A 144179-nucleotide genomic window follows, 5' to 3' on the forward strand; every position below is an offset into this window, starting at 1 on the left:
CTAGAGATGCTAAGTTGCAGCCCTATCACGTCTATCTGGAGGAGTTGGTGGAAGAGTTTGAAGACATTTCGTTCAAATACTTGTCAAGGACTCAAAACAGTTTTGCCGATGCTCTGGCTACGTTATCAGCAATGCTACGAGTGACAAGTGGTTTAGAAGTTGAACCTTTGAAGATAGAGGTCTTACAGAAACCGGCTTATTGCATGGCCACGACAGAAGAGCCCGACGGCAAGCCGTGGTATCATGATATCAAGGCATATCTTCAAACACAGGAATTTCCTGAGAAAAGTACCGCATCTGACCAAAAGTATATCAGGAAAATGGCGTCGAAGTTCTTCTTGAGCGGGGAATGCCTATACTAGCGGTCCTATGATTCGATTTTATTAAGGTGTGTTGATTCAACCGAGGCTGTTCATTTGATACTAGAAGTACACGAGGGAGTATGTGGTCCGCACATGAATGGTCATATGCTAGCAAGGAAGATAATGAGGATGGGTTATTACTGGCTCACTTTAGAAAGTGATTGCATTCAGCATGTCCGAAGTTGTCACAAATGCCAGATCCATGGTGACAAGATTAATACTCCCCCGAATGAATTGCATCAGATGTCTGAACCATGGCCATTTTCTATGTGGGGCATTGATGTGATTGACCCAATCAATCCTAAAGCATCAAATGGACATCGGTTTATCCTGGTCGCTATCGATTATTTTTCGAAGTGGATCGAAGCTATGTCCTATACGACAGTGACGGCCCGGAATGTGGTGAAGTTCATTCGTCGAGACATCATTACTCGATATGGTGCACCTGAGACCATAATTACTGACAATGGGTCGAATCTAAATAATAAATTGGTGGATGATCTGTTCAAGGAGTTCAAGATCAAGCATTTGAATTCCTCTCCATATCGTCCGCAGATGAACGGAGCGGTCGAAACAGCCAACAAGAATATCAAGAAAATTTTGGCTAAAACAGCTAAGAACTACCGTGATTGGCATGAGAGATTACCTTTTGCACTTATGGCATATCGGACTTCTATCCGGACATCTACAGGGGCAACTCCATATTCTCTTGTGTACGGTATGGAAGCAGTTCTACCTGTTGAGGTTGAAATTCCTTCATTGCGTATTCTTTCACAGGTACAATTGTCAGAAGCAGATTGGATCCAGCAGAGATTGGACCAGTTGAACATGATTGATGAGATAAGGCTTAGAGCTCTATGTCATGGCCAGTGCTACCAACAACGAGTTGCTAAATCTTTCAACAAGAAAGTCAAGCCTCGACATTTTCAGGTAGGCGACCTTGTCCTGCGGAAGTTATTGCCGATAGTTCCTCTTGCAGAAGGAAAATTTGCCCCAAATTATGGCGGCCCGTACATTGTGAAGAAAGTCCTTCCATGAGGTGCTTTGATTTTGGCCGAGATGGATGGTCATGTTTTTTCCAGTCCAGTTAATTCTGATTCTGTGAAGAAGTATTACACTTGATTCGTAGTCATTCTTACTTTGTTTCTATCAAGTATCAAGTTGAATTTCATGAATCAATTTATGTTACCAAGTTTTGTTTGAGGAAGGCTTTTGATTTGGCAATCTGTTTCTGTCCTAATGAAGCGATCATATTGCATGAGAGACTTCAAGATGACGAAAGGCAAGACATTTCCATACATGTCCTGAATAATAATCCCTAGTGCGAGTTGAGTGAAAATTCCGTGCTGACAAGGTAAAGGATTATCTCACGAAAAGTATGACGACCAAAATGATGAGAGGCATTCATTTCCTCTATCTAAACACTACAAGTTATCATTTGCTTAACCCCTTTGAACGAAGTTTCATTTCTTACCCCTGTCAGGAACAACCCCATACCGGGGCAATTTCTTAGGAAGTTCAAAATGGTTAGAATTTTCTTGCTTTCACTTGCATCAATCTTCAAGTATATTTATTACATGCAAATTATGTGTTAGCTCGAGTGCCTTAGATATGACGAAGAACATTTCTTTCTATATCCCTACACATTATACCCTTTGCATACCCAATTTGAGCGGTGAATTCATTTCAACCCGATTGGTGATCATTCTGGTGATAAACAAATGAAATCATCTCAAAGCAAGTTCAAGGTGACTTGAGGCAAATGGGAGTTAGAAAGAAAATTCATCAGAAAGGACGCAAAAGGACTCCATTAAATTGAAGTTCTCTCTCTCGGAAAAATCTCTCGAAAAGAAAATCTCTCTAAAAAAAAAAGAGAGAGAGAAAAAGGAGGGAAAGAAAAGCTTCAGCAAGAACTGAGTCGACATACAAGATCAGTCTTCAAGGAAAAGACCGTTTGAAGGTTCATTTGTGGAGCAATTGCTAGAGATAGGTCAATAGTACCAGTAGCATAATTGGATGATCACCAATCTCCATGTTCATAATACCTCCCTTTGATGAAATAAGCCATTCATTTCAAGCCTACCCGAACCTACGTTACAACCCTTACCGAAGTCTCTTCAGAATAGAGCACTTGAGTTAACGTAGAGTTTCAAATGCTTATAAATGTTGCTCGAAGAAGTGCAAGCAAGATTTTTCTATCTCATTTTTGCAACATTCCTGACTTGTAAACCCGGAGCAGCTGGTGATATCAATTCTTTCAATAGCCTCAACTCGAAGAGTCCCTTTTGCTAAACCATTGACCAAACCCACATTTTAGTCCTTATAAAGACCTCTCAGATTGGTCAAGTCATACTGATTTTGAGAATATCCGAACCCTTGTCAAGCACGATGAAGAGAGTTTGAGTGATTCTTATACCCGCATCAAAGGTCGGGTCAAAAGCCTTTCATTGAGAGTGAGTAGAAAGTCCTTTCTGATTAAAGGTCTCTCATTTAATGTGATCAAATTGTCAAAAGGACGAAATTATTGTTCTTATTGATAAATTCCCCAGTAAAGCTTGGTAATGCAAGCAGATTCATGAATTATGTTTTCTCTGCCCCTGCGCACGTGTTGTTTTAGCCTTTTCTCAGGTAAAAACAGGTGCAATGCAATTGGCTTTGCCATTTTTATAACACAAGAAGAAATCAGGTACGTCCACTAATTATTCTTCATTGTTTCTCTTTTCCCAGAATGTGAGACATGATCTCTTTCATATGTTCGCCAAGTGGAACAGGTGACATATCATTTGGTGTTGCCAAGTGGAGTACGCGGCACACCCCATTTTATGTTCGCCCAGTAGGACAGGCAGCATAATATCTCATTTGGTGTTGCTAAGTGGAGTACGCGGCACACCCCATTTTATGTTCGCCCGTAGGACAGCAGCATAATATCTCATTTGGTGTTGCTAAGTGGAGTACGCGGCACACCCCATTTCATGTTTGCCCAGTAGTACAGGCAGCATAATTTCACATTTGGTGTTGCTAAGTGGAGTACGCGGCACACCCCATTTCATGTTCGTCCAATGGAAGAGGTGACATGATCCTTTTAGTGATTGCCCAGTGGTATGGATAACACATCCCGTTCTTTCTTTATATCATGCGCTATTTCGCATCTGTAGGAAACTACAGGTAACAAATAGGCAATCCAGTACCTCGAGAACCTTACTTCCAGTGGACCAGAAGTTTGGAGATCGAGGGAAGTCAAAGCATTATAAAGCTTTCCCTCACTTAGACGCTTTTTGTACAATCCGTATGTAAGGCTCTTTCACCGCTCTACACGAAGTGAGAAGCCTTAGCATACGTTCTTTATTGTTTGCATATCATGCATCATTGCATAAAAAAAAATTCATCATTTTGCATAGTTTAAATTTAGGTCTTAGTCTTTGAGCGAAACCTCTGCGAGCCTCCACTCAAAGAGGGGCAGCTGTTGACACCTAAATTTCGGCGCATCATTTAGTGGTTAATTGCATAGAAAATTAGGGATTAAATTTTAACCCCTGAACAAAAATATTACAAATTGCATAGCATAAAGTTTAAGTTCATATAGATTAACTGCATTTCGCATCGGATCGGCGGTAGTAAGCGAGCTTAAAATTCATCATGTAAATCGAGCTCGGGCACCGAACGAGACTCGGCTCACTCGGAAAGCATGGGCCGAAAATCACACGCAAAAGGGCTTGGTGGTCTTAATTTGAGCTTAAATTAGTCTATTATGCTTAATTAAAGAAAAGCCCAAATTAATTCAGCCCACTTAGAATTAAATTAAAACTTAAACCTAAGCCCATTAGGACTAGAAAGCCCGGCTAATTGACCTAGATTTATACTATAAATATATGTTTTATGTCTCATAATGAGGGGGGAGGGAGCTCAGATAATTTTCAGATCAGAATTTTTAGAGAACACAAGTGTGAGTGAGAGCAAAAACGTGAGATTGAGAGTGGGAGGAGAAGACGGCCGCACGTGCCCCGTCGCCGTGCCCGTATCACTCGTACCAACGCCGCGCTCGCCACGGCGTCGTCCTGCTTCAGCCCGACACATGCTGAGTTTCCAACCACGGCCGCGACTCTCTGCTTTGCGCGCTTCAGCAAGTCCCAAAGTCTTTCCGACGTCTAGCAAGCAAATCCCGACAAATCCAGTGCCACGAGTCTTTGAAGTCTGGTCTTCGTTGCACCAGTGAAGTTCCTGAGCGAGAATTGGCGGCCGTGAAGCTCCTTTGGCGTGTAGCCTAGCAATCTGTCCATGCAAGATACGCGAAGAAAGGGCGGGGCATAAAAGAGCAATAAAAGAAAGAAGTGAAAAATTATTCTCTTTTTCTTTACAGGTTATACACGTTCCATCATTCCCTGCTTCGAGGACCAGTAAAGTCAGCGAGCCCAGTTTCGAGCAGCACCACCGAGAGCTCCCTGAACCAAACACCACCCTCACGGCCGAGATCACCAATTGCGAACCAACCGTTGAGCGGCCATACCACCGCGACCGTCGTTGAACGAAGCGTCCCTATAGTGCTGAGCACCACCGCAAGTGTCATCGCCGCCGTTGTCCCATTGCCGCTCGTCTTGATCCGCCGGTGATTCAAATTTGGAAACAAATCTTTGGATTAGGTAAATATCTTATCCTGATTTGGTTTGAATATTTTATCGCTTAATTCGTGCTTATTGATATCTAATTTTGCATATTTGGATAATAAGCATTATTCCAATTAGGATTTTATTTCTTTTTTTTGAAATCTTGGATATCTATTACTTTTCAAATTTGGATAGAATTTAGAATTTTCAAAATCTTTTGAATATATCCAAGATATTTAAGATATCTAAATTTTTTCAAGATGTGATCGATTAGGAAAATTTCCTAATCCGCAACCGCACACGTGAAAATAAATCTATCTATCAGGCTTTAGATAGAGTTATTTCCATAGCGGGTATTTCGAATTTTAGGATCGATCTGTCAGGCTTCAGATCGAAACTTAATTCGAAAGATTTAGCGGTTATATTTTTTTTACTGGATTTTAATTTCGAATTTCGATAAAAAAAAATACCAAAAATATTACTCTAGAATAGGTCAATTTCTTTAGTTTGAAATTGCATGTTTAGATAATTGGCATTTTTAATTCCGAATTTCATTAAAAAATACAAAAAAAAATAATATGCCCGTCACTAGAAACAGGTCACGTCGTCGCATGACATATAGTTTGCATATTAGGTTGCATTAATCACATGTCAATTTTTGCACGTCATTACATAAGGTTAGCTTTCATTTAAATAAATAAAAAAATCAAAAAAGAAAATTTCTGCACCTTTGAACTCTAAGTCAGGATTTATCAAAATTGTCCAATTGAGTATTTCTCTTGAAATTGGTACCGAAAGGGCGCTAGGGAATCTAGCGTAACCAAGTCCCCGAATTTATAATTTCTGGTTCGCAGAAATAAAATAGTACTCCCGCTATTTTATTTAGGTTTCTAATCAACCTACTTTAAATGATTAGTGGCGACTCCCATTGAAAATATTTGCATGCTCACAATTGGACCTAAGTTGCGATTTGGTAGAGTTTGGGAGAACTCGAGTTAGGTTAGTTAATTTAATTGATTTAGTAATCCATTAGCCTAAGATCGAAAACCCGATTTTTGTTAGGTCGCGACACGTCTTAGTAACTTTAACAAATAAATATTGTCAAGGCATTGGAATGATCGGTAATTTCAAACAATTAAAAAACATGGATTAAAGGACTTGTGGTAATTTCCTATAAGACTTGATAAATTTAACATGTCAGTAAGCTCAACACAAAAAAAAAATATTATTGGTAAATTACTAAAAAGTTTGTGACATTCCGAATTTCGGCCCATTTTTGGAATTTATAAAACGTGTAATTCGTCAGTGTGCTTATAGTAAAATCTCGCCCGGGAACTGATCACTCTCGGTTATTGTTTTTAAAATTGAGATTTCGCTAGAATCACACTCGATCGAATTTGGCCATTATTTAGAGCCCAAACTTTGGTGTCGAATTTCTCGGAGTTCCGGGATGAATTTAATTGGACGGTGTCGATATTAATGTGGCCAGCCTCGAGATTGCCCGGGTTTGTTGGAAAATGAAATTTGGACCGGGTGCGGATCTAGACCAGTATACCTCCCTCAGTGTTTATTTGAATTAGTGTCTTCTAATCTTTTTCTTTAATTGAAAACTAGGAATTTTTGTGGCCCTTAGATCTTGGCTTGCTCACCAAGATCAATTTTGGACCCTTGGATTGCACTTGAGTGGGTTGACTTGCTCTCTCTCTCTCTCTCTCTCTCTTCTTATTCCCGGAGGTATCTCTCTCTCCCTCATGGAAATCGGCCGATGCTCCAAGCACCATCACCTCCACCTTGCTTCTCCGGTTCCGATGCCACCAGACTCGCCGCCTGAATCGCCGACCAGCCACCCTTCCGGCCGCCGGAGTGCGCACTGTTCACAAAAGCCTGAACTAGCCCAGAAACCAACTGGAAAACACCCATTTTCCCCTCTTTCTCTCTCTCTTTAGGCTTCACTCCTGGTACCCCGACCACCGCCATCTTGTGTTCATTCCAACCATCCCAGCCTGGTCGCCGGAAAGTTGCCGGAGATTCCCGTCCAGCCCTGTTCACCGCCGGAGCTCAGTTTGCCTGATCACTGGTTTTCTTGCTTAAACCCTTGGTAAGTGACTTCCTAATCCTTGGTTAGGCTAGTGAGTTACTAATGGCATGTATAGGGATGGGTTAGGGGCTGTGGATAGTTGGTTTAGTGGTTATATAAGCTTGATTTGCTTAATGGTGCAAGTTTAATGATTCTCGGATTTCTGGTTGTTACTGTACCTCTGCGCCTTGTTATTTTTTGGTGATCATTGTGGGCCGCATCTAAGGAAGTGTTCTTCATGGAATTTGTTCCCAACATCTTGAGGTATAACATACTTTAAATTCAGAATTTTTGGAAGTTTCTTGGGGTCATTCGGAGGTCGGCTTTCGGACCGTCTCAGGGCTGCCGGAGTTACTGTTCATCCGACCTTCGGATCTATTCGAATTTTTATAAATTTTTCCAGACCCATTTTCTAAATACTTTCTTCACAAAAATTGTTGAGGACATTTGTGACTATGACATATAAAAATTTCAAGGCTTTCCAAAGTGATTTGGGTACTGGATGAGATGCATTTTTATGGTCAGGCGGCCTGACCGGACGGGTTGATTTTCGTCTGAATCCAAGTGACAAAAAGAGGTGTTTACAGTTGGAACTGAGTTTCGAGTTCTTCACGGAAAATGTTTATCAAGATGTTTTATGCAACATATCCAAATTTCATAAATTTTGAAGTTTATTTACTATTTATTTCAAATAGATTTCTGTCACTGCACAACTGCCCAATTTGGACCCGATTTTGTATATTCTCGATTTCTCTTTCTCTCGAGAATTATTCGGTGTTATCGTGGCGTTTGTGGATGAATTTGATGTTTGAATGTTGCCGATTGAATGTCGAGTTTGTGGGTTGGTGTGGCGTATCGTGAATTGAATTGAGTTGTGAATGTGGATCGCTTGGTGCAATTGGCGTGAAATTGATTGAATTGAATGGCGTGTGTATGCCTGTCGATTATAAGCCCGGATTGATCGGAGGGCTACGGACTTGGGACGTGTTGACGGCGGTCCGTGTGAAGGCATGAATGGCCGGTGTGCCAAATGGATGCGGGCTTGAGACGTGTTGACGGTGGCCCGTTAAAGGTGTGTTGGACTGGGACGTGTTTACGTCGGTCATTAGAATTGAGCCCGGATTTATCGGAGGGCTACGGACTTAAGACGTGTTGACGGTGGTCCGTGAAAGGAAAGTTTGGCTTGGGACGTGTTGACGGCGGCCATTGGAATTGATTGAATTGTGTGGCTTGTGTGCTTGTGAGAACGGACTTGAGACGTGTTGACGGTGGTCCGTGAAAGGAAAGTTTGGCTTGGGACGTGTTGACGGCGGCCATTGGAATTGATTGAATTGTGTGGCTTGTGTGCTTGTGAGAACGGACTTGAGATGTGTTGACGGTGGTCCGTGAAAGGAAAGTTTGGCTTGGGACGTGTTGACGGCGGCCATTGGAATTGATTGAATTGTGTGGCTTGTGTGCTTGTGAGAACGGACTTGAGACGTGTTGACTGTGGTCCGTGAAAGGAAAGTCAGACCTGAGGCGTGTTTACGCGGGTCGTGAGAAAGTGCGAGATGTCCAATGAGGGACAGAGCCCGAATTGATCGGAGGGCTAAGCCTGAGGCGCATTGGCACGGGATGTGAGAATGGACCTGAGGCGCAGTGGCGCTGATCGTGAGATGGTTGGTTGGACACATGTGCGAAATGTGATTGGTTGGATTGGCTGAAAGTACGTGTGGATATTTGATTGGATTGATTGATGGTACGTGTGGATATTTGATTGGATTGATTGATGGTATGTGTGGATGTTTGGTTGGATTGGTTGGGTGCGAGTGTGGATGGCGCTCGAATGATTGTGTTATATTATCGGAATATTATTTCATTATCATGATTTGACTAATGTGCAGTGGGGGCATGTGATTGGATGGCAAGGTAAGTCCATTGATGTGAATTATATATATGTTATCGGTTAGATTGCATGTTGAGACTTGTCTAAGTACGCATTGACCTAGGTGGGGTTTAGGGTGTTGCTTATTAAGACTCGTTCTCACGGTTATTATATAACCACTTTCAGATCCGCGACCGTGATCGATTCGGAGATGCCGCCAGAGTACCACGGGGATTGAAGGATAGATCAAATTATCCTGTCTTTTGAGTACCTTTTCGTAGAGGAGATAAGCTTATCAACCACCGCCCCCTTTTGAAAATTGTGGTTTGAAATTGGTAGCCTGGGTTATCGTTTTGTAATAGTGACTGCTTTATGATGTTATGCAATTATTGTTTCGTGCTATCCTTTTTTCATCATGTTAGTTGTCTGGATTGTTTTATTTCGCTTCCGCTTGCGTAGTTCATTTGGGTCGGCGACGCGTCCTGGGACGTTGCGTTCAATACGACCGTTGAAGGGGTGTCGCGAGCCGTTGGGGTTCGGGGCGTGACAAAGTTCATAATTTCAAAACATAAAAATAAAATGTTGTTAATTCACTCAACTGAAAGTTAGTAATGCTAAAACTAGTTAGCGTCTTAATCCTTAAAGAAGTTGGTTAATAACCCAAATCCAAGACTGATAATTTTCTATAAGAGTTAGTAATTTTAACGCATTGGTGAATTTAACAAATAAATGTTGGTAAATTATTGGAACAATTGGTCATTTCGAAACAATGAAATAAACATTCATAAGTGAACTCAAATAAGAGTTGGTGATTTTCTAATAAAAGTTACAAATTTTAACATATTGGTAAGCTACGTAAATAAATGTTGATGCACTATTGAAATAGTTCGTGATTTAAAGCAATCAGTAACTGTTGGTGTTTTCGTAAAAGTTTTGGTAAACAACGTGTTACCAACTAAAGAGAAGCCGGTCAAAATTTTGTTACCAACAAGGTTTGAAAGCTATCAAGTTTGTCACATTTTACTTGCACAGTACAGTGTTCTCATATTTTCCCTATGGAACGGTAGAATTGACATACTAGCTAAAACAATGCTTAAAGTGGATGCACTTTAAGCAGATGATACGTATAAACTTGCTAAACATTTCCTTCAATAATCTTCACATGTCGAACGTACTCCTGAATTCAAAGAACCACTGCCTTATACTGTGTTCCTATAGCAGGAGAGACCCGCTTCAGAACAACTCAACCAGGAAATGTATCCGTCATACGGATGTAATCGATTGTTCCTTTGAGGCCGTACATGCCGATCACCCTCTTTGCCCGTTGAAATCCAGTTCCGTAAGGATGTGATGTTCGTGACTCGGTATCGTGCTTGAGATACTCAGCAAGCCTGTTCTCGAAGTGATTATGACTTGTAGACAAGGATGAGATTTGAGACTCCAACCACATATGAGCCATGACTTCACAAAGGCCTTCTTCCACCTCTGGGCTTATAAATGGATAACCTATCATCCAATGCCAAGTTTTTTCCCCTTTTAATTTGAGTTAAGCAGAATATAAAAGCAGATAAGTCGCTTAAGCAATCATCCACAGCAGAATGTGCGCGCGTGTGAGAGAGAGAGAGAGAGAGAGAACCTTCGAGTCGCAGCCACGCATGCATCATTTCATGAGCGAGGATCCTCCCGGTTAGCAACCTGAAAATGATTAAATTCTTCATGTCATAGTTCATATAGAAGATAAGCATTTTCTGAAACACGGAATAAGATAAATTTGATGAGTAATTAGTCGTCTGCTACCTTGGGAAACCATACAAAATGATGGTCGCTATGACCTCCGAGTAAGCGACCAGTTTGTATCGCTTAGATTTTATTTTAGTCTTGTTGCCGTCCCTGATCCTCGATTGCTCTACAATCTGAAGAGTTGATAAACAGGAAGATAAATGAATGACTATTCATAATCATTAGTAATTTGAAGGGAAAAACAAACTCAGTACAATCTAGCTTATTATGATGATTATATTTGCAAAGAAAATTCTTAGGACAGGACGTCATACGGCATCGATGCTGCATCCCTTTGTCATGGTGACTCCTCGTATCTCACTGAACAGACGATGTCCCTGTCAAAGGTAAAGGAACACAATGACTTCTCAATCAGCATCGACATAGAATAACACCTGTTTGTTGCCCTTTTCGCTTACCTTGCTTTCACTTTTTTCAACTTCATTGAGGACTTGTCTCTCGACCAAGTATAGCGGAATTGTCTGATGCACCTTCATGTTTAAGTTCTCGTAAAACTTACAAACTTCGTGGTACAAGGGTTGACATTGATCCGTATTCATAATCGAGGAGTCAAGGCAATCCAGACACAGCTTCCGACCATCAGTTAGGGAAGAAAATGTTGTGTCCCTCGGCTGCAAATTTGAAAGCTTAGCAATAAAAATTACAAAAAACTTGTTCTGATGCTTGTGTTTGTCATCGTTTTACCATTCACGTGTTTTCCAATTAATTGCGTTGCTATGGCAAGAAGAAATATATGAGCACGTTTGGATAAGTAGAACCAACCTCCAACCTCCTACAACTGCAACAACGATGAGTTCCGTCACGTGAATGTGAGGGACAATACTTCTGTCGCCAGAAACGATTGAACCTATATTGAAAATTTCCGGAAGAATCTACTGGGATCTGTAAGATCAAGTGCAAGTACAGTCATTATGTATAGTCAATGTTACAAACTTAATCAATCACAGCACAAAAAAAAAAACCAGAGCACTCAATCCATCACAGCCAGAGTAAACATCTCAAAAAGGAAGTTGATGAAAAGCCTAATTACTTACCAGGTTCTTGCAAACATAACATATTGGTCGATGACGCTCCTTATTGCGTGACCTGACAAGGGTTTGTCCAAATATCAGAAGTCCATCATGAGACAGAGGGCAATTAACATCAACACAAGCCTTGGTTAACAAAACCTGAAAAATCAAAAGACCGATTGCAAGTGAGAATTAGAACTCAAATTTACATGACAAATAGCCTAGCCAACTTTGATTAGCATCTGGAGTGGATGGTCTGCATCAACTGGGCTAAAAACTAGCCCCTTAACCCATACAGGCTAATAATTCGAGCATGACAAGTGGAGGAAATTATAGCTATGAGAGATTCTCAAACTAGGATTTATCTGGTTCTACATCCAATTTCACTCACCAAAGGATGCATTATTCTATCATTACTTGCTAATGAAAATATCGAAAAGCATATATTTGTTTTGTTTTATGCGTCATTGCTTGACCTGTAAGAATGAGAACGTAAATGTTGGCCACTATATTCAGAAAAGGGAGGCGAAGTCTCAGCAGTCAGCACCGTACCTGTCCATAGAATGAAAAGAGAATGGAAAAGGGGGAAATATGCTCTCGAGTTCGCACAGAGGATTTGAATTGAAAACTAAACTTTGTTGGAGAGCCTCGGCAAGTCTCTGATCTTCCTCCTCCAAGTGGCTGGCTTCGTAATATTGTCCATCACCAGTCTCTGATTGGCTAGCATCAGATTGTTGGTCTTCCTCTGAACAACATTAGTAGTCCGAAATCAGACAAACTGCTTCATGTAAATGATGCCATTTCAGGGAACTCTCCCCTGCATAACCCATGTTCAAGAAATCATATATTGCTTAAAATATGCTCATTCAGTGGAAGAGTTCAAAAAGCACAAAGACTTTTCTGCTCCACTGGCCAATCGGAGATGGTAATATGACGGCTCACAAATCGCATCCTTTTAATCAGTTCTGATACTATTCTGTAGTGATTCTTCTAGAGGACCCTTTACAGGATCACAATTCCGAGTAATTTCAAATTTGATTTTCTACAAAAAATCCTGCGAAAAAAAGGAAAGGGATGGGGAAAGTCGCAAGAAATCCTATTCATCTATCAAATGCTTTGTCATTCAACATTGTAGGGAAGTCAAATTCACTTGGCATTGTCACTGCTGATCAAGTTTATCACTTTACCTGATTCATTTTCATCAGCTGAAGAATGAGTACTTGCATAATGTGTTTCTTCTCTCTCACTGTCCAATACTTCATCCTACACCAAACGATATGAGGAATTTTCATGAACGAATTAAATCTCTATCAAAGTGTGACACTGCAAAATTTAATCTACCACGACATGAACTTTTTGGGTACAAATCAGAATAACCAAACACCAGCTAGTTCCATCTTGCTTAGAAGGAAAGACATATAGATTTGCTACAGCTGATTAAGTACCGACGAATCACGAGGCTCGTCCCAGTAGCGATCCTCGTTGTAGTCCGATGGTATCCTGGAGTTGGAAGCAGAACCTTTCAGCATTCTCCTGAGCCAACCCATTTGACAGACAATTGTTGATTGCCTGCTGACTCAATCACTTGTTCTATTCAGCTTCAGCAACCAGTGTCCAAGCAAGCCAGGCTTGGCCGAACAAGTACAGAAGCAAGAAATGTTAAATGACTCAATAATACTTTTCAGCCGTGGCTTCTCTTCCTTGGCCAGACTGGCCTGGTCATATTTAATCATGTAGAAGTCAGTATATCATTGAAGAGAACCAGGTTGGCTTTTCAACAACCGAACCACGCTGATTAGATTATGGTAACAACCATCGCTTATTATTTTTTTATTCTGTCATTTGCAGCGTGGCTGGACCGCGTGTCTTGAGTGCCTGTTTTTTCTTTAAGACCAAAACTTAAAACATTACGAGTTGAGCAACAAGATGATTGCTTGCATATAGTATGTATTCATAGGCATTTTTCCCCCTAGGTTTCAATCATATAAGCTCGTTTCACATATTGACTTAAACTTTTGGGTAGGATAATCCAATATAATATGAGGCACTTAATTCATCGATTCCACGTATCATTCTCAATCCTCCTGACTCGTAAGAGGGGGTGTTCAAATAAAATCTCTTGTGGTTCGACAATCTAACTTCTCCTAACTAAGTGTAAGGGTGATAATTCCTAAGACGATACGAAAATACTTTCGGCTCAACGCAAAAGAAAAAATTTGTAAATAAGTTGAATTTAAGATGACACGACCTAACTTAAAACTGATACAAATTTGTAACCAAGTGAATAATCAGCATAGCATATTTTGACCCAAAAAAAAAGAATAATCAGCATACGAAAAAACATGAGTGGGTACAAGGAGAGATGAAATGTTCTGTACGATTCTAGTTTACAAAGATAAGAGAACAAACTGACGGTCTAATGGGACAGAGAAAAAGACATGGACGTGCGGTTGCGTTTGGTAAAAAGCTGTGCCAATCATTATTAACTAATAAAAGTGCACATAAGTTGTGTGTATTAAAAAATTTGACATTCAAAATATTTTTCAATAATGTCTTATCATGAAATATTTGAAATATTAAATAATGAAACGAAACTATTTGCACGATATGAAAAAGTTGTACGCATGTAGGAAGGGCAAAATATTTCAAGCTTCCAAGTTTATAAATTCAAATTTAAGCTCCATTCGTTTTATGGATAACAACTTCCGGAAAACATTCGTTTCATTGAAAATAAATTAGTCATGAAAACATTTTCTACTAATAGGAAAAACACCTTCAAAATTGAACAAAATGCTTTCGGCTTTTCAAAAAGTGGAAAACATTTTCCATATCTTATTTCACCTCACTTTCTTTCGCATAACACATTTTAATTTTCTTTTATTTTTTCTTTTCTTTTTTTATTTTTTTAAAACTAATTTTAATTTATTTACTTTTAAAATTTTTCCTTTTCTTTCTTTTTTGTTTTCTTCTTCCTTGGCCGGTCGCCGGCCATTGCAAAGGCCAGCAACAGGCGAGGCTCACCCTCGCTACCTCGCTGACTTCAAGCAAGGTCGAGCATCGCCGAATCTGTTCGGCCTCGCTCAAGGCCAGTGAGGCTTAAACGAGGCCAAGCAACGCCGGATCTGATAGCCGGCGAGGCTCGAGCTCGCCGACCTTGGGCAAGTGAGGCTGAGCCACACCAGTGGCCGATCACCGGCCGCAGCCGTGGCCGGCGACTAGTAAAATAAGAAAAAAAGAAAAGAAAAGAGAAGAAATATAAAAAAAAATTATTACAAAAATATTTTAAAAATTCGATTTTTTTTAAAAAAATAAATAAAATATTAAAATGAGTGCAATGAGGATTTTCCATACCAAACAACGAATAATATTTTCTAGTTCATTTTCAAGTTTTAGGCAAACACCAGAAAATATTGTCATTTTCCTAATGACTTCCCGAAAAACATTTTCCAAAAACGTTGCATTTTCCGCAAAACGAACGGAGCTTTAAAATGGAAATATGTGAGATAGACAATAAATTTACTAACCGAGGATATATTGAGAAAGAATAAAAAAAAATCATGACACTTTTAAAGTAGGAAGTCTCCTTTCCTTTATATAATACTAATGAATATGCAAAGGTGTTGCGTATATGCAAGAGATTGATATTTAAATCATTAACCAAAATTACATAATCGCGAAGTACTTTATTAATTAAAATTAATTTTTAATAAAAATACACAACACAATGGTATTATATGTTTATTAATGGAAAGAAAAAGGCATTTTAGTTGAAATATTTAAAAATATATATATTGTATCCTAGAAAATATACAAAATTTGATAATGAAACATGAGAGGATAAATAGGATTATCTCGTTACGCAGTTTTTCATGTACACAATACCTGTAAAATAAGTAATTAAGGATATTTTGAGAGGAAAAAGCGATTGAGATCCCTTAAAAGTAGGGGGTCCCCCTTGCTTTATACAATAGTATAGATAATAGTATAGATTATTTTAATCCAAAAAATGTTTTACTAATTAATCATATCTGAATTTCGTCTTGACGTTAAATTAAGTTTCTAAAAGAAGTCATTTCGCTTATGCTCGTGTAGATATCTCTATTAGTAATATACTTGAACCTTTACGTAAAGTATACGTATGTACATGATTTTCAAAAGTTTCGGTATCCCGCACATTTGTTGTACTTCAAAAATTTCGGTATCCCGCACATTTGTTGAACTTATAGAGAAATACTCGTGTTTTTGTTGAGCTTTCAGACAGACTATTGAAATTTTCAAGCATATGTTACGAAATCACAAAATTATATTCTTATTAGCATTTATTGTTAATGGTTGATTCTAATTTTCAGAATATTCAAAAGCATTGATTGCCCAAAAATCACTTACACATAGATGTATTAAATTATGCAATAGTTTCAATACATAAATCTACTATCCATATCACTAATGAATTTCCACATGGCGCCACGTCATGCCATGTGTCGCCACACTGCGCAACCACACGCATTTCATTTGATACCCCAACTTTACTACGATAGATTATGTTATGATTAGATCTAGGAAGGGCGCTCCTCAAAGATTATGCTTTCAACACAAATTTTTAAAATTGGTTTAGGGTCGATAAGCCATCCAGATGGGCTTTCAAAAGTCCATCGATTGTTAAAGGGCTAGCAATTTTCTTTTAGTGGAAACATTAAATACGTTTGAATTTGAGTTGGACCTTGGACATTGCTAAGAGGCTACAAAATTGTCACTTCAACCGGATTTTGGGCTTGTTGGTTTAAAGAATAGCAATGTGGGCTATGAGTGTGGATATGTCTAATTCAATTTGTTGTCTACTCTCTTGTATTAACTTAACTTAGGGGTGCGAGTGAGATATAAGAAAACTTTACAAAATGGTAGCTAAATTGGCGAGATATACATACTTTTTGCATGAAATCTCACAGACTACCTTGTATGATAATATAAAAAAATTGCTCAAATTCCACATGGCTAAGGACGGCAACCTCGGCCAGCCCTTGACTCGATACCGAACCGTAAATTAAGAACATTCTTAAATATTGAAAACCATATATTACCTATCGATGAACTAAAGTGCACATTATGAATTAAACTCTGAGTTCTCTCTTATCGGTGATTTTATAATCAACTCAAATAACTGCTCATGATAACGACCGACTTGGCCACTCCTCGCTCTTTTCGACTCAAAGCGACCCGACTGATCAGAAGTTTTGCTTTTCGATCTCGAAATTTTACGGTAGTAAATGAGTATAATTAAACAGGTACATGGGCCCAGCCCATCAACTTAAAGCCTATGGGCTTAAAGCATGGAACTAATTCATTAGTGACAAAGGACATTGACTCTTCATTCTTGCTCGTTGAAGCATATATTGGTAGAAGATTGGCCTTCTCCATCATAACCTAAAGTTCTGGAACGAGGAAGGGACCATCGATCTTGACCAAGAAAGAGGTCAGCGAGCATTGGCTCCTGTGGAACGTTATGGTAGTATCATAGCATGTGTTATGGTGCTGTGTGTCCCATATGATTTCCAATGATGCGAGGTAAAAGGGGGTCCTCCTGATTTGACTGTTCATGGCTCAGTTGGACAAAAACCAAAAGAGACACATGCAATCATGCAAAGCCCAAAAATCCAAAAGAGAATTTTGCATAATTCCCCCTATTTTTTTTCCTCGAAAAAAAGTCACAAAAAATCACAAACTATACCCACCGTAAGATATTTACCTCAACTTATATCAATTTGACACATTTACCATCCATCAAAGTTCCGTTATATGATTTTTCAGACAAAATAATTTCTTTACGCATGGGCGCCATGTCAATACTATTTACTTCCCGGCATCCATATGGTAAATGTGTCACGCGGACACAGGTTTGAAATGTTTTGCGTCAACGAAAAAAGGTTTAAGGTAAACATGTCACGATGGGCAAAATTTAGGGTTTCTGTTGGCTTTTGCTTTTTTTCTTTTACATGTCTACTTTACCCCGCGCATGCGGCAGAGCACGTCCTAAATACTATAATCGATAAGTGATAGGAATATAGGAATCGCAAATTGAGGATTACATCCGTCGAGACGGATCCCGATTTCCCAATTATTGCCTCGCACCGAATATAGTCAAACCTCCGACCTCCTTTGACTACATTCATCCTCACATCGACACACAAGAACAAGTTTTTGAAAGTAAAAGGAGGGGGGCAAAAAAAGAAGAGGGGAAGAAAGAGGGAAGATGATGATCCCCTCCCAATGCCATGCTCTCTTTTGCCCACCAGCCTGTTACCTCTCCTTTCCGGACACGTGTCGCGGTTCAAACCTGGCGCGAGCCCCTTGGACCACATTTCCCACGTGGACGAGGCCATCCTTTGCCGGCTACGGCCACGCGGACCCCCTCCCCCTCCCGAATTTGGAGGACCACCTTGTGGATGTGCAACACGGCATACGTTGTTACCCTCTTGTTCTCATGTCATGGTTTTCGTATCTTTCTATCTAATTTAGGTCCTTTCGTACATGCGCATTTGAATTGCAAAAAAGAAAGAAAAAAAAAAACAAGAAGTCGATCCCGATTTTAAAATAACTTTTTTAAAAGAAGTGCATAACGCTCGTTTAGAATAATCGATCCGAATAAATCGAAACTTGCATGGAGCGCGATATTGAAAAAAGCCCTTTTTTTTTCTCTTTCGGAAGTGCGGCCTCTTGCAATTATTTCAGGGTCGTTGTCTACAAGGAGCGGGCCACGGCTGAAAGTTGTCCCCAATAACTAAAGAATCACTACCACACTCGCTCATCTTTAAATTCCAATCGCTTCTCTCTCCTTCCTTTCTCAATTTATTTCTATTTTTTTCTTAATTTTTGTGTGTGTTTGGACAGCGGGAAAGGTAGAAATTTGGGAAAGGAAAAGCAGACAATAAAAAGAAAAAGTGGGGAGGTGTAATTATGTTTGGAAAAGGGGTGGAGACATACCATGAGAATGTTTGGTCCTCTCGGTTATTGCAATCGGTCTGAAACCCAGAAAGTGACCCCATCTGAGAAGGACATGCTCGTGTATGCTTCCCAAGTCCCAAGAACATACAACAAATACCCTCCAATTCGTGTGTCCTTTTTTAACATTAGTTTTTAGCATAAGGGTTAGGGAAAACACCTTGCACTTTCATCTTAAAGCAAATTGAATTGTTTGGTTAGATACCCATGTGAGGTTTAATCGACATGATGCAGATGTAATAGTTTGACTATCATAGCCATGAAATAAACAGTATCTCTGTAATTTCCTCACAGATTTAATAGTGGATTCACTCATTTTCAAGGTGTGTTTTCCAGGAAGAGCTCTGTACTTTGTGGGTCTTTAAAATATTATTCTAGGTAAGGGTTCCTTCTAATCCAAGTCATGTTGGTTTATTTTATCTGTTCCCTTGTTCATCACTACAAAAATGTGAGACAAAAACGTTGAAGAATTCTTTACCATGTGTGCTGACAAGGAGAGAGAGAAGAGGGGGTTCCAAGCATGTCCTCATCACCAATATCTTAATCAAAATAATATAAAGTAACATCAGTATCGAATTGTCTTTACTCATCACTCATACCACAGTAGAAGGTGACCACAGAAGATGAGATATAATAATGCTTAATGTGTTTGAAATGATCTCGGTATTATTAGAGTAAACCTTTCCTGACCAATGCGGAAAATGACTGATAAAATCTTGATCTGGCCCCACTGGCCAGCATTTTCCTATGTTGTTTCCTTGTGTCTTCAGAAACTACACCTTGTTTCTTTCTCAAAGATGAACCCACACCTCTGGATGACTGGTGCATGACATGAATGGCACCTTTGAATTGGACAGCCTTTTATTTTCTTTCCACACTTAAGAATAATAACATAGGCCTATGATTCAATAACATATGTCTTAGCATGGTGGGTTTAATCTTGTTGGACCAATGGGTGAAGAAACTGATTCTTTAATGTAACCGTAAGGTTTGGTGGGTCAAAAGATTCAGGAGAGCCTTGAATTTTAAGTAAATAAAGTATGAAGAGTCTTGGGTTTTTGGCATCTTAGACTGCATCTAGATATACCCATTTAGGGGAAAATGGTTGGTTAGGGCTTTAACATCATTAGGTGGGGTTACCCATTTTTCAAACAAGCAATTTGGATATGATTACATTCTTTTAATCCAACATTTAATGGCAACTTTGGATTATATACAGTTGGTCTAATGATGCAACGCTTATATTTTATTGCTCGATGGGTGAATTTGTGTGGCGACGCTTGAAGCTGAGAAATTATCCAAGCTATGCCTAAATAAATTGAGTACTCCCTGCTCGCCCAAGCATCCATGAAATTACCAATTTTCGATTGACATGGCATTCTATAAGTGATTTTTAACTTCTTCTTTTCTTAAATGTCGAAAATTGTACTCCATCGATAGGGTTAATGCTTAAAGAAAATAATAACACATTTTTGTAATTCTTGATATTATTCTGGTTAGATAGACTAAAACGAATCACATCATAGCCAACCCTTTTTTTTGTGGTGATTATACTTTTCTTTTTCTTTTTTTGCTAGAATTGGTGATTATACTTTTCTCTATGTATTAAGGTTGGTATACAAATCATACTCCTTACAGTTGAGAAGTCTTGACGATCCTTGTACGCTGAAACTTCAACGAGTGTCTAAACGTTTAAATAAAGAAATATTCCTATTTCGGATGCGCGGTCTCCCTCATGTTACGTACAACTCGGATATCAAAAAAGAAAATGTTTGTTTTATTGAATATGGGACACTCGTGAACAAGATCAGAAAAAAAAAATTCCATTTATTCTGAGTAAATCGAAATCTTCAACTTACCAACTAATCTTAAAGAAGGAAAATAACCCGAGCATATATGGACAAGAAAAGCCTAATTGCCTATGTTCGAGTAAACCTCACCTTTTTTTTTTTGTCGAAAAGAAAAAGTGTTGTGGGTTATACTCCTCATGCTTTTTGCACATAGTTTTTATCGGAGTGTTTACTTTCAATCTATGATATTTTCCGGTGAGATACTATGAGAAATTGTGAGTAAACAAAATTCGGAATCTATCGAGTGTATTTTAGGGCTGGGCAATTGGGCCATTATACAATTTTTGATAGGAGAGAGAGTACCGACACTCAAACCGAACTGCAAAAATCTTCAATCCCCTTTTCGGCCATTGTTGATTTCTCTAGTCATTTTTCATCTTCTCACATTTGATATTGAATTGCAAGATCCAACAGTTTTAGTATGATCACAATAGTAAGATTGAGATTGGCCTTTGCAATTCAAGAAAGGACGGCGCAACATTTTCAATTTCCAACACCGTTATAGCCGAATTCGCATATGCGAAGATCTTTGGGATGGAATAGCATAGCAGAAAGAAGAAGAAGAAAGCAACGTAGTATTTAATACACACGTGACCAATAAATTAAAATCAAACTTGTCCACAAGGATAAACAACACTCAAGATCACCTTTTTTTTCGTTACATTATAAAGGAAATCTAAATCTTACTACCTGACTAATCTTCAAGAATGCATGCAAACCGCCGCGTTAATGTGCATTGAGTAAGGCTCCGTTTACAAGACGAAAAGCGCGTGCTCAAGATTGTTCTATATCGGAAATGTTGTGATTCAAACTATAATTGCAAACATTCAAATTAAGTGTTTAATCACATAATTAGAAAATTTCGCAAGGATTGCTTAAGATCACTTGGAAACGAGACTCGAGAGAGACTAAATACAAAATTTGTTTGAAAGCATGAAGAGAGAAAAAAAGGGGGAAAATAAGTACACCAAAAGTCTTAAAACTTGTCGCGAAAGTACAATCGAGTCCTAAAACTTTCAAAATATACGATCAAGTCCTAAAAACTTGTCACAAAAGTTCTTTCGAGTCCTAAAATTTTCCAAAGGTACAATCAACAGAAAGACTTGATTAGACCAATTTGACAAATTTTAGGACTTACTTGTACTTTCGTGATAAGTTTTAGGACTTGTAATGTACTTATTCGGAAAAAAAAAAGTGAGAAGTATCCAGAAAAGGAAAGGGAAATATATTATTTACATAATATATATAGGAATATAAATATATATGCACTATATATTCGGAATTCAAAAGGGCAAAAAAGCCAAGTGAGGGACCATCCATCCACATTGATGTGTCCTCTCGCATATATGCGACCATGAAGGCACTATTTAGTACTTAGTGTTAGATGGTGGGGTAAAATTCGCATTGTGTCGTGCTTTGTACACTTGTGTCTTTGCATCATTTCCTTTTCCAATCGCACAATCCCAGCAAGAGAGAAAGAGAGAGAGAGAAATTGGCGTTGACGCTTCCTCGTACCACAAGAATTATCTCCCCAACATTTAACTTTTTCCCTTCCTTTTCCTTTTTCTTTTCTCTTCTTCCTTTTTTTTTTTTTTTCCCAATTCACTCGCCTTATTTTCCCCTACCGCGGCCTGGCAACCCCCGCTAATCATTGGGCAAGGGCTTAGGCCCTCACCGGCCACTGGGTGAGGGTAGCGAGTCCTCGCCAGCAGTGGCGAGGCTCAAGGCAGTGGTGGGCCGAATTCCCTCTCGTTGGAGCGGGGATGGGTTATGTGATCTATATACCCGCCCTACTCCGTGCCCATCCCTAGCAACGACAACGGACCCAAAGAGGAGGAAAGCGTGCTTGAACTCGGAGGAAGACTGAAGAAGAAAGCAAAAAAAAAAGGAAAGAAAATAGAAAAATAAAAACACATCTCAGCTACTGAAATCCCAGTAGAGTAATGTGACCTCCTTTCAAATGAGACAGATTTGAAATGTAAATCATACCATTTTAGGATGCAATTCTTGAAAATACTCACTCCAACGAGGAAATAGGTTTTGCACACGCAGTAGTTATTACTGTAATAATGAGTGGCATTGACCGAATGCAATATGAAATTAGTGCGCTAACACAATCGAAAACAGACGCAGAGTATGCAGCAACATTAAACTATAAGGTTGATCAACCTAGAAAATAATCTAAAGAGGTCAATAATGTTGAGGTGGCACTAAAATAGAGTACCGCATCGAATAATTGATGTGATGTAAAGTAGTTTTTTTTTTTGATAACCGAGGTGTCCGCGCGGCCGGCGAGCTAGGGCTCAAACCAGCGGTGATGCCCGACTAGTCCTCGAGGGGGGCTAGCGCAGCATCCCACCGCCACGACCCCCCACTTAAATCACCGATGGGCAAGTTTGAACCCAGGACCTCTCGTGAAAGGAACTGAGCTAGTTATGTAAAGTAGTTGATAATCTTATTAGCTCATAACTCAGTTTTTTAACAGATGTCAGTCCAGCTAGTTATGTTAATTACTCAGAACTTGGACTTTTTCCTCTCGATAATCTTCCCATAGTAAGTTCACGAACACCTGCACCCCGTTTCAATAATTGGTATCAGAACCGTTCGTCGATTGTGCAAACCCTCTAATGCAACCATGTTTAACCAATATCTCAATAAAGAGAATCTTGCACGAAGTTGCGGATGATAGGTGAAGATTGTCATCAAAGTGAAAAATGAAGTCCTACATCCGGTCATTGATACGGTATGAAGTAATAAATGCATGTTAGGTGGGATCCTAACTTGGAGGTTTAATATCTTATGTGAAGATGATTCATAACTGGTTATTAATGAGCTAAAACTTGTTATCCCTTTCTATGGTCTCCCAATGATGAAGCTATCGAGACCATGCTGATCTCCAATGAGGTCTTGAAAAAACGAAAGCTGAAACGAGAATAGGAGAGTTAAAAAGAAGGGTTAAGAGAAGAGATTGTTCTACATTGGGAACAACTTGAAGTAGGGGAACTATATTATCCTACATTGGAGATGCTTGACAAAGGGAGGGTGTCCTAAAATCAAATGCGAGATTACCAGTCGGTTGGTCGACGCTTTGAAAACAATTCAATGGACGCCCCTTGCTCGAGCAAGATAATAACGAATGTGACGTGCAATTTTCCATCTCGGTCCATGCGCATGTACGATTTTATCTATACTAGCTACGGCGACTAATATTAGAAAGTCCAACCCAAAAGCTTAAACTATTAAATGAATGCGTATGTTAGATTTTGACCTAAACCTAAAGCATAAAATTATGTAATTAGATAGGCAAATAGGGGCCGGAAAGATTTGAAGTCAGCTCCTCCTACTTTTATATCGTGTGAGATTTTGTGGGATCAATTGCCAATCATTTTAAAAACTTAAGTTAATAGATGGAGAAAGAATATATGAATAAAAATAGCATTTAAAACTCGTTGTCAAGCGATATGGGACAATATTTCAGCACCCCTCGCGCATGCAAGCTAGATTATGAGCGACACGTGAAATTTTATACCACGACACATAGAATTTGACCAATGGGGGATGGACGCGCATACGTGAAAGGGAGTACTAACTGATAGCATGATAAGAAATATGTTGAAGAGAGAAATATGAAATTTCAGTATTAAACAATGAAGAGTACGTGAGCCTCATTATAGGCTTTATTAGATGATTATTTAAGGTAACATATTAATCAATGATACGCACAATCAAATGGAGATATATGCGTAATCTTAAGAAATAAAGTGAATCAACAGATATATTCTAATCATCTGTAACAGAGGAAATATCCTAAACAAATATCTCTAACATCCCCTATTTGCCTCCTCAATTAGATATTAAATTTTACATTCATCTAACAGCTTCAATTATATATTTTCACATTTTATGTTTAGGCTAAAGTCCAGCCTACGCATGTGGAGAGTATTAAAATATTTAAATATTAACCTACGTTTTCATTTAATAGTTTAAGTTTTTAGGTTGGGTTTTGTTGCTAAGATGCACGTGTGAGTTGTCTTGGAGAAATCTCATAACGGAGAATTGGTGTAATGTAAAATAGTCAATATATCCTAGTTGGCCTATAACTCATTATCTTAAGCTTTTGAGTAAAGGTGGTCCAATTGGATATGTTATCAGGCTCGAGCTTGAGCTTCCTATTTGGCGATCTCCCTAAGTGAAAGGTATTGAACTTCAACTGCGCGCTCCCAATAAATGGTATTAGAGTCACTAATTACTGTTGGAGTTTTCCCACATAGATTGTGAAAGGGATTGGTGGTCAATTTTACAAGTGTAAAGGAAAGCCTCATAATTAGAGCTAATTTTGAGATGAAAGAGGCTTAAGAACACCCAACAATGGTATCAAAGTTGATGGTAGATAGGTAAGCCCCCAATTTGTTTCTGTATTTGGTGAATATCTCAATGAAGAAATCCAATTACCAATGCGGTTTCCAAGTGGTGGGTATTGCGGAGTAGTAACGGGTGTCTGATGGTAGACTTCCTGGTTCAGTTAATAAAAGGAAATCATGGATGAAGTTAGCTGTTGATGGAGATTCCAATTAAGATAAGTTTATGCAGAAGGATACCTAAATTAAGGGAGAATAAACCTAACACCGAGCTGAAAAGTGACGGGGAGATTGTTAGGATGCATGTGTCATTTGTCTTAGAGAAATCTTACATCGAAAAATTCGTGTGATGCAGAGCAATTAATATATATTAGTTAGCCCAAAACTCATTAGCTTGAGTTTTTTAATGAAGGTGGGTCCAACTAGTGTTGAGAGTACTTGGCTTATAGGGGCATATTTGTCTATTTCCTTTATTATTTTTATGTATTGCAGCAATAAGGGTAATATTATAATTTTGGCCTTTTGGCTTTATTATAAATAGATAGCTTGGGGTCACACTGACCTAATCAAGCATTCAGTTCAGTTTTTTCTCTTAACATGGTACCAGAGCCAGATCTGAACTGAAACCCTAACCCTAATCTCTCATCTGCGCAACCTTTCTTTTTTCTCTCTTCACTCCTTCACTCTCTCCTACCGCAGTTTCTTCTCATCTTCTCCTTCGCTTTCATTCATAGTATAGAGCGGCACTAATGAGGTGATTCTTTGAATCTAGTGTCTACCCTAAACTTCACATCTATGAGATAAACTAAAACTTTTTTGCAATCCGCAATAGGTGGTTCAACCTCTGCTGCGATTTTTTGGATCTTCTTGTCTAGAATTGTTTATGCCTTGCCGCTGGTCTACAATTCTCTCATGTGTGCAGACCAAAGTACTGCAGTTCATGACCCACCATATTTTTTTCAGATTCATAGGGAAAAATTAGAATTATTGATTTTTTTTCAGGTTTTCAAAACCTTGAAAAAATCGATTTTTTTCCTTCCCTTGATTTGATATAGCTGATTCTTTTGGAGGATAATTTCAGCCTACTACCAGAGACACAATGTCTGACGGTTTAGTTGAGAACCCTTCACCTACAGGAGATGATCATACAGATTATATTACTTTCGCTACGATCTCTATGAAGCTTGACGGCACAAATTATTTGATATCGTCTCGATCTGTATTCTTGACCATTGCAGGCCGTGGACTTACAGGACATATCAATGGCACTTCTATGAAACCGGATACATCGGGTGCTACTCAGGACAAGTGGATCTCGAATGACTCTGTAATGTTTTTTTTGCTTAACTCGATGTAGCCACATATTGCAAAAGGATATTTGCTTCTTGATACTGCGGCGCAGATTTGGTCAGCTGCTAGGGATACTTATGGTCAAATCGGGAATGATGCACAGGTGTATGAACTTCGAAAAAGGGTTCATGACACCGCTCAAAAGGAGATGACTATATCTCAATATTATGCTGAGCTTCAGAGTTTGTGGCAAGAGCTATATCATTATACCGATTATCACCCAACCAATGCTATAGACATTGTTGCCTACAAGAACCATGTGGACAAGGAAAGAGTTTATGATTTCTTGGCAGGATTGAATGTTGAATATGATTAGATACGTGTTCAAGTCCTTAGCCGATCTCCATTCCCTACTCTAGAATAGTCCTATGCCTTAGTTCACTCAGAAAAAAGCCGTAGGATAGCAATGCTCCACCCCTCTACTATTGATCGATCTGCTCTACAAATCAATGCTGACACTATTACTAAATCTAGTTCGTTCTCTCGATTTAATGATAACCTCTAAGAAGGTTGTCAAGTGTGAACAATAAGCCGTATCATGCTAAGGCTACCTGCTGGAAGTTACATGAAAAACCTGCAGATTTTGAGAAAAAAAAAAGACACAAAGAAAGGCAAAAAACAAAGCAAATCATACTGAAACTGTTCCTGCTACACCTAATACTGATATCGGTTTATCCCAGAAAGAACTTCAAGCATTTTGACGTCTACTGAAAGCTTCTGCTACTACTGCTTCCTCCACGATTGCCAATTCGTCTTCCCCTTTTGCTTCAAATCTAGCTACTTTCGGTATCTTCTTTCGGGGGTTTAATACATCTATTGTTTCCAGCCCATGGATCATTGATACAGGGGCTACAGATCGTATGACAGGTTCTTCTAGTCTCTTTCATCAATATACCCCTACCTCCGATAAAGACAAAGTTCATGTAGCTGATGGAACCCTCTCTTCCATCGCTGGAAAAGAGTCTATCAATTGTTTCTCCACTCTCCTCTTGTCTTCCGTTTTACATATTCTATCATTATCTACTAATCTCCTTTCTATGAGTAGTCTGACTCGAGACTTAAATTGTAAAGTAACTTTTTTTTCCTTCTTATTGTATTTTCCAGGATCTGGTAACGGAGAAGGAGATTGGATATGGTAGATTGGATGGTGGTTTTTATCTGCTCGAGGGCAGCGGAGTTTTTACTTCTACTTCGTCTAATACGCCTCATCAAGTTAATTTAGCATTGACAGATCTCCATCAGTGGCATTGCAGATTAGGTCATCCCCCTATAGGATCTTTAGAAAAAGTTTTTCCTAGTCTCGTTTCAACTTGTAATAAAGATGAGTTTTTTTGTGAAGCCTGTGTTTTGGCTAAACAAACTCATTCAACATATTCATCTTCAAATAATAAAAGCCGTTTCCCTTTTCATGTGATTCATAATAATGTATAGAGTCCTTCTCGACGTACTTCTATTTTTTTATCATCGATGGTTTGTTACTTTTATTGATTGTCATTCTCATACAACTTGGGTTTATTTGTTGAAACATAAGAGTGGCATTTTTCGTTGTTTTCAAATTTTTCACAAAATGATTCAAACTCAATTCAACACCACTGTGAAAATTCTTCGCAGTGACAATGGCACTGCGTACACTGAAGGTCAGTTTTAACGATATCTCTCTGATCATAGCATTATTCGTCAAACTAGTTATGTTGATACCCCAGCACAAAATGGTATTGCCAAAAGAAAGAACCGACATTTGTTAGAGATCGCTAGGTCTCTTATGTTTGCACATCATATCCCCTCTCAGTATTGGAGTGATGCTATCTTAACCGCTACCTATTTAATCAATCGGATGCCGACTAGAATTCTTGATTTCCGCACACCTATTGATGTTTTACAGGGATCATCGACTTTTATTCTTCCCCCAAAAATTTTTGATTGTGTTTGTTATGCTCGTAACACTACCTCTAAGAGTAAGTTGGAACCCCGTGGTCTCCATTGTATATTTCTAGGGTATTCCGCTACTCAAAAGGGTTATAAGTGTTATCATCCTCCTTCTATACGCAGTATTATATCTATGGATGTAATTTTTCGTGAGTCTACTTCTTATTATTCCGCTCCACCTCTTCAGTGGGAGTGTCCTAGTGTAGAGGTGTTGCCAATTTTAGATGTTCTTGAAGATATTACGTACTCTCCTGCACCTCCAATAGTCTCTAATGGTTCTCCTCCTTCCCAAGAGGAGAATGATGCAACACAAGCAGAGGATAGTACAGTACCTTAGGGGGAGATATCAAAGGTTCAAGGGGAGACTACACGTGTTAAGCAAACTATTGATATCTTTCAAAGGCAGATTGATGGTGGGAAAACATTGAAGACATATTGTCGTAGGGATCCCACTACTAACACGTAGGTTAATACCACTGATACATTGCTTATCCAGTCATCATCTCTGGATCCGGATTCTACTACTCCTTCTGGTGAGGTTTCTCCTTCTGATCTTCCTATTGCACTCCGAAAGGGTATTAGAACTTGTACTCAACACCCTATATCCAATGCTATCTCGTATGACTCTTTGTCCAGCTCTTATCGTACTTTTGTATCTTTTCTATCCTTTGTTTTTATTCCACGAAACTGGCAGGAAGCTTTTGCAGATGAAAAGTGGAAGGCAGCAATGGTGGAGGAAATGCATACTTTGAAGAAAAATGACATGTGGGATCTTGCTGTTCTTCCTCCTGGGAAACAACCGGTAGGATGTAAGTGGGTGTTTGTAGTCAAATAGAATATGGATGGTACTGTGGACAGATATAAAGCACGGTTGGTGGCAAAGGGATTTAATCAAACTTATGGGATTGACTATCAAGAAACCTTTGCTCCTATTGCCAAGTTGAATTATGTTCGAGTGTTACTTTTGTGTGCTGTAAATCAGGGATGGGATCTTCAGCAGTTAGATGTGAAGAATGCCTTTCTTCATGGAGAGTTAGATGAGGAGGTGTATATGGAGAGTCCTCTAGGTTTTTCTTGTGACAAAACATAAGGTAAAGTGTATAAGCTTAAATGTGCACTTTATGGTTTAAAGCAATCACCTCGAGCTTGGTTTGGTAGGTTTTAGAAAGCTAAGATCTTTGTTGGGTATAAACAAAGTAATGCTAATCATACTTTGTTTGTGAAGAGATCAGGTGCTAAAGTCATTATTCTCATTGTCTATGTAGACAACATTATTGTCACAGGGAATGATATTGATGAGATAAGCCGGTTGAAGAAGTTTCTTGGACAAGAGTTCAAATTAAAGGATCTTGAAAAGCTTTGATACTTTCTTGGGATTGAAGTTGCCATATCTTCAAAAGGTATATTTCTATCCCAAAGGAAGTATGTCGTTGATCTTTTAATAGAAGTTGGGTTATTGGAATGTCGTCCCTCTGATACACCTATTGAGGTCAATACTCGTCTTCGAGAAAAGGATGGTTATCCAGTGGATAAGGGTCATTATCAACGGTTAGTGCGCTAGTTGATTTATTTATCCCACACCAGACCTGATATTGCTTTTGCTGTGAACCTAGTGAGTCAGTTCATGCATGACCCATACTCTACTTATATGGATGTTGTTCTTCGAATCCTTTGATATTTGAAGTCTGCTCCCCAAACAGGGATTCTTTTGTCTCCTCATGATGGCTTGAAAGTTGAAGCCTATACAAATGCTGATTGGGCTGGATCTCCTAACCGGAAGTCTATTTCTGGGTATTGTACTTTCTTAGGAGAGAATCTTGTGTCTTGGCATAGCAAAAAGAAGAATGTGATTGCCTAATCTAGAGCTGAAGCAGAGTTTCGTGCAATAGTACAAGGAGTTTATGAGTTGTTATGGCTTGAAGGGTTACTTGAAGATCTTGGTGTATCTGTTCCTGTTTCTATGATGTTATATTGTGGTAATAAGGCCGCTATTAGCATTGCTCACAATCCTGTATAGCATGACCGTACGAAACATGTAGAGATTGACAGGCACTGTATAAAAGAGAAGTTGGAGAGTGGTTTAATTTGTATACCCTTTATTCAGTTCGATGATCAACTTGCTGATGTGTTGACTAAAGGATTAGGGGGTAAATCGTTTCATCCTGTTTTAGTCAAGTTGGGCATGTGTGATATCTATGCTCCAACTTGAAGGGGAGTGCTGAGAGTACTTGGCTGATAGGGGCATATTTGTCTATTTCCTTTATTATTTTTATGTATTGCAGCAATAAGGGTAATATTATAATTTTGGCCTTTTGGCTTATTATAAATAGATAGCTTGGGGTCACACTGACCTAATCAAGCATTCAGTTCAGTTTTTTTCTCTCAACAACTAGATATGTTAATAGGCTCGTTATTGGTCTCCCTCTTGACTATCTCTCAAGGCAGAAGGTATTGGACTTCTGCTGCGCGCTCCCAACATTTGTAACATAGCATTAGAGTTACTACTATCCCTTTCGCGTATGTGCATTTAACCCCCATCAGTCAAATTCCACATGCTGTAGTAAAGAATCCCATGTGCCGCTCTTAATTTGACTTGCACATGAAATGGGGTGTAACAATATTGTTCACATCACTTGGCAACGAATTTTATATACTCTTTATATTAATGTAGTCTCTTTCTATCTATGAGCTTAAACTTTTAAAGCAATTGGTAATGAATCTTACAAAATCTATTGAAAACATCATCATCACATCAAAATACGAACCATCTAGAGAGAGCGCGAAGAACACCCATGCCATAATTTGCGACCGCGACCGAAAACCGTTGTGACAGAAGTCTTCGACATCTAGGAGAGAACACGTAACCAATCTTTTGGTCCCATCTATTAGGTAGCTAAGTTTTGAGCTTCTTTTATGGCAGAACATGACCGATTTACGCATGGCCGGCTAATGTGCAACCAAGGTCACGTCTAGGGATGTTAATGTCAGCCTCCTCCGAAACGAAATATAGGGCAGAAAAACAAAGAGAAACAAAGCAACAAGGAAAGGGTCCGGTATTGATGGTATGGTGGAGGGAGTGGTTCGATGCGTTTTAGGGTTTGCCCCCGTGAAAATGATTACATTCAAAGCCGTGCAAAGCTGGCCAAAAGCACGAAGAGTAATTTCGTAAAGTTTGATCACACGCGCGTAGCCGACTTTGGCACGAGAGGGTGGGGAGATAAGGTGAAAGATTATAATGACTAATAATTATTGTTGTTAGCGAGGTGAAGGTGGTCCATGGGATTTGAGGGCGTGTGAGCTTAGGCAAGGTGGGATTCACGTGCGAATCCCAATGAAAAAGCAAACGATTTCTCTTGTTTTATTAATTAAAAAATTTTGGGGGAGAGAAGGTTGGCCCGTCAATTATCAATGCCGGTTTGTGGTTGGAAAGGGAGATTTTAACCTCCCCTTTTGGGGAGAGTATTGGTGAGGGGGCAAAAGGGTCCAAATTGTTTATTTGGCAATTGAAAGATTACAATGTGTGTTTTCTTGCTCAAACTTCACAATTTCTTGGGTGTGAATTTGACTAATTCACCTTGCGATTCAAGTAAAACGAGAAAGATCAATGGCCGCGAAGACACGTCTTCGGTTCGGACTCATGGAATGCTCCACTCATCTCGTGGATCAGATAAGATGCGAGCTAATGCTCGGCGTCTCGATGATCAACGAGCCACATGTGCTTTCATGTGCCAATGTCGTTATTGCTAGAGTTACACACCGAAACAAACCCAAAACTTTGGTCGTGTTGATACACTAATTCGTCAATAGATGTAGTGACCACATGTATGCCGCGAGTCGCTGAGCATGTTAGCAAATATTGCTATGCCATTTGGATCGGAGCCATCAACTAATTCAGTCTTTTCAGGCTCATAATAAATTTTGGCCGAAAACCGCTACAAGCCAATTGTCCTACGTGGCGTGGTTGCGAGACTCGACCTCGCCGGCCAAACCTCGCCCGTCAAAGGAAGAAGGGAAGAAAAAAAAATAAAAAAAAATTCAAAAAAATATTATAATATTATTAAAAATTGTCCATGTTAGCGCCAACCATGCCACATAGGACGGCCAGCGTCCATGTTAGTGATTTCCGATAAAAATTGACCGGATGAATTGAATTAGTATAAATGCAAAAAGTTAAAGACTCAATTGTAAAAAATAAAAGGTTTATGACTGAATTGGCATAATTATAATAGATTTTATACTTTTTTGGTAATTCTCTCATCTTGCAGGCAAATTACACATGAAACCTCCACCATATTTGTTCATTCAAGCGCAAAATTTTGTCCATGGTTTCCCAGCTTCACTTTCACAGTTCAACAATTTGACTTCTTCTCCAACCTCTAACGAAAGTACCTAATTTATTGGTAAAACTAACAATGGTCAAATTCTCCTTTTGCTATGCTTTTGTAAGCATTACAAACTTTATTAAAAAAATCTAATGGTCGGCAGTTATTGTGTGGTCAACTATTGATTAGGCCTAGTGTTTCCCTTGACCATGAGGGAAATTACTCGTAATTGGGCATCGTAGGTTTCTTCACTTTTTGCGGAAACCTTCTTTGCACTTAGTCAATTTAAAGAAAACCTCAAAAAAATTAAAGAAAACATAAGAATAAATTTAGACTTTTATTAGGTCTAGGGGCAAGAAATAAATTACTTTTTCTTCATTAGATGTTTGACATGTGGATCGATTACGTAACTATCTCTAAGTAAACATATTATTCATTAAATGATGAATGCGTGAAACATTTTTTACATTGGCAAATGACGTAAGAGTAATCCAGTATGGATTCAAAACGGAACAACTTAAACTTAACAATAAATTAAAAATCTACAATAATACTCATACTAATACTAATACTAATAATAATAATAATAACAACAACAACAACAACATAGAAATCGTTGTATTTAGGAAATTTCATGGTATAATTGAGACCTTTGATTTACTTTCATGCGTCCCCACCGAGAGGCACTTAAATTAAGGAAACAAGTAGAAAATAGAAATGTTGATAATCGACATAAAAATATCGAGCTAAGTAATTATCACGAATATTCTCTAGCCAAAACTCAGATATTATGTGGAATTTCCCACGTATATTTAGGGTGCATTCATTATGTAGAAAATGAGTGATTTAGTAAATATTTTCCAAAAAATAATTGCTTATATCGTTTAGAAAAATTAGTCAACAGAAAATATTTTCATCATCGATAACAATCTATGCTTAACTATTTTCGTAGGCGATGAAAAAGACTTTCATTCATATATTTTTCTAAACGATACAAGGGATCATTTTTTGGAAAATATTTTTCAAATTACTCATTTTTCGCGAAACGAAGGCACCCTTATTTTGGACACATATTCCATAGCCCCGAAAAAGCTGACTTTGCAAAGGGAGAGGGCCATGTATACATCTCTTCCGATAGGCAATCGGGTCTAATACGTGTTGGATGTTTGTTTGTAAAACAAACAAAACAATGTTTTTTCCTTTGTCCCACATAGGAAAGTTTTGGGTAAGTGGGTCATTTTATAACTGTGAGTATCTTCTTACTCCTTAGAGTGAAGACAATGGGGTGTGTGCTAGTCCACACAATACCCGCGTGCGGGTGCGCGATTATTAGGCGCACTTAGCACTTAGCACGCTTGCGCGGCCGCGGTTTAATTAGCTCTAATCCCTTTATTTTTTTATTTTATTTCGTAAGGTTATCTCCTTAATCTTTATTAGTTGAAAGGTTATTTTTTGTTTATTAAATAATTTTCGAAAGTATGAAAATTCAGAATTTTATTTATATATTTTATTTATTTTATTTTATTCCGAATTTTACATGTGTCTTTTCAAGACAACTTTTGGAGATTATACTTGTTCAGTTTTCAACCTTTTCCGAAGGGTTGCATTTGTTCAGTTTGCAACTTCTTCCGAAGGAATATCTTTGTTAGCTTTGCAACCTTTCGTGAAGAGTTGCCTATGAAGACCGATTTCTATATATGTCAGTTTTTGGCAAGAAGGAAAATCAATCAAATTTTCAAGTCTTCTTTCGAAAAACTACAGCCATCATTTTCAATTGTTTCCTAGAGAGATCCTGGAGAAATACTAGAATTGCTATCTAGTATTCTCATCTTGAGACTTTGTTGTATCCTGGAGGATTTTTGCCGGTGACCATTAGCAATAATTGTGGGGCAAATAAATCCTTAAGGAAAGTGATATCACACTTCAAAGTCCGACTTGATTGCTCTCTTGATTCGAAGCCATTCAAATTTTACAACAATACGAGGATGCTCACGTCAACCCCCAATCAAATTCGCAAATTATCACGTCACGTCTCCTTTTCCTTTACTAAGTCCGTCTGAAATCATAAAAAAAAAAAACCCAAATTAGTCAAGTCAAACCAAAGTACTTTTTATATTTTGGTCGAAAAGTCAAACCGAAGTTCGTGAAGATGGAAAAATAATTGTGGATCAAAGTCGAACACGAGAGACTATGTCAGCGCTCTAGAGTTTCCAAGTAATTTTCGTGGCGGGCCATTATTTAATGCGTCACTTCTATTTCTATGAAATAGAAGAAGAGTACCGCTACGATAAGCCCCTAAATTCAAGAAATGTGTCAGCCCCTAGCTAGAAGAGGTTCGTATTATTCATATGTCATTAACGTGATTATGGAAATTTATCTGTCCACGACTTTAAACCTAAGTCAAAGGCACTACATCAATTGCAATTATCCCCTCTCTATTGTCTATTATAATTAAATTTCCTCACGCTACATTATGTCTTCATCAAACTTTAGTGAAATTGAAATGTGAATTAGCGGAAAAACCTGCGCATCCAGAGAGAAGAGAGAAAAATTTAGGTCAGTGACGTTTTTAAATTTACAAGGCCCGATATAGCTCATCAATTAATTGATAATGGATGTCAAAAAGATTTAGTTAAAAAAAGTTCATTCTAATTAGCAATAATAGTGTGAAATCATAAAATTGTTGCTATAAAGCTCATGGAAATTGTTTGGTGAATATGGAACAAACTTGTATGTGGATTAGGCGTATAGTACGGTATGATTTTTCCATGGGAGAATTATCCAAAAAGTCCTAAACATATTGCAATTATGTCAATTCAAACATACACCCTTTTTTTGCTAATTGAGTCCTAAACCTATTGTATTAGTGTCAATTCAGTCCATCTAGTCAATTTTGGCCAGAAATCACTGACATGGGCGCCGAGTAAATTGAATTGGCACAAATGCAAAAGGTTTAGGACTGAATTGACACAATTACAATAGGTTTATGACTTTTATTTTGTAATTTTCCCGATTTTCAACAATACCAAATGCAAATGAAACCGTTGACCTATGTTTTGGTTCACTTTTCACTTTGATTTAATCGATTAGCCATACATTTCCTAAGTTCATGAATTATCTATTTTAAAATAGTTTTCTCTTCATTAAAAGAAGATAAAACCGTTGCTGTAGTTGAATCAATTAATAGAGTATCACTAAATATAAAGATACTTAACCAAAGTGTTCCATGCAATATTGGGTTTTCTAAAGACCTATATAGTTAAATACGTCTAAGTCAATCAAATTATTATATCAAGAAGAAAGTATTTAAAGCAATACATAGTAAAAGCATCATATGAAAAATCGAAGGAGAATAAAAAAGAGAAAGTTTGATAAAATAGCATGGTTTATAGTTAAGAAATTAAGGAAATATTTTATCTTTGTGGCAATTCACAGATCCAAGTGATTGCGAGTCTCTAAACTTAATTTGACGGAAGAATAACAGCCAATAAGAAGATTGCGCCATATAATAAAAACATGATGTGATAGTTTCAAAACTTAATCAAGAAAAGGTAGTGGTTATAGTTATGTATTATATCAACCTTTTCTTAGGTCATATAAGATTTTGGTAAGATCTTCATATCAAAGTAACATCACCATGATTTTGCTTCATGAGAGTTCATATGATGATTGGTTTAGTCACTCTTTGTCGTGAAAAAAACCGGTGTTTTGGCTTTCATCATAGTGATCACCAAGGATCGTTCTGCCTATTTGACACGAGATCCACACGTTGATCTCGATTAGATTCGACGCTCGACCTACAATAGGTGACCACCGTGGCGGGGTGTGATCGATCAGAGGCGACCACATTTATGGTGGTCTCTTCTGTCGTTGCAATATTTGACCACTGCACAGAGCCAAATATAGAGAGGAGAGAGTGGGAGGGGCGATAATGTAATCCCAGGTAGCCACTGCGATGATGGTCGCCTAAGAGGTGCGGTCATGGCGACGAGGTTGCCAGAGCTGTGCGACCATGTGCAATGGTCTCTAGCGGCCCATTGACGGCACTGCTATGGGGTCCTAAGGCAAAACATCTTTCTTTTTTACTTTTTGTCTATCCGGGTGCCATTAATTATTCCGCAACTAATACCCAGAGAAGTTATGGAGATCTTATCCGGACTCATCGCAATCTGAGTGTGACTTCAAATATCGGATAAGATAATTTCTATCTAATCCAACCTTTCATCAAGGCGAACAAACACGCCTTAACACCAATTTTGGTGGCGACATTACGGAGATGTCGGTAAAGGCTACACACACATATATAAAAATATATTCTTAGGTCAACACATAAAACCACGTACCTTCATCTGAAAAGGCCATCAAAGTAGAACCCCAATCGAATCAGTCAACGTTTTCAATTGGACTCGCATTTTTTCAAATGCAAGCCAAGTAGTTATGAGCCAACTAAATTTACCAACTGCTCCACATAATAACATATTCCCGATGTAAGACTTTATTCGACTAACACCCTCACACTTGCACTCACCACTTGCAAACTAGCGAGATATGTTGTTATAGTGAATGTTGGGACACACTAAACAACAAAAGGAACGGGAAACAAGAACATGTGAATATGCGTAGAAAAATTGATGTGACTATACGTACGACGGCTCAAATTTTAACTAAAGAAATTGTAATAGACGATATTTCTCCGTATGGCACTAAGTGACCCCAAACACCAACACTTGGTTAAGTATCCCCGAAGGCATAAGATAAAATCAGCTTACTAGAAAGCATCGTATAGAACAACCCAAACAAATCCACTGCGTAAAATGTTCTCGATGTAACTTAACCTTTTCAAGCCAAAACTTCGATATACCCCAAATTTCCTCCTCAATAAGTACCGAACATTCAATTATCTAAACTGATATGATCAGTCGGATCGCGCTACTAAATTTCAAACCCATGCGCAGCAAATTCAACGATATCCTATCTACTTTGGCTCAAGTAGCACCATGCTCAAGAAAAATTATATCGCACACAAATTTGTGAAGCAAACCAGTGAATGTATCATTTACATAATTCGTGAATCACGTAGTCAAATTCCTCGATCGGCTAACTTGATGGAGCCCTCACATGTGGAGAGTACACGTGACAACTCAAGTCGACACACGCGAGAAGCGATTGCACGGTGGGTTTTGCTGGTCCATAATTGCCTCTCTCATGGCCCGCATCAAATCAACCATTACGGTCGCATGGCATTGTATCTGCCTGCCTTCACTACATCATGCTCTTGTCTATGGCCACTTTCCAATCACAAATGGAAAGTACACGACGCATTCTTCTAAAATCTAATTCGTACGACGTAAAAACGTCAACAATTCAAATGCCCATCTTTGCATGGTAATACATTGTTACTAATGCTCGTGTTGGCATCGGCGACATATCTATTGCGCATGTTACCTGCATCTTTCGTGGCGGGGCCACACATGCTCAGCCAGAATATCACTAGAGACATTCTCTCTGTGAAAGAAGCGGCTGAAACCAAAATGAAGCTATGTGGTTATAGATAAGAGGCCGCGACCGCCGTGACTTGCATGCACGAATGCGGTGGCTGAGCTTAGGAACCTTTTGATTTGAGGTCAACTAAGGCGAGTGACCTCCAATCCGAAGTCGATCAGCTAGAGAGAGAGAGAACCAACGGAGAGGGGCTACGGAGAGAGGGGTGGCCTTGGTGGTGGTGATGGTGGTGGTGGTGGTGGTTGGTAGTTAGCCAGTTGCGGAGTTTACGTACAAGGGATAATTGAAAGGAGGATGAAGAAAAATAGAGGCAAAATAAAGAGGTAAAAGGAAAAGAAAGAGGAAAAAGAAAAGGTGAACATCTCAACCATGAGTATTGAAAAAAAATGAGCTTATGTCTTCTTCTTTTTCTCAATAATGAGAATTTTCTTTAAAGGGGATAAAATTTGCAGTTCCAATATAAGGTTTTTTTTCCTCCTTCCAAAGTTCCAAGTTCGAGTGATGATAATTATATTACGAAAAAGAGCTTGACATTTGATTGAGTGACGGAAGAATGGGGATGAAAATTGTTGAAAAAATTTAGAGTAAGTGGGTGGATTTTTATAGAAAATAGAAATTATATTACGAAAAAGAGCTTGACATTTGATTGAGTGACGGAAGAATGAGGATGAAAATTGTTGAAAAAATTTAGAGTAAGTGGGTGGATTTTTATAGAAAATAGAAATTATAGGTTTTGAATTTGGGTTGGGTCGGATTGGATTGGATTAGTTGGAAAATTTCAAAAATTAAACAAAATAACATGCCCCAAAAAAGGGTTGTTGCCTGAATCGCCATGAGCCATCGATCATGTTGAGGTGCATGTGTGAGGGGCATTGGTAAAGTTTCAAATGAGAGATTTGGTGTGAGGTGGAATAATTAATACATCCTAGTTGGCTTCGATCATTGCCTTAAGATTGTTTTTTTGGATAAGTATTGGCTAAAACTTTTAAGTAAAGGCGGGTCTAACTACATATAATAATAGGCTCGAACTTGAGCTATCTCTCGATGATCTCCTAATGTGATGGTATTTGGCTGTTACGCATCTCAAAAAGTGGTATTAAATCTTATAGTGGATTGGTGGATCCCTCCGAATATATATAGACATTTAGGTGATTATTTTTCAAGGAATGAATCCCACGATCAACGTGATTTTTGGGTAGGTAGACTATGTTGTGTAGTAACACGATCGCAAGGCTAGACTTCATGGTTCGCTAAGTCATAAGAGAGCATACGTGAATGTGGGTGTTGCAGTGCCTTCGACGTAATGGAGTGGAGATTAAGTTGAGATATATGTAGGAGTGAGCAACATGAACCGCACAAATCAGGAATCGCTTGGACCGGACCAAACAGATTGTGGTGATTTTCGGTCTAATTCCTAATTCCAGGGGAGAATCGGACTGATCGGACCAGACCAATTATTTTTTATTTATTTTATCTCTCTCTCTCTCTCTCTCTCTCTCTCTCTCTCTCTCTCTCTCTCTCTCTCTCTCTCTCTCTCTCTCTCTCTCTCTCTCTCTCTCTCTCTCTCTCTCTCTCTCTCTCTCTCTCTCTCTCTCTCTCTCTCTCTGTGCACAGGGGGGAAAAACCAAAGGGGAAAGGTTGATCTGATCCTAATGATTCAAGTGCAGTAAAACGCTCTACTTGTTGATGCAGAAAGATCTGCACAAAAGAAGAACCTCCAGATCTGCAATCTGCTCGCCAAGAAGAAGAAGAAGAAGAAGAGAACAAAGATCTCTCTCTATCCATTTTGTCACACGGTAAATTAACTAGTCTCGTTCCTTCATTTCTTGTGACAGATCCTAGTGTTGGTAACCCTAGCTTTGTCTTCTTCTCTCTTTATTTTGTGGTTGCTTCGGTTTTGGTTGGTTTTGTTGATTTTTCTGGGTGCACGTCGTGAGCTGCACAATGTATTGCTACTGTTGGGACCGCAACAGGAAAAGCTCGATAACTTTACCCAAGGAGATAGCCAAGAAGGAGCTCAAGTTCAAACCCGTCAATATACCCAATTGAAATCACCTTCACTCAAAAGCTTAAGCCAAGAGTTATGAGCCAACTATGATATTTTAACTGCTCAACACCACATCAATTATCCGATATGGAACTTCTCTAACACAACTCACATGTGTATCTCAACAATCAATAATCTCCCCTTCACGTGTGAGCTCAGTGTTAGGTTTGCTCCATCTTAATTTAGGTATTCTTCTGCATTAGCTTATCTCAACTTGAATCTCCAAGTCATTGCAATGCACCCGCAACTATGCACAACAATCATCATCAACTGCTAACTTAGGATTGCATCACCCGTGGTCTCTATCTCGTATCACCAGACCAAACTATCCATGGTCACTTCTCGCTAGACGAACCGTAATGGCAACTTCCACCCGAAACAAGCATCGATCACGAGATTTCTTTGTTGAGATATTCATCAAACACCTGAACAGATTGGAGAGGCCCATCAATCAACCATCGGCTCTGATACCATTTGTTGGGACCGCAACAACAGAAGTCCGATACATTCTCCTGGGGAGATCGCCAAGAGGGCCTCAAGTCCGAGCCTGTCAACATATCCAATTGGACCAACCTTCATTCAAAAGCTCAAGCCAATGAATTATAGGTCAACTAGGATATATTAACTGCTCAACACCACATCAATTATCCGATGTGAAACTTCTCTAACACAACTCACACGTGTATCTCAACAATCAACAGCTATGGCGTGTGGTTTCTTTCTTCGGTTTCTCTTGCCTCCTTTTCTTTTTGTTTCTTTGGTTGGCCTTATGGTCGATGTCGTGGTGCTAGAGGAATCTCAGGGAGGAGATGGATCGGTACTAGAGAGTGGAGAAGCCGAGAGAGGAGATGCCGATTAACGAGAACGAGATTAGGATTATGAGTCAGCGAAGGATGCACAACTACATCACCTACGCCATGACCCTACTTCAGGTTTGTGTGTGCCACCGGTTTCAAAAATCGAAAACCAATCCTTTTGGTCCAATTCCCAGTTCCTACGTGGGACAAGACTGGACCAGAAACCGATCACCACTAAATATATGTTAATGTAGAAGGATATGTAGATTAAGGAGAGTTAACCTAATATAAGAGTCTCACATGTGAATGAAGATTGTTGAAGTGCATGTGAGAAAGGTGTAGAATCCCACATTGAAGATTTGGTGTGAGATGGTTAGTTAATTTATCATAATTAGCTCGACACCTATTGGCTTGAGCCTTCGAGTGAGGTGGGTCCACATTAATATATTAATAGCTCGGACTTAGGATCTCTTGGTGATCTTACTAGATGAAAGTATTGAACTTTTGCTACGCATTCCAATAAATCGTTTGGGTCATGCTGTGTCAAGGGTCAACACTTCTGTGCCTGGCATGGTCTATGACATTTCGAGCAAGACAGCGCAGTAGGCGGCCTTGCCTGTTTGTCACCTCTAACTCTCTTCTTGTTATATATAACGACTGTCTTATCAGCATCAAATCCTCCTTGTTTAATGTAACATTTCAAACCCTACTTTCAGTAGGAGAAAACTTTTGAAGTGTTAAAGTAAATGACTCACTTACAAAGACAACCATTCGAGTTCTCCTTTTAGAGACTTTGCCATATCTAATCAGGTCAAGCTGTCACACGTCACATGAGTGATTCTTCCATGTTTTGCGCTACTCATCCATATTTCACATCACGTCAAACCTAGTTCACCGTAAGTAGGATGAAATTCATCCTCCAAAAGTGAGATTCCTCCTCATCAAAACAGGAAAAAGAAACATAGTTTCTCCATCAATGAAACCCTTATAACCCTAAGATGTCACCAATATTTCATACAGCATCTTAATCTAGGCCAAGAGGAATTTGCATTCCCCCTGTATCGTTTCAGCAAAAGAATGGTAGCAAAAGAATCGGTTCTGGCCTCATGTCATGTGTCTGTGACCTGGCTATATGGCAAAGGCCGATGACACCTCCTTTTCTTTCTTTGTCCCTACTGACCACTTCCATTGAGATCCCAAAATTCACACGACAAAGTCCGAGGTTGAAAGTGCCACAGTTATTAACGTAAGGACTTTAATCACAGACTTATCAGCGTTGGCACACAGTATGAACAACTGACTTTTCCCCATTCATCGTCCATCTTCTTCTTCTTTTTTTAAAGCAAAGACACTTTTCGGTGCTATAACAAGAGAAACAAAGAGGGAATAAACAACAGTAAAAGTACAAAAGCATCGCCATTACTGAAATACTGTGCTTCTTCTTTTCAATAATTAAATAAAGTATCGATGTACATATCCTTTTCCATGAGACACAAGACGCCCACTAGTTAACTTACAAAAAAGTGCTTGCCATTGTCAAGGCACACCATCTTTTTCCACATCCTTATGATTGGTTGATCAACCTATGAGTACTACATAAAGTAGTCATTCTAATATCTTTCTTAGCAATCGACCTGTGATTCTTTTTCCCTCGTCTCGAGATTATTGTGGAGAGGGTCGTGACCCGATTGATGCATGGTCAAGACGTGGTACGCAAGGGTCAACTATATCCAACGGCCATAACCCGTGTCGATACATGCATTAGGTTCATCAAATAATCTTTCGAGACAACATTGGTCATGCATGGAAAACTCGGTAGACCGCGAGCCATTTTTGTTGATCTCCTCCTCCTTTAACTGTAGCAACTTATGCATCATCGATGGCTTCAAGTATTCTAGCATCATTTAGCTATATTTTGAATCTTTGAAGTTGTACAACAGAAAGGTGAATGAGGGGTCCAAATATCATACGGCAAGGATCTCTCCGACGACATGAAATCGTCGTGGCACGAGAGATTGCGATTAAGTTAGACCAATAAATGCTTCAAGCTTGCGGATCGAGACGTGATTTAACGCTAGGGAACTTCCATTGTTCCATACCCGTCACTCACACATCAATAAAAAAAAAAGGGATTTAATGGTTGGAGAAGGAGAAATGAGTGAAGGAGACGCTTATTATCGATCTAACTTTACAAATCAAAAGCAAGTGAAAAAGAGAAGCCCAACATGCCTATCCCTTGACGTACCAACGCCTTCGCAAAAAAGCGGTTAAGTGTGGCTATCAAACCTCGTTTCACCTTCCCACACAACACCACAAAACCTAACTTTGGCCTAAAGAGCCACACAACTTACGGCACGTGCGGAGGGTTCTTACTTTAATGATAAACCGATTGTTCTTGGCTTTCCCTAAGCTCCATCTACGACCCTACCGTATTTTGCCATCTTCTCGTTTAGCCCATGAAGTAGAGGGCGCCAACTCGATATGACCGAAATAGCCCCACCAACTTTGGTTATCGCTTAAATAAGACAAATTATTTTGGGTAGGGCGTTAGGGAATTTGGAAGTGTGAATGGTGGCAGTTTTGGATCATTTGAGATGGGACTCTCTACTGACCTTGTCTTTATTATATTCCATTCATCATGTCATATCCCGTAGTTTGCGTAGGTTTTCCAAAGGATGGAGAGAATACTCTTTACGAGAATGGACACTACTTTGAGAAAGGGGGCGATTTCGTCATTTCGTGATGGAGGAATTATGATAATCGGGCACCGTACGTCGCCGATGATGGAAAGAAATACTATAGAGAGTCATCTCAAGGATGGTATGAAGTACAGGGTCAATCACGGTGCATCAATTTTGTCTGAGGACTCGAGCTTTCAGTGAAATTTAATTTACGCGTCAAACGAGTAACCGGCTCGATGTGATGAATGAAAGTTCAGAGAGTGTTTTATCAATAATACAATTCGGAGAGGTCCGTGTACATACTCGTTTTTCCTTGAAAGTTCTAAGCGAGTAAACAACTCCGAAATCCATCATTTTCTATACAAAGGTTGTATTTGGTCATCTCATCTATATGTATTAATAACCCAAGTCTTCCCTTTTGCTTATACTGACTTTTTCTTTTTGTTTTCTACTACTTGGGTATAATTTATTCGATCTAGATATCATTGTCACAGTGAAGTACAAATAATATATCCATAAAAAAACCATAAAAATCATATAGGTGGATTGAAAAGGAGGGTGATGAAGGAAAGAAGAATAGCGACCTCTTCTCTGCTCTCGCTCTCTCTCTCTCTCTCTCTGGGTTGGGTTTGGTTCATATTGAGAGAGATATCAGTCCCCCCCAAAATAAAAATAAATAAATGAATAACCCTTCATATTTAATATTGTTCTCTACCCTCCTCTTTTCCACAGCGCAATTTGTCCCAACAAAATAAAAAGGAAAAGGAGAGGGAGAGAGAGAGAACACTCACTGCAAATAGCAGCAAAGAGAAATAGAAAAGGAGAGAAAGAGAAAGATAGAGACGACAGAGGGACATACGCAGAGAGAGAGAGAGAGAGGGGCGGAAGAGAAAGAGATAGTGGAGGAATTGAAGAAGCTTTCAATACCACAGAAGGGAAAGCGATGTCTGAGAGCTTTTACATCCTTTCATGCTCTGCAACTCTTGAGAGGTATATACTCAGGTATACACACACACACAACCACGCCCGCATATATATATGAGATTGAGACACAGTTGAGAAAATGATGAAAGTGAAGTGAACAAAGGAAGAGATTCCAAAATTTTCCCCCTTCAGCCTCTTTCCTCTCTCACCTGAACAAGTTCTTCTCTTCCCTTTGTTCAATTCTGCAAGCTCTTGGTTTTTTTTTTATTGAAATTCGTATTGATTAAATCATGGTTTTGCTTGGTTTTGATTCTTGAGTTCTATAGGTGTGTATACGGTGTGATCCAAGATTGAATTGGGGCAATAGATCAAGAACTCTCAAGGTAAGAGGAATTGTGTGTGTGAGTGAGAGAGAGAGAGAGATCACTTGGGTGTGGCTGGCTAAGTTGTTAAAAAGAAAGCAAAGATAGAGAGAGAGCGAGAGAGATGATACTGATATGGGCATAGCAACACCACCACTCCCACCAATCTCCTCCCACACCAAGACTCACCACCATCACTCAATCGCAATCTCCAACCCCACCAAGTCTATGTCCCAAGACTATCACCACCCCAGCATCTTTGCCTTCTCAAATAACGGCTTCGAGCGACCCGACGTTGCCGCTGCCTCCGCTGCCACAGACCAAGAACAGCAGCACCATGTAGCCCAGCAGATCTATCGCGACAAGCTTCGAGTGCAAGGCTTCGACCCGCCTCCGCCACCACAACTGGTCGGCATGGAGGAGGAACCAGGCGAGCTACCTCCGTACGAGACCGCTGGGATGCTATCTGAGATGTTCAATTTCCCTCCTGGCAGCACAGCCGCGGCCGAATTGCTGGAGCAGCCGATCGCATCGGGCTATCGGGCAGCCCGGTCATCGCTACCGACCAGTGAGTGGTACGGCTCAAAAAACCCGGGTGTGTTTAGGCGAGGAGAGAGCAATATGTCACAACAACATCACCATGCTCACCATCATCATCAGCAACAGCAGCAGAATCAGATTTCGAACATGAATGCGGAATCAGCAGCAGCCATGCAGCTTTTCCTCATGAACCCGCAAGCGAGGTCGCCGTCGCCTCCCACGCCTCATCACCACCATCATCATCCACCACCAACCTCCTCTTCAACCCTCCAAATGCTCCTCCCAAACCCATCTCCCCCTCCTTCCCTCCAAGGGTTCCACGTGTCCGGCTCAGCCAGCGCTGCCCCCAATTATGGGACTGGCATGATACCCCCGGCTCAATTCACTTGGGTCCCCGATGGTGGCGCAACCGCAGCCCAGCTCAACAACCCTAGCGAGATCTCTGGGGCGACGGTTGTGGAGGGCCAAGGCCTGTCGCTGTCCCTGTCATCATCGTTGCAGCACTTGGAGGCCGCCAAGGCTGAGGAGCTGCGGATCGGAGACAGTGGCTTGCTGTTCTTCAATCAAGCCGGAGGAGGTGGGTCAGCTAATTCTTCAGCTTCAGCTTCAGCTTCTGCTGTCGCTGCCTCTGTTCAGTACCACCACCAATTCAAGAACTTGGGAGTGCATAACTTGCAAAGCCACCAGCACCAAGTCCATGTTGGCTATGGGTCATCGCCGTCTTCTTCGTCTCTCGGGGTTGTCAACGTGCTGAGGAATTCGAGGTACCTCAAGGCAGCTCAGGAGCTGCTGGAGGAGTTTTGCAGTGTGGGAAGAGGCCAGTTCAAGAAGGGCAAGTTTGGGAGGAACGCAAGCTCGTCAAACCCTAGTTCAAACCCAAGTAATAACAACACTAGTAGCGCTAGTGCCGTCGGTGGAGGCGCTTCTTCTTCGTCGTCGAAAGACGTCCCTCCTTTATCGGCTGCTGATAGAATGGAGCACCAGAGGAGGAAGGTCAAACTTTTATCGATGCTTGACGAGGCATGTCAATTAAACTCTCTCTCTCTCTCTCTCTCTCTCTCTCTCTCTCTCTCTCTCTCTCTCTCTCTCTCTCTCAAAGAGTCATGCATTAGCATCAGCATTACCCAATCATTGGAAATTATGATTTTTTTAATCGAATTATTATTAATCTGCTGCGACAAACAGAAAACACCGACCTTTTGACATTAACCGTGAGCTATTTAACACACCAAACAGGGAAAAAGCCGGCCAATTCTGATATTATAGGGTTTGATTTCTCATGGTCTTCTTTATTTTTAGTATTTCTTTGTTCTTGCTTCAGATTGATCATGTTTTAGTTCACACACATGGAGGGTGGTTGAAGAAAAACCTCTTAGAGAGCACTTGCTGCTGTGTTTTTCAGTTTGGTGTTGTATGGTGAGAGACTACTATAATTTGAGTCAAGATTATATGGTAAACAAGTAAAAAGCCACCAATAATTGTTTTGTTGATATTATCCTCGTTGTACGCAAGAAAGAAGGTGGTTAAGACAGTGCTCCTGCAGCAACAGCAAGAGATCTACTGCGCACCTATCATTAGCAAAAAGCACGCACACACACACTCGATTTATTTATATCATAGTTGAATTGACTTGTGGAGGTTCTCTTTTAAATTTAATTTTTTGTCTTTCTTTGTTAAATTCTCCTTTTGTACGATGCATGTAAACACCAAACAAGCCTGTCACTTGTGGCTGTACTGGGAAGGAAAAGACAAAGAAGGAGAGAGAGAGAGAGAGAGAGAGAGAGAGAGAGAGAGAGAGAGAGAGAGAGAGCGAGAAAACGAGAGTGTGTGGAAAAAATTTCTCGTTCATATAAACAGTCATCTAGCTGTGACCCCCCCAAGAGCCGATGAGAAGCCTTGTTGAGTGTTACGACAATTTTCATAATAGGGATAATAATGATAATCTGAAAGAGTTGACGAACATTCTCTTCAAAATATTTCGTTCCCTGATCATATCAACTATCAAATCACATTAATGCCCCATATATTGCCCTTTTGTTCCTAATTAGAAAAGTGCCCAAAGATTTCACCTTCCCCATCATGACCTAATTTTGGTTTTTCTTTTCCCTTCAAATTAGTAAAGTAAGTGCATGCTTGTTTAGATCACTACCCAATTCGGTTCACAAATCATGGAACACAGACGATGTGACATTCACTGATTGGGACCAAAAGAAAGAAGAATGAATTCCATAGTCCGCGGTCCTTTTGCAGGTGGAGAGAAGATACAACCACTATTGCGAGCAAATGCAGATGGTGGTGAACATGTTCGACCTCGTGATGGGCTACGGAGCGGCAGTCCCGTACACTGCCCTTGCGCAGAAAGCCATGTCGCGGCACTTCCGGTGCCTGAAGGATGCGATCGCCACCCAATTGAAGCACAGCTGCGAGCTGCTGGGCGAGAAGGATGGCGCGGGCAGCTCCGGCATAACCAAGGGCGAGACGCCGCGGCTCAAGTTGCTTGACCAGAGCCTGAGGCAGCAGAGGGCTTTCCACCAGATGGGCATGATGGAGCAAGAGGCCTGGAGGCCGCAGCGGGGCCTGCCGGAGCGGTCCGTCAACATATTGCGCGCGTGGCTCTTCGAGCATTTCTTGCATCCGTAAGTCCCCCTGAACAAATTATAGTTCTCCGCCTTCATCGCGACTAAAGTAGCTTTAATCAGGTTGTTGGATGGAATTTCTTCAACATAAGCATCATTAAATCTGGGATTTTCTGCATGCATGCAACTTACTAATCGACATTATTCCTAATATACCCTCTCCAATGGTAATTATGTTTGGCTAGACTTTTATTTGGCTTGCTCTCAACATTTACCACACGTTAATTAACATGCATGTTCTTTTACATGTTGAATAACAAGTCTTCGTTTTTGTGTGGAATTGGACCCGAGTCAATGCTTTCGTTCTCCATGACTTTGTCATGGGGAACATTGATGATGCTTTAATTAGTGAATAAGGACTACGAAAAGTGAAAATTTTGTCTCTTGTTTTTTTTCCACAGCTTTCTTTGGTGTATGTTTTTTTTTTGGGGTTTTCTTAGAGAGGAAAAGAAATGCAGTGTCCTTGGACGTTGTCTCGTCGGCCAAAAAGCTGCCTAAAGGCCTCACCATTTGCTCTCTCTCTCTCTCTCTCTGAACCAGTGGTCCCTCCCATGGCTGACCACCGTAAAAACTTAGTTACATCGAAAAAGATCGTTTATCTTTAAGCCCCGCCCGATCTTTGTCTCGAAACACTATCCTATCCTTTTTTTTCCCTTCTTCTTCTTCTTCTTCTTCAACACTGTGTCTTCTCAACAGTAAACTTGCAAAACCAATGTACTTATCGACGTAACAAACGAGTTATATCTAACAGCTATAACGAACTCGACTTGCCATTAACTATATCGATTTCGTGCACAGACAAATGAGGAGATTAATCAACCATAATGCTAGATATGTAGGGATAACGCATTTGTGATGTATGAATGGGGAGAGAGAGAGAGAGAGAGAGAGGGAGAGAGAGGGAAGATATAGATTCAGTGAGTGCAGGTGTGTCCTTCTCTGCTTTACCTCTGCCAAGTGCAGCAGCTGATCTTTAGAGACATAGATTCTCACGCCCCATGCAGAGAAAGCAGAGAGAGAGAGAGAGAGAGACAGAGAGAGAGAGAGAGAGAGAGAGAGAGAGAGAGAGAGAGAGAGAGAGAGAGAGAGAGAGAGGGTTTTGCTATGTAATGTTCTGAAGGTGAATGAGCGAGAAAGAAAGAAGGAAAAGAGATTCGTCCTTTATCATTGTATACAGTTTTCGGGGTAAAGAGAGACCGTGATGTCATTTTCTGGTCTCTTTCTCAGGTATCCAAGCGACGCTGATAAGCACCTGTTGGCTCGGCAGACTGGTCTCTCCAGAAACCAGGTTCGTCCTTTCATCATCCACGCTTTCATTTTTCTTTCTCATAACCCACTTCGAATCGAGGAGCGATGACATCACGTTCCTCATGGCGTCTGATGCAATTTAACATTTTATGTGTCTTTCGATCACGCAACCTGCGTTACACAATATCGCTTTCGTAGTCTCGTACGCACCACTTGTATTCTTATTAGATGCATAATGTAAGGAACGAGATGACTCAAAACTAACTAGATCGTCATGCATTTCACTACGCTCGAACATAAGTTGAGATCATTTGAGGAGTCTCTATGCTACAACAATCATCACGCATACCTCAAAAACTCCTGCACACCTCAGTCTTCACGAAAGAAAATTTAAACTCGTAATATAAATATACGTATATATATATATATATATATATATAAACATATCACTTTTGCCGGTCAATGAAATATAGTTGAACTTGCATGGATTTGGGTATTATCAGTGTGATACCTTTCTGTTTTCCTTTGAAAAAAACAAAAAAGTGTAGTTTATTATAATTTCTTTCATTTAATTTGAGTTTTTCGTTCTCCTTGGATTCTATAGTTTTTACTTACAGCGGGACATAAATTCTTTGACCAGTTAAAAGAACTCGACATAATGAGAGCAGGCAAGTACACAACAGCTAGAGATTTTTTTTTTTTTGGTCGAAAAACAGCTAGAGATGACAACCTGAAACTTTGCAGCTTTTTTTTCATACAGACACATTTTCTCTCTCTCTCACCTCGTGTGACATTATCCCCACCCACACGCACGACCAACACCCTTAAAAACATAAAGAGAAGACAGTAAAACCAAATTAGAGCTGTCCATTACGAGGTCATAACAGTATGCCTGCAAGAACGCATGCATGCATTCAATGGATGCATTCGGTATATCACGTGCATACTCGATAAGATTCATAATTAGGAACGACGGCAGACTTCTTCCCTGAGTTGTCCTTGTTATTTTCGAAACATTACAGGCAACTTATGCTTCCTTTTTCCACCTTTAATTTCTTAGTTTTCTTAGTACCGTGGGGAATTTTCTTGCATGTTTAAACTTTGACTAATGGAACATGTTCAGCTTAGGTGCATATGTCAAGTTTTGAGATTGATGAAAGTTTTGGTTTATTCTTTCGTGTCCATCAACAATTTATGAAGAGAAACTGTAGAAGATGTGCTCTCCTAAAATGATGCTTTTCAAGTTGGTGAATGAAGACTGATTCAACAAGTAAATAAACATAATAAAGAGCAACCCGCTAATTGATGTGACTATTCTTAATGGGTATTGAATATGATTTACTTACTTAAATGCTCAGTTTTAGTTTACCACAACATGTACGTTAATTTTTGCAAACTAATCTTATTGTTTGCACAATAAATATAGGAACAGCTGTTACGTAATTATTGCTCTTAGTGTGGTAAAACATCCAATCAAAGTTTGAGAATCTGTTGCTATCCCATGCATATCTTAGAAGCTATTCTACCCATAATGACTTTGTCAAATACCTATAATATGATTGAGTCTCTTAGAATTTTAGGGTTTTCTACCTTCAATCTTGAGCTTTCCAAAATAAGGGGTAATTGCGGAAAATCCAAGAATTTAGGGTTTTCTCAATTGTGTCTTGAACACTAAAGAAAGTAATAAAATAATGAAACTTATGAATAAGCACAGAGAAATAAAGATCACAAATAGAGAAAGACAATGGTAGCAAAGTTATGTTTAAGATGAGGAAGTAAACTCTTGGAAGAATATTTAACTTCATTAGAGAAGTATATTCAAATCGCAACTAGTGATGGTACGTGCCAATAATGAAGTATAAATAATGCGAAATTAGTGCTACAGCTATGGTGTCATTATCATCGTTATTATAATGTTGCTGCTACATCGGTGCTACTTAGGAGTTGGGTGTTTCCCACGAACGTGGGATATAAGAAACCGTCCCCTACTTGTTACTAACTACCACCTCTAATCTCGTGAGCATGACTTCAGCTTAGGGAAGGAAAAATAATTCAACAGATTAATAACTACAAGCCTACCAACCTCTTGCTATAAAACATGTGACGGTGGCTAATAAACTTTGTGATATGAAGAAATCGTAGCCTAGCCAGCTCATATCAATTCGAGTCATCATTAACTACTAGAGTCGATCTCTATGTGACATAATTATCGTTGTCGTCAACGTCCTGTTAATAAGCGTCTCCACCGTACTTGTTAAGAATTGCTGCAATTTTTTTTAGAAAAGATTGTGTTTTCAAGGTAATAGGCACGGGTACAGTGTTTGGATTTTGCACATTATAAGAAAATTAAACATACAAAATCACTTTTTTCCCATTTCTAGAGCAGGTTTATTTTCGCTTAGCAAGTGCCCTCTAAGCACTCGTCAACAATCATTTCTCGTTGATTTTGCTGGCAAGGCCCGTCAGGACACTTGTCGTGAAATCAAAGAAGGGAAATGTCTTGATTTTCATGGCACTGACTTTTCTCTGGCGTGTGTAACCAAAACTTTGAAAATTGCATCTCTTTTATTTAGCATACTTAATTGAGTGCTCCCTCGAATTTCCTAAATATTACCTTTTTCATTCAACAAGTTCCTTTAGAGCAGTTGTTAAACATACTAAATAAGGAATCATTTGATCTTCAATTCTTTGATTACATATAGAACTAAAACAATCTGACCCAAAAAAAAAAATAGTACTAGAACAATAACTTTCTTTATTTGGTTACTTAAGTTAAATGAACCTTTCTATTAACTGTATCTTCCTTGAAGCCCCAACTTTGTGGATTGAAGAATGTCCTAACGCATTTGGGGTTGTGAATTTTGCGAAATGAAATCTGGCAGGTCTCGAACTGGTTCATAAATGCCAGGGTCCGGTTGTGGAAACCCATGGTGGAGGAGATGTACCAGCAAGAGTCCAAAGACGAAGATGAGGATGATGACCATCAAGCAGAGAGATCAGAGAGCTCGAGGAACAACCTCAGCACTAGTGGCCATGCACAAACACCAACGCCTTCCTCCATCGCACCACCACCCATTAATAACAACACCAACACCAACAACAACAATGCATCAACACCAACAAGAAGATCCGAAATCAATGCCCCTGAAAGCGACCCTTCACTTACACCCGCCATCAATAGACACTCCTTCTCGGATGCCCAGGCCACCACCCTCCTCCAGGCAACCACCGGCATGATCTCCTCCGCCGTCCAGGTGGCAGGGCCAGCGCACATGGACGACCTGTGTCGCCGCGGCATCGGCAGCAGCACGGGTTTCGGCGCTGGCAACGCCACGGACATCGGGTCAGCGCTCATTCGGTTCGGGACCGCCGCCGCGGCAACGGGCGACGTGTCCCTCACCCTGGGGCTGCGCCATGCTGGGAATGTGCCGGAGAAGAGCTCTTTCTCAGTCACCGATTTGGGCGGCTGTTGATTAGTAAAATTAAATTTTTGCCTATATCTAGCTGCCTTTGGAAAACAATTTTAGAAAGAGAAACCTTCTTTTTCCTCCATTATCATTAATTAGCTTAAAAACGAGATACACCAACCCCCAAGGAAAACGTTTGTACATTGTCTTACTAGCTGATAGGTAGTTTATTAAATTTCAGTTACTTTCTATATTGTAACAGTGTATAGTAGCTAGAACATCATTATTTGTTTTGGGACAATGACTTCTCTGTGCTCTTTGTGAACTCCCAGAAGCTCTCCTTTTTTTTATTTTTTGGGAGTTCCATCGTAGGTGCAAGAGAGAGGGAAGAGAGTGGGTGTGAGAGAGACATTTGATAGCTCCTATAAATGGTAAATGGGGGAGGAAAGGGTGGTGCTGATGATGCTGTGTGATTGTATCTGTTAGTCTAATAATGACTGATAAAGAACACCTCCGATACATATAGGGCTGCATTATTGTTTTACTTGCTGTGCAGCATGTGAGCTTTTATTGTGTGTAAGTGGAAAGTGTTTTCTCCGAAGGTCCACATCAAAATGCTATCAGTTTAGGGTTTGATAACCTTGGAAAGATGGTGAAATCGATGTGTGCAGCTCGTGGATTGATTTGTCGCCTTCTATTATTATAGGGGTCCATGACTTGATATTATAATATTAGACATGACTAGCTACGAGCCCATCATAGTACTGTGAAGATTTTTCCTTGTTAAGACTACAATAATGACAGCAGCGAGGTTAAAGTCATGGGCTCGACAGAATGACCTTCCTAACGAGGATATGATAAAAGTAGATTAATTATTAAAAGTTTGAAGAAGTATGAAAAATTTTAAGATTTGCACATTAGAGTCAAAGATGACAAATGATTCGTTAACTGTACAATAAAATATAGGAATTTGTAGTACTTTTCTATTAGGTTCCTGTGATACGTTGCTCATGACACATAATGCTGCAGTTTTGAGAAGTTTTCATTTAGATAATGGCAATAATGCTGGAGAAAATTCATGGTCATTACTTCTCATGAGCTCATCCTATCAAAACGAGAATTAAGGTAAAAAAGATCGGTGATTATCTCGGAATTGTTCAAATGGGTCGTGACTGCTTTCAAATCTTGCGGCATCACAAGAAGGGAAATTTGTGCACTTTTTGCTTGGTCATTTGATAGAAGATTCAATAATACTAATTTCCTTCATATAAACTTGTCAAAAATGGGTTTTATAGTATTTGAGATAGCTAAATAATGAATACTTACTCAAAGTCCAAGCTTCGCCAAGAATGTTAAGAAAGCTTGATTACTTCTTTCTACTATTTTCGTAATTAGTTGGCGATATTAGCTTTTTTCTCACCCCTTCAATCAACTTTAAAAGCCCAAATCACTTAGTTACTATATAAAGTAAAGAAGACCTCATACTTTTGAGGGATCTCCATCGATTTTTCTGTCCTCAAATGTCCTTAGTTACTTATTCTATGAATATTGTATATATACATGTGAGTGTGTTCATAATTTAATGTTATCTCTCACATGTTTCAAATGTCAAAATATGAATACTTTCTATTTTACAACAACCTTCATAAGAAAGACTAAATGATTTAAACATTTCGTAACGTTTTCACTTAATTCTTCAACTATCAATTCCTCGCGCACACGCAATGCATGTGTGTGCACATTTGCTAGTGTTGATTATTGCAACATACTCTATATAAAGGCAAATAAGAAGGCCTCAACTTTGGGCAAAGTTCTAAGGAACACATGCAAGAAGTCTAGCGTACTAAGGGAAGTCATTGAAAGCTCTCTTTAACCTATTGAAAGCAATTGAAAACTAGATAATCACCTAAGATGAAAGCATTCTATTTCTATTAGAAGTGATCTAAGAAAACTAACCCTTACCTTACCCTTAAGTACTAAGTTTCCTAATTCCAAACGCATAAATAATATTCTATGCTAAGAATTTTTCTTTTGTTTTTTTAGTGCAGTCGATGATATCTTAAATCAACTTTCATTTAGCAAATTGATTTCTTTGTTTTTGGGAACTAACAAATCCACACAAAAAAAACTAAAGCCAGCTACGTGATTTTCTTGTATCGTTCATACCCAATTAGCCAAAGATAGTAACTTAATATAGATTAGGGTTGACATTATGTCCAACTTTTTGTAGAGCGATACCTTTTGTCTAAAGAAACATAATATTCTTATGCAGAAAAAGTTACTGAGGGTAAACCTCATAATAAGTCTAGAAACCGATCGACCTCATTTTGCGAACAGTCAAATAACTATTCGGAACCTTTTCATGCCATTTTTGTAGGAGTTTCATTCGGTTGTCAAAAGAATGATCAGAAAAGGAAATCGAGAAAGAAGAATAAGATCTTGCCACTTGAAAAAGATTATCTGCTCAGCAAATGGTGGCACCAACATGCCATTGCATAACCAAATACACACTGCCAATATTTCGGTCCTTGTCTATCTCATCATATAAAGGGACAAATAAGGCAATGTTAGGATTGTGTGGAGCTTTCAGATATAACAAACGCGAGGCCATTGATAGTTCCTTAAAATCCCAAACTTGAAGATTTCCCTAAGCAACAAGTGCCCTTTACCTAAAGAACACTACAACCAACAGAAAGCACATTGCCTTAAATTCTTCATTCACAAAGGTTGTTGTCCTGCAACTATCAGGCTCAGTTACTTTCAAGATCCGGGGGGGGGGGGGGGGGGGGGAGGGGGGGGGTGCGGGCGGGGGAGAGGCTGGGGCGCTGTGTGTTTCAAGATTGTCCCTGAAGAATTATTTTAAAGCTAAATGTCAGACAATAATCATGGCGAATGCGGGTAACCTCAGAGAGGGTGATTTTGATGCTGCATTACACGTCTGCGTTTGGTATTACATCGCAGAAAAGAACAGGGCCTCTGCGTGAAGCCCAGTCTTTCCTTTTCAATGAGCAGGTGTTTCACTGTCATTTTCAGCTACAGCTGCAAAGTTTAGCATGATTCACCGAGCTCCATCTGAAGCTGATACTTTCCTTTGTTTCCCTTTTTTGTCTCTTCTTTCGTTACCTCCAAGAGCTGATGCTTGGAAGAGAGCAAGAAATAAGGTGTGACAGCAACCCTAGAGGCAAAGGAATGTGTTTTTAAGTTGGTAAAAACTCTTCTGATTTGCGGTAAACCAGATTACGGCATGATTCTGAGTGTTCTGAAGATACTTACTAAGCGTACCTAATCAATAATAATAATAATAATAAGAGTTTCGTTTATCAAAACGTGAGTATTATTCCCAAGTACATCTCTTTACAGAGAAGTGCATGATTCTCTAGAGTAGTGATCCCTTAACTAGCCTTGAATTCTTTACTTTTCATTTTATGTCTTTTTGGGGCTTCCCTTTCATTTACAGCTATCAAGGGATTGATGGCATGGACCAATGAAGAGGGAAAAAAATAAAGTGAAACCTCTAGGGATTGACATGCTCAGAGGAGTATCTTCTGCTATTCCTAGATTTTAGAGCTCTCTACCTCTGAGCCGAAAATAAATTTGGGTTGATAAGATGAGATCAGGCTGATTACCTGCAACAGAATTATTATTGTTATTATTATTAAGTATTATTGTATAAGGACACTAGTTAGTATTTTTCAACAATAAAGTCTTTGGAAAGCTAAAGTCCATATATGATTGCTAGGCAAGTGCTCTTCAGACACCGATCAATGAAATCCTGGTAAACATAAATGGTTTTCGTGAATTGATGGTAACTTCTTACGTGCTCTTTTCCCTTAGAAATTCCCTCATCTAGTGTTCGGTGACTCGTGTCAGAAAAATCGCCATCGAAACAAAGGACCCCAACATCGTATTGGCGACATTATAACGTATTTCCTAACCCGACAACCATAGGAGTCGGATTTTCACCTCATTGATCGAAAATTTAGCCATTTCGGTGATTACTCTAAAAAAGGGTACGAACAACCGATCCGAGCACGACCACATGAACTTCATCAACTGTGCACACACCTAGGGGCAGCTGTTGCAGAAGGGGAACCCTACTTACAATTTGGTCAGATTGAATGATGGATTCTGGACCAGAAGACATTAAATGTGCCACAAACAATCTCACTATCTCTCTCTCAATTTAGGACCCAAAATTTGTAACTATCTCATCACACTCATTCAATCAAAATGTGTGTGAGACATAAATGTGGGTCTTGCGGGGTGGGTAGCTGTTCTCTGAGCTCTCTCTCTCTCTCTCTCTGTTGCCCTGACCCGACCACCCCACCCCACCCCACCCCATTGGCTCTGAGATTGATAGATAGATAGATCCAGCAGATGGGGCTCAAAAATCCCCAAGAATGATTTATTTGTCTTGCCTGGAAAAACCCAAAATTCAAAAATTTCGCAAAATTCAATGTTGAGCAGAAACTGACGAGAACATTGACATGATGGTCATAAATATCGAAAACCAGAAAAAGAGAAAAAACAGGAGAGGGTCGAGGCCAGGATCATCAGACTGCCGAGGACAAACACAATTTGACTGGACCACATGCTCCAACTCCTTTTTCCACTTCAATTTCTGTCCATTTTTCTCTCTTCCTTTCTTTCTCTCTTTGGTTTTTTCTTGATCTTGCTGCTGGAGAAAGGTACCCATCTCTCGTCAGATCCAAATCCAAGGACTGTCCACCAACCAGATACTGGAGTCCCGGGGCCCACTGATTAGGAAAATTTTAGATGTGTGAAAAAATTTTGTTTTTCGGGGCCTAAAGGGCCCCACTCTTTTGGTTCGTTTGAGTTTTTTTCCCCCCCATTTTTTTTGTCCATTTTCAATTCAATCTCTTTCCCTATCATGACCTTGTTTAGCTGTGGGGAAAATATTGATAATTATGATGAGAATAGCCACAAGAAGTAACTTCTTTGATTGGTGACAGGGTACGGGGGTGGGCCACGTGGGGAAGGAGAATGGCCACATCATAGGATGGGCCTGGTCAACACATGGAAATTGGTAAATTAATCTCAAAATCAAAAGTCTGACCAAAAAAAGAAGAAAAAATCTCAAAATCAAAAAGGCAGTAAAAGGAAATTTTCCATGAGATGGTCAAATTTCCATCAGCAATGTGATTTCGCCAGCTAGTGATTATTAGGCTGATTCATAGGCCTGCACTTTTTACTTTACTAGGTTCATATCATGGGTGGGGGTGTGTGATTTACCTTCTGCAATTGGCATCTTCTTAATTAAGGAAAAAAAAAAAGGTTCAATTTATAAGGCCGAGGGCAAGATCAGGCGAGAATGATGATGATGATAATAGGAGGACGCTTTTGAGTTGTTATGATTATAACAATATAGTGTCACGGTAACGCCTTTCTAATGTAGAGTTGTAAGTTCGATTCCTGTCGAGAATTACGTACCGATATGTGGGCAAAACAAAAGAGCTAATCTCGTCTTGGACTAGGAACACAAATATCTCGAATTTATAAAGGAGGGTGTGTCGTCACCGTTCGCCCTTTAACTAATCCAAGAAAAAAAGTAAGAGATGCCATAAAAGCTTTGCTTTGAAAAGATGGGAGGGAGAGGGGAGAGGGAGGGATAGAGAGAGTCGGTCCATGGAAAAGTTTATTGCTGCAAAACTAGTATTTGGTGTTCTTTTCATTACATCACCATCGATTCACAAACATCTCATCGAAGTTAGATGGCAAATCATTTTCTCACAATGCCAATTCCAATAATAAATGACAATGCATCGCAACAAGAATTTCGTTAATTTATGTGTGCTTATGTGCTACATCAACATCTCAAACGGCATGCAACTCCAAGTGGTTGTGAATTTGTGATAGATATGACGCTCGTCGTATTTTAAGAAAATGACCGTACTCTTTCTTCGCATCTTCCTAAATTGTTATCCTTTGCTGTATTTGAGAAGGCGTCGAATCAATATAAACGAAAAAGAAAAAGCAAACAAAGTAGGTTGACTTTGCTTTCTAGTACTTGGGACCAAACTAGTGAACTCTACATCATCAACAATCTCCATCTGCATCGGAGTGCTAGGATTCCAATCGAATAATGTGTCTAAGGCAAACCAACATAATGAAATGCTATGAGCAATCCTAGTCTAAATGTAATCAAAGAGGCCACATTTCAACATAGTTTCGTCGTTTTCAATTTGGCCTAGTTAGTCTGAAGTCGTTTGCGTCCGAAATTCGACGTTCATTTGCTGCGCGTGTTCAAAACCTTCCGAAACGGGCACATGTTTACATGCATAGCCATTTAAATTTTTTCCGCAGTTCTTAATATTGAGAATTGTTTCGTGTTTTAGAAGGAAAATATAAAGTTAATTAAGGATAAAGTCAGGATAAACATACCATAAATGTGAATAAACCATGGATTGATTGACTTTTTAAACTGAGTTTTAAATGTTCAACGAGCTTGCTAGGCCTAAATTAGAAGTTAGGCGACCAAACGAGATGGCCCAATCTTCCATTTCGGGCCTTATATTGTTAGGGACCAGGCCTTAGGTCCATTCGGGCCCAGTCAACCATTTGCATTCCATTTTCTTGCTTGTAAACTCTAAGATGTAAATGCATACAATAAATCAAGGGTGAAGTATAGTTTTAGTCTTCCAAGTTTTAGCCTTTGTGCAATTTTGCTTCTCTAATTTTTCTTATTTTGTTCTATCAAGTCATCTAACTTTGTTGATGCGTGCAATATGGTATGCTGAGTTTGATTCTGTATAATCAAGTTCTCTAACTTTCTCGATTCGTGCAATCAAATTCTTCGGTCAATCGCTCTCATTAAACGATCATGTTAATCAATGACGTGGCATTGTTAGTGTGACATGTTAAGGTGGCTCCAAATGAGCGCCATATTATCGAAAAGCAAACTGGGAGAAAAAGAAAATAGAAACCCTAATTTAGTAACAACAGGTAATGAAGCATTGGATCGCACAAAGCAAGAGCATTTAACGACTTGAATGAACAAAATAAAACTTAGAGGATTGAATAGTACAAATCAAGAACGTTTCAAGACTTGAATGGACAAAATAAAACTTAAAGGATCAACTCGCACATATTGATGACGATAGAGGACTTGATGGCCTAATGTATAAAAGTTTGAGAACCGAATCACGTATACACTAAAACATTGGACTAAAATTGTGCTTAACCCGTCAAGAAAGATAATTCACATAAAATGAAATAAAACACTTTATAATATCATGATATGCAAAGAAATTCTGATATAGTTCTTCCCTTTTTTTTTTAATACTAGCGGGATAAAGTACGTTCTCTTCCGTAGATTTTAATATACTTAATTGTATGAAATGTATACCTACAGGATAATTATTTAAAAATTCTTAAACCTTTTATACGGCAATCAATTCAGTTCTAAACTTTCTTATTTGGCCAATTTAGTCATAAACATTCTAAAATCGATGATGCGAACGTTGATCGTCCTACGTGGTACAGTCGATGGGCTTTGATGAAGCCAACGGAGGTCGCCAGCCACAGGCGAGGGCTAGGACGCCCTAGCCGACCCTTGCCTAGACTCGGTGAAGGTGTTGCTGCCCTTTCCGGATATGCACGAGGGCGTCGAGACCTTTGTCCGATCTAGGCAAGGGCTTGCGAGCCCTAGTTGTGGCCGGTGAGGGCACCGCGGCAGGGCTTGGGCAAGGGCCACGACATCCTCTCCTATGGCCGGCGACCTCCACAAATTTTAAGAAAAAGTAGGAGGACAGTAATACTGTGACACGGTGCACAAATTTTAAGGGACTAAGCAACCGTATATCTACTAATAATGTAGCGCTGATTATCTTCATTATAGGACAATAAAGAAGCTTGTAACATATTAGTCACAGAACTGAATAGATGGACAGTCACCTGATTTTTGAGGAACATGTACCGTTAGTAAACATATCACATCATATTTATAATTTCTTTCACTTATTGATGTATATCTTTAACAATTCTAGCATAGGTTACTACCGTGGCCTGCCCTCGACCTCGAAACACCTTACTCTGATAATCATCTGGCTTTGGTGGAGCACGCGGCCTGCCGCGATCGAATGGGATTGATGAAGCGATCTAAAAGGTCAAATCTATTGCGGAAGCCAAGCGATCGAACAATAAAATAGACAAAACAAGAAAATAAATTAGACACCAGATTTACGTTGTTCGATCGTAGTGACCTACGTCCACAGGGAGAGCAGCACAAAATTTCACTATAGATCAAACGATACAATGGTCACTCAAATACTCTAAGGGTGCGCATGAATACCATTCTGTGCCCGGGAACTATTTCTCAACAGAAATGATTTTTTTTTTATTCTGTGCCCGAAAATAATTTCTGTGCATTTGAAGGCGTTTGGTAAACTGTCCAAAATTTCTATTTCTGGAATAGAAAAGAACAGAAATGCGTTTGGTAACTACAAACAAATTTCTTTTTATTAATAATATTTTAATAATATTTTGAATTGTTTAATTTTTTTTTTCTTTCTACCCAGGCCATGGCCGGTCGCCGGCGACCGGCGGCCGGCCACGACCCGGAGGTCGGCGGAGGCATCACGACCCTCGTCGGCCGCCGGCGGAGGCGAGGGCGAGGGCTGGACCCTCGCCGCCCGGGCGAGGCGGCTCGCCATCGGCCATGGCGAGGCTCGGCTCGCCCAGATCGGCGAGGCCGAGCCTCGCCGTCGATCGCGACGGCGAGGTCGGCCTCGCCCAGATCCGGCGAGGCCGAGCCTCGCCGTCGCGACGCACCGGCGGCCGACCTCGCCGTGAGTCGCGACGGCGAGGCTCGGCCTCGCCCAGATCCGGCGAGGCCGAGCCTCGCCATGACCGACTGCGAGCCGCCTCGCCCGGGCGGCGAGGGTCCGCCCTCGCCCTCGCCGGCAGGGGGACCTCGCCTCCGCCGGGGCCGGCGAGGGCCGTGACGGCCTCGCCGGCCGGTGGGTGGCCGGCCACGGCTGCTCGGCGACCGGCCACAACCCAAGAAGAGCAACACAAAAAGAAGAAAAGAAAAAAAGAAAAAGAAGAAAAAAAACTCGATTCTCAAAATTATGCAAGAAATAAGAAGTAACTTTTTTTACTTCTTGTTTCTCTTCTAAAACTGTTTCTCGGCACAAATATTTACAAAAATGTGCCCGGGAACAAAAAGTTTACCAAACGCATTTCTGTTCCCAAACTATTTTTGGGAACAAAAGAACAGAAATTTTTACTATTTGGCACATTACCAAATGGGCCCTAAGTTTCTCAAGTCCCAATTATATCTAATAACTCGCGCAGTGTTTAGCCCCACAATTTCTCACGAAACAATATTTAAATCTCACGACGAAATTATACACAAATCTTATTACAAGATTTAATCGACTTCAACACTTGAATTTTTGGTGTAATTCCACGAAGAAAATCCCATGCCAAGCGCTCGACGAAACGGAGCTTCAAGAATCGCATCAACGGCGGCACTTCTTCATAACCAACGAAGCAACCCACCGCCCATGCTCATCAATAACGGCGTGCATGCAAAATACTGCAATGCAATATTATATATATATATGCCCAAGAAAACGATACCCAGGCCGACTCAATTCATAGAGGAAATGGTGCAGCTCGGTCAAACCCAAGTCCACGTTGGACTTTTCCCCTTTTTTTTTTAATTATTTCTTTCCTCGGACGATGTCCTTTCCTTTCGTATGTGCTTGGCCGACGATATCTTACGCACAAATATATTATCAAGACAAAATAGGAAAGCTTATTTTTCGTTCTCCATCGCCAAACAGGAAATATATATATATATATATATATATATATATATATATATATATATATATATATCCATGCAGACGTCCAAATATAATCAATTTCGGACTTTTCTTTAATAAATCTTGTGTTGGGTTTTATTGAATGGGCTCAAACTCGAGATATATTTTAACACAATCAACCAGCAATTTATCCAGAAGATTGACAAAGCATTAGTCTTATTGCTGGACCTGGACTGGAAGCATGCTGAAGTAAAACACTATCAATACACAAGTTGAACATACCATCTCGTGTTATACTCTAACTTTTTCTATGCATTCATATTTCAGCTCGTGTCATATAAACTTGCCCTCCACTATTGTTTGTCTATAGACAAGCTGGTTCACAGGAATATCTACTTCATAATATCATGATTTGCAAAGCACTTATGATATCTTACTTCCCTGTTTTTTTTAATACTAGCCGGATAAAGTACGTTCTCTTCGGTAGATTTTCATATACTTAATCGTATGAAGTGTATACCTATAAGATAATTATTTAAAAAGTCCTAAATCTATTGTACGGCAACCAATTCAATCCTAAACTTTCTAATTTGGTCAATTTAGTCCTAAATCTTATAACGATTTTCCAATGCAGTCCTCTAGTCGGAGATCGTTGACATGGACGTTAGTCGTCCTACGTGGTATGACCAACGCTAACATATATGATTTTTGTAAATTTTTTTTAATTTTTTGAATTATCTTTTTGCTCCTTTTTCTTTATTTCCTATTTCCCTCCGTTAGTCACCGGAGCCTCGGCGATGGCCAACGGAGATCGCCAGCCACAGGCGAGGGCCATGACTCCCTTGCCAACTCTCGCCTAGATCTGGTGAAGGCGTCGCTGCCCTTGCCGAATATGCACAAGGGTCGCCAGCCCTCGCCGGTGCGACCTTTGCCCAATCTAGGCAAGGGCTTGCATGCCCTAGTTGTGGCCGGTGAGGGCATTGCGGCTGGCCTGGGCGAGGGCCACAATGCCTTTTCTTATGGACGGTGGCCATAGCAAATTTTAAGAAAAAGTGAGGACAGTAATACTGTGACGGTGCATAAATTTAAGGGACTAAGCAGCAACCGTAGATCTACTAATAGTGTAGCACTGATTATCTTCATTATAGGACAATAAAGAAGCTCATAACATATTAGTCTCCGAAGTGATTAGATGGACAGTCACATGATTTTTGAGGAACTCTTAAACATCTCCATTATAATAGATGAGAATCTACTGTTTCTGATACTTGGCACTTCTTGCTGCCCACAACCACATACCGCTAGCAAGCATATCACATCATATTTCTAATTTCTTTCAATTATTGATGTACATCTTTAACAATTATAACGCAGGCAACTATCCTGGCCTACCCTCGATCTCATAATCTCCTGTTCTTGATAATCATCTCGTCTTTGGTGGAACACGTGGCCTGTCGATCGAATGGGATTGACGAAGCGACCTGAAAAGGTCAATCAACCAACATTTTGTCCAATAGGTTGACAACGTACAGCCTTATTGATGGACTGGGACCGGAAGCATGCTAAAGTAAAAAACACTATCAATACACAAGTTGAACATACCATCTCGTGTCGTATTCTAACTTTTTCTATGCATTCATATTTCAGCTCCAGTCATATAAACTTGTCTTGTTGACTATTGTTAGTCTATAGACAAGCCGGTTCACAGGAATCTACTGTTTGGATGACAATAAAGCAACTTTGGAGGGCCTGAACTAATTGGGCAATTCTAAAGTCCACCACAAGTGTTCGTAACTAATCATAGTTCCTTACATTTTTTTACCATTCCTATATATTATATATACATGAATTGAATGCATTGTGATTCCACGGACAAGATTTATTCTTTTCTTATGCGACGGTTATGAAGGGATTTTGATGATTTGAGGCACGCCTGTCTCGACTGTCGTGATTGATCGATTCGAACAATAAGCTGTGGTAGGCAAAGTGTTTCACACCAACGAGAACACATTTTACTCTCTGCTAACAGTGGCCCAATCTTGCCTTGGGGTGTTGGACAAACAGCGACGGTAGTGGTAGCGGCGGGAACTCGAACAGACTACTCATACCAGAACTGATGAGATCCGAATCGTGGTCATTCGGAACGTATTCCGCGAAGACTCCAACTTTCTAGCTAGGGTCTGGATAAAGTGTATCTTTTCACCTAATAATCAAGTTTGAACATGATAACACATACAGGAACAATATATTTAAGTCTGATTCTAACCATTTCTGTTTTCAGTTCTTTGGCCGGAACTGAAGCATAATCCAATTAATGGCCTTGGCTTTGGTCTGGAATCCTAATGAACCTGAAAACGTGATTCCAAATCCATTCAAATTGACTCTTTCAGGGAAACCGAGAACCATTCTTGGGTTTGGAGTTTTAGCATGTCTAGAGCAACAATGGGAGAGAGATGTTATCTTAATCAAGAAACTGCCCAGAATACAATACAATCTTGATGAACAGAGTTTCGTCACAAGCTCGCTTTAAGAATGCAGAATGATAGAAATTAGCTAGAAACAAAGCAATGTATGCCGGGTTCAGGGACGCAAATTAAGAAATGGCAATCAATGCAATCTTGAATAGTTAAGAAATTCAGTTCCGATATACCCTGAGAGTCACGGTGCTGTAGTCAGACCGTGCGTGCATGTACTTGTTAGATGATCAAACAATTGCATCAAGAAGCAACTTCAAGCACGCTCCTCAGAAAGCTTCTATATACAAAGCAATTCACCGCATTTTCGATCTAGAGTATTGGTGAAGTCCAGATCACACAATGTCTGGTCTTTGTTTCACCACAGACGGATATCTAAGTTCTTCAAGCGGTTGAGTCTGGCCGATGCAAGATTTCTTCTCTTTTCTCTACTCTTGCAATTTCCAGGTTGCTTGAAGATTGTTTACCAAAGAAATCCACTCAATTAATCCTAAACAAAGCCTTGCTAGCAAAGACATTTCTTTCACTTCCTTATTTCGGAGCTATCATGTTATCCATGTGGAGAGAATTCCCCTGCGATTCCACATACGGCCGAACAAAAGTACGGCGCCACCAGACCTCGAATGCCCTCTGAAGATTCGGGCAGTTATCGCCAGCCTTCAAGAAGCTGCCCAACCAGGAAAGCAGAATGCTCTGCTGGTCCTCCAATGGTAGGGTCAAGATCGTCCTACCGATCCCTTCTTCCACAACCTTACGATCGAAGGACCTACACCCGTGTTGCAACCAGCTGTAATCGTTGATCAATGGCTGCAACCAGGTCTTCAACAACATCTGGCGCGTCTCCTTGGACGGCAACAACTGCCCTCTTCCAATCCCGACAAAGAGCCGTGCCGTGATGCAACTCACATGGTAGCGTGACATTACAGGAAGTTTCCCGTGCAAGGTCGCCAGTTCTTGTTGGCCAGCCCACATGATGGCAAAGTCATCTGCAACTTGTCTGTCGGCTAAAATCTCTAGCAGCCAAGTGAGGTTATCGGACTCCAAGGCTATCTGCTTTGCCAACGTTTCTTTGCCAGCAATAGTGCTATCGTCTGAGTCCAGTTCAGTGGCTTGCTTGAAACAAGAGACTAATGCATTCAAACAGCTCCTGCACGAGTTATAAATGGCTTCATTACAACTAGGAAGACTACTGTTGTTCTCCCTGAGGAGCTTCAGCACGATGGATTTCATCTCGCGGCGACCTCTTTCCTCGTTACTCTTGAGAACCATATCCATTATTTGGGAGAGCGTGTCGTTTGATGGAGCTGAGGCATTAGAAGAGACTCTCTTCAGTATGGGAGTGACGCCAATGCCTTCACCCTGGAGGTGCAAGATGGACGAGACTACTTTCTCTTCTTCATCGTCGCCGTCCCAAGGAACAGCTTCCAAATATTGCACACACGAGCGTATGCATTGGTTGAAGCCAAGTGCTTCTGCAACCTGTGGAAGGCAATCACATGTGTCAAGTTGTTGACATTACAGAAGCCCAGTTGGACATTCACAGAAAAGTTGGTCAATGATTTATAAGGACAGAAATGCAAGGCAAGTGCTTTGACGTAACTAGAAAAAAAAAAATACTATGATGATATTGCATCTTCTAAGTAATTTGAGAGGATATATTCAACAATCAGACTTCTTCGAATATCAAATACTCATAAGATCATGCAATCACAAAACATAAACCCAGATACAACAGCCTTTTCAGCTCATGGTGGGTTCGTTTAGAGAAAATTAACGTTCAACTGAACTAGGAGGATTCCTGCTCAAGTAGCGGCATATCTAATTGAAGATCACATATTAACAAATTATGTCACAGGCTCATTATATGCTATTTAAGGCAGATATACAAGGAAAAAGGAAAATTTAACAGCCTGATTATGAGAATTCATTATATCCAGGATGGGCACTTGCTGCACCGTGTATCATTTTCAATACTTCCCTCAAGAGAGTTGTTAACTCATTAGACAAAACCAAGCCTAGCCATTTAAATTGTTGGCCCTTTTCAACTTAATAAACCATTTACTCCATGCTTCTTCTCAAAGGTCCAGCAAGAACTATTATGTCTTCTAACCAACCAGCTTAAACCAAAAGTCTCATTTCTTGAGGGTATTCAATTTTTATCGAGTAAAATTAAGTTAAGAGACTCAATTTAATAAATAATCAATATTTCAAAATTTAAGTAATGGAATTACAGGTCTGCTATAATCACTCAAGTCAATCAAAAAACTCTTTTGCATGGGCCACATCCTAGCTCAAATTTGCTGTAGGTAACCCGTGAATAGTTGTCAAAGCCGACCCTTGAGGTTGAGACCAGTACCGATTACCATCACCACCAACCACCCAAATCCTTGAAGCTTGATATTCAGATCTTCCTTCACCATCAGCCACCAAAACTAATAGCTCTTATATCTTGTGCGTGACAATTAGGAGCTCTAAAAATCATAGCAAACAAGCTAGGCACTACCATCTTGAGCCACCACCTAGGAAGATAGATACACTAGAAACACAGCTTATAAATCCACAATAATGATGCATAAGTCTATTACCTATCCAACTAGACGTCACATTGATTTTAACCCAATAAACAATTAAGGGAGACCTCTGTGCTAATCCTATCATGCATGACTTATCCAATTAATTTTTTTGCAACTTGACGTCCCGCTATGTTCTCATAAGCCGCAAGGTATTTGCTCAATGACACATATATCATCATAACCATGCAATTCATCTCAGAGCGTCCAAAACATGATAAAAAACTTGTAGGACCTCTTTAGATAAATCATCCAAAGCCTAAAGCCTCCATAGCCCATTGTATGTCCATTCAGCTATATGGCCATGCCATGTTTCGCTAAATAGTCAACTGCTGACATGATAATTCAAGTGCTCTTAGGTTACAAGAAATCTACAAACTCAAGTATATTGACGCAGTAAAAGTACAATTACTTTCTGTGACGAATACCTAATGATCCATTGATATCTGGTAGATTAGGGAAGTGTCATCTAAAGGGACAAGTCTTGGCTTCATTACTGCAATAATGCTATAGGAGTAGGTGTTCATTGATAACAATCTGTTAAAGAAATCCATAAAGCCCTCTGTTGCAAAATTTTCAAGAATAGTAGAAAGTAATCAACCAGTATTACATGATAATCACAATAAAGAGTCGACTGTCAAAAAGGACAACAGATAAACAATGATGTCATATTTGGGGCATATTCACATTATTCAAACAAAAGGTGGCTCCAGAAGCTCTGTGCATTTTGAATTTGTGAAGTTCACCTAAATACTCTAGATTAAATTAATGGTTGAAGTACATAAATTACATCATTAAATTACGTAACCAATAGAAGAAGGTCCTGCTCGACATTTGGAAATGCATAAGCAAATGGAGACCTAACTGCTTCAGACAGGTTAATTTTCTGGTTAGCAGCTCCAAGAACCCATGAGTTGATAAGCGAACTACAAAGCGCGCTTAAATACCCTATAAGCTTAATGAAGAGGTACTCTTGAGTCTTGCCCTAATCCAAATTCCACAGTAGGCCCCCCTGGGCCTCTCTACAATTTGATTATTGCAGATGCGTGTATGAAGGTTTTTGTCATTGTTTTGTCCATTTTCTCACAGTCAAAAGAATCATGTTATCTACCAATCGCGTTTTTTTCTTATGTCTATGAAAGTCTGTAACCCTTCTAGCCTATATACTGAGAAACTTCAGTATTAAGAGGAGCCTGGCTGAAAGGTAAACAAGTTTGCAACCTAGAAAGACCCAAGTCTTAAGAGAAATGATAAAAGCTTGTCCACTAGGGGACCACCTTATATCAATCAGATACTTCCAGACTGAGCTGTTGCAATATGATAAATTGCCTTTTAAAAAGAATCTCTAGATCTGAATTCTCCCTAGCATGGTCTAGTCGAATAGACAAAGACATAAGACATACAAATCAGCATGCCTCACAGCCACCCTGGTACAACTCTCTCTTTTTTTCAACTCTTCTGCTGTACCTTCCAGTACATCCAACCTAAGCAAATGGTCCTTACATGAAGTGTCATCAAAATTTACCTAGTAATACTTGTTTATGCTTGGTTTTCAAATTTGGAACAGTGTCACTGTCCAGGGAAACATGCAATGTCTCTGAATAACAGCTATTAGTTGCTGTATAATGCGAACGGCAAGCTCTTTTCTTTTTAAGAGTCGCATGAAACAGGAATTAGTGAATGGAAACCCTCTCTATAAGCTAAAACAGAACTGCAGCCCTGACGGTAGCTAGAACGCAGAAAAGAAAGTAACTTTCTCCAGAAAATTATCCAGAGAGAAACCATCAACCCTTGTTAAGCAAGTGTAGGCTTCGTCAAAGTACTATTATGCACTGTTGAACCATCACCGTATAGAAAGGTGGAAAACAACTACATGACTTTTAGGATTATCAATTACCTTAAGTATGCGTAGAACTCGGGGAACACTTTGCTTGATCATCCTCTGCTTCATATCTTTGCAATACATTAGTCCGACAGTTTCAACGTATATCTCAGCATTCTCACAATCATCGATTTCTAAACAAGGCAAGGCCTCCTCTTCTTCCAGAAGCTTCTTGGCAAAGAAACTGCTATTCTCTACTAGAACATTCCGGTGGACGCTTAACTTCACACAAAATCCCTGCTTCCCTAGCAAAATCACCTTCATATCACTAGTCCCAGGTTCACCAAACTCAATTGACACCTTCCTTGGCAAATGATCTGTTTTCGGTCTCGGAGTTCTCTCGGGAGCTACAGGTGCACTAACAGCAGGAGTGTCGGCTGCGGCACTTGGGTTCTCAGAAACCACTCCTGACCTCAATGGGGTGGATGTCGGCCTTTTCTCAGTCACTGGGACTTGTTTTTTCTGGATATTAGACTTGTTTGGAGGTGAGGATGGTCTTGGCTTGTTTACAGTGTTTTGAACTTTGATGCTCTTCTGAAACACTGCAGGAGAGGGACAGCACCAAAAACCCTCTGGAGTAACAGCAATCGGAACGTTCTTTATTTTTGTCTGGCCTTGTTCCACCCTCGTAAGTCGAATTTCAGCCATATTTTCCAAAATTTACACTTAGAGCATATGATGGTGATTCTATGGCTAAGCAGGCCAACAAACCCAACTGACAAAACACTTGATTTTCCAAGTTCCTAAAGAAAGAAGACAAATTGCTACAGATATAGACACTGATGAGAGCACTTCAGAGACTATCAATTTCCTGGGTTCTCAGATAACAAAAAAGACTCTTCCTCCTCCTTAGCAAATCTTTGTGCTACTGCTAAAAATGCCTGAAAAAAAGAAACGGAAAGGGCTGAGATCAAGATTGAGTCCTGGAAGCGCATTCTACCCCAGAGAAAATGCTATCACCTTTCATTTCGAGAAAGAGAGCCCAAAATATAACTAATCCCTGCAATTATAAAATCCGAACTACAGATAAGAAATTCTGTTCAATGCAGCCGAAAGAGACTATGACGAACAGTGGTAATCATTTATCAGCAGAAATTTCGTCAACGCGAACTTTTCCCATGGACGTAGCCATAGATCAAGCCCCCAAAGAAACAGCTCAAGAAGACATTATGCCTAGCCCAGAATCAAGAAAACAAGAACAAATTGAACGGGTCCCGTCATGGTCCTGATAAATTAGAATCTTGACACAACAAGCTGAAGACTGACCTGGGACTGAAATTTAGGTATTCTGAGAAATCCCAGCGAACCCATCTCTTATCTTAATCGATTTCTTCCAAAAAGTCCCAAAGGGTGTTCATGAACATGATTGAACCAGAGCTCCGGTGTCAAGCATCAAGGGAACCAAATGGACAGAGGCTTGCAGAGAGGGAATGATGAGCGCAATGTGCCCCCCCTCCCTTTAAATCTGTAAAGCTAAAGTAAAACGATCACAAAAACACACAACCCGCAAAAGCAAAAGCAAGCGCGAGACCAACATAAAGCAAAGGCGGATGATGGCTCATGGGGGTTTGTTCATCAGCCCCTGCTTTCGCCAGTCCTCTGTCTACGCCATTTGCTTTTCATGATTGTAATGAGCATGTGGGTCAGAGCAGAATATTACCATGTTTTTCATTTCTTTCTTCCCTCCCTCCCTCGGCTTATGAACTGACCAAAAGACTTTAGCGCACGCCTAACCACTTCCTTCCGTTCGTTTTCCTTTCTTTCTTTCTCTCTCTCTCTCTTTCTTTTTCCATGCTTGTGTCGCTTTTCGTGGGACGATGCTGGATTTTTGTGGGGGGTGGGGGAGAGAAAGACATCAAGAGCAGGATCCCAGTCCGTCGTGTCCTCGCCTATGTCGGAAATGCCCTCGGGGAAATGCCAAAGGAGGAGGGGGGAAGGTGGGGGATGACGTCGTGGGTATGTCGAGACAAGCGACTCGTGAGAATTATCAAAACGATCCAAGATAGAGGTCTGGATAAAGTCCTTGTGTCGGAGGAGGGCAAAAGATTGAAGAGAAGGATGGGATGGTCCTGACTCGTCGTGGCTCGCTTGTGATTTGAAAGTTTACTGATACCGATCCAAAATGGAGTACACCTTTTTCACTTGGTTGTAATGGTAATTTGATGTGTGGACGGGAGTGGTTTGCGGCAGTGATGTTAAATATAAGGATTAATATCAGTAAAAATTCTAAACTAATACGATAAATTTATTTTTTATTAAATTTTATCGTCAAATTACTGAGTTGGATGACACGTGACAGTTGACGGATGTATCAGTTTAGTGTTTTACCCTCCGCTCGTTACAGGTGTACCAGTTTGTGATTTTTTGTGTTATTAATCTAATTTAATGAAAACTAACGAAGAATAAATTTATCACAAATGTATTAGGGTTTTTGTTGGTCAAAAAATTAGTTTATGGTAAATTTGTTATATGTGTACCAATTTGAGGTTTTTGTTGTTAAAAAATTAGTTTGAGATTTTTCGTATTATTAACCATAAATATAGAAAAAGAAAAAATCACAAAAAACTTTAAAGTATGTTCACGGTGACACATTTACTTTGGACTCTTTTTTTGTGATATCAAAAATCCCAAATTATACCTACCGTAATACATTTACCTTAAACTTTTTTTGTGACATAAAAAACATCAAACTTGTACTTTACTACATATTTACCATCCATCAAGGTTCCATCGAACGACTTTTCAACCAAAATAATGTCGTTTTTATTTCATTTAAGTCATGTGAGTATCTTGTCAATACCGTTTGCTTTATTGCGTCTATATAAATAGATTTTTAACAGTTCTCATTGACGGAACTTTGAAAGAGGATAAATGTGTCACATAGATAAACGTTTGGGATTTTTTGTATTAATGAAAAAATTTTAGGATAAATGTATCGCAATAAGTATAGTTTAGGGTTTTGGTGGCTTTTGCCCTAAAATAAATGCATCACTTGCCTCTTTCAAAGATCTATCATTTTTCTCGTAATTTGAGAAAATGTTTAGCCAAGAATCGTCTTATCCAAGACTTGTTATGGTCTCTTTAATCAGTGTCTATCACTGTGTATGTGCATTCTTATGCTCATTACGATTGAAATGTCCTCGTAGCATTTTGAAACGCATCAAGTGTTGTGGCAATTTTCGTGACATGGTGTCTTACTGTCGTAAAAAGCATTAGTAACCAGTGCTACGAGCTGGTCTAAACCTTTTGCTTACAAATGCTTAACGTTAGTGTGGAAAGCACATCCCCATCCGAGCTGGTGGCATATGGTGGGGGGGCACCCCTTGTCTCTTCGACGTGAAACCATGGATAAAGTCACAATTGCGCCTCATTATTGCCTGGTTGAAAGGGTGATCGGCTCCAAAATGATCGGATCCTGGTTAATAACCTAGAATCTACTTGATCAGGACTAGTTCCAAAATTTTGGAACAACCCTTTTGCAATCAACCTAGAACCAAACTGGCCGATTCTAGAGTAGACCCGTGAACTCAGTCGTGAGCTTCTTCCATTTATAAGATATGTTGAACTTATTTTTGGCAAAATCGATACATTAGCTTTTCTTAATAGATTGGTTGAAGCAGCTCAATTTTTGTTGGGCCACCTATGAGCAAATCGCTCCTTTTCGAGTTATGTATATACTTTTCTAAATGAGATGAAGACCGGTATTATCCTAAATAACAAACTGTTGGAATAATAAGGATGCCAGATTATCCTAATCCCAATATAGTGAGAAATTACGCTGGGTTGTTCTTTTACCCTTGAACCTATTCGGTTCACTTGAGAAAGGACTAACCCAAGTAGAATTGGGGTGATACTGGCCCCTACTAGTTCAATGATGTGTAAGGCCGTGTCTATGTGAAAGATTTTTTACCGCAACACCCAAACTAAAAGGCTGCGACAGCACCAATTGGCTGAATCCCACGAAACCATTCCATGAAAGTTTATCGATATCTTCTTTTCATAAAGCAAAGCGATTTCGATTCTCGAACAATGCGAAAGCTTGATTTCTTGGAGCACACGCAAGACAATTCAGCAGACTATTGACAAAAAGCTTTATAAATGGGTGGTCCAAGAAGGAAACACATGAAGAGGAAAAAAAGGAGACTATGCTTATCTCATTAGATTCCAACCTTGTCTTATGGGGATAGGAGAAGGTTGGTCATCTAACAACCCCTTCCAATCGCTTCTTGGAATAATCACCTTTATCCCTTTAGTCAAACCCACCCGCTTATATTACAATATATAATTAGTGCAAACGTAGAATCCAATTCAAATTGGAAAAATCAAACCTTTTGTTGGGCCCATCAGATATAAAAATAAAAAAAAAATAATGCCAAAGAAACTAAGAGAAGGGCATCATTCAAATTCCCTTGAAAGAGACACCATGCATCTTTTTTCTCTACTAAAGAATAGAAAAGGGCAAAAGTCGCAAAGCTTCACATTAGAGAACGACTAGGATCCAAAGCTGGCGTGCCCAATTATATAACATGACGTTGAATACTGTTCCAGATTGAGATTATGAAATTAGCATCAATGAAAATTATTCTCTTTTGATTTTTGTCCATTTTCCACCTAAATTGACGATCCCTTTATTTTAACGATAGAATACCAAACTTTGATGGTTACCTAGAGCATTGAATTGATCACCTTGTTTCATCTTCCTACAATACATCCTAACATGCTCAGATTCAAGTTTGAGACAATTACGGAAGCATTATCGTATGTTGGCCAAACATGGCTCATTGTCAATCTCTAAGTAGTATTTCATCTGTATATACCCATTACAACGAGAGGGAAATCTGTTTTCGCACATTAATTGTTCAACATGAAGTTTAAGTTATCCGATTTCTTTTTCAGAAGGGTCATACTAAGAGGTATTTCCGAGACAATTATTAAGCATATTCAATTTGATAAATAAAAAAAAAAGGCTTCACTTTCTAGACTAACGATAGCACAGAATATGAAAACATGAGAAATTTCCAAATAAGGACCTGAAGTGCCCTCATTTTCTCCAATAAAGGTTTAAAATGAACTTTGTTTCAAATAAGTGCCCGGAGTGCCTTCAAATAAGGGTCTGAAGTTCTCTCATTTTCTTAAATAAGGATTTAAAGTGAATCTCGTTTTAAATAAGGGCCCAAAGTTGTTATGTTAGTTTCAAATAAGGGTTTTGACTTTTCGAATGGTTAAGGACATTTTCGTCATTAACCTTTTTTGAATTTTTTTCCTTTTCTTTCTTTTTTCGTTTTTCTGGTTTTTTTTCCTTCTTTGCCGGTGGTCAACTAAGGCCAGCCACCCTCGTCAGCCATAGGCGAGGATCGCCTCGCCAACGGCCGACAAGGCTACCCTCAACAACCACAGGTGAGGGCTGGCCTCCCCTCACCCGCAGCCGGTGAAGGCCTAGGCGAGGCAACCCTCACCCTAGCGGTCAGCAAGGGCTTGTAGGCCCTTGCCAGAGAGGTCTGCGAGGATCGCCAAGCCCTCGCTGGAAGGAAAATTAAATAAATAAATAAGAAAAAAATTAAAATTAAAATTATCTTTGTATGAAATTGTCCTTGATCGGTCGGAATATTTAGCCAGCCGGCGATTGGCGAGGTTAAGCCTTTATTTGAAACTACCATAGCCACTTTAGACCCTTATTTAAGACTGATATGTCCACTTTAGGACTTTTTTTGAGAAAATGAGGGTATTTCGAGCCTTTATTTGAAATTCTCTCTAAAAATATTGTAATTAGATTCCAACCTTGTCTTATGGGGATAGGAGAAGGTTGGTCATCTAATACCCCCCATCGCTTCTTGGAATAATCATCTTTTCCCTTTAGTCAAACCAACCCTCGTACATTACAATACATAATTAATGCAACGTAGAATCTAATCCAAATTGGAAAATCAAACCTTTTGTTGGGCCATCAAATATCAAAATAAAAATAAAATGCCAAAGAAACTAAGAGAAGGGCATCATTCAAATTCCCTTGAAAGAGACACCAAGCATCTTTTTTTTTTTTTGGTAAGGAAGACACCAAGCATCTTTTTTCTCTACTAAAGAATAGAAAAGGCAAAAGTCGCAAAGCTTCCCATTAGAGAACGACTAGGATCCAAAGGTGGTGTGACAATCATATAACATGATCGATGTGGAACATTGTTTGTCCATTTTCCGCCTAAATTGATGATCCCTTTATTTTAACGATAAGAATACCAAACTTTGATGGTTACCTAGAGCAATGAATTGATCACCTTGTTTCATCTTCCTTCAATACATCCTAACATACTTAGATTCAAGTTTGAGACAAATTACGGAAGCATTGTCATATGTCATCTAAACATGGCTCATTGTCAATCTCTAAGTAATATTTCATCAGCATATAATATACCCATTATAACAAAAGGGAAATAGGATAGTCTGCTGTGGTTCGCACATTAATCGTTTAACATGAAATTTAAGTTATCCGATTTCTTTTTGATAAGGATCGTACTAAGAGGTGTTTCCAAGACATTTCTTAAGCATATTCAATTTGAAAAAAAAAAAAAAGACTTCACTTTCTAGACTAACGACAGCACGGAACACGAAAACATTGACATCCGTGTAAAGTTTTTCTCAATCGGGTGCTTGTCAAGCTCGCCGCGGTAATCGTTAATTCAAATCCTTGTTCGGGATTTAAGATCACAACACAATGTGGATCACTCTCGACATGTGCCATCCAACTTTGAGATGCTTTCATTGGTGCGTGGACCTTGTCGACCTGGTTGCTTCAGCAATAATTGAGCTGATAACAGAATGATTTCATCAGTGGAAAAGAAAAAGGGAGGAGGGGGGCACGTTTTCATCATCATCAACCCAAAGAAAGGCCCACCACCGCCACCACCAACGCCGTCCAACGCCATCGGATCGCTCCCTCGTCGAACCCCTCATGTGGTGGTTCGCAGATTCGTGTGCAACTTCTACGCCACTCGATCCCTTTCCGAGTTCCAAGATGCCCCCCCTCGCACGTGCTGATCGAAGCCCAGTGTGGTTGCTGAATGTGGAAGCAATCTAGTTGTAGTAATCATGTACTCCCTCCCCGTGCACCTCCGCTCCTTAGGATGGAAAATGTCTTGCATGGACCCGGTTTCTTCGAATCCAAGTCATCTTGAAATCACGATCAATGCTTATGATACACCCGATCTATGTGAATCCGTTTCTAGATATGTATATTGCCTTCGTGCATGTTACTAATTCATTGCGGAACTATTTTTTTGTCTAAATATGGCTTAAAGTCATTTTACAGTATTTACGGATAACAAATGGGCCCGGATAGATACGGGGAGAAGTGCCAAAAAAGTCCTAAACCTATTCCATTAGTACTAATTCAGTCCTAAACTTTTTTATTTGACCAATTTATTTCTAAACATTTTGTATTTGTATCAGTTCAGTCCATCCGGCCAATTTAGGCCATTAATTGCTGACATGGACGCCGGTTGTCTTACGTGATATGACTGATGCTAATGTGAACATTTTTAAAATATATATTTTTTTATTTTTTATAATTTTTCTTGGTTTTTCTTTTTCGCCGTGGCCTAGGCGATGCCCAGCGAGAGGGGCCCTTGCCGACGCTCGCCCTCGTCCGAACAAGGCCCGACGAGGGCGACCCTTGCCCAGGTGAGGCCAAACCTCGCGGCCATGGCCTGTGGCCGGTGGCCAGCAATAGGCCATTACCAAAAAGAAGAAGGAAAGTAAACAATGAAAAAAATTATTAAAAATTATAAAAAAAAATGTGCATTCCAACGCCGGGATGTCCACGTCAACAATTTCTTGCCTAAATTGGCCAGATGGACCGAATTGGCACAAATGCAGAATATTTAGAACTAAATTTATCCAATTGAAAAGTTTATAGCTAAATTAATACCAATGTGATATATTTAAGACTTTTTTGATACTTCCCCCAATAGATGTAAAAATGTGGACTCGGATCCCGAGAAATATTTACCTTAGGATAGAGGTTCTTGGGGAAGCAATAATCTACATACACAACAGATGTGCACGGCATAATCCCATGCATACATGCATGCAATTCGAAAAGTACATTATGGTGAAATCAAATTATATAGAGAGTTATGGGAAAATTCCAAATAAGAGCCTGAAGTGCTCTCATTTTCTCAGATTAGAACTTGAAGTGGATCTTGTTACAATAAAGGGCCTGAAGTGGCCATGACAATTTCAAATAAGAGCCTGACCTCACCGACCGGCTTATTTTGGCCAGTCAAGAGAATTTTCGTCTAAGGACAATTTTAACCTAAATTTTAGTTAAATTACATTTAAAAATTAAGAAAGTTAGAAGTTTTTTAAAAAGAAAAAACATAAGTGGGAGGGCTAGTGGCCTCCCTATCACCGGTGGGGCATTGGCCTGAGGTGGAGGGCCTGGGTTTTTTCTTTTTTTGTGTGTGTTTTTTTTAAGTTTTAGCCTTTTTTTTTCTTTTTTTGAGTTTGTCTTTTGTATAGAATTTTTTTTGGATTTTTTAACCTAATTTAATTAAGAGTTTGTGTAAAAAATAGGATTCAAATCATAACGACGTCATTTTAGTACTTTAATTAACCTTAACGCCATGTGGGAGAGATAAAATATCAAAAAAAGTCTGCATTTTCTCTTAGTCAAATTGGATGAAATTAGCGAAAGGACTCGATTTTTACACAAAATTAAGTCTTCGGCAACGGTCGCCTCGCCTAGGTCCTTGTTGGCCGCGGGTGAGGCGACCCTTGCCTAGATCTAGCGAGGGGCGGCCTTGCCTGTGGCTGGTGAGGGTCACCTAGGCAAGGCTAGCCCTCACCTGTGACTTTCAAGGATGGCCTCACCTAGCCCTCTCCAGGTATCGATGGTGGCCGGCCATCGCTTGAGACGGGCCATCGGCAAATAGGAAAGAAAAAATAGAAAAAGGAAAAAAGAAAGAAAACAAAGGAAAAAAAAGTAAATGATGAAAATGCCATTGACCAACTGATGAGGTCAGGCCCTTTTTTGAAACTGACATAGCCATTCCGAACTCTTATTTGAAATAAGATCCATTTCAAACTCTTATTTGATAAAATAAAGACACTTCAGGCCCTTATTTGAAATGTTCCTAAAATTATTATACAGTCGAGTAGTGGTGGATTGTAAATTCCATGACCAATGAATAATTCAGGCAGTTCAACTAATTGATTAAGTTTCCGATTGAATATATCTATTTGTGATCGATGTTATGAGGTATTTCCATCTAATAAAACCACCCTCATAAGAATTTTTTTCATTATTTACATAGCGCAAGAGATTTTCTTAGTACATTTCTTTTATAATGAGCCTTCTTTAGAGAATCTCTCTTAACATATTAGCAAAAAGTTCCATTTACCATTTGCTCCGGGAAAAAATTGATTACCATTTCTCCTCCTTGTCTTAACACATACGCTTTTTACGCAGAGCATGCATGTATAATATGTTTTTAGTCCACCATCTTACTTACACGAACAGTTATAATGATTATTGTGTACATTTAAAAGAATTTCTCTTTTCAATAAATGAGTTTACGTGAACATCGCCAAGCTTAATGGATGTTATCAGAGATTTCTTCTTCTTTTTTTGCAAATTAAAATTTTTTAAAATCTCATAGTACCTCGGTTGAACAATTATCGTCGTATTTATTAATTTTCAATGCTTTTCTATTCATTCCGTACCGTTGATTTCTTTTTAACTTAACGGTACGTTCGTTTTGTGGAAAATGAGTGATTTGGAAAATATTTTCCGAAAAATAATTCCTTATATCGTTTAGAAAAATTAGTCCAAGGAAAATTTTTCATCATCAATAACAATCTATGCCTAACTATTTTCACGGATGACGAAAAAAATTTCCATTTATTTATTTTTCTAAGTGATATAAGCAATCATTTTTTGAAAAATATTTTTCAAATCACTCATTTTCCGATAAACGAACGTACCCAATGTAAGTTGTAGTAAGAATGTAGGCATTTAATAATAATTGCTCCGCTAAGTTTGTTACGCTCTTGGGTCCTTTGGGCGATTATTTGTGAAATTACACGTACATAGATTTGATTACTCTTTGTAATTATAGAAAACACTTTGGCAATTAGAGTTTGCCTTTAAGGTGCTAAAGAGAAAAAAAGGAGTACAAACTTACAAAGCATTGGCAAAAAGGAGTAGCAACTAAACTCATCCTAGCCCAGCCTATTGGTTTTGGGCTATTCGAGCCCATCCATAATTTTTCAAAATTCATGTTAGGCCAAATCAAGATAACACATCTTGCTTCTCACATTCGCTTATCTAATGAAAATCTTGTTATAACTCTCATTAATGTCCATTTTTGCTTAATCTGAGGTACTAAAACTATTTATGACCAAGGGACCCAAAATTGTAGAACTATATCTTTTCCGGGTAATCCCAACCTATATTTTTCCTCTCGAGATCATGACCGATGCACTCCGCATCGCGACCTTAGCCACTGTCCCGACCATGATCAGATGCACCCAGTCACCGCACTAACCACGACAAAGGCACGGCCAAGTACACTATGTGGGCCCGACCAGTGTGCTCGGTCACGACCTCGATCATGACTAGGCCACGACTGAGGCGCGCGCATGATGGGTCAACATTCGCAAGATAATGCCGCGAAGCTTTTTTATTTTTTGGCCATAGCGTTTTCAATCATTGACAAAGCCCCTTCCACCAAACGAAAATACCTTTAGGTGAAAACACTTTTAATTTTTTGGATAAAAAGAAGAAGGAGAGAAATAGATCTGTTTATAAGTCCTCCAAATACTTTTAAGGTGAGTCGTTTAATCTAACTCGTCTAGGTCTAGCCCGGGACCCCCACGCGATCTCAATCGACGAGGCAAAAAACTTACCAACTTTCAATTGTGAAAATGATCCCTGTCCCATCCCCCAAATTTCCGCAAATAAAAAATTAATTTAATTTGATTAATTTAAATAAAAAGAAACAATTGAAATATCAGAAATATATGTATTAGGTACTCCCGTCCCCAGCAATCTTAAAGCCCTAATTCCGAACCATCGAGCGAAATCATCAGCATCAATTGCACTTTCTTGCCAATTCTTCTTTTTTCGGGGCCCTTTTTTGCAAAAAATGAAAAGTGCTTTTATGCCCCGAAAAAAGTTTAATTTTTTATTATTTACCCCCAGCTTTCTGGTAGTGGTTTATTATCTCACAAGCTTTGCCTACGTACACATGTCAACTAAAAGTGGGAGTTGGAAGATAATTAGTTTGCTTTCTGTCTCTTTTTCTTTTTAAGAAAAGAAAAAGTTTAGCAGAGAATAATTTGCAATTTTTTTTTCTGAATATGTTTGCATATACTCTCGAATTCTTTTTGGAACCTTTTGCTTTTTTTTTTCTTTTTTTTTCAATTTTCTTGCTTTTGGGTCCTTTAAGAAAAGCTTAATGGAAATGAAAGGACACTAATAAAAGAGGATCTTGCTTGAAAAGAGTTGAAAGTTAGTAGAGAATATTTGCTCTGACTCGCGTTGTTCTAGCACTTTGTGAAAAAGAACCGTGCACTAGTTAATTAACAAAAGGGGGGAAAAGAGAAAACATATGAATACTTGTAAAGGCAAAGTGAGTCAACAATGAATTTTGCTCATTTAATTGTTTTTTTTTTCTAAAACATCCAATTTCGTGCAAATTTACCCCATATTCTTTTATAACACGAGGGAGAGATTGTCCAATGACTTCTAAATTTATCGTACAGATGCCAATTCAGTCATGTACATTTCAATTTCGCCAATTCTGTCCTAAATCTTGCGCGAAATTCCAATCGCCGACGCGGCGATGTGCCACGTAAGACGGCCGGCGATGATCGGGCTGCCGTCACGTTTGCGATTTCCGGCGAAAATTAACCGGAAGGACTGCATTGGAATTTATTGTAATGATTTAGGACCGAATCGGTAAAATTGAAAAGTTTAGTATTGAATTGGCGTTTGTACAGTAAGTTCAGGATTTATCGAGTAATTTTATATACCATGGCTAGATTAACGCGCGCTGTGTCCTAGCCATGACTCTTTGCCGGTAGAATTGATATAAAAATCTCTCTCTCTCTCCCTCTCTTTCTCCCTCTACAAAGTCAAAAAGGGGGTCTCCCAAAAAAGAAGATTGACAAATGATAGGGGATTCCCATCATTGCTCGAGCGATATTCCCTCGAAAGATAAAGGTCGTTGAGCCGTATCGTGTCTGGCTTTAAAGGCGTCCTACTCCCTGCCCTCCTATCTTTCTTTTCTGGCCCTAATCACTCGACAGGGAGGAAAAGAGAGCTCGCACCAAAATGTCAATGCCATGGCCCATCGCTCTTCACGGTCCTTTCATTCCCCCTCCCCTTTTGCACCGACGAGAATTCGATCATGTTCCGACCCACAAATACACGCGCTCTCTTGTAAAGCGTACCTTTTGTCATCCCTATTTCTCGATGTTAGAATCTTGAGATTGTTAAGGAAATGATGCGGTCTCTTTTGATGTCTCCGGTTTTAGAAGTAGCGATGGCCAACGGGCCGTGCCGTCGTCCCCTTTTGCTCCCGGGGCTGGTGCCCGGGCACCGGCCTGAGGTCGGGTGGGGCCCCGAGAATTCTTCTCGTGTGCACTGATTAGGTCGAGAAAACATAAGAAACGGAGCTCAGAGGCTCGTCCACTGGGTCAGCGACCGCGGAATGCCGGCCGACTAAACTAACCAAGTTATGAAGGATATAGAAAATTTCCTATATATTAGAGTTCTTTCGCTCTCGTTTTCACCTTCGTCCCTCTCTCGCAAACTCTCAAAGATTCCGACTTTCTAACAAATCCCCATTTTGCATATACAGTTTCCTCGCTGTATCGATTTTGCAGAGGACCCCAACCTCTATCCAACTCGCTTCCCGGAGGGCGAGTCAATACCTTCCGACCAACAGGGTACTCCTTCGCCGGCCTAGGAACATAGGAAACTCCCCGCGCGCTTGCTCCATCCAAGCAACAATAGGGATTCCACAATGACAAATGACGAGACACGTTAATTGGATGATTGTTTAGAAATGTAGGGCGAGACTGGCTCGCCATCCCTCCCCAAGGCGACACTAGTGCTATGGGCATACCGATCGCCTGTTCAAACACAACGAGACGAGCAACCGGTGCTACTTGCCCATTATACGCTCGCCGCCGAGCAACCATTTTTCGTTTTGCCCTCGTTTACAAAATAATTATGAAAAGGACTAATTTGAGAGAATTATATAACAAATGCCAATGGGCACGGACCCCGATAACACGAGTTACAGAACTACCTCTATTATTGTTAAGAATTGTAAATTGACATTGGAGATGCACAACTTGGTTGAAACTCGAAAGGAGCATGATACCTAACATGAGGATGGTCGTCGGCGTGGAGGTCACGGAATCAATTTTACAGGTGCTCCGCACGAGAAAATGCATATTATGTCACGGGCTATCAAATTGGCATGTATCACCTACCAAGGTAATATTTTCATTTTCAAGGTAATGCGTATTAATTACATCATTCAACATTAAATGAATCGAAAATACTTTATTACCTAAAAAACTTTTGTTAAAAACTACGTTAAGGCGAAGACTTACCTTGTGGATTGGATGAACGCACTTTACGGGAAAATTATAAAAAAAAAGTCATAAAATTATTGTACAGATGCCAATTCAGTCATAAATTTTTTAATTTGACCAATTAAGTCATAAACATTTTGACGATTTATCAGTGGAGTCCTTCCAACCAATTTTGGTCGGCAATTGCTGACATTGACGCACGACTAGCGTTGACGTGGATAATTTTTGTATTTTTCTTTAAATTTTCTAAATTTTTTATTCTTTTATGTATTTTCCTTTTTTTTTTCCGCGTCGACGCCACTCGTGCCATGTAGGATAACCAACGTTCATATCAACGATTTTCTACCAAAATTGTCCGGAATGACTGTATTGGCAAAATCGTCAAAAAGTTTATGACTAAATAGGACTTTTTTGATAATTATCTCTGTACTTTGCATCATTATGCATGATGAAATCAAGTGAGTACCACCGGTTATCAAATGGAAACCACCAAATATTTGACGATTTAGATGGACTCAAGATACACGCATCAAATTTTAACGACTTAGCGCGTACCCCGATTTATTTTTTCTCGCACAACTCGAAATGAACTTGTATTAATTTTTTTTGGTCGGAAAAATGAACTTGTATTAATTAAAAACACATGTTTTAAAGTAAATTTTTTTGGTCGGAGTGTTAAAGTAATAGAATGACCCTAATTTTGAAATCTTGGCAGTCAAACGCTGGCGTAGATGTTGTTTGGATGTCGTACTATTTTTCTTTTCTTAATTATGGGTAACATCGTCCTCGGAATCTTCGACTCGAAGAATGATGTTTCGATCTTGGTGGATAATAAAATAGGTGGCGTAACTATGCGATCCTGTGGTGCATTCGTCGTTACGTCGTTGATTTTTGGTTCAATAAATATATGTTGAGGACCAAAGTCTAAAGTTGAATTTAGTGCGTGAATCGTTGACGTTTGGCCCGAAACATCGAGAGACAAGAACCCGTGAGTAAGACACAAGCGATGTCGATAGGGTCATTGAAGTTTGGGAAAAGACAACCCTGGTAGATTTCATTTGTACATCACGATATTATCATCTAATGGGGCTTTTAATCGGACCTAAGCAACGCCTTAAAAGACTCCATCTCGATGTTCGTCCAGACCTTGGGATCACCAGGATATAAAATCTCAAGAGGGTGTTCCCTCCTCTTTGGGAAAGCCAAAGATACGAGGAGAAATTAGGAATGCGAGGCGTGCGGGCACTGACACGTTAAAATTAATGGGGTGATTTCATTTATACATCACACATATTATCATCTTATACTAGCACATATTGGTTAAGTATATATAAAAATAGTATAGCGATACTATAGTCATTATTGCGAAATATATCATAAAAGTCGTGAAAATTATATCAAGAGTTAAAAAAGAAAGATGACAAATCACCAAAGCCTATTATTGAACTTAATCATGGTAGATCATTTTTTTTTCGCAATTCAGTTCATAAACCGAATTAATTAATCTTCTGCAATTTGTTCTGGTCTCCACTAAAATATTTAAATATTAAACTATGCCTTCATCTCATATAAAGTGAGAGTAAAATATCTTTAAGTTCACATCATTTTGCTTCTATTTGTCTCTCCTTTATATATTCCATGCTTTAATCTTATGTCATAATTCAGGCCACGCATGCAAAGGAGTGTAAAAGTATTTAAATATCGAACCATGCATTCATCTATCCGCTTAAACTTTTGGAACAGTTGGTAAATGATCCCACAAAATCTTATAGTCTCAACATTTTCTTTGGCTTAATTTCCTAAGAAGCCCCAAACTTTAGGTCTAATCCCAATTCTTGTCTAAATTTTTTTTGTCAAAAAATCACTAACTTTCACTCTAGTCCTAATTCTGCCCTCTTTAACCATCCATCCAAAAGTCACCTTTGTCATTCGACATGGCATTTCCACGTCAGCAATAAATAAATCCTCTTTAGCAAGCTGACGTGGAAAGACACTCCAAAAAGATTCTTGCTCTGAAAAATGGGAGAAATTGGAAGCAATTAGGGCTCTCAGAGAGAGAAAGAACGATTTCTTCGATTCCTCTAATCTCGGTCTCTCTCAATGTATCAAATTTGCTCTCGACACTACGAAGCCTGAGCTGGCGAGCTTCTCCATCCTCCTCGCGTTAGCCCCTCTCCTTTCGCTGCCATGAACAAGGCTCCTGGCGGCAGGTAGACATTCGTTTCACTTGAAGGAAGTGATCGCGAACAGTAGAAATTCGTTCGTGAATTGATTGAGTAGTGGACTCCAAAGCTCTCGATCTCTTCCTAACTCGCACTCTCACATAGGCTCGCGCTCGGTCACTCGGAAAAATCGTTCTGGCCCACACTTGGTCGCCTGGGGAACATAGAATCAATTAGGGCTCAACAACGAAAGAAGAGGGGCTGATGCACGGAGGATGGAGAAGCTCACTGGCTTCGCAGTGTTGAGAATGAATATGATACAAAGGGAGCAACCGAGATAAGCGAAATTAACAAATTGTTCTATCTCTCCTAGCCCTAATTGCTTCTAATTTCCCCCAATTTTCAAAGCATGAAACGACCTCGTTTTTTTAGCCTTTTTCCACGTTAGCTTGCTCAAGGGGATTTATTGCGACCTGGAAATGCTACGTCGAACGACTAACACAGGAATTTTTGGACGGAGTTAATGAGGACAGATTTAGGATTAAAGTGAAAGTTGGTTACTTTTTTTGAGATAATAAATAAGTTCAAAGCAGAATTGGGATTGAAACTAAGGTCGGGGTTTTTTTTAGGAAATTAGGCCTGTTTACTTAAAACAAACTGAAGTCTGAAACGACACAGTACTAACTATTATTATTCAAGCTTATTGTTATCATTTATTTGTGAGGAACCTGTCTTTTATTTCAAATGGAACTTATATTTCATTTTGTGTGAATCTATGAAACAGTTAAATGTATACCATAAAAATTATCAGGTTCTTGATGGAAATTACTTTTTTCTACTGCTCTAAATGAGCCATATTTTTGTGAATTTAAATTCGTGAAATTACAAAAAAAGGAGAAAAAAGAGAGGAAAAGGTTCTGAAAAATACAAGTAAAATCGAACCGCCTGTTAGGGTTTGCTTCCAAATTGCAATTTGGCAGGACTTTGTTTCATTCTTTTTTTTCAAACCCCGATCTGAACTAAATCGTACTGTCGACCCTTAAATTCTAAATCAAGTAATCATATATAAATTCACCAATAACACTAACCTTCCTATATCTTTTATCTCCACTATCTATTAAAAAATTGCAACATCTGCTTTTTCAACAAAATCCTTCTCATTTTGAAATCCAACAACATCTCCATTTTGGGAGGTGATTTTGAAAACTTTTCCCCCCTCATTCCACTATCTAAATGGACATTGATTTGAAGATTTGCACTATCTCAAGCATTAGTGCAGATAATTCGATTCAAACCGCTAAATTGAACTAAACCGAGTTGAAATTCTCAGTTCAATTTGATTTGGGGAGGTGATTTTGAAAATTTGATTCATAAACTGAAGCAGATTGATATCTAGTGGTTTCTTCCGGTTTGATTTCTTTCTAAAATTGAACCACTTAAGTTTGGGATAGAGACGCTATAAGTGTTATGACTTTTGTATAACTGTTTTTTTTTTATCAATTAAGTGCTTGACTTAAAAAAAAACGTTCGTTTTAGTGTTATAACTCTCAACCGATCACTTGAGTGCCATGACTTTTTGAAAACATTCACCCAAGCACCGAAAATCCGTGTCATAGCACTTGTGGTAAACATATTTTAAAAGTTATGACACTTAAGTGATTAAAGTGATCGGAAAAAAAAAAGGTTATTGCACTCAAGTGAGTGTCGTACATAAGTTATGATACTCAAGCAATTGAAACAAAAAGTTATGACACTCAAGTGAGCGTCGTACGAAAGTTATGATACTTGTATTGTCCTTTTCCCCTTAAGTTTAAATGCACCAATATTAGTTGTTTATGTTTTATTACTTTGAACTGGGTGTAATGTTGTGATATTTTTATGAACGAACCTTTGTTGGTTTTTATGTTTTAATATTATGTTGGATTAAGTGCAACGTTGACAGTTTTTCGAAATGTTGACCTACATGTAAGTTGGAATTGTAGCAATTGTTCTTACATTGCAACTTCACTCTATTGAACGACTTCATCATTAGATATTACTTTCAGTCCTCGAAAAATTCAAAGTTGATAAAATTAAACACCGAATGAGGATCAAAAGCATTAAATAAGAAAAATAAGAAAATATGATGAATTTAGTTCGATTCAGTTTAAGTCGAACTAAACCGATCGATGCAATTTCAAATCCTTATTTAGTTCAGTCAGGTTTCGTATTTTTTTCAGGCCGTATCATTTCAGTTTAGTTTAAGTTTGCCCTCTCTCTCTCATTAAATTTCAAATGATAGATAAATGTCTTTAGAATAGTCTTCTTTATTCTAATAATTGACATTCATTTGAGAGATCTTTTCAAAACATCTTCTTCTTTTTTGTTGCATATATTGACAAAATCTTCCGTTAAAGTGTTCTACTTTTTTGGCAGGCGCGGAAGCACGCACCATTATTAAGTTTCTGAATTTGTACATTGTCCTTGAACTTGCATCAGGCATCTCATTCGTGCACGCATCAGAGATGGAAATTGCTAGGTTACCTCGAATTTAGAATAGGGGAAATTCTAGGAACTTGGAGTACACAGATCGGGGATCTAACTTGAGAAATGGATCCTTGTAGATTACCCTGAATGTAGACAAGATTTCGAGAATTTAGTCCTAACGATTTTAGGAGATACCAAAGCCACTCCACTCCAATGAAGAGATCCGTTGCTCGATCCAAGGCTACATCGGGATGATCCTCGGGGTTCGTCGCCATTGTTGTCTCCGTCACAAGATTGGCAATGGTCCAGCACGCCGGTGGCGGCGAGCGCGTGGTTTACCAAGGCATGGAAGTGGGAGGCAGACAACAATAACATGGTGGGTTAAGGGAGAGTGGAGAAGGAAGAGAGAGGGTGTGTGATGATGTGCTAAGGTTGTCTTGTTTTTTTTTTTTTTTTTGGGATTAGGTGTTTGGTGGACACGTGGTGCATCTCCAACGTCCAAGAAGTGGGTGTAGGAGATGAATATGAAAGAGCAAAATCAGATGATTCACTCGAGTTTAGAGATGACCAACAAATCATGCACGGCACGGCACGGCATGGCCTGGCACGACGAGGATCCGGACCCCTTAGCAAAAGGGGTTGTGGCAGGCATGGCGCCTTCGCTCCCCAACCACTAGCCCGGGTGCGCCTAGGCCAGCCTAGGCCTGAGTATTTTTTTATATTGGCAAGCCAAGTACATTGATTGGGAAACAAAATAAAATGCGGCCTAAAAAATTGCATAGATTTTTTTTTAATAAATTAGAGGTCTCTCTCATTTTCATCTTTATTCCTCTCTCTCAAATTCTTCAAAAATTCTGACTTTCTAATGAATTCCCACTTTATATGGGATTCCCTCGCTATTTCGGTCATACAATAGACCACAACACTATCTGACTTACTTCCCAGGTGGCGAGCCAATACCTTCAGGCTGGTAGTGGCACTTCGATTCCTTCACTACCCTGGCGACTTAGGAAACTCCCAGGGTGCTCGCTCCACCCAGGCAACAACAAGAATTCCGTGATGATGGTGATGAGAACACAATAACCAAATGGTCAGTCGCAATTGCTAGGGCAATAGCGGGCCATTGCCACTCCACTTGTGCAATAACAAAATTCCATGACAATGACGATAAGACACAATGACTAGATGATTATTTGGAGTTGTAAAAACAAGAGTGGGCCGACACCCCTCCTCTTGGCAAAACCCCTATCCTTGATGCCAGCAATTAGCAAACCCGTATTGATGCTGCGCATATTTCGAATTGATGAGCATCCACTATTAGAAAGACATTAAAATTCGAGTCCTCTTCGATGATAAGAAGTAGACGGTATGCACAATTTGTGGGAATAAGTCATTCGCCGAATCTGGAGGTGGGATGGGCCACCTAAGGAGGCACTAAGACAAACATAACGCTCAAATGTCCCAGCCCAGGGGTAGCTCGACTAGCGCAACAGGTCATACCAGCAGCTCGCTCAAGTTCAGCGAGGTGAGAAACCAATGCCTACTTGAATGTTATAACCTTGTTGCCGAGCAAACCTTCGACTTCTACCAAGATTTGAGATTCGTGCGACATGTGTAAGGCGCACTGCAATTGCATTTTAGGCCCGTTTTGTAGTCGTTGTACACTAGGAACTGCAAGCAACTTTATAAAGGAAATATGGCAAAATTAGGCCCGATTACCTGAGATCTATGGAACACCTTGCAAGCCTATGAACGAATTAAGTCTAAACCTTTATAGGTTGCACTGATGCGAAACAAGTTTTGATTGATCTCAACCGAACTAATGACACGACAACCAAATCAAAGATCTTTGTTCCAGTTGGTCGCCTACCCATGATATATAGTAAATGCCACTTTTTGGCTAGAATTCTAAAGAGGCACTTCCATGGCCTCTCGAGGACTCGATCTCCCATGATAACTTGTCATACCGAGTTCATCTATTATAATTTCTACACAGTAAGTATCATACCACGAAACAGTTATTCTTGAAATTCTTAAACATTGGTAGTGTACGGCATTAAATATTGTAATTACGCAGTGCCTCGGAGAAATGGTATCTCAAAAATATGTAGAAAACCTCCACCCTAAAAAATATCAAACATAATGAATTTTCTTCGTCTTTTTTTGTGAAAGGTAACGGTCGGATGTAAATTGTCACCGGTGGAAGTTTGAGCTTTGTCTTCTTGATGTCTTTTCATGCATTTAGGGGACTCTGGTCCTATGAGGATATAGCCCCCATCCATTTCCATTTGGACACCATGAGAGGGAAGGGAGAGAGGGATGTGCGTTTTGCTGTGTTTTGCTTGCTTTTGCTGGTTATGATTGGCATTGACTCGCTTGTCCAAATGTCTTTGGAAAGTTCGCTTTTCCTGTTGCTTTCTCGTGGGATTCCCCGCTCCTCTCTCTCTATCCCACGCACAGAGGGATGAATAAACAAATGGTGGCAGAAAAGAGAGGCACGAACAGACGATAAAGAGTCGGATGTGTTAGTGGGATCTTGGCTTTATTCAATCGAGGCGCTCGTCAACCTCAATCCACTAACATAATGCGGAATGGACTGGCTCAAATGAAAAGGAAGCTGAATCGATAATGCAGCAGCGGCTTCACATCGACCAACCATGGATTCTAAACTAACATATCCAGTATTTAATATAAGGGTTAATAGTACTTAAATTCCAAACTAATATATTTGTGATAAATTTATCCCAAACTAATTTTTTGACCACAAAAATCTCCAAGATGGTATATCTGTGATAAATTTACCCTCTGTTAATTTCTGTTAAATTTTACGGTCAAATTGCTGAGTTGGATGACACGTAACAGTTAACGGGTGTATTGGTTTGAATTTTACCCTTCGTTTGTCACAAGTGTTTCGTAATATTAATCCGATTTAATGAAAATTAACGAAAGGTAAATTTGTCACAAATGTACCAGTTTGAGGTTTTTGGTGTCAAAAAATTAATTTAGGGTAAATTTATCACGTGTACCAATTTAGGGTTTTTCGTGATATTAACCCTTAATATAATAAGACCTAAATATTTGGGACAATCCCTTAAAAAAAGTCTAAACATTTCATTGTGGAAAACCAATTTCCCAAAATTTTTTATTCTGCTCTCACTGGTGGCCTTAAACTTATATCCCCAATATCCTTAGACTTATATCAACGACCCAAAAATACATTGGTTTAGACTTTTCTCTTTGTGGCCGTTAAAAAACCCAATAGGGCAGGGCGCCTGGCTATGCTCGTGCGCCCATTGCCACGCCGGATTCGTTTGCCAGGCGTTGTCCACAAAAGCCGTCACGTCGAATTTTTAACGGCCCTTATGGACGGAAGCAATGGCAGAAGGTCATTTTAAAAAAGGAGGAGCCAAAGACCATATCACACATGTTAGGACTGCGTAGCATCTTCGCACTAGCAGCCAAAAGATGTTGATTAACAACCCTTGCTTAGTTAGTTTAAGTATGGTTAAGAAATACAAGAAACTGTACATATATAACATGGAACTCTGTGCATTAGAATCTCAGTGACATAAGATTCTGATTTTTAAGTGATTAAGAGTTATGTAAAAATAAATTAATTATCTACGTGGGGCCACAAGTATGCCTCTATGTGACGTTGATACAGAAATCGAAGGAAAACGAAAAAGAAATATTGAAGAATGAAGTCAATTTCACTTTAGACCTATGTTGCAAAGGCAGACATGTATATTTATCGCTGGACTACAAATTAGACTGGTCTTACCATTTAAGACATAGACCATTTCATGAATTCTCTATTCTCAATATTGTAAGAACAACGATGAAAGATTTTATATCTCGCAGGGCAAATAAAGATCATATAAAAATCATGCAACTACAAGGTGCAATAGTGTTTTAATCGAATCGATTCTTGATAGATATGAACTAATTTATTGGCAAGGTAGATCAACAGCAATCGCCAAGCAGCGGCGGCCATCGCCATTTTCGTCCAGATCTGAGTTTTCTTTTGAGGGGCCACGGGGTGGGGAGAGGATAGAGAAGGTTGACAGGGACGACGAAGGTGACCATCACGCGGTGGCGGCCGTCAACTAGGGCTCAGAGAAGATGCCGAGAGTGCGGTCTTTTCCAATTTTTCCGTAATTTAAGAATTTTGTTTGGGGGAGGGAGAGGGGCCACAAGGACGACAACAGTGGCCACCATGTGTTCGTCTCGGTCTCCCGTGGCTGCAATAGTCAGCTCGATGGTCATGGCCTTCTTCTAGCATCACATGGTGGTTGTAGTCTTCGGTTTGCCCATGTCACAAGGGCAAGAGAGAGTGTCAACCCACATCGTCAAGAAATCCATGTTCTCAAAGAACGAAGGATAGACATTTTTATAAAGTACACCATCATTTTGGACAAATAAGTAGATGAAGGATTTCGAATTTCGGGTAACAGTATAGGGATCGACATTAATAAGGTCTTAATTTGACTCGTTTTTGAGCGGACAATTTTCTTTCTCCTCTTCGGGCTGAAACAAACAGCCTCTTACCTCCCTAAAAGAAAATACAATTTTGATGTACCACCAAAATGGCTGGACTAGTGATAAAAGGGTCACTCTGTCATCCATGAAATCACGTGTTCAATTCATATCGTAAGCGAACCTCTGAAATGCTTATATTGCGTTACCTAGTTGCGCATACCTCGTGTGGAGAGATTTTTTGACTACTAGCATCTTAATGGGTTGCGATAACTAGCTAGCTAACCCCAGACCTTCGAATCCCGATCGGTGTGGAGTATCTAAGACTTAATTTGAATATTTCATAACGAATGTGAAACCTTTTCGATAATACCTAGAGAGGGCTGCTAGCATTGATTGTCCCTTCCCAATCATTTTGTATTATCAAAAAACAAAGGAAAAAAGAGAAACACAATGTGACCTGCCAATTGGCTCCCATATTTGGCTCCAATCTAATCCAGAAAGGCTTACATTAAATTAACATTATGACAAAAAGTTTCCCTCAACCAAAACCGGCTCCCTCTCTTTCCTCCACTTCTCTCTCTTACCTCTACTTGCGGCAATAGAAAAAAAAGAAGCTTTTCTTTATCTCTCAGTAGGTCAGGATCACGACAAGGAAAGGAGACTCCGACCACCTTCATCGCCCTTATTATTATTATTATAATATCATCCAACTTTTTCATGTGTATCGATCTTGGCAATGGTCAAGCCTTCAAAATTTTTCCTTTTTATATTTTCCATGGATTCTGTGACAAACATGAGTCTCTTGGATGCTGGAGGACAACGTGGGTATCTCCAGTTTTTCAATTAGACAAGCAAAATCCCCCCAAAACTTCAATTCCTTTGGAGCATCCTATGGATCTTTTCTCATCAAAATCACCTTTCGTCCCTTTTGAGGCGACCCCCAACTTTTCATCTTCTAATTGTTGTTTTTCCCTGTTTTTGTCCCCTTTGAACCTTTTGGGATGCCGATGCTGCACAACGGAGGTAGAAATGTATATCTCTTTCTGAGACATTCTTGGCTAATTTTCAGCTCCTTGTAAATAGTAAACTACAGCAAAGGTCAAAGCAAAGGACAGAGGGACTTGCGCAATGCATAACGAGAAATGCCCATTGTTCTTTGATCGAAATGTTGCGGTAACTCGAAGCTTGCATAACAACTTAGTGACTCGATTTTCTTTGATTCGACTGTGGCACATCACCTAATTTATCTTTATAATCAACCCCATTATGGTACCCTGTCGATCGCATCCGCCTATATGCATTAGCAGCGAAAAGACAGATTTAATGTCCGACATGCAATTCTGTCCTTTTATGTGGACTAAAATGCAGTCCACATCACTTTGAAAGCTTGAGACTCAACAATTTCAACCAAGTAAAGGGAAAAAGAAGCAATCTCCAATATAAAAAATGGAGGGCCGGTCTCATGCTATGCAGTATGAGACAAGATGGGGGAGGGCCGGTCACCAACTCCCACTTGTTTTCCAACAAGAAGAGCAGAGGATGTGGAAATTGAGCCCTCATTAAGAAAACATTAAAATAATGCATGATACAGTAAATTAGTTTACAAATAAATTAATACCACGAAAAATCTCAAATTGATATACCTGTGATAAATTTATATAAAATTAATTTTTTGATAATCAAAAACCCAAAACCGATACACCTGTGACAATTAAAATCACGAAAAACCCAAAACTGATAAACATGTGATAAATAAACCCCAAACTCGTACACTCTCATATCATCTAACTCAGCAATTTGACGACAAAATTTAAAGAAAATTAATGGAGGGTAAATTTATCATAGGTATACCAGTTTGAGGTTTTTGGATAAATTTATCACATGTGTACCGGTTTGAAGTTTTTTTGGTATTAACCATTTATAAATTCAACCTGTTAAATGATACAATATATGCTTCTTGAGTGTGGAATACGATCAACATATTTAACTACGCGCCCGTATTTTGTTACATCACCAAATACATTAATTTCGTGAAGCGGTCTTAAGTATATTAGTTCATATGATATTCATTTTTTTAATACAGATCTATCTGTCTTCAGCCTAACAGTCAAATGCTCCCTAGGTATTTTTTTATATCTTCCTGTCATTTTCCCACTCAGATCTCTGGTTAAGTGTAATTTGTCAACGTTTGGACCCATTTGACGTTTCTTCGGGTTTACTAAACTTTCATTTTCATTTTTTTTTTATACATGTCCACTGAACTTTCTTTCTTTCTTTCTTATTTTTTTCTGTAGTTGAAAAGTCCCCACGAGCTTGTTTTTCTCCTTTTAATGCAAAAGAAAAAGAGAAGGCCCTCCATTGCAAAAGCCAAGCAGGGAGCCATACACATTGCTCACATATCATCACACACAAGTCTCACCCCCCCAACACAACAAGGCTCGGCGGTCAAAAGGAGAAAGTTGTTGTCTTTTCTTTTCCTTACCAGGATTTGCGGGTCTTTCACGTACACGAACAGTTCTCAGGCTCTCTCAGCTCTGTTTAAGTTCCGACTCTGGGACGCCCCTGCTGGCGAATAAAAACTGTGCAATGATCGCTCTGCGGGTACTCTCAATCTTGGAGCTCTCTGCTTCTTGTTTGGGTCTAGTGCAAGAAGACAAGTGAGAGTCTTTGGAGCCTAATTCGAGTGGGCGGAATCCCATTTATTAGTTCTTGGATTTGTGCGACCGGGCTCATCTTCATCTCTGCTCCTTTCCTTCTGTTGGAGACGGTAATGTGAGCTCTTTTTGTTGTTTGCTCTGTTTTTTTTATTTTTTTTTTGTTAATCGGGCACTGTGGAATAGTGGGTGCTCTGTCTTTTCACTGAAGCAACGTTTTGGTCTTTGTGGCTGTATGTTTCAGAGAGATGGGGTTTGAGAAGGTGGGAGAGATTAAGTTCTTGGGAATCACGGTGTCTTCGAGGCACAAGCGGTCGAAGAGGTAGGCATTAAATGTGCTTTGTTACTTTGCAATCATTGTGATTGCTTAATGGTCTGCAGTGAAAATCTCTGTTCATGCTTTTATTGCTTGATGGGTTCTCTTCAACTGGGAATGCTTCTGACTGAGATGGGTTCATGTGAAAAATGAGTACTTTCAAACTCTTTTGACCGCAAACGGTGTGACCACATGGAAACATATATCTGGGTTTCTTTCTTGTTCTTTTGTTGCGAAAACTCTTTCTCGTGTAATGAAATTTTTTAAGTCGGGCTTGTTAGAATTTGATCATGTGATCTTAGCTTGTACCCCAATTTGTTTTTGGAATCTCCACGAGGCCTCTATTTCATCTGATAACTTTGGTGTAACAATAGGGAGAACAAGAGCTTGATCTCGAAACTAACGAAAACATATTACCACATCTTGCAATGGCTGGCTCCTCCAAATTTTGCCTCTTTCAATCTATCAATGTTAACTCTTCTTGCTTGGGCCTCTGCCACTGCAGCTTTCCGGACAAGAACAGAGCTCCAGAAGACGGTTCTGATGTTTCACCTGAAGTTTCACAAGGCATGAAGGAGGTAAGGTTGCTCTCCTTTTCCAATTTGCTTGAAATGAACTGAATTCACTCAGAAATGAAAAGAAAGGTCCACTGTCGGTGCGGTAATCTGATTGTTTCAAGAGTTATCTGGTATGGAGTATGGGCCAACTCTGCATTTCATCGAAAGTTCCTGAGAAAAAAATTGTTCCCTTTCCTCCGGTTAAAAAATACAATAGTTAGGTCAAGTACGTTTCACTGCTAGTATTGGGTGGAGGACAATAACAACTATTAGTGATACAATTGTTGGTCGTTAGAGAAATTGTTCTTTCAAGTCAAACACTTCGCCATTTGTTGGATTGGGATCAAAAATCTGCCCAGCCTCTTCTTCAAACAAGGAGAGGCATTGAGGGGTGCGAACGAACAAGAATAGCGTACTATTCCTGCATGTGTTGTTAGATATCACTAAAATATCACCGGCCGTCATATAGAACACCATTAATTGGATACTCAACATCGATGGGGTGTATTTATCATGGCTCTATGTTGGTTGTCATCGTGAAATTCTCTGTTTCTGAACCACTGATACCTAATTTCGCTTCTTCACTCGACATGATTAAGTATTCTGGAAGTTGGAACTATTTTGTGCTGAGAATATGTGAAATGCTTTACACGTTCACGATCATCTCGTTTTTGTATCACAAAAGCTGTTGGCTTAGTTTCTAATATAGATTTGTTAAATCTCTTATCAGGGCATAGTTTATGTTGAACACTCCTCGAAAAGCAACAAGAAACAGTCCTCGAATTCTGAGACCCACAATTCTTTGAAGCAAGAGGTATGTAAAACGACACCATAGAATTGAGCTTCGCTGAAAAAAATAAAATCAGTTACTTTTATCCTCCATTCATTTTGATCCCTTTTTGCAGATTTTGCAACTTGAGAAAAGATTACAAGACCAGTTCCAGGTGCGTCATGTTTTGGAAAAAGCGCTAGGTTATCAGACTTCCTCCCATGCCAATGCAAGTGACGTTTCAATGCCCAAGGTATTTTTTCGATTTCTCTACTTTTACTATCTAATTTTTGAAGGCACTCCATCTGAAAACTAGCATTACTGTATTATTCTTAGTGTGGATTTCAATGATCTTTTGATTTAGTAATAAATGGTTCGTGGATTTTGCTTTACGAACTTCATTTTCTAGTAACTTTGAGCGTTGCTACTGTTGCCTTAAGTTTGCCTGAGCACACAATTTATAAAGTCTAAAGCCACGCATCTAATTTGGTAGTAGTTTCACTTCCAACCATTTGGGGGTGGAAACTGACGCTTTTTCCCTTTCCTCGAGTCCAGCCAGCAACAGAGTTGATCAAGGAAATCGCGACACTAGAGTTGGAAGTAGCACATTTGGAACAGTATCTTCTCTCACTGTACCGGAAGGCTTTTGATCAACAGGTTTCTTCTGTATCTCCATCCACAAAAGATGCGTCTTCCAAGGACAAGAGATTGAGGACTCCAAAAGATACCCCCAGGGCAAGGCTTTTCGAAACTCCTCCATCTGCTAGTGCAAAACGAAAGGAGGACTCTGCGGTTCCATCAAGTGGACCACTTGAAATCCCGTTGAAAGATGCTCATGGTCTCAGCGAAGAAGAGAAACTGTTGCATTCTGGTGTCCATCGTTGTCATTCCGCACTGTCTCACCGTTCGGCCTTGGAAGTAAGGATTTGTCCTCGAGAGGAGTCTCTGGGTAAAGCCGTGCGGGCTTGTCACTCCCAACCGTTGTCAATGATAGAGGCAAGTTTCATCTCATTCTTTTCTTGGGCCTAATCGCTCAGAAAACCCAAAAAGAAAGCATATATATTGTTGGTTTTACTCAATTTTGTCATCTATTCCTTTTCTACTGTTCCACTGGTATAACTTCAGCTATGTAATTGTCAAAAATTTTCCTTAGGCCTTTTTCTTTTCAGTTGTTGTGAATTCTCCTATATTATAGAGCCTCTGCACATCTGGCCTCAAGGAAAACTGAGTTGAGAGAGAACATTTTCACTATGCAAAAAGTATCTTAATACGAAAAAAGAACCTAAGACTGCTGAATCATAATTGCTTTTCTTGGACTTCTGTTAATTAGTATGCCTTTGAGTGAACCAACTTTTCGGTGTTGTCTTGCAGTTTGCTCAAAAGGCAGGAACAAGTGTAGTTAGTCTGGCTGAGTACCTCGGCACGACCGTTTCTGATCACGTGCCTGAGTCGGCCAATAGGCTTTCCGAGGATATGATTAAGTGTGTGTCATCCATATACTGCAAACTGGCAGATCCTCCTGTGGCAAATCATGGCCTCTCTTCTCCGAACTCGTCGCTCTCATCTGCAAGCGAATTCTCTCCTCAAGATCAATCAGACATGTGGAGCCCCGGGTTCAGGAACAATTCATCCTTCGACGTACGGTTAGATAATCCTTTTCATGTGGAGGGACTCAAAGAGTTCAGTGGACCGTATAGCACAATGGTCGAAGTGCCCTGGATACATAGAGACAGTCAGAAATTGGGTCACATCGAACACTTGCTACAAAATTACAGGTGTGGCTTTTAGTCTGTATTGTCTTTCCTGAAAACATCCCAAGGACGTTATATGTTTGAACTATTGTCCGAGATGACCATTGGCAAAGATTCATCTATTTAACAAGTTAATTCTCTTACAGGTCACTGATCTGCCGTTTAGAAGAAGTAGATCTGAGAAAGTTGAGGCATGAGGAAAAACTAGCGTTCTGGATCAACATCCACAATGCATTGGTGATGCATGTAATGATACTTAATTTAACAGCTTATGGAATCCATATATATGTTTGCTTCGTTGAACCATACTTCTGTTGCAAATATCTGATCGGTCCCTCTAAATTTTGGGAACAGGCATTTTTGGCTTACGGGATTCCACAGAACAATGTAAAGAGAGTCTTCCAGCTACTGAAGGTAAGTGAATACGAGAAGCAATTATGTTAGATTGGGGAGTTTACCAGGCATAAGTTTTAAATAACGCGCTGTGTGCCAGGCTGCATACAATGTTGGAGGCCACACGATTAGTGCAGACACGATCCAGAGTACCATCCTGGGATGCCGGATGTCTCGTCCAGGACAGGTGAGTTCAAAGCCACAACCTGTCTCAAGATCTGTTTCTGTTGGGAGGAAACTGGAGATTTTTCAATTTATATGCCTCAAGTAAAAAGGAAAAGAATTGACGCCATCATTCTCTCTTTAGACGAATGTTTAGTTTTATTACTTGGCTATTTATCATGTTATACAGAAGAGCTGATAAATGGGGCTATTTGCTGGCAGTGGCTTCGGTTATTACTTAGTCCAAAGAAAAAGTTCAAGACCGGGGACGAAAGACAAGCTTATGGTATCAAGCATGCAGAGCCGCTTCTGCATTTTGCACTCTGCTTTGGGAGCCACTCCGATCCTGCGGTACTTTACATTCCTTTTTATCCATTCTCATATTCTGATACTTATTCCGGTGTGAGTATACTCTTTCTATTTAGATCGATCTTTGTTAGTCCTTTAAGCAAAAGACTGGATGAACATAGGTATTTTAGATCTGTTGTGTCCCAAAATTTCAGGTTCACGTACTTTCAGAGGATCTTTCAACTTATTGAGATGGAGATCCTGGTACTCATGTGACATTCTTATATTTTTATTCGGCAACTAATTCGAAGCATACCCCAGTGATAAGTAGTCACTACCCATTTCTGCTGTGTAGCTATTCTTTCGAAGCTGAATGTCCTGTCATATTTGAGGATATTCAGCAATCAGGATTGTTTGTGTGCCCATTTCCTAAATCTGTACACAAGGAGTTCATGATTATCTAACAAGGAAGAAATGTTGAGCAATGGAAAAGAAGTAAATGTCCTGCCTTTCCGGGTTATAACCAACTGATCGAATTTGTTCTTGATTTATCAGAAGTATTGAGCCGTGTTGTAACCCTTCTCAGGTTCGCGTATATACCCCCAAAGGATTATTTCAAGAGCTGGAAACTGCCAAGGAGGAGTATGTTCGAGCTACTTTTGGTGTCCGCAAGGACAAGAAGATCTTGTTACCAAAGACTGTGGAGTCTTTCGCAAAAGAGTCGGGGCTCTGTACGGCGGACATTATTGAGATGGTTCAAAAATGCTTGCCCGATTCTTTGAGAAAGAGCCTGAAGAAGTGTCCGGTGGGAAAATCGAGCAAGTCCATCGAATGGATTCCTTACAACTTCAGCTTCCGTTATCTCATCGCGAAAGAGCTGGCAAAGTGATCATGCCTTGCAGATTTTACGGTTCCCTCTGTACAAAAGTAGATTCGAGTGGACAACCGACATTTATTCACATGTGATGTAAGTTACCTCGCCCCCATTCAGATGAGTCGCAGTCCACTCATTTTTGTAATGCTGTGAACAGATTGAATTCAATTGTTCCACCTGTAAATATATTTGTCTAGCTAGCTATCACTTTTGTGGCCGATGCTTCTTTTGCGCGATCTGCTTGAGCTCATATCTACCATTTCACGATAAGTACCACATTCTGACGACAGAAAGTGGGATTGTACTAGATTTTGTCACCGTTCCAGAAGATCACAATATGAATAAAAGCCAATAATGTCCACCTGAAATTCAAGAAAACAAACAGTGATAAACTTCTTATTGTTCCTAGCCTATAAGCTTGCAGATCTGTGATTCTGGTAATTTCGCGTCATGAACACCATCCGATTGTATTGCCTGGCATTTGATTGACTGCTCCGTCGACTAAACAGACCGGCTTTGTCCAAGATCGGATGCTAAATAAATTGCCTTACGGCAAAAGAATGATTGCTTTTTCCTTTTCAGGAACCACATTAGTTGAACGCAATACATAACAAAGCAAACGACTAAAAGTAATTCCTAGTTTCTCAGGAAGAACAAACTCAGCTCTTGTCCAAAACACCCTGAAGGATCAACCAAGTGGTACGCCTCAGAATCGCTTGACCCCACTGTTCGAATGAACTGGCCTCTCAAGTACTTCTGCTCGCCAAGCCCTTCCTTATCCGGCAACAACCCTGCACCGGCGGAGACCGACCTTATCATCTCCAACAGCGATGCGTCCTTGTGCGATCCCGTCCTTTGCACTGCGAACCCCATCTTCCTCCCATTGCATAGCATGGTCCAAACAGGTGCGCTCAAAAGCGGGCGCATCGAGCAACCGTCGGGCTCACGGGGGCACGTGAAGACGATCCGGTTCGTCTCGCCACGGACGAGTGCCGCGAAGTGCGAGGTGTGGAGCGGGAGTTCGAGGGTGACGAATGGAGAGGTTTGCGCAGGGTTTTGCATGGCGATCTTGACGCGACCATTGTCCGTGGGGCAAATGATGGTGCCTGTGACCGTGGCGACCGTGGCCGGCGGGGAGTAGAGACAGAAGAGGAGGAGAGGGTGGCAAATGCAACACGGCACGACGGCGTCGAGGACCGGTTTGAATACGTTCCACCATGGCTGGCGGTGGTTGGCGTCCTCACATTCAGTGTGAAGCATAGATTGCTTTCTTCGATGTGGAATCGTGAAGTGATTACTGTGAAGAACAAGCAAGGCGAGAGGGATGAAGGAGATTTTTCATAGTCATAGATACCAGGGAATTGAACGGATCTTCAGGATCTTAACTGTGTAGTTGGTACAGCACCTAAATCAGTTCTAGATTTTTTGCTTATTTGCAAGATTTGTTTCTAAATGATATTTTTTGCATTAATTGATTGACTTAGAAAATCTGAACAGTTTTGAAAAGGTCAGATTAATCCATTGAAATCTTTTTAGTAATCGACTCATAAAACGAATAAGGTTTTTAGAACTTTTTAGGAAAATTATATCGGAAATAGAATTATAATGACCATCATGTGAAGCTTTTCTTGCGTATAAAAGCAGAAGGAGAAATGATTAAGTGACAGTTATTAATTTATAGTGAGAATAACATCATGTTCTGGACCACAAAAAAATAAATAACAAATAGGGTTAATATCACGAAAAACTCTAAATTGGTATAACTGTGACAAATTTACCCCAAATTAAGTTTTTGACCACCAAAAACCCTAAACTGGTACTTTTGTGACAAATTTACCCAAAACTAATTTTTTGACCTCCAAAAACCCCAAACTGGTACATTTGTTACAAATTTACTCTCCTTTAGTTTCCGTTAAATATCACAAAAAATCACAAACCGGTACACTTGTGACAAATGAATGGTAAAACCCAAAACTAGTACATCTGTCAACTGCCATGTGTCATTTAACAAAGCAATTTGATAGTAGAATTTTAATGGAAACTAACGGAGGGTAAGTTTGTTACAAGTGTACCAGTTTAGGGTTTTTGGTAGTTAAAAAATTAATTTTGGGTAAATTTTTCACAAGTGTATCAATTTGAGGTTTTTCATAGTATTAACCCTAACAAATAATTATAGATTATTGCGGGGTCTATTTCTTCAAGAATTTGTGACTCACAACCTACTGTTATTCTCGCAGTAACCCAAAGAGTTATGTTAGCGAAGCCCCATTTTCAAATGAGCTCGGAATTATTTTGACATATTTAATCGTTAAAGTCTTAAGAAATGCTTTTGAGAAACAAAAATCAAGTTTGTGGTACCATCTCGAGACCTAGACCTAGAGCTCCATACTTGGACGCCATATATGGCCAGACCAAGCAAACTGGTATCGAGCCCGGCTTCTCGAGGTCGAAGACCCGAGGGTGGGACCTAATATCCCTAAGGTCGGAGTTGGGACCCTGCTCCTCAACATGACGCTGGACCTTGGTTTTGATATCAAATGATGCTATGTTGTGTTGAGCAAACAAATAGAGTTAAAAAAAAGATTTTGGTAGAAAGAGAGAGACTAGATAATCTTGATCTGGTCTTCCTTAATCGAATCACCACCCTATTGGGCCACTCCAAGATACAACTGGACTTGTCAAAATAGTTCTGACCAATTTTTTATTGGACTTGTCAAAATGGTTCTGAACAATTTCTGAATCCATATTTGATGGGCTGGATTATTATATGAGTTAATTATATTTAATAAATGAGTTATAAATGAGTTTAAAATGGTAAAGTCTAAAAAAATGCATGTGTTAAATGAGTTTATAACTTATTTAGATACAATCCATCTTTATGACTCTCTTTTCACTCTCTCTTATCCTCACTCGATTTCACGCATGCTTACTCTATTCTTTCAGTTCAGTTTGGGTATGAGTTTTCCTAAATTGAGTTAAATATAGAAGTGTCTTAATAATATGGGTCGGATATGGATTATTAGATTTTAATTGTCTATTTAGGTCCAAACCCAACTTGACCCACCCGTTTGACGATTCTAGATACAACACTCTCTACGGCAGTAGGTAACAATGAAATTTTGTTCAATGACTAAACTGTATTTATAGCTAAGAGTCTATCCTCCAAAAGGAAAAAAATATTTCTAAGAGCTGTTTCCTAGATCCGAAAGTGAGTACTTGGGTTCTCCCCGTAACGAAAAAGTTTATCATGCCCGAATTTAACTGGGGTTCGCGATGGTGGAGGAACTAGATCGGAAAAAAGAGGGATGCTAGTTGTAACCAGTCTGAGTAACTCTAAGTAAAGAAAAGATAACATATCCTAAGTACGAAAGTCAAATAGGCAACAATATATTGAAATACCTATCATCAATGAGACTTCCTAAAATTAACAACTTGTGCATCAAGAAAAAATCTCCAACTACAAATTAAAAAACAAAAAAATAATCATAATCCTACCGAACTCTAATTCTAGAAGCCTGTCTTTTAACTCAATTAAATGCTGAAAATTAAAGATTCAGCACATAATGAGTTTTAAATTCTATTTTTGACAAACTAAACTAGAATTAACTTAATTGATTCAATCAAGTCAAGAACCACATAATATGATAAATTAGGGAAGAATTCCTTACTTTGTTCAACAGAAGTATAACTTTGTGGTAATTTGCAAATGCAATTAATAGATTAATGACAGGAGAGAGAAGAATCCTAACATTACGAACTAAGTAAAATAACTAAAAAAATTGCCAACCTCTGGGGTTGCTCCAATTGTAATTGAGTTAATTAGGGAAAATTACCAATGAAGTCCTAAACCATTGCGCTTGTGTTAATTCAGCCATAAACTTTTCAATTTGGCCAATTTAGTCTTAAACATTTTGACAATTTGTCAATTGAGTCCTTCCAGCCAAATTTGGCCGGAAATCGCTAACCCGGACAATCTTTGCAATTTTTGAATTTTTCATTTTTCTTTTCTTTTTTTCTTTGCTATTTTTTCATTGTCGTCGGCGATGGAGAGCCACCTCGCCCTCGGCAAATGGGGCCATGAAGGCCCTCACCCACAGTCGGCAAGGCAGTGAAGGCCCTCTCCGACTGCCATCGAGAGTCGCTTTGCCGGCCACAAATGAAAAAAAAAAGAGCAAAGAAAAACTAAAAAATTAAAAAAAATGTAAAAAAATGGTTCACCTCAACGTCGGCCATGCTGTGTAGTATATAGTCAATTATTTTTAGCTAAAATTGGCCGGAATGACTCAATTGGCATGTCAAAAGGTTTAGAACTAAACTTGCCAAATTAAAAGGTCTAGGACTGCATTGGCACAAGCACAATATGTTTAGGGCTTTTTTGATAATTTACCCGCGTTAGTCATATATCGGAACAAAACTCACTATAAGCATTTCATGATGCTGAAATAGTTATATACATATAGTAACTTGAACGAGAAATTATCCAATCAGTTGTAAATATATTATACAGATGTTAATTCAGTTCTAAACTTTCAATTTAGTCCTAAACCTTTGCGCAAAATTTAAATGTAGTCCTTTCAGTCAGTTTTTGCTTGGAATCGCTAACGTGATGATGTGCCACGTAAGATAGCCAACAATGAAATGATGGCAATGTTAGCAATTTTCACCAATATTTCTATTTTGGCCATCAAATGAGAGATTGAGGAAAAACTATTTAAAAAGTCCTAAATTTATTGCAATTTTGCCAATTCAGTCATAAACCTTTTAATTGTGCCAAAAGTACAAACCTTTTCACATTTTGCCAATCAAGTCCATCAAGCCAATTTTGGCTTGAAATCGCTGACACGGACAATTGTTTAAATCTTTTAATTTTTTTCGATTTATTTATGTATTCTTTTCTTCTCTTTTCCTTCTTTTGTTTTTTTTTCTTTTATGGCTAGCGAGGGTCGCTGGGCTTCGTCGATTTGAGGGCTGCTTTCACCCGATCTGGCGAAGGGCTGCCCTCGCCAACCCAGGCGAGGGCGACCCTCGCTTGATTCAGTGAGGGTGACCCTCACCTGAGGTCGATGATCTTCACTAGCCATCGATGAAGCTTGGCAATGGCCGATGGAGGAAAAAGGGGAAAAGGAGAAAAGAAAAATGAAAGGAAAAAGAAAAAGAAGAAAAAAGTAGAAAACGAAAAGAGAAGAAAAGAAAAGAAAGAAAAAAAATTAATAAAATTTTTCAAAAAATATTAAATTATTATTAAAAATTGTCCACGTCAACGCCGATCATGCCTTGTTGGACAGCTGGCGTCCACGTCAACGATTTCCCCCCAAAATAGGGCGAATAGACTCAATTGACAAAACGTGAAAATGTTTAGAATTCAATTGGTAGAATTATAAGGTTTAGAAAAAAATTGGCAAAAGTGTAATAGGTTCAGGTTTGTTTAGACAAATTTTCCAAAGATTTTAGGAGTGATCTCTCATAAAATCCACTATTTTACCCCTCTAAGATTTCTTAACTTCTACGTTATGTTTGTGCTTTTTCTTTATTCATTGGGTTTGTTTTCTCATTAAGTGCGTTTGATGACCACTAACTGGACACAACTTAATTGATTGGTTTAACTAAAAAATCACTTAAAGTGGTAAGTAAGAATGGCGTACTTAATTGGTTAAGTGATGAAATATACAACAGAAAGTAGAATCCTACCAACTGTATTGTCAAAATATTCTAATAATGCCTGCTATTCCATGATTGGTGTAAACAATAAAATAAATTATCTAATTTTTATCTGTTATCAAATAATATTTTCATTTTATTTTAAATACTTAGAAACTTCACCATTTAATATTCATTGTGTAAATTTTTAGCACTTATTTTTCGGTATATCTAACAAGATCTTATTAATAAGAATTACTTAGATTCCGGGGGAAAGTAATATGTTCTCATAAATTGGGAATTGCTAAACATCCAATGGAGTTTTTATGCATGGTAAATGATAAAATTGTTCAAGATTCGATCTTAGGTCAAGAGCTCTAGAAAAAATCGAATTTCCTTTGAAACTAATTGCAGATCATAAGAGAAAAACTTTAGAGATCATATCTAATTAAATTAATTACTTCTCTGTCCTCTACATGAGATCTATCCGGAGATTTGTAAAGATTACATCGTAGTTTATTTAAACTTTGATGAAGTAACGTGACTGGTTGTTATTGGAATCCATCAAGGAGGATTTCTTGCTTTCTCATTGTCGAAAGAGAAGAATCAGGTGTAGTACAACTAGATTTTTACTGCGATGTGATTGAAGAGATTGAGGAGACAAATAAGGAGGTCTCAAAGTCTAAGGTTTGCAAGTTGCAAGATTTGTACATGTATTAGGTCGAGAAAGGCTACACGTCTGGCCTCCACAACCTTGCAAGGGCGCAAGTGGTGGAGGACGCCTAGTTTTGTACACGTATTGCTTTTTTATCGTTGAAAGAGGAGAATCAGGTAAAGGACGGCTAGATTTCTAATGTCGTGTGATTGAGGAGATCAGTCGGGAGACAAATAAGGAGGTCTCGAAGTCAAGGCTGAGTCCAGGCTTAGAAGTTGCAAGATTTGTACTTGTATTAGGTCGAGAAAGGCTACATGTATGGCCTCCACGGCAGTTTCAGTAGTAGATATCCACATGTACCTGCTCCACTCTCTATATATCTATGCACATTTTTAATAGTAGCATATATGAGTCATACAAAAATAGTACATTCGTTCGCACATTAATTCCACGTAATTTTGCACGTCCTTCGTATTGACTTTGGAATGTTTGCAAACGAATGGAATTGTGGCATGAGAGCCAGTTTATAATAAGAATGCAGGGCAAAATAGCTTCCCTTGATTGCTTCGCATGCTAAAATCCTGTGAATGCTGATCCTCATATATACGGACACGATTGATCCATCTTGCATGTGAAAACTCATGAATGATTCCTTAATTGTATGTATGCTAACTAACCAAAAAGTGATGAAAAACACTAATAATCAGTAGGAAATTTGATTAAAAAAAGATATATCCTAAAAGTGTAAATGCTCAAGAAGCATATTTATATATTTCTTATGTATCTATTTGTTTGCAATGTCAATATAGCTTCCTATTTGTTAAAGATGATTGCAATACATTAATATGCACAAGGACACTCATGCTACGACCATATTTGATTCTTGTGACAAGCGAAGTATTCATAAAACATTCATTGCTAACTAATGAAAAATTTATGGAAAAATAATTATTATTTAAAAGGGCTAATATCGCCAAAAATCCCATATTGATATACATGTGCCACATTTACTCCCACATTAATTTTTGTGTTACAAAAACACTCAAACCGGTACACCTGTGCCACATTTACTCTAAACTAATTTTTGTGTCATAAAAAATCTCAAACTAGTATACCTGTGCCACATATACCCAATTGCAGTAAATTTGGGATTTTTTTGGGGTAAATATAGCACGAGTGTACTAGTTTGAGGCAGATATGGCACGAGTGTACTAGTTTGGGGGCAAATATGGCACGAGTGTACCAGGTTATACTTTTTGTGACATAACAATTGTTGGGGGTAAATGTAACACGGTGTACCAGTTCGAGAGTTTTTGTGACATAAAAATTAATTTGGGGTAAATATGGTACAGGTATATCGGTTGAGGTTTTATGGTATTAACCCTTAATTAAAACATTTGATGGAAAAACATCAAATCCTTAAATTAAAAAAAAAATCAGGAAACATATATTCCAATATGAGTTAAAAAAACTTTGCAATATAAATACATATTCGTATTTCTTGTGGAATATAAATACATACTCCAATACATGTTAAAAAAATTTAAAAGATCCTGAGAAAATCAATAAGTAATTTAAAAGCACAAACCATATATTCCCCCTTTTTTTTTATAGGAATATGTTCACTAGAAGTCCTAAAACTTATTACCAAAGTATAGTTGAGTCCTAAAACTTACAAAAAGTGCAATTAAGTCCTCAGACTTGTCAAATTAGTTCAATCGAGTCATAAAGTTAACACCATTAATTTGTCTAACGGAAAATGCTAACGTGGTATTTAAATCAATTTTGCTCTCCTACATGGCATTTCTTATTATTCTTCTTCTTTAAATATTATTTAAATTAGATTAAAAAAAGTAAAGAAAGATAAAATTTTATTTAAAAAAACAATAATGGACAAAAAAAAAGAAGAGGAGGCCTTGCCGGCAGGGCGTTGCTGTTGCCGCCGCCCATCGCCAAAGGGGCCAGCAAGCGAGGGTGGCTGGAGAAGGTCGACGAGGCTCGCCTAGATCTGGGCAACGTTAGCCCTCGCTGTCGGTGACCATAGCCTACCTTGGGGCAAGGTCTCGCTGACCCTAGGCAAGTGCCAGCGACCCTTGCCAAGCTTGGGCAAGGCATCACTGGCCCTCGCCTAGGGCTTGCGAGGCTCGCCCAAATTTGGGTGCCACCCACCCTCGCCGACCCTCGGCGAGGGCCGACGACACTCGCTAGGCTTGAGCGACGGTCAAATTCACCCATATCTGAGTGAGCCTTGCTCAAGCCTAGTAAGGGTCGGCGCCCCTCACCTAGGGTCGGCGATGGGCAGCAGTGTCCAACGGCAAGGACTCCCCTTTCTTTTACTTTTTCTTTTTCTTTTTTCATTGTTGTTTTTATAAATAAAAATTTAATTTTTTTAATGTAAATAAGATTTGAATGAGAATATAATAATAAATGCCACATAGGAGAGAGAAATTGATTTAAATATGCCACGTCAGCATTTTCCGTTAAACAATTTGATGGTGTTAACTTTAGGACTTGATTGAACCAATTTGACAAGTTTTAAGATTTGATTGCACTTTTTGCAAGTTTTAGGACTTAGTTGCACTTTGGTAATAAGTTTTAGGACTTCTAGTGAACATATGCCTTTTCAATATTAGTAAAAGTGTACACGCGTTGCAATTTTGCAAAACAATTGACATTGAAAAGTTGCAATAACGTGGAGTGTCTGCCAAAATGCTTTATCAAACAAGGTTAACTTGTATAAGAGGAAGCTTTTATCCAAGTCTCACTGCCCCATGTGCCGTAAGGTATTTGAAACGGTGGAACTTCTATTCCTCTCCTGTGACATGACAAAGCAGGTTTGGTCTAGTTCATAATTTAATTTCCAGTTCTCTCACCAACAAGTGACTAGAATTGAGGAGTGGTTGCCGAACTATGTAGATCCGACCCAAAAGAAGAGATCATTGCAGCCACTCCCTAGAATATTTGGCTAGCACAAAATTCCATTGTCTTCCAACACCAGAATTCTAGTCTCAAAAGCATAGTAGACTCAGCTCTTGCCATGCACTAGAATTATGCGAAGTGGAACAAGAGTAACAAGGAGGGAGAGCATGCATCAGAGGATTTATCTCCGAGGTGGAGGCCACCACAACCAGGAACGTTGAAAATTAACATCGACGAATTGCGTCTCTTGGGGTCTAAGGAAGAGGTTTTGGCTTTTGTGTTCGCAATTGTGAAGGGAGATTGATTGAAGGATCTGCGCAACCAATCCGAGTGTCCCCCGCCCTTTGCACCAAAACCCTTGCTTGTCTCCATGCTCTTCGTCATTTTGCTGGTTGATATGGATAGAAATTTATGCCGAAAAATGACAACTCCACCTTGATAAGCTTCCTGCAAGATTCCTCTCTCTACTCCTAGGATGTTGAGCCACTTATCACATAATGTTTGGGCTTATTGGCCGTTTTTTAGTGTCTTAAGCTGGTGTACTACCATCGAAATTCAAATAGACTAACAGATTGAGTTGTAAAATATGTAAGACCCTTCCACGTTATTGAGTTTCTTACCTACCACCTCCTCTATGGGAGATCTTGTATTTTGATACCCTTTACTCTAGTGCGCTTGTTGTTAAATGAAATAATAAGCCTCTGTTACATTAAAAAAAAATGAAGTAGCAAAAAGTCAATCATTCAGTTTATTGGTTTCACTAATTTCAACATCCTTTTGGAACTTGTCACGTTGTTTAGGGTGCATTTATTTCACGTTAAAAAATGAACGAACGAAAAATATTTTCATCATTCACGAAAAATGTTTAGATATAAATTATTATTGACAATGAAAATATTTGAATAATTATCCCAAGCGATCATTTTTTTTGAAAAATACTTTTCAAATTATTCATTTTCTATGAAACAAATGGAGTTTTAATAAGTAAGTTTAGTAAATATTAAAAGGAGGGAAATATTTCAAGAATTTGAACTTTTTTAGATGTAGTTGCTTATAAGGTGAAAACGATTCAAGTTTTGAAATTGAAATACATGATCGGTTAAATAGAATTAGTAATTTACACATTTGTCCATTGATAAAATATTTATAAAACGACTGATGGAGGATATAATAGGAATGAAAACAAGGATTGTGATCCTTAAATATGAGAGATTCTCTTTACTTTTTATAGAAGCACAGATAAAAGGTCAAAAAATCTGTCTAGCTATAAACATTGAAATATATATAACATAGGAAAAATTCTAAATAATGGCTTGAAGTGCTCTCATTTTCTCAAATAAGAGCATAAAGTTGACCTTATTTCAAATAAGAGCATGAAGTGCCCTTATTTTCTCAAATAAGGGTATGAAGTGGATTTTATTTCAAATAGGAGCCTTAAGTGGTTATGTCTGAGGTGGCTAGCAAGGATCACCTAGAGAGGGGTGAATAAGTGATTTAAAAATAATTCTTGACCAATTTAAAGCGGAAGTAAAAGATCAAGAACAAAGTTTGAACAATGTTCAGATTTTAAACAATCTTTGATAACAATTGTGTAAGTGTGCAATGTAATAAATACAAAGGAGTTTTCAATGGATGATAAAATCTGTACACAAGACGTATAGTGGTTCGGATTATATTAAGCTTACGTCAACTCTCCTGCGTTAACAGTCTACTGGCTGGATTCCACTAGATGATCAATTAGGAGGTTACAATTGTGAATGATAATTCTCAGTGTATGATAGGTCTCACTGTCTCACTCAATCACTCTTTTCAGTCTCTCTCAAAGATTATACTTTAAAGTTCACGAAGGACAAGTATATAAATTGAAAATCGCTCAGACTTTGGAATTCTAGATTATGAATCCTGTCTCTTGCTTTTGCTCCTCGGCACATTGATCTTCTTTTATACTCCGGCACTTCCAAACTAGCCGTTGGACAGTCTCCAGAGGATCGTCTTCCAATCTACCCATTAGATAGGACTGTATCGAGAAGATTGCGCAGCTGTTGAGGGACAAAATCTGAATCTCTGCTGAATCTGATCGCCCATACAACCAAAGTTTTGGTTTCCATAAATAGAACTTCTCCATTTAGAAAATAGCTTGTCTCGAGATTAATTGCTAATCAATCAAGATGTTTTGCATATTAAATCGTTGCAAAACAATCTTTAAGATTGAGTTACTCTAATCTTTTTATATGTGAAATCCAATCCAGATTACTAGCCGTTGTGTATGTTCTGAACTTGTTTCATGTTCTAGACTTATGCTCTGTACTTGTGTCTGAAGTTCATCATCTTTGGTGTAAAGTCTGAACCTCTTTGAGTATAAAGTATGAACATTTTCATCTGCAGTATAAAGTCTGAACTTTATCTTCTAAAGTCTGAATCTCTTATGCTTGAAGTAATTTCACAATCTGAACACGAACAATATCAAGATTGCCATATGCTTTTCTTCCAAGAATAACTTCCTGAATCAAAATACTTTAAGGCATTTATCAGACTTATAAAACACACATGGATAGTTTTGTCAACTTCAAAATCTATTCGGAGGTTTTTTCAATAATGTCAGTTTCAAAAAAGGACCTGACTTTTCAACTGGTCAAGGGCATTTTCATCCTTTACATTTTTTTTTAAAATTTTTCCCATTTTTCTTTCTTTTTTTCCTTTTTCTGGATTTTTCTTTCTTCTTTACTAGTGGTCAATCTCAAGCGATGGCGGGAGAGGGCTGGGCGAGGGTCACCTTTAAGGGCCATCCCACCCGTCATTGGCGAGGCCGGTCTTCGCTTATCGCTGGCAAGGGTCAAGGCCCTCTCTAGCAGCCGGCGAGGGTCACGGTCCTCACTAGCGGTTAGTGAGGGTTTGCAGGCCCTCACCCAGTGGCCAGCGAGGGTCACCAGGCCCTTGCCGAAAAGAGAAAAAAAAAAGAAAAGAGAAAAAAATAAAATTTAATTTAAAATTAAAATATTTTTGGATGAAAATTTCCTTGACCGGTCGGAATATTTAGCCGGCCAGCGACCAGCGAGGTCAGGCCCTTATTTGAAACTACAATGGCCACTTCAAGTCATTATTTGACATAATATTTATTTCAAAATTTTATTTGAGAAAATGATGATATTTCATGTTCTTATTTGAAATTTTTCCTAAAAGGTGTATCCACACATGCAGACATGTGAACCGCAAAATATCTTGCTTGTCTTATCTTTCATATTTGTTTATTATATTATTTATTTTGCTTGCTTGTATTATTCATCACAGAAAAGAAGGTGAGATCCAATACGCGTGAGCGACTTGGTACTTGTGTCCCTTTTGAATGAAGTTTTCCCTCAAAGCAAGAATCGATTCCAATCTCGACCCTCTTTAACTTAAACGCTATTTTCAAGAATTTCATTTTCGAAATCTTTGGGTGCAACTGAATATCAATCCTTTGCCCAAATTGAGAAGAGGGTCGATGAGGGTCACTACAAAGTCTACAACTAAATTGAAAACTAAAGAAATGCACAGCATGGATAATCTTTAAAATGTAAAGAAAAGATCGCAAGAAGCGTAAGATCACCAGTGCTTTTCTTCTACTGCTCAAACTGAGAAGAGAACATCTCTAAACAAAATGACCATCTTCAAGATCACTAACAAAAGAAGTTAGAACACCAGCTCATCCCCATCTTCCCAAAGATCTCTCACCCACATCACCGATCTACTCAGTAAGGCCTCTCTCCGACGACGTTCCCCGGAGGGTTGTAGAAGCAGATGGTCAAGCTCGCCGCCTCCTTGAGACACCTCGCCTGCGCGCAACCCACCTCCGAGCTGTTCCTCCACACCACCTGCGTGTACACCCCGCACTGGTGCCCCGCCGCGCACGTGTTGCTCGCGTGGTCGTAGTAGATCTTCTCCTTCACCCACGCCCCCACCGCCGCCCGCGGCGCCAGCGCCGTGCCCGCCCCGCCGGCCCACAGCTGGTTCCCGCCGAAACTGGAGGCCGTCAGGTTGGCGAAGCTGCACGACATCCGGTCACGCTGGTACCGGACCAGGCGGCTCGTGGCGGCCGCCAGGTTGGGGCTCCACCGGAGCGGGGGCACGCCCACCTCGGTCCTGGCCTCGTTGTGGGCGTCCAGGAACTCCTGGGCGGCGGCGGGGAGCGGGGACGCCGGCGACGGTGGCGGTAGCGGTGGCGATGGAGGCGGTGCTGGTGGTGGGGGTTGAGCTGAGATGTGGGGTGTGGCTAGGAGGAGGAAAGCTAAGAGAAGAAACGAGTGGGTCATTTTTGCCTCTTGGGTCTGTTGAGGGATTGAGTTTTGCAGGTAGGTGCAATTTATAAGGCGCTGTTGGGGAAAACAAATACTATTTAGGGAAAATTTCAATTAAGGATCCTAAATAAGGTCTTTTTTTTTTTCAAAAAAGGACTCAAAGTGGATATAATATCAAATAAGGACCTAAAGTGTATAATCAGTTTCAAATAAGGATTCGAAGTGCCCAATTAATCTCAAGTAAGGGCCTGGGTTCGTCGGTCGGTCAAATGCTCACCGGCCGACGAGCATGTTACTGTTCCGGCGACTGGAATAAGGGCAATTTCTACTTTTTCTTTTTAATTTTTTCTTTTTTTTTTTCCTTTTTCTGTTTTTTTCTTTTCCTTTTCCTTTTCCTTTTCCTTTTCTATTTTTTTTCCTCTCTTCCCTCCGCCGGCCATAGCTGGGGCCAGCGGAGGTCGTTGGCCTCAGGTGGAGGTTGCCCTCACTAGCGTCGGGCGAGGGCCGCCCTCGCCTGGGCTGGCGAGGGTCGCTCTTGCCCGACGCCGGCGAGGGTAGCCTTTGCCTGAGGCCGACGACCTCTGTCGGCCCTGGCTATGGCCAACGGAAGGAAGAGAGGAAAAAAAAAGAAAAAAGAAAAAGGAAAAGGAAAAGAAAAAAATAGAAAAAGAAAAAAATTAAAAAGAAAAAAGACAAAAGTGCTCTTATTCCGGTCACTGGAACAGTAACGTGCTCGCCGGTCGGTGAACATTTGACCAGCCGGCGAACCCAGGCCTTTACTTGAGACTAATTGGGCACTTCGGGTCCTTATTTGAGACTGATTGATACTTCAGGCCTTTATTTGACATTATGTCCACTTGGAGTCCTTTTTTGAGAAAAAGACCTTACTTGGGGTCCTTAATTGAAATTTTCCCTACTATTTATGCACTTTTTCTGAATATATAATTTTCTTTTAATTCATGATACATATTTTGGAAAATCAAAAGGAACCTTTTCTTTTAAGATTTTTGTTTACAAGTGTCGAAAAATCTCAATAAACATAGCTTGTCATTTTTAAAAGACCATTTTGGAATGTTATATGTAATCACAATTAGTGCCGTAAAAATGAAAATATTTTTCTTTTGAGAGTACTCGTTAACAAGATTGTTGTTTTAAGATAGTTTTATATACTTAATGAGTTCCCAAGTACATTCAGCAACATGAGTCATTAAATAAAACATATCTTGGAAACTTCGAAAGCTACGAAAATACTTAGCACATTTTTGTCCCAAACTTTCATTTCCCCCCGATTAACTCATGAAAAATCACGTGAATAGCACAAAATAAGCCCTAAATCTCCTGTTGAGGAAACATAAACCCTAAATCGAATTTGAGAGGGGGAAAGAGAAAATTTCAGAATCCAATTGGAATAATTGAGCGAGTTCTTGATACAACCTCAAGTATAAACTCTAAGTCTCAGAAAATGCACAAACTTCACTTACCCAATACTCAACGCATGAAAGCAATTGTCTCTTTAAGTTCACCTCAGTCCATGATGTCCGAGCCGTCCATCCACATCTACAATTCTCCTCCTCCATGCCCTCAAAGCCCTAATTTGAAAACCTAGCTCTCTCGTGCCAACTTCTTCTCAACTATCCCCCTCTTTTGGATGGTTGGACATGAGCACGTGCCTGTTACTCACTCGTAGGACGGCAATTTTGTGCACCGGCCATGAGCAGGGTGTTAATTGAAACGCGATAAGTAGTATTCGAGAAAAATGCTCGGATAAGAGGTATTTGGGCATTTTCCCTAGAAGCTTCATATTTAATTTTCCATAGATAACCTCCATATATAAAAAAAATTTATGATCATGAAGAGTAGTTCGTGCGCGCAAGGGAGTGAACAAGGGGATGATGGAATTATTATTTTTTTTTTTGGATAATGACACAAACAGTACTTGAATTTTGACCTAATTTACATTGTGGTCTATGAACTTTTAATTTGTTCAATGTAGTTCCTAAACTTTAACCTAATGTTCAATTTGACCCATGAACTTTTAATTTGTTCAATGTGGTCCCTGGACTTTTGGTACGTATTCAATTTAGTCTCTAAACAATATGAAAATGTAGCAAAAAGTTCAGGTACCACATTGAACAAATTAAAAGTTCAGGGGCAAAATTAAATATTAGATTAAAGTTCAGGGACTACATTGAACAAATTAAAAATTCAGGAATTACATTACAAATTGAATTAACGTTAAGGGACTGTTTGTGTCATTTTATTTTTTTTGTCTTGTTTTCCTATGTGCGCGCATTAGTTTCGAGATGGGATGGTGGAAGTCTTATTAAATGCAAATGCAGTAATAGCAGTGTACTTGACTTGGATCGCCCCGCACGTGACGGTGCTTTGACTTTCTGACTCCACCACGTGATGTTCATTCATTTATGTCGTTTCCGCGACAACATCATTAAAGCTCCCCGGTCCGCCCTTCGCCACTCTCGCATGTGATTTTGATTAACAAATATAACATAAGCACTTAGGAACAAAAAATATCGAAACAATTAAAAAATTAATCTAATCTTTGAAGCACTTAGGAACAAAAAATATCGAAACAATTAAAAAATTAATCTAATCTTTGAAGCAAAGATTACGTGTAATATGAGAAGATCTATCCTGTTAAGATCTATGACATTCATTCAGTTATCATTTAAAAAGTATCCCCAGAACAAATTTTTTTTTTGAAAAATCATATATATATATATGTATGAGCAAAGTTTGTATGATCAAAATTGTAGCGGAGATAAGTCATTATATATGTTAAATTATTATCTCACATCGCTTGACAGCGGATCCTAAATACTATTTATATTCATGTGATCTCCTTTGCCTGTTAGCTTAAGTTTTTGGGTTGGACTTTCTAGCACAATATTTGAACTAGTGTTATTTCTTTCACGAATGTGCATCTACCTAGTGTTGCTCATTATCCGGCTTGCATGTGAAAGGAGACCTTACTTAAGATTTTGGGTCGTATTTTCTAACAATGGGTATAACCCTAGACATGGTATGTCATGATCTAGATGTACATGTGCAAGGATATTACCGTTCGTTTAAAAATCGTCTCTGATATAGTCAACAAGGACAGCATTGACTACAAACTAGATAGAACAACTTTTGGTCAACACCACCACATTCTTTGTATTGATCGTTGTGCGATCACGATCGAGGAAAGGCAAGAATTCAACTTTTAAGTCATGTCAGATGAGAGTAGATCTGCTGGTTGACAACGCAGAGCCACGAAGAACAAGAGGAAGGTATTGGTGTGGGATACAGATCTCTTGCCACTAATTATGTTTCCATCAGTCTTCCCTTCATTAGAAGTTTATTGTTCAATCGTTTGTTTCCGTAACACTAATAATAATTGGGTTCCATTTAATTGGCTACAAATTTGACTTGTCAGTCCTCGACCGTCAATTCCGGCCAATGTTATCATTTTGCAATTTACCACCTCTATGCCTCGGAAAAGCTTGATTTTAACTCGACTCTTTGTTGCCGTAATCGCTTCCACCTTTCAAGTTAAACCCTTACTTTAAATTAGATTCAAGAAAATATTCCCATTAAGTATCAAAGTTTTCTACTTATTGCTCGACTGCAATCAAATCAAGAACTGCCCTGGGATTAATGGCTTTACTTATGTCAATCAAAAAGTCGAGTAACATGTCAACTATAGCCAACTCTGCCATTGGCTTAACTTCTCCAGGTTTTGCAATGGTTAAACATACCCTAACGCTCCATTTATTTTGCGAAAAATGTGATTTAAAAAATATTTTCCTAAAAAACAATCGCTTGTATCGCTTTATATAATGAATGAACGAAAAAATATTTTTATTGTTTACAAGATTATGTAGACATAAATTATTGTCAATAATGACAACATTTTTTATTGACTAATTAGTTTGAGTAATACAGTCGATCATTTATATAAAAATATTTTCAAATCATTCATTTTTCGCTAGACAAAAGGAGCCTAAGTCATGGTGCCTCCACCACTAGCCTTTGATTGGCAATGTGTAGCCTCGTTGTATCCATTGTGCAAGGAACTTGATGATAGCTTACAAGTTTCATTTTAGTACAATTTATTGATTGCAATTCAAATCTCAAATTCCCTTTATTGATTTTTACTGCAAATCATATCCTCTCAGACTCATTTGGTGTTCCATGAGAATCACAATGTATACATACTATCTGATGTTAGAGAATCGTATGTATAGCGTGTCCTGATCCCGCAAAATACTTCACTAATCATATGAACCATTGTGACTTTACTCTAAGAGATGAGCGACATGTCGAACATGCCCTTGCACATCGTTATAACCAAATGTTATCCAGCAGTATACTTTCTTGGCATCCATGGTTAGCCAATATAGCTAATAAAGTTCAAAATGCTTCAAATTTAATGCATTAATGAGAACTTTCTTAGTTTGATGTTTAGCATTAAGATGCTAAAAGCAGATTGAATGTTACTTTTATCTATGGCAGTATTTCGGCGAAAAAGATATTTAGCTAGCTATTTCGGCTCGGCTCGGAATTTACAAGATGTTTTCTTGAGTGGGCTACTGGCCCCATTTGATTTTTTAATCAAACCAGCATATTACAAGTTGTTTCCTAAGATAGGCACTTTATGAAAGCCCAAGAATTAGCGTATCGAATGTTGAGATAGGCACTTTTGAGTCCCGGGCTTTGAGCCCAGTGTGATCTTGGTTATATATATTGGTGTTGTCATTACCTTTTAGATTTTTCCTCTCAATAATATAGTTTTACTAAAAGTGGTCTATAAATTGGTCACTAAGTAATGTAATTATAAGTTGTATCCCCCAAAATTCGCTAAATGGATGTGAGCCCCTCAAGGAAGACTTCTCAATGAAGACCAAGGTCGGAATTGCCCAATAGAAAAATGTTGGGCAAATTGTCCAAGAAGTCCTAAACCTATTGTGAAGAGGCCCGACCTTTTAATTGTTTTAATTTAGTCCTAAACCTCTTGACGATTTGTCGATTTAGTCATAAACCTTTCAATTATGTCAATTTAGTTCTAAACCTTTTGATGATTTGCCAATTTAGTCCTTTCGGCCAAATATCCAAAAGATATGTTTAGGACTAAATTAGCACAACTGAGAGGTTTATGACTAAATTGGCAAATCGTCAAAAAATTTAGTATTAAATTGGCACAATTGAAATGTTTAAAACTAAATTAGCCTCCGTACAATAAGTTTAGGACTTTTTAGATAATTATCTTGAAAAAATGTTCAATCTTCATATCATTTGATCAAACGATCTATAGCTTAGAAAGGAACATGAACTAAGGGCTCTATTTATTTTACAAAAAATGAATGATTTGGAAAATATTTTCCAAAAAATGATCATTTGTATCGATTGAATAATTAGCTAATAAAAAATATTTTCATTATCGACAACAACTTATATTTAAACATTTTCGTGGACAATGAAAAAAATTTTCGTTTGTTCATTTTTGTAAGTGATTCAAAAGATTTTTTTTTTGGAAAATATTTTTTAAATCATTCGTTTTCCGCTAAACAACGTACCCTAAGTTTACGGGTGATTTAGAGGCGAATTCCAGGTTTGCTAAACTCTGCCCCTCCACCATAGGTTCCTCAAAAGGTTTGGCAACTGGTTCGATCTCCTCATTCATCACCTTCGGCTTTAAAGAACTTTGCCAGTGTGCCTAGCATTTTCACGTCAACACTCGACGATGACCTTTCCTTCCTTTGTCACGTCATCCAAACTCGGCTTTAAGTCCATATATTTCATTGAACCAAACCTAACTTTCCCAAGGACATTCTGTTTTTCACTTGAGTCGTCCCTATTCACTACTTGATTCCTAACTCCCATCCGCCAATTTTCCCTAGTCTATCCTAATGCCATACCAAGCTCCTGGATCGGTCAGGCCTCAGTTTCATCCTCAGCTCTTTGTTTCTGCTCCCCAGTTTTCTCACTAGCTAAGTGGAATGGCCTCTTCTTTCCATTGCGCGCTTTCTTTGCATCATCCTTTTCCGAGTCCTATTTAGTCCTAATCCACGCTTGAAAGGACTAGCCTGCCTTTTGGGTTTAGCTCTAAACCTCTCTCCGACAGGCAGATCCGCCGGCACTTTCACCTTTCTTGACTCGATGTGAGGTTCTCATTCACCATAGAGATCCCTATATTGCTCTTGTCGTGGTTAACCGTTCGTCATGGCGATGGCTTTGGATAACGCAACCTTTGAGAAATCCTGCATTGTTGGTAAACCCTCTAGCATTAGGACAATGGCAATCTTGCCGATCTCGGCATGGCTAGCATGTGTTCCAACCTCTGAATACAATGGCATGGCTTTCGGATAATGACATGTCGGTGTTGAGCTTGTCTCACATCGGTTGTGAATGGAGCTGTGATTAGTTTATAAGTACGAGGGAAAGCCCTACCCTTTGAGCGCATTAAACATGCATATATGATAAATCATACACCCTTCTTTTACCTCTCATCCAATCATCCCCACATTCATTGGGAAACGATCCTCGTCTGCACCCATCTTTTCTATTCCTTTCTCAGCAAATTTCAGTCATTTACCATGTAGTTCTCCATGCATCATGTTGAATATATGTATCGAGTTTAAGCTCGAAGCGAAAATCTAAATATTTGGAATTGGATATTTTGCGGCCATCCGAAATCGAGCAAAGCAAAAGAGACGTGAGTTTCCTAATGAAGTTGGAGTCTTTGGCTTGAAATAGGAAAGTCCATCAGAAAGGCCAATGTGGACTTTGATTCAGACATTGACCCGGTCAACGTGTCGGAAGAAGAAAGAAATCAACGAAAAAAAATAAAGGAAAGTCGTATCGGGTTGTTTCCTTCTCCAACTAGGTGTTGACTTCTTTGACCAATTCAAATATTCGTTTCTTATCGGCGGTGGCTTATTTTACTCTCTAATTATAATCCCCAGATCCTTGGAGATTTATGGTATCAGAGCCAAGGGGTTGATAAAGATATTCTTTATAATTTCATTCTCAGTAAAGACGATTTCCTTCGTGGAGATCTTTTCACGTGATTTCTGGATGTGTTTCAGGCAGTAAAACCCAGTGGGGTAGTAAGACCGTTGGTAAGCATCGCCGAAATCTATTGAAAAGAAGAAAGCAGTCTTTTGAAATGAACTTATTAAGGAGATCTGAGTCTTCTTCTAGTTCTTTATCACAAATGTCCTCAGATCAAGGACCAATAAATAGAGAAGAAATTAATATAGAAGATTTCAATAAATCTATTGAAAATTGGTTTATTCCAAAAGTCAAGTTGGATAAAATTTATGAACATTCTAAATTTAGACTCTTTGGAAACAATGATTACGTCATTGTTACCGAAGAAAGAGACATTCCACTTTCTTACTCCTTTGCTTCAATACAACTTTTGAATAAGGATTCTATAAAAAAGCATTCCCAGAAATGGAATTACATGCACATAGGATTGGTACAGGTCGGTGCAAAACCCCTTACCAAAGAAGGATTAGATACTTCCTTACTCCTAGTTTTAAGAGATGCTAGACTTTTAAAATATGAAGAATCTATTCTTGGTGCTGTTGAAACCAGTCTTTGCAGCGGTCCAATTCATTTTGATAGTCACCCTGGTCTTACTGTCTCTCTCAAAGACAAAAATATTTTAAAATCCCTCACTCTTCAAATTAAAACCCATAATTATTCCATTGCTGAAGGTTCTATTCCCATAGCTCTTATATACAAAGTTTATTACAAAGTGATGAATTCTGCCTTCGGTAGCAAAGCTTTTAAATTGAATTCCAATAGAGAAACCCTTCTTTTACAAACTGATATTTCTAAAGCAAATGTTACCATTCCCAGGACCATTCCTTGGAATCAGATAACCCTTCCTGATCAATGGGAATTAGAGAACCGAATTCCCCAGCCAATCATTCAAAATTCTGATCCTACCAATATCATTCAACATCCTGAAGGAAGAGTAACTATTCAATTTTCCAGATCTATAGAAATTCCCAGAAGGTCATGCGACATTAGATCAATTCCTTCTTGGCATTCTACTTCTTCTCGAAGGTCAGTAGATACCATTCCTAATGTTCCTTTAAATATCCCTTTGAATAATACTGAGGAAGCATTCACAAGTGCTCCCCCTCTTCCAAACATCAGTGGTATAGATAACAGGTCAGGAATTTCCAGGCCAGTTTATCAAAATACTCCCGATTTCCCTGATCCAACTCCTTCCGAAATGGAAGATCCTGAAATCAATGTTTTGGAAATAGCCTTTGAACCTGACAGAATCATTTTGAATAAAGAATTCAATTCCTTTGAAAATAAACATATCAGAGAATGGTTCTTTGCTAACTTTCAAAAACAAGCACTCGAAATCAAAAAGGAATATTATGATTACATGTATCAACATGAAGTCGAAATATTCTTCTTTGATTGGTTTGAAAATAAATTTCTAAAAGAAAAACAAATTTTTGTTTTAGATCAATTTTATAAATGGAAATTAGACGATGGCCATGTCATCGAGTCTAATCATCCTCCCCTTAGAAAAATCAAACTTGAACATCGAGAAACAGAAATAATTGCTTCTCCTTTCAAAACTGCCTCTGAAATAGATGGCATCGGTATTAAAAAAATTGTTGAACAGAATAATTTTTCTAATCAACACCTACACACCATAGGTAAGCAGCTTGATCGAATTGAAAATCTTACTCAAAATAATTTCTCATCTTCTTCTATAACAATTCCGAAAAAGGATTTAAAACCACCCCTCTTTAGGAATTTTGAAATTCCAAAGAATCCTAGTCTTGATTTTGCCAAAGCCTTAGAGGATAGGAGAAGACTCCTCAAAGGAAAAACGGTTTTGATTCCTAAAAATCCTATAATTTTGGATACTCCTTTAATACAAAATCTGAGTGTCAAAGACACTCCTGACCGCATTGAATCTTCCAATCAGATCAATCTTTTAGATAAATCCGATACTGAATCCCTTCTAGAAATAAATCGTATTACTTGGAAGGATCCTCAGAAGTTATATTACTCTCGTGCGACTCCCCCTGATATTCTCACAGAAGAAACCTTTTCTAGAGTCCAGAACAAATATTCTTCTGATGCTATCTATGAATGGAATATAGATGGTGTTTCTGAGCAAAACCTTATAAATATTCTGACTCAGATGGTCATGCTTGCTAATACTTATAAGACCATCCCTGATACTTCCGATCATTCTGTTGCATATCTTTTAATAGCCGGATTTACAGGCCAGCTCAAAGGATGGTGGGATAACTACCTGAATGATGAGCAAAGGTCTCAAATTTTAAATGCCTTTAAACTCGACTCTTTTGGTCAAAATATTCTTGATGAGGATGATCAACCTATCCAAGATGCCGTTAATACTTTGATATTCTCTATATCCCAACATTTTCTAGGAGATTCTTCTCATATTCTCGATAAAAATCAAGATCTTTTATCCAATATGAAATGTAGATCTTTAGGAGAATTCCGAGAATATAAAGAAATATTTTTGCAAAGAGTTTTCCAAAGAACAGACTGCAATCAGTCTTTTTGGAAAGAAAAATTTCTTGCTGGTTTACCAAAACTCATAGGAGAACAAGTTCGTGGTAAGATAAGAGAAGAATATGGAAATCAAATTCCATATGACCTTCTTTCTTATGGTGAACTAACTTCTTATATTTATAAAATAGGAACACAATTGTGCACTAACATTCGTCTCCAAAAACAAATCAAGAAAGAACAAAAACTTTCTAAAAAAGGACTAGGAGATTTTTGTGCCCAATATGATCCATCTTTTGAATCTTTTGAAAAATCCAAATGTTCGGGAAAATGCCTTTCCAAGCAAAAGGATAAAAAGAAGTTTTATAAGAAATCTTATAAACCTTATAAGAAGAAGTTTGATAAAAAGCTTTCTAAGAAAAAAGAAAGTGATGATTTTAATAAAGACAAAAAACCCAAAAGAGATTTTAAAAATATCACTTGCTATAACTGTGGCAAGAAAGGCCACACCTCCCGATTTTGCAAACTCAGCAAAAAGGTTAATGAGTTAGATTTAGATGAAGAAACTATTAATCAACTCAATCAATTAATGATTGAAACTGATAATAGTTCTTCTGATGAATCTAGTTTCGAAAAAGGTTTGCAGATTTGCGATTTAGAAACCTCTTCATCATCAACAGAAAATGAAAATGAAGAGACCACCAGTTTTGAAATAAATGTTTTGACAAAAGAAGAAGAAATTCTTCTACAAACTTTTGATGAAATATCTGACCCTGAAACAAAGATTAAATATTTGAATCAATTTCAAAATCCCAAATCAGTTTCTAAACCCACTCTTCAAACTGATTGTGACATCCCGAATTTCGGCCCATTTTTGGGATTTATAAAACGCGTAATTTGTCAGTGTGCTTATAGTAAAATCTCGCCCGGGAACTGATCACTCCCGATGATCATTTTAAATTAGAGATTTCGCTAGAATTGCACTCGATCAAATTTGGCCATTATTTAGACCCCGAACTTGGCAGTCGATTTTCGGGAGTTTCATGACAAAATAAATTGGACGGTGTCAATATTATGGTAGCCAACGTTGAGATTTTCAGGAATGATGGAAAAAGGGGAGTTTTTGACCACGTGCGAATTTGGACTAGTAGACCTCCCTCGTTATATTTTGGTCTAATTAATTTGGCCTTTGTCCATTTTTATATGCGAGGCTTATTTTGGACCGGTAGATCGATTTCGATTTTGAATTTGGACCATCGGTTTGCAAATAATATTTGAATGTTCAAATTATTTCTTATTCTATTTCTCTCTCTCTCTCTCTCCTCCCCCTCTGCTGCGCACGATGGCCCCCTCCACGTGTCTCCTCACGCTCATTTGTTTACTCAGACCTTCTCTCTCTCCTCTCTCTTCTTCTCTCTCCTTTCCTTCTCCCTTCTTTCTTCTTCTTCCTCCTTCCTCCCGCATCACGTTCCGCTCCCGCTTCGCTCCTTCTCCCCGCCGCGACGCCGACCGCCTTTGAGCTCGCCGGCTCGCCGCCGCGCCGCCGCCGTCGACAACTACCTCGACCGCCGCGCCGTCGTCCGCCAGTCGCCTCCCCGACCGGCTGGTCTCCCCCTCTGTTCCAGATCTCGTTTCCCGACCCTTCCGCGCGCATGTCTTCCACCGCGCCGCCGTTCACCACCGCGCTCCTCACCGCCCGTCTAGCCGGTGTTCCTGTCGACCCGGAGCTGCTGTTCGTGCCGCCGATCGTCCGAGCCGCCCTGGCCAACCGTCGCTGCCTCAGCCGCCGACCGCCACCCCACCGCTTGGCCAACAACCCGACACCATCCCCTCCCCTCGTTCCGGTCACCGCTCTCCTCCCTCGTTTCGCCTTCACCGCCTCGCCGCTCGCTCGAACGCGGGGCTGCTGCTTTGTTCCGGCGAGGCCCCGGTTCTCCCTTGTTGCCGCCGAGCTGTTGCCGCCTCAGTAGGACCTCCTTGTCGCCCGGCCGTGGCCGAGCCTCGCCAATCGCCGCCGCCGCCGCTGTTCCAACGACTTCCCCGCTGTCCAGCTTCATTTTATGGCTCAAATCAAGGTAAGCAACTCCCTAAACTTTGTCTAGGACATTGGGTACTAGTATACTTGTTTAGGGAGTAATTAGTGTGGATTGAGGGCTGTTTAAGGACTGATTGGGTTGCTAGATTTGTGTACTGATGATGGCTGGATTTTGAATTGTTTATGGCTGATTCGGTGATTGAGTATGGCGGGCCTTAATGGCTGGTTTGATGGAGTGACATCGGTTGGGTTATCGAGTTAAATGCGTTAAATCGTGTTGGAATGGCGAGCTATGTTTCGGTTGAGCGTTGCTGGATGTGTGGGCTGATTTGGTGCCCGAATCGCATATGTCGATGGTTATTTTGATGGCTGGATTTTAGCGGGATGAGGAAGTGACGTTGGTTGGGTTATTGAATGAAATGCGGATTAATATGTGTCGGAGTGGCGAGTCGTGTTGCGATGAATTAATGCCGGGTTAGTAGGTTGATTTGACACTCCATTGGCGTATAATATTCGTTGTTTCTATGGCTAGTTGTTGTTGCCTTGAGATAACCGATTGCGAGTGTGCATTTGTGATTTTAATTGTTAGAATCTCGGTTGTTTGATTTGCTAAGCGTGGCTGATTTTGTGGCGGGTTACGGCTGAAATTGTGGCTGAACTTATGGCTTGTTTGATGGTGGAATCTATGTCAAGAGCATTGGTTGTTTGTGTGTGATTCAATGCTCGATTGGCTGTCATTCATGTTGGTCACTTGTGATTGGGTTGACACACGATCTATGTGAGCTTGAATTACGTGATAGATGTGCTTGTGTTAGCTTGACGTGTGACCGACACTTGGTTCGAGTGAATTGTATGGCGTGTGTGGTTGATTGAATAAGCCCGGATTGATCGGAGGGCTGACCTGTGGGGTGTTGACCCGGGTCGTGTGAAAGTAAGAAAGGTCCTGTGGGGTGTTGACGCGGGACAGAGCCCGGATTGATCGGAGGGCTGACCTGTGGGGTGTTGACCCGGGTCGTGTGAAAGTAAGAAAGGTCCTGTGGGGTGTTGACCCGGGACAGAGCCCGGATTGATCGGAGGGCTGACCAGCGGGGTGTTGACCCGGGTCGTGTGAAAGTAAGAAAGGTCCTGTGGGGTGTTGACCCGGGACAGAGCCCGGATTGATCGGAGGGCTGACCTGTGGGGTGTTGACCCGGGTCGTGTGAAAGTAAGAAAGGTCCTGTGGGGTGTTGACCCGGGACAGAGCCCGGATTGATCGGAGGGCTGACCCGTGGGGTGTTGACCCGGGTCGTGTGAAAGTTGGATGGATGCGCATGTGAAATGTGTTTGGGTTGAATTGGATGAACGTACGTGTGTATGGCGCTCGAATGATTTTGATGTGTTCATTGACTATTATTGCATTATTATGATTTGACTAATGTGCAGTGTGGGCATGTGATTGGATGGCGAGGTAAGTCCTTTTATGTGAATTATATATATGTAATCGGGTAGATTGCATGCTGAACTTGTCTGGGTACGCATTGGCCTATGTGGGGTATAAGGGGTTGCTTATTGAGACTCGTTCTCACGGTTATTATATAACCATTTTCAGATCTGCGACCGTGATTGATTGGAGACGACACCAGGGTATCTCGGGGATGGAGGACGGGTCAAGTTACCCCATATTTGTGTGCCCCTCTTTTGTATAGCGAAGTAGGATACCCCACCACTATTCCCTTTTGATGTTGTGTATGTGGAATTATTGTTTTGTGCTATCCCTTTGTCATATTTTATTGTCTGGGTTGTTTTAAATTCGCTTCCGCTTGCCTTTATCGTTGCGTAGTTCGTTTGGGTCGGCGACGCGTCCTAGGACGTCGCGTTCAATGATCGACCATCGAGGGGTGTCGCGAGCCCGTTGGGGTCCGGGGCGTGACACTGATAGTCCTTACAATATTTCAACCATTCTTGGTAAAACCAAAAAGGCAAATTTTAAACCTATTTCCATAAGTGACCTTACTCAAGAAATCAACAAACAAAAACAAGAAATCCAGGACCTCAAAGCCACCCTGATAATTGTGCAAAATGACATTTTGAATATTAAAATGAAAAATTTAAGAGGAAAACAAAAAGAAGATTTTGAAGAAAATATCCCTCAACCTCCTTCTTCTTCCGATACAAACTTCCTTTTAATGCTTTCTGAAATTACCACCAGAAAATGGATTATCAATATTTCTATCAGAATCCAAAATGAAATTGTTTTAGAAACTACAGCCCTTTTTGATACTAGTGCAGACCTTAATTGTATAAAGGAAGGTCTCATACCAACCAAATATTTTGAGAAAACTTCCCAGTCTCTCAAATCAGCATCCGGGGATAGACTAATGATTAATTACAAAATTCCTGAGGCCGAGATTGTGAAAGACCAGATATCTTTCAAAACTCCCTTTCTACTCGTTAAAAATATCAAACAAAATGTCATTTTGGGATCACCGTTTATCAATTTACTTCAACCTTTTAAAGTTTCTGAGAAAGGTATTGAAACTGAAACATTGGGCAAAAGAATTTGGTTCGATTTCATTTCAAAACCCCAAACCAGAAATTTGAATACCCTTCAAGAACATTCTATTTCTGAGATAAATTGCATAATTCAGGATAAAGAAACTCATCTTCAGTTTCTTAAAGAAGACCTTGAATACAAAAGGATTGACAAAAACCTCTCTGAAGTAAACCTTCAGAAAAGAATTTCCATTCTTGAAAATCAAATCAAAGATTTCATATGTTCTAATATTCCTAATGCCTTCTGGTCTCGTAAATGTCACATAGTTGATTTACCTTATGAACCAGGATTTTCAGAAAAAGATATTCCTACTAAAGCTAGACCTTCTCAAATGAATCACGAAGTCCTAAATTTCTGTCAAAAAGAAATACAGGAACTTCTTGAGAAGAAGCTTATTAGGAAAAGCCAATCCCCTTGGAGTTGCTCTGCTTTCTATGTCAACAAAAATGCTGAGCTAAAAAGAGGAGTCCCAAGATTGGTAATAAATTATAAACCCTTGAATACAGCTTTAAAATGGATAAGATATCCAATTCCTAATAAAAAAGATTTGTTAAATAGGCTTTGCAATGCAAAGATCTTTTCCAAATTTGATATGAAGTCAGGCTTCTGGCAAATTCAAATTAGTGAAAAGGACAGGTACAAGACAGCCTTTACTGTCCCTTTTGGCCAATATGAATGGAATGTCATGCCTTTTGGATTAAAAAATGCTCCTTCTGAATTCCAAAGGATTATGAATGATATTTTTAATCATTGTTCTGATTATATTATTGTTTATATTGATGATGTTTTAATATTTTCTACATCCATAGAAAAACATTTTAAACACATCAATCATTTTATCAATATTGTGAAGAAAAATGGTTTAGTAGTTTCCCCTACTAAAATATCCCTTTTCAAAACAAAAATTCGTTTTCTAGGACATTACATTCATCAAGGAACCATCATACCTATTGAGAGATCAATAGTTTTTTCTGAAAAATTTCCTGATGAGATTAGGGATAAAACTCAGTTGCAAAGATTTCTTGGAAGTTTAAATTATATTATCGCATTCTTTCCTCGTATCAATATAATTTGTAAACCACTTCATCAGAGGCTCAAAAAAGATCCTCCACCTTGGACCCAGATTCATACTGATATTGTAAAACAGATCAAGCGAACTGTCAAGGAAATTCCTTGTTTACATCTCGCTGATCCTTATGCTTTCAAAATTGTGGAGACTGATGCTTCTGATATTGGTTATGGAGGAATTCTCAAACAATCAAAAGACAATAAAGAACAAATTGTTCAGTTTGTCTCCAAACATTGGAACGATTGTCAGAAGAATTACTCTACAATCAAAAAAGAAATTCTTGCTATTGTACTTTCTATTTCTAAATTCCAAGGAGACCTTTTGAATCAAAAGTTCCTATTACACATTGACTGCAAATCTGCAAAAGATGTTTTGCAAAAGGATGTTCAAAATATTACTTCAAAACAAATCTTCGCCAGATGGCAAGCCATTTTATCTGTTTTTGATTTTGATATAGAATTTATAAATGGTTCTTCAAATTCTCTCCCAGACTTTCTCACAAGAGAATTTTTACAGGGAAAATGCCTCCCAAACCTCCCAACAAACCCACAAGGAGAGACAAAGGAAAACAAGTTGCAGAACCATCCTCCGAAAAGAAAACTCCAGGCCTGACTAACATCAGAACCTGGCTCCAGGCTGCTCAGCAACCATTGAATATTACTACCATTTCTAACCAGGTCAAAAAGGAACCTGAAAATCCTTCTGATAAGCTCTCCCAATTTATAACACAGTTATCCCAAGAGGAAGCATTACAGCTTCTCCAACAAGCCTTCAATAGTCAGCCTCTTCAACAAGCCTTCGATAGTCAGCCACAACCATCCATGGCGATGGTAAGTCCTGATCCTTCTCCCATAGCCACTCAAAAGGCAAAGGGAAAAACAATTTCTAGTGAGGTGGTCATTCAGTCTACCCAGACAGCCCCTCAAAAATCAAAATTTTTCCATAAAACAATATTTTAGAATATTTGCAATGTTGAAAATGGTTTTTATAATGCAGATCCATACATTTTTGCTAGGAACATGTTTTCTGAAAAATTTTTATACACTCCTCATGATGTTTACAAAACAAATGAGTTTTATGAAAAAATTCTGGAAGAAACCAAATCGGTTACCTTCAGACATTTCTCAGATAAGGGCCATGTAAATTATTCCACGGCCAGAATTCATAGGGTCATTCACCCTTCTCAGTGGAAACCCAATCCACTAACCTTGCAAAAACTTGCTACCAAAACAAATGAAGCCCTTCCATACAGGACATCCTTTTCATATTTTGACTACCAACAAGCCTGGTGGAACACTTTCTGGAGAAAGAATACCAATAATACCCATACTTGGCTATTCTTTTTCGAAGACTTTGATATCAAAACCATTCCATATTGGTTTATTCGCTGGTGGGAACATTTGGGACCTACTGACGAATTAATCCACCCAAAAATCCAACCCAGTTATGAACACTTTCTAGAAAAATTCATCCCACTTCCATTTGAGAAAAATTTCCCCAAATTGATGCTCTTTTTCTGTTATTTCGGAGTATCTTGGGTTCTTGGATGGTATTTTGATTATAGAAAATCCCCTGAAACTGGCATCCCCATTCTCATAAGACGATTCAAAGTCAAATGATGGGATGGTTTCAAATTTTTTGATAGGGTCACCAAGCAAGCCGTCACAGGATGGCTAATTTCTAGGGGATCCACCCCCATCAGTTCTGATAATATCACCCCCTTTCTACATGACAAAGGGTTTGTGCTTTCTAAATTAGCATCTGCTAAGTCTCATCAACAGCTAGCTGGAATGCTAAAACAAGCCCTTTCTGAAATTGAAGAAACCGGTTCTTCTCATTCCCATCATAGTGGCAATTCAAATGAAGATGACTGTTATGGGATCCCAGGTTTTACTCCCATTCCTCACAACTGGGCAAGTGTGAAGGACGAAGAAGAGGAGCCTGAGCCAGTGGAAGATCTCTCCAGATTCTCCTAAGGACAAGGCGCCGAAAGACTCCTGGCTGTTTTCATAATTTCTAAGCCGAAAAGAGTCTGTCAACTTTTTCTTTTCTCAGGACTTTCATAATTATGTTCGGTCACTGTTCACTGTAACACTGTGCACTTACTACTATTCGCTACAGTACTACCCGTGAATTATTTCTACAGGAACCCAGTTTGCTTATAAAAACAGACCTCACTCACTGGAGAAGGCAGAACTTCTTCAGACCCTTTCTCTCTGAGTTCAAAACCTCTCCATCTTCTCCAGATCTCTCCAAGCCTCTTCCGAGAAAATAAGAGATCATACATCTCACAATCTTTCTAGAACCTCTCATATTCAGTAAGTTTATGGTCCCTGTTTTCATATTACCATCTGGATCTTAGTTTCCTTTCGAGAAATATAGTCTGCAGACATCTGCTAGAACTATTCTCAGGAAACACAAAGTTTCATTCGAAACTCCATAAGTTCCATCACTTTCTACCAAAGAAGCTTTCTTACATCTGCACTTGTACTTCAATATCTACATTTTGTAACCTATTCATACTGTTATTGTAATCTTTCAATATTGTTTATATACCAAGTCATTTCTCTTATTCCTTGTTGCATTTACATACTACATACCCCACAAACGGCAGGTCGAACCGCCTGTGGAAGGTCTGTACTTTAAATCAAAGCAGTTCTTTGCAATTGTTATATATCCTTACTTCTTCTTACCGTTTTACCCTTTTCTTCCTTGCTTAGCAATACCACCTACATGGTTGGTCTAGAATTTCTAGCAATTCTTCTTATGGTTCTATATATTGTTTACGGACTCTTTATTATTTATAATGCTCGCGCTTTTATTTAATTTTATTTATTTAATAGTTTTCTGTGTAGAAATCTGCACTTTTATACTAGGATATATTTTCAACGTTGCTAGAACCACGAGCACATCTCACATCCATTATTTATTTTCTCAATATATTAGATATTTTAATTATTGGGAACGACGATTAAATATAACATACATCTTTGTTGCTCTTTTCTTTTTATTGCAATTTCCAGGATTTTATCCTATACTCTTTTCTAATAAACGAAAAAGGACAGATTAAATCGTTTTCTTTCATTTATTGATATACTTCTATAATGAAAAGACGTAATTATAGACCCCTTGGCTCTGATACCACCTATATATATATATATATATATATATATATATATATATATATATATATATATATTCTCATGGGCTGTTCTGTGGACGAGGAACAGAAGTCTTGAAGCGTCGTTTCCTCTCCGAGTGCCGTGGGTCATCCATCGGTGCTAGGTGCTTGGCATTGGGTTCGTGATTTTATTCGTGGAATTACACTAAAAGCTCAAGTGTTCGTAGCGATTAAATCTTGTGATAAGATTTGTGTATAATTCTTTTGCGAGATTGAGAGATTATTTCATGAGGAATTGTGGGGCTAAACACTGCGTGAGTTATTGGGTGTAATTGAGGCTTGGGAAACACCGAGAGTGTTTGAGTGACTCGAGTGACTCGAGTGTGGTTATAATCTCCGTTGTATCGCTTGATCTATAGTGAAATTCCGTGCTGCTCTCCCCGTGGACGTAGGTCACTACGACCGAACCACGTAAATCTGGTGTCTGATTTATTTTCTTATTCTGTCAAATTTATTGTTCGATCACTTGGCTTCCGCAATAATTGGTATCAGAGCTTGGTTTGGCTGAGTTAAAGCGAATCGATGGCGATAGAAGAAGGAAAAGTGAGAATCGACAGATTTGATGGGAAGGACTTTGGTTTCTGGAAGATGCAGATTGAGGATCATCTATATCAGATGAAACTACACTTGCCCTTATCTGGGGAGAAGCCAGAGACGATGAAGCAAGCTGATTGGGAATTGCTGGATAGACGAGCTTTGGGTGTTAGTCGGCTGACGTTGGCACGTAACGTCGCGTTTAACATCGTGAATGAAAAGACCACTGCGGGTTTGATGAAAGCCCTGTCGGACATGTACGAGAAGCCCTCTGCAATCAACAAGGTCTATTTGATGCGACGTCTGTTTAACTTGAAGATGAGCGAAGGTGCGTCGGTTGCTGATCATGTTAATGAATTCAATGTGATCGTTAGTCAATTGAGTTCAGTTGACATTGACTTTGAAGATGAGGTACGTGCTTTGATTCTATTATCCTCATTGCCTGATAGTTGGAATACTATTGTTACTGCTGTTAGTAATTCCTCTTGGTCAACAAGTTTGACGTTTGATGGTGTTCGAGATTTAATTCTAAGTGAAGACATCCGTAGAAGAGAATCTGGCGAACATGTATCTGCTGCTTTAGTAGGTGAAAATAGAGGAAGAACTGGTACACGAGTTAGCAGAAGTAGTATGAACTCGAATAGACGAAGTCAGTCTAGGACTGGTGGTGTTGTCTATTGGAGTTGTGGCAAGAGGGGGCATCTTAGAAGGGATTGCCTTAAACTGAAAAACGACAAGGGTAAAGGAATTAGAGTTGATATTATGGATGATGTTGCAGCTATAGCTGATGGTAATTCGGATGATGCTGATTATGTCTTGTCTGTCACTGATAATTCGTCGTTTGGCGGATGGATTATGGATTCTGGTTGTTCTTTTCACGCTACACCAAACAGGAACTGGTTTACTACTTATCGGTGCACGGATAGTAGTAAAGTGCAGTTGGGGAACAACGCTAAATGCGATGTTGTAGGTGTTGGTGATATCAGAATCAGAATGCATGATGGTATTGTGAGGACATTGACTGGAGTGAGGCATGTTCCAGAGTTGAAGAAAAATCTGATTTCCTTAAGTGCCCTAGATTCAGCTGGGTGTCGGTATTCTTCAGAATGTGGAGTTCTGAAAGTTCATCGAGGTGCCATGGTGATAATGAAAGGAATCAAGCATAATGGCCTGTATGAGCTTTAAGGTGAGACAGTGACGGAATTCGCTGCGGAGACGTCGGATGCATATGTTTGAGAGTCTGAATTGTGGCATATGAGTTTGGGGCACATTAGCGAGAGAAGCCTGAAGGTTCTAAGTGAAAGAAATTTGCTATGTGGTTATGTAGCTAACGAACTGAATGTATGCAGGTGCTGTGATTTAGATCAACGGCGGAAAGTGCAGTTTAGTACGGTTGTCAGAGAAACCACGGAAATTGCAGAATTGATTCACTTGGATGTTCGCAGGTTGTCATGGTTTCCTTCGAGGAAGAGTGCCAGATTTATGCTAACAGTTGTTGATGACTACTCGAGGAAGACTTGGGTGTTTGTGCTAAGGCACAAGTTTGATGCTGTTGTCAGGATCATGCAGTTAAAAGCTTTGATCGAAAAGGAGACTGGTAAAACGATCAAGCAGGTGCAGACTGACAATAGTATGGAGTTTTGCTCGAAGCTGTTAAACGAATTCTGCATGAAGGAAGGCATAGTGAAACACCGCACTAGTGCCATTGAACCACAACAGGTTGCAAAGTTGATGAGCAAAACATTACTAGAGACGGCCCATAAAATGCTTTCTAGTGCTGGTATGGCTAGAAGATTTCTAGCGGATGCGCTTAGTACGGCAAACTACCTGAAAAATAGATCCCCATCGACTGCGATTGAATGTCAGACTCCCGAAAAAGTGTGGTCAGGTAACGTTGCTGATTATTCTATTCTTAGAATATTTGGTTGTCCATGTTATGTTCGAGTTAGTGATGGTAAGCTCGATGGAAGGACAAGAAAGTGCATGTTCCTAGGTTATGCACAAGGTGAGCGGGGCTATAAGTTGTGGTGCCCGGAATTAAATTCACCTATTATCAGCAGAGAAGTTACATTTGGCGAGTCTCCAGTACTTCTAGCTAGGAGTGTTAATAGCAGTGTTTATACGGATCTGGACGGTGTTCAGCTTGAGGTGGAGTTGCAACCAGAAACTCCTGAGGTAGCAGGTACTAACGAAATAATCGACACGGATGGTGCTTGTAGCGAGATGGAGCCTATAGAACCAACGGTTGCTGTAACTGCTGATATTGACAAGGTGCGTATTCGATCTCCGAACAGATATGGATGCAACGATGGTTTTGCTTTATCTGCGATTGAGGAGATTGTGTCAGAAAATCCTTGTGGAGCAGTTAAAGATGCATGTGGAGTTGGTGTTCTGATGAGGTTTACGGCTATGGCGAAGTTCAAGCGAGGCTTGGACTTAAAAGACGTTTGTGGCGGTTGAGCCCATTGGGGCTGTGGGAGAGTAGCAGCGGAATTCGGATTCTATCAAAGCGATTGTGACTTGGCTCAAACGTCGAGCCAAGGTAGAGATTGTTGAATATATGTCTCGAGTTTAAGCCCGAAGCGAAAATCTAAATATTCGGAATTGGATATTTTGCGGCCATCCGAAATCGAGCAAAGCAAAAGAGACGTGAGTTTCCTAATGAAGTTGGAGTCTATGGCTTGAAATAGGAAAGTCCATCAGAAAGGCCAATGTGGACTTTGATTCAGACATTGACCCGGTCAACGTGTCGGAAGAAGAAAGAAATCAACGAAAAAAAATAAAGGAAAGTTGTATTGGGTTATTTGCTTCTCCAACTAGGTGTTGACTTCTTTGACCAATTCAAATATTCGTTTCTTATCGGCGGTGGCTTATATATATATATATATATATTCTCATGGGCTGTTCTGTGGACGAGGAACAGAAGTCTTGAAGCGTCGTTTCCTCTCCGAGTGCCGTGGGTCATCCATCGGTGCTAGGTGCTTGGCATTGGGTTCGTGATTTTATTCGTGGAATTACACTAAAAGCTCAAGTGTTCGTAGCGATTAAATCTTGTGATAAGATTTGTGTATAATTCTTTTGCGAGATTGAGAGATTATTTCGTGAGGAATTGTGGGGCTAAACACTGCGTGAGTTATTGGGTGTAATTGAGGCTTGGGAAACACCGAGAGTGTTTGAGTGACTCGAGTGACTCGAGTGTGGTTATAATCTCCGTTGTATCGCTTGATCTATAGTGAAATTCCGTGCTGCTCTCCCCGTAGACGTAGGTCACTACGACCGAACCACGTAAATCTGGTGTCTGATTTATTTTCTTATTCTGTCAAATTTATTGTTCGATCACTTGGCTTCCGCAACACATCACTTTTTTGAAAATCAGTACAGTTGTTAGTTGCATAACTCCAAGAATGGTGCCACTTCCAACATTTTTTTCTTTCATTTTCTTAGCAGTTAGGAATTTATGACCTTCTAGCAACTGTATTAGTCTATCTTTTAAGAAGAGGTAAAAATGCTGATCAGAGCTTTCCTTAGCTTTTGGCATTACAGTTTCTTGGGTTAGGTTCGGCATAAATCTGGAACATTCGTATGGCTTCTCCATATATAATTTGGCCGCTGCTATTTCGAATCCTTCTTCTTCCTCCAAAATCAATTACAATGGCAAAATGTTCTTTAGCCTTATAATCGCAATTGCTTGTTTTTCTTTCATTAGCTGTTATTACTTGGCCACATATCTTGCCAATTAAGACAAGTTCATGAACACTTGACCCTCAACTTTTCTTTCAAAGAGAACTGTAAACCGTTGCAGACTATTTCAGCACATTCAGCCTCAGATGAAGAAGCGTAACAAAGAATCCTATCTTGTTTGAACCTAGCAACAAATTGCTTGAGCAACTCATCAAGTGCTCGGCGCATCCTGACCAAGTCGGCCATTGAGATATCGGTTCAGTCCTACAAACTAAGAATGAAACTGTTTTTCCATTTCATGCCATGTATATATAGAAGTGGATGGCAAAAATAGCCTACCAGGAGAATGATGCCTTCGTCAGTGACAAAGGTGATCTAACACGACAATTAAGAGCGAGGTGAATTGGTTATTGTAATTTGTCGCAGAATGCTTGCAAGTACTCTTTTGTAGAAGAAGAAACAATTATGCAGACGTTGATACTCCCATCAAACAATTAATAAAAGAGTTGAAGAAATAGATTGCCAGTCCACGCGTAGGTGTGCCTACGTCCAATCTCCAAGACTAGAATCCACAAGTAATCTCAGAGATGTTACTTTATGTAGAAGATGCTCCTTCTACCCGACAAGAAGCTTAGTAGATAGTTCTACGAATACAAGCACATCTAACCCGATAATACACACTTTCTCCCATATTAAAAAGATTAGACAATCCTTATAGAGAACACAATCAGAAAACAAACAAGTTTTTAACAAGTGTGTGAAATACAATCTGTCGTCTCTTTCATTAAATTTGAATGCTTAGTCTCTCCACTTTGGTCCTCAACACACGCTAGGATCTCGTCACCAAATCCAAAGCATCAACTCCACTCTACCGTACCTCTCTCTGCCAAACTACAGTTAGAGCAGCCCCTTAGGATCATATTCATATCCATTCTAAGGGTTGGTCAAATGTGCCGTACGGTTTGGTCACAATTCAAGATGGGCATATTCATATCCAATCTAGGTTTGGTCACAATTCAAGATGGGCATATTCATATCCAATCTAGGGTTGGTCACATGTGCCCTAGAGTGGTCACAATTCAAGATGGGGCCTTTCTTCGTTGAATTACATCCTGCGAGAAAACAAGAGCGTTTGTTAATTTCTTTGTGAAATTTAGAGATTATGCCATAAAAAATTGTTAGGGCTAAACACCATGATATTTGTGAGTATTGGGAGCTAGAAAATATCAAAGGCATTTGAGTAACGAAATGATTGTAACTTCTGTGGTATGACTTGATCTATGGTAAAATCTTATGTTATACTCTCTATAGGGTTGTTCACACCGACTGAATTACATAAATTTAGTGTTCAACTTATTTTCTTTTTCTATTTATTTGTTATTCAATCTTTTGTTTTTGTAACACTAATAAATTGGTTCCATTTTCTTCTAGTCACTCGACTGAAATCAAATCAACACCCGCCCAATTATTAGTGGCTTACTTTATCTATGAAAAAGTCGAATTAACATGTCAACTATAGCCAAATCTGCGATCGTCCACACATTAAGAATTGAAAACACCCACTACAAAAAAACTGGATTTTTGCCACGAAAATTTGCGACGAAAAAATTTTCGTCGCAAATTTGCGACAAATTTTCCAATGAAAAGTAAAATTCGTCGGAAATTAACGACGAAAATTTTTTCGTGCCAAAATTCGTTGGAAATTTCCAACGAAAATTTTTTCGTCGCAAGGAATTTTGCGACGAAAAATTTTTCGTTGGAAATTTCCAACAAATTTTGCGACGAATTCAAAAAAACCCGGTATTGTTCGGCATTTTTTAAATTCGTGGGAAAATTTGTTGGAAATTTCCAACGAATTTTCCCACGAATTTCAATTTTCCAGGCAATTATTTTAGTGTGTACAATTTTCGTTGCAAAATTCGTGAGAAATTTCCCACGAATTTTGCAACGAAAACCCTACTCCTTCCTTATTCAACATTTTCGCGCTCATTATTCCCGCAACGATTCTCAATTTCCACATTTTCTCTCTCTCTCTCTCTCTCTCTCTCTCTCTCTCTCTCTCTCTCTCTCTCTCTCTCTCTCTCTCTCTCTCTCTCTCTCTCTCTCTCCGCGATCGACGCCTCCACCTGCTCCACCGCGTCCGCGTACTGGTCGGCGCACTCACTGAGGCACTGCTCCACCGCCGGGCCCATGCTCCCCCCGCCGCCGCCGAGCATCCGGCTGATGAAGGGGGCAGTGTCTATTGCGTTCGCGGCGGCGAGGCCAAGCGCAACCGCCGTGAGCCAGGCCCTCGCCATGGCGGGCGAGCTCGAGCTCGCCCAGATTTGGGCGAGTTCTGGGCGACCTCGAGCTCGCCGGCGACGAGGCTGGGCCTCGCCGGCCATGGCGAGGGCCGAGCTCGCCATGGCCGGCGAGCTCGAGGTCGCCCAGAACTCGGCCAGATCTGGGCGACCTCGAGCTCGCCGGCCATGGCGAGCTCGGCCCTCGCCGGCCATGGGGAGCTCGGCCCTCGCCGCCGGCGAGCTCAAGCTCGCCCAGAACGCTCGCCATGGCCGGCGAGCTCGAGCTCGCCCAGAACGCTCGCCATGGCCGGCAAGCTCGAGGTCGCCCAGATCTGGGCGACCTCGAGCTCACCGGCGACGAGGCTGGCCCTCGCCGGTCATGGCGAGGGCCGAGCTAGCCATGGCCGACGAGCTCGAGGTCGCCCAGAACTCGCCCAGATCTAGGCGAGCTCGAGCTCGCCCAGATCTGGGCGAGCTCGAGCTCGCCGGCGACGAGGCTGGCCCTCGCCCGCACGATTTTTGTCACGACGAAACTAATTTTACCACGATTTTTCGACCAAAAAAAAATTTCGTTGGATTTCCAAATTTTTCGTTGGAAAAAAGTTGTTTTTTTGTAGTGTTTCCAATGAATTTAGCCACGAATTTTCCAACGAATTTTCCAACGAAAAAAATTTCGTCACAAATTTCCAACGAAAATTGAAATTTTTCGTTGGAAAAATTTGCGACAAAGAATTACCGACGAATTTTTTTTCGTTGGAAAATTCGTTGGAAATTCGTTTTCCAACGAATTTTTCCAAATTTTTCTTTGGAAATTTCGTTGGAAAAAGATGTTTTTTTGTAGTGACCAAGCTCCCTCTCTTCCATCTATTTTGCCCCGTTATTATTTTCTATCGTCCTAATTATTTCATCGATATGAAAACATTCACATTCACATTGTATATTTCACTTCTAACGGGATGACACATGATCATGATTAGCAATTTACGATAATATACTAACTTTTTATATCAATTCTCGGCTTATTACCTAACTGCCCAGCTGGCAAAATCAATGTATCACGCCAATTCGACTAATCGGGACAATAAGAAGAATCCGAAGTGGCATTCTTTAATTGGAGCTTCCAATGAAAAGCTACGACAACAAGGGATAGTCAGTTCAACATCTTGACCCGCACAATTTTTGGACCTCTATAAAATCTCCCCTTGCAAGAAAGCATCGAACATCGACTTTCTCACAAATTGCAAGAATCCCAACAACCTTGCTTCCTTAAACTCTCCAGAAAAGAAAATAACATGGAAGGTTCATCTGTAACTCTTACTCCAAAAAGGTAAAGCATGGTTTATTCAACTTCCTATTGGTCAATCATCACGCCTCTCTTCTTCTTTTTCTTCTTGATGTAATATTGGGACTCCACGAAATTCCTTCGCTTCCAGATTAGATGGCAAGGTGGCCATCATCACAGGTGGAGCCAGCGGCATCGGCGAGAGCACCGTGCGGCTATTCGTTCGGCACGTCGCTAAAGTTGTCGCTGACATCCAGGACAAACTCGGCCAATCCCTGTGCGACGAGCTAGGCGCAAAGGATGCCGTTTCGTATGTCCATGGTGATGTCACAAGCGATGATGACATCAAAAATGTCCTGGATGTCAGCGACAACTTTAGCGACGTGCCGAACGAATAGCCGCACGGTGCTCTCGCCGATGCCGCTGGCTCCACCTGTGATGATGGCCACCTTGCCATCTAATCTGGAAGCGAAGGAATTTCGTGGAGTCCCATTATTGCATCAAGAAGAAAATGAAGAAGAGAGGCGTGATGATTGACCAATAGGAAGTTGAATAAACCATGCTTTACCTTTTTGGAGTAAGAGTTGCAGATGAACCTTCGATGGTTTTTTCTTTTCTGGGGAGTTTAAGGAAGCAAGGTTCTTGGGATTCTTGCACGCCGATATTTTCTCCAACCTCAGGTAGAAATAGCCCAGTCTCTTCTTTGAAATAGCCCGTATGTTATTATTTCAATTTCCCGAGTGGTACGAGGACTTGAAAGATTGGAATAGAGAAATGCATGTTAAATGCACCTACAATGGTGTTCAATTATCCGAAATTGAATTTCCAAAAAATTGGTTGACAGACGGTATTCGGATAAAGATCTTATTTCCTCTTTGCCTTAATCCTCGGCATAGATCGAAGGGAATGGAAATTGAACTTCCTTTTGGTTCTCCCAGACAACAACGTTCATTTTTCTATCCATTTTAAAGAACTCAGGAAAATAATTGCAAAAGAATTCCTTTTTAGTTACACAGGTTTTTAGAGAAGAATAATTTTTTTAAACCTATCAAAAGAAAGAAAAAAATGGGTCATTGAAAACATTCTATTTTTAAAAGGAATAATAAAAGAGCTTTCCAAATGAAACCAATTCAATTATTTCGATGAACAGAAATATATGAATTGAGTGAAACTAAAAAATAAAGAGATGGGATAATCAGTAATGGAAGAATGTAATGAATCGTTCATTTAAATTCGATTTATGGATTTGACAGATTATTCATTGACAGAAAAAAATGAAAGATCTGGTGGATAGAACCAGCACAGTCAGACATCAAATAGAAAAAAATTACAAAAGATAAGAAGAAAGGATTTTTAACTCCGGAAATAAATATAAATATTAGTTATCATAAAAGAAGTTATCCTACTAAACTATTAGCATCATAAAAAATATTTGGCAGAATTTCAAAAGAAGAAATGTTCGATTAATCCATAAACCATATTATTATTTCAAATTTTTAATTGAAAGGATATACATAGATATACATCTTTGTATCATTAATATTCCGAGGATCACTACACAACTTTCTTTTTTTGATAATTCAAAAAAATTGATTGATAAATACATTTACAATAATGAAACAAATAAAGAAAAAAATTGATCAAACAAATAAAAATAACATTCGATTTATTTGGACTATAAAAAAATCGATTTTGGATATTAGTAAAAAAAAACAAAGATTTTTTTTATCCTCGTTCTCACAAGCATATGTATTTTACCAATTATATCAAACGCAAATTCATAACTTGTATAAGTTGAGATATGTCCTTCAATATCAATATCACATAATATCTCTTTTTCTCAAGAATAAAATAAGGATTGTTTTGAAACACAAGGAATTTTGATGATTTTCCAATGTAGTTCATTAGGCCAATTTGGCCGGAAATCACTAGCACGGACGCCGGTCGTCCTACGAGGCAAGACTAGCACCAATATGGATAATTTTTTAAATTTTTCTAAATTTTTTATTACTTTTTTGTTTTTTAATTTTCTTTTCTTTTTTTTATTTTCTTTCATTTCATATTTTTTTCCCGACTATGGCCAGCCACAGGTGAGGTTTAGGCAAGGGCCACGAGCCCCTCGTCTGTGGCGAGCAGGGGCGTCACGGATTTTGGCAAGGGCCTGACGCCCTTACCAGTGGCCGGCAATGGTCGGGTGGTAAAGAGTTGTAAAAAATAAACAAAGAAAGAAAAGGAAAGAGAAAAGAAAAGAGATAAAATAATAAAAAAATTCAGAAAAACATTAAAAAATTATAAATTTTGTCCACATCAATACTGGTCGTGCCATGTAAGAAGGCCGGCATCCATGTCAGCAATTTCTTGCCAAAATTGGCTAGATGAACTACATTGAAAATTCGTCAAAAGGTTGAGGACTCAAACGATATAATTGAAAGGTTTAGGATTAAATTGACACAAATGCAATAGGTTTAGAACTTTTTTAATACTTTTCCCCCGCATTCTTTGTATTGATGGTCAGGTGATTATGATCGAGAAAAAAAAACAGAACCTTGTAAATCATGTAAGATGAGTAAATCAAGTTGACAACACAAAGCCACAAAGAACAAGAGTAAGGTAATTCCGTGTCTTTAAAAAGCAATAAAAACAGTCACGTTGACATTTTCTATTAACCAAAGAACCAAATTAGACGGAGTTGATGGATGACTTTAATTAGACATTTTTGACAATTTTTGGAATTTGATCGCATTTTTTAAAAGTTTAAGATTTTATTGCACTTTCGCAATAAGTTCAAACACTTCTAATGTATTTATCCCTACTTTTACTTATTTATCCCTATTTTTGATCGGTTACAACCTGTTTTCTTTGAGGGGGCTATTGGCTCCATTTGATCTTCCAATCAAACCAGCAAATTAAGTAAATACTGAAGCCGGAGATCGTCGTTTCACCAAGGAAAAAAGGAGAAGCTGGATATTTCCAAAACTTTATAGTAAGGTAGATGAAAGAAGATGCCTATAATCCTCATGATAATAGTGTGGAGATCGATGAAATACCCCATTAATCTTACAGGACCTTCGAGAGAGTTCAAGAGTAAGCATATTTCATCTTGAAATAGGCACTTTTGGTGTATGGGCTTTTGTACCGGACCATATTAGCGCCATCCAAACCACGTAAGACAATCGGCATCCATGTGAGCGATTTCCGATCAAAATTAATTGATGGACTCAATTGGCACAAATGCAAAAGATTTAGGACTCATTTGGTCAAAAAAAAATTTATGATTGAATTAACCAATTGCAACAGGTTTAGGATTTTTTTGATAATTTTTCCCCCAAAAAACACTTAGGATAGGGCTAGGGGTGTGCAACGAAAACCACTTGAACAGGAAACCACCCGGTTCTTGGCGGTTCCTAGAGGCGCTGGTCCAGTTCTTAGTTTCCTAACATCCAGGAATCGGGAACCGGACCATCTAGACCAGACTGATTTTAGTCAAAACTCACCAACACTAAGAGAGATCATCTTCAAGAATCAGAACTGGACGCCAATTGCGTAAGCCTCCCATACTGTGCTTCACAGTATTGCCAATGCCAACAGTTATGGGAACACTCTATATATAACATCATTAATCTCACACAGCCATAACTTCCGACCAGGCAGACTAATAATCCAGAACCTTTTTCCTTGAATTATGGAGGAAGCCACCATTTGATCATTATAAAAAACAGGAAAAATACCACAAAAAATCTCAAACTATGCCTCTTGTGACATATTTATCCGGAACTTTTTTTTGTGATATGAAAAACCCCAAACTATGCCACTTGTGACAAATTTACCCTGAATATTTTTTTGTGACACGAAAAATCCCAAATTATGCCACTTGTGATACATTTACCCCACAATACTTTGACCCATGAGCATTTTCGTCTTTTTCTATTTTTTTTCCTTTTTTTTTTCTTTCTTCTCCGGCGAGGGAAGCCGGCAAGGGCGGTCCTCGCCGGTGGTGGGTTGGGCGAGGGCAACCCCCGACGCCGGCGAGGGTCGCCCTCGCCCGACACCGGCGAGGGTCGCCCGACCACGGCGAGGGTCGCCCTCGCCAGATCCGGCGAGGGTCGCCCACACCTGGGTGGGCGAGGGTGACCCTCGCAGGCATCGGGCAAGGCTGCCCTCGTCCGCCCAGGCGAGGGCGACCCTTGCCGGCGTTGGGCAAGGGTCGCCCTCTCCTGAGTCGGGCGAGGGTCGCCCTCGCCTGAGTCGGGCAAGGGCTGCCCTCGCCGGATCTGGCGAGGGCGACCCTTGCCGGCGTCGGGGGCTGCCCTCGCCCAACCCACCGCCGGCGAGGACCGCCCTCGCCGGCTTCCCTCGCCGGAGAAGAAAGAAAAAAAAAAGGAAAAAAACAGAAAAAGGAAAAAGACAAAAATGCCCATGGGTCAAAGTATTGTGGGGTAAATGTGTCACAAGTGGCATAGTTTGGGATTTTTTATGTCACAAAAAAAAGTTCAAAGTAAATTTGTCACAAGTGGCATAGTTTAGGGTTTTTCGTGTCATAAAAAAAAGTTCAGGGTAAATGTGTCACAAGTGGCATAGTTTGGGGTTTTGGTGATATTTTCCCTAAAAAACAAATCAGAACAACAAAAAAGAAAATACTGTCTCCTGTCATTCCCACAAGAAATCGAAAGTCTACAAGTGCGAAGCTGATGTAATAAAACTCCACACATAAACAGATCCGAA

General features: G+C 39.4%; 6 protein-coding genes across 14 annotated transcripts; 2 read left to right on the forward strand and 4 right to left on the reverse strand.

The window, feature by feature from the left end:
• Positions 1-9936: 9936 nt before the first annotated feature.
• LOC115687561 (protein DA1-related 1-like) lies at positions 9937-13419 on the reverse strand. Its single transcript, XM_030613174.2, has 10 exons — positions 13160-13419; positions 12902-12977; positions 12267-12459; positions 11739-11790; positions 11467-11586; positions 11103-11315; positions 10959-11021; positions 10702-10817; positions 10541-10599; positions 9937-10410 (listed from the first exon to the last, which is right to left on the reverse strand). Exons 1-10 carry the CDS (start codon positions 13259-13261, stop codon positions 10148-10150), a joined length of 1257 nt encoding a protein of 418 aa, XP_030469034.1. The 5' UTR covers positions 13262-13419; the 3' UTR covers positions 9937-10147.
• A 30860-nt stretch (positions 13420-44279) lies between these two features.
• On the forward strand, positions 44280-52985 carry LOC115684178 (BEL1-like homeodomain protein 4). 6 transcript variants are annotated; one of them, XM_030608887.2, is made up of 5 exons: positions 44280-44545; positions 44786-46389; positions 47620-48005; positions 49233-49293; positions 52136-52985. In XM_030608887.2, the coding sequence occupies exons 2-5, from the start codon at positions 44965-44967 to the stop codon at positions 52724-52726; spliced, it is 2463 nt and encodes an 820-aa protein (XP_030464747.1). In that variant the 5' UTR covers positions 44280-44545; positions 44786-44964; the 3' UTR covers positions 52727-52985. The 6 variants fall into 6 exon arrangements, with proteins under 6 accessions (XP_030464747.1, XP_030464743.1, XP_056169662.1 ...); XM_030608883.2 differs by having other exon boundaries at positions 44794-46389; XM_056313687.1 differs by having other exon boundaries at positions 44280-44533.
• A 12059-nt stretch (positions 52986-65044) lies between these two features.
• On the reverse strand, positions 65045-71062 carry LOC115685253 (BTB/POZ domain-containing protein At3g50780). 3 transcript variants are annotated; one of them, XM_056313843.1, is made up of 4 exons: positions 70644-71062; positions 70338-70377; positions 69393-70258; positions 65045-66404 (listed from the first exon to the last, which is right to left on the reverse strand). In XM_056313843.1, exons 3-4 carry the CDS (start codon positions 70023-70025, stop codon positions 65457-65459), a joined length of 1581 nt encoding a protein of 526 aa, XP_056169818.1. In that variant the 5' UTR covers positions 70026-70258; positions 70338-70377; positions 70644-71062; the 3' UTR covers positions 65045-65456. The 3 variants fall into 3 exon arrangements, with proteins under 3 accessions (XP_056169818.1, XP_056169819.1, XP_030466145.1); XM_056313844.1 differs by lacking the exon at positions 70338-70377 and having other exon boundaries at positions 70644-70842; positions 70913-71040; XM_030610285.2 differs by lacking the exon at positions 70338-70377.
• A 23347-nt stretch (positions 71063-94409) lies between these two features.
• LOC115687766 (uncharacterized) lies at positions 94410-100057 on the forward strand. Of its 2 annotated transcripts, none has more exons than XM_030613434.2 (12): positions 94410-94858; positions 94985-95062; positions 95562-95634; positions 96344-96427; positions 96519-96635; positions 96938-97378; positions 97754-98157; positions 98280-98379; positions 98488-98547; positions 98627-98713; positions 98911-99039; positions 99563-100057. In XM_030613434.2, exons 2-12 carry the CDS (start codon positions 94989-94991, stop codon positions 99863-99865), a joined length of 1872 nt encoding a protein of 623 aa, XP_030469294.1. In that variant the 5' UTR covers positions 94410-94858; positions 94985-94988; the 3' UTR covers positions 99866-100057. The 2 variants fall into 2 exon arrangements, with proteins under 2 accessions (XP_030469294.1, XP_030469286.1); XM_030613426.2 differs by having other exon boundaries at positions 94410-94853.
• Positions 100058-100486: 429 nt separating this feature from the next.
• LOC115686123 (protein MIZU-KUSSEI 1-like) lies at positions 100487-101110 on the reverse strand. The gene has a single exon (XM_030611320.1). The coding sequence runs from the start codon at positions 101108-101110 to the stop codon at positions 100487-100489; it is 624 nt and encodes a 207-aa protein (XP_030467180.1).
• Positions 101111-112588: 11478 nt separating this feature from the next.
• Positions 112589-113390, reverse strand: LOC115687108 (STS14 protein). Its single transcript, XM_030612588.2, has one exon. It carries the CDS (start codon positions 113348-113350, stop codon positions 112790-112792), a length of 561 nt encoding a protein of 186 aa, XP_030468448.1. The 5' UTR covers positions 113351-113390; the 3' UTR covers positions 112589-112789.
• Positions 113391-144179: the final 30789 nt, after the last annotated feature.

This window comes from Syzygium oleosum, unplaced genomic scaffold (genome assembly GCF_021117445.2).
Source record: "Syzygium oleosum isolate NSW1041296 unplaced genomic scaffold, Sole_v2.1 Sole_v2.08, whole genome shotgun sequence".
Taxonomy (NCBI): domain Eukaryota; kingdom Viridiplantae; phylum Streptophyta; class Magnoliopsida; order Myrtales; family Myrtaceae; genus Syzygium; species Syzygium oleosum.

What these genes read in the sequence shown, in the direction of transcription:
- LOC115687766 (XM_030613434.2), top strand. Translation starts at nt 94,989, where the DNA reads ATGGGGTTTGAGAAGGTGGGAGAGATTAAGTTCTTGGGAATCACGGTG. An exon ending in AGGCACAAGCGGTCGAAGAG is followed by an intron (nt 95,063 to 95,561) that starts GTAGGCATTAAA and finishes CTGCCACTGCAG; the next exon opens with CTTTCCGGACAAGAACAGAG. An exon ending in GGAGCCACTCCGATCCTGCG is followed by an intron (nt 99,040 to 99,562) that starts GTACTTTACATT and finishes AACCCTTCTCAG; the next exon opens with GTTCGCGTATATACCCCCAA.
- LOC115684178 (XM_030608887.2), top strand. Translation starts at nt 44,965, where the DNA reads ATGGGCATAGCAACACCACCACTCCCACCAATCTCCTCCCACACCAAG. An exon ending in TTTTATCGATGCTTGACGAG is followed by an intron (nt 46,390 to 47,619) that starts GCATGTCAATTA and finishes GTCCTTTTGCAG; the next exon opens with GTGGAGAGAAGATACAACCA. An exon ending in TTCGAGCATTTCTTGCATCC is followed by an intron (nt 48,006 to 49,232) that starts GTAAGTCCCCCT and finishes TCTCTTTCTCAG; the next exon opens with GTATCCAAGCGACGCTGATA.
- LOC115687108 (XM_030612588.2), bottom strand. Translation starts at nt 113,350, where the DNA reads ATGACCCACTCGTTTCTTCTCTTAGCTTTCCTCCTCCTAGCCACACCC.
- LOC115686123 (XM_030611320.1), bottom strand. Translation starts at nt 101,110, where the DNA reads ATGCTTCACACTGAATGTGAGGACGCCAACCACCGCCAGCCATGGTGG.
- LOC115687561 (XM_030613174.2), bottom strand. Translation starts at nt 13,261, where the DNA reads ATGGGTTGGCTCAGGAGAATGCTGAAAGGTTCTGCTTCCAACTCCAGG. An exon ending in GTTATGTTTGCAAGAACCTG is followed by an intron (nt 11,587 to 11,738) that starts GTAAGTAATTAG and finishes TTGATCTTACAG; the next exon opens with ATCCCAGTAGATTCTTCCGG. An exon ending in TGCGTGGCTGCGACTCGAAG is followed by an intron (nt 10,411 to 10,540) that starts GTTCTCTCTCTC and finishes ATTGGATGATAG; the next exon opens with GTTATCCATTTATAAGCCCA.
- LOC115685253 (XM_030610285.2), bottom strand. Translation starts at nt 70,025, where the DNA reads ATGGCTGAAATTCGACTTACGAGGGTGGAACAAGGCCAGACAAAAATA. An exon ending in GAGTTCTACGCATACTTAAG is followed by an intron (nt 66,405 to 69,392) that starts GTAATTGATAAT and finishes TGCCTTCCACAG; the next exon opens with GTTGCAGAAGCACTTGGCTT.